Here is a 106,889-nt window from a genome sequence, read left to right as displayed (position 1 = left end):
TGATATAGTTCTACCATTGCTTGTAGCCACACGACACTTGCTTTCAATAGCTCAGAAATAAACTGAGATTATTTTAACCTAAAAAATCATAACCTAAAATACTAAACATGTGTTACAGTGTTGTGAAACTGTAAGTATATTAGTCAGCGCAAGTGCTGATTTATTGTACATAAAATGTGAATATAACTTTGAAAGTCTTCTCTTCCCTATTTATTTTTTGACATTCATTTAAGGTCTTTTGAACTCAAGGTAAGCAATCCATTAACCGTTACACTAACAAGTGTTAATGTAGTTCCTGTCTTTCCTCTGAAGGCTCATAAAACCTTGGGGCTTTTAGGATTTACACATGCTCATAAATCTTGTATCCAGGTGTTTCCAAACCACTTTCCGTAATCAGAAATGACACTGCTCTTGCCCAAATCTGGCTGAATTTCTTTTTAGAGTGCATAAGATGTTTGCATAGGCCGGTTCTCTGCAAAGTGAACGTCATGACTAAAAGCAAACCTTGTGACAAATTTTCTTTCAGACTCGTTGTCTAATGAAGCATGAAATAGAACCTAAGACATACAGCTGTGAAAAGGCAACAGTGATTATAATAAATGAGATATGAGCACCTTCCAGAAATTTATTCTCTTCTGGTTAAAATACGAGAGTAGAATTCCACAGTAATGTAACTAAAATCCTTTTTATTTTGAGTCCAAAGTGAATTAACTCATTTATGTCAGAATTTATTCCCCAGAATTAGGCAGATGGAATTTCAATGAACTTCACTGAACTAAAAAATATCTTCTCTGGCATCTTTATAACACCGCCAGTTAGGAATAATATTACTAATATTATTATTATTAATATTATTAATATTAATAAAGAGGATTTATATAGCGCCAACATATTACGCAGCGCTGTACATTAAATAGGAACTGATTTGTATGAGATTCATTCATGGAAAACAAAGCTCACTAGAAATCTGTGGAATATGTGGATCACACTATTCTACACCAATATTTAAAGTGGAAGGTGCATTAAAAAAAAAAAAATAAACTTACCTTCAATCAATGTACATATGGCACCCAGTGAATCCTGCACTGTTGTGTCTTTCAACTTTTTTCTAAGGCTTGTTGTCTTATACCATGTCGTCATTTTCTTTCTTCCAGGTTTTTCATGACGTCTGCTGATCTCCCACTGTGCAGGTGCAAGATCAGGTAGTATGTCTTCCTCCAAATGTAAAAAAACAAGTGCCAATCTCACCCCGAGCATGCATGCATCTGAGTACTTTATACACAAACACAATGCCAGATCTTGGGCATGTGCAGAAGAAGCAGCTTGCAGCCTCCTAGAAAATGTGTGTAAAAGGGAAAGTCATCCTTGTGCATAATGCTGAAAATGTGATGATTGGTAATTCATCATCATAAACATTATATTTCCTCATGTTCACAGTGACAGCATTTGCTATTGCCCAGTGCTTCTTGCTAGCTGTCAATCATTTATCTCACTTCATGACACATGCAGGGTCCACATGCTAGGTCATTCTTCCTGCTAGATACTAAATTAACTATAATCAAAAAACTGATATAAGTATATATAAGTTATAACTTATAATATAAGTTCTAAAAAGTACATTTTTAAAACCTAACAATAACAGTCGACATAATAAAAAAAAATACATACTTTTCTGTGTTTTTTTAGGCCCAACATTATCAAATGTCCTTTTTTGGTTATTCTAGCATTCATTTGTAAAATTTCCACAGGGACAGCAGTGGGGAGCTCAGTTCCTATCAATGTAGGCACAACCTTGGAAATATATCTCCTAAGAGACTTTACCCTACACAGGGTGGGCACCTAACTAAGGTGACATGTGATTGTATTCCAGAAATAAATTTATCATAGATTTCTATATGTTTCCCTGACAATTTAATCTTTGTATATAAGATTGTAATGTAATGATGTATAGTTACTAGTTTTATTAAAATTGGGTAAATTTAGCCCATACCTGGTAGATATATCTAAATCTGGTAGAGATTTTGGATTTATTTACAAATCATTTAAAATTGTCACAAAAATCATTCTCAGAACACTCTGACTACATAAATTTCTCCTTTCTCCCACTACTACACAGCTTATTTCTAGTTGGCAAAATAGTTATTGTGGGCTTCTAAATGTCCTTCATGATGAATTTTTAATACAATTTGAGGCAATGTGAAAATATGTAGGGACCTTTTAATATTCTTTGCTGACAAATATTGGGTGGCCTAGACCCCTCTAGTAATATTTTTCTTTCGTCCTTTGCTTTTTCTCTCCTCTTTTCATACTTTTACATTTGTTTTGGATTAATAGTCAAATGCATTGTAGTAACATCAACTGTGTATAGTTTTATTAGTTAAAAACACCTCTGTTAGAATGTGTCACCTTTGTGTTCTTTATTTTTATTCTTTTTGGCTTTGCAAAAGGTGGAGATATTTTATATCACTTGATGTTTGGAAAATGCAAATCATATTTGTTATTCTTGAATCTCCAATAAAAATAAGGAAAATACTTGGATTTTAGGAATGGAACTCTCTAGTTCCTAAAAGACAGTGTGTGTGCAGATGCCTCTGCATTATACCCCGGATGAGTATGTAGATTCTCACAAGCATTTACAAGAATTTAAAATCATTTTATTTTACAATATAAGAACCAATTGTTAAGTTTCCTGACACCTAGAAGTAAACATTGCATTTCACATGCATTGACTGTTTGACTTTTAGGTCAAGTAAAAAATATTTATCTCCCTGTTTGGCTTAAGAAATGGGCTCCAGTATCACAGTCAATAAATCTCACATATAAACCGTCAGCCAGGAAAAGAGATATAGTTACAATATGCTTCCTATATTTTGATAAAAATAGTGGTAACAGTGCAATTGTGTTATCCTAATATACAAATATAGAAGTTCCTTAGAAGAGGTAAGATGTCATACAGGGGGCGTCACCTTGGAGTGGCACCATGGTGAACTGGTAGATGGTCCTTTAGACTTATTGCCAGTACACTATATTCTATGTTTTAATCATTTGAGTCTCTGATTTGTCATGCATTTGCAAATGTATTTTGGAAAGGGGTTGGGAATGGTTGTTTTAGAATTTCTTGCTCTATATGTTTTATCACTCACATATTCAAGCCATTTTCTTTACATAGCAGGCTTGAACTTTTGGTTCTCTCTCTTTTCTACAAAGACTTCTCTAGAAGGATCTCTTTTCATGCAAAAACCAATACACAGTGTTTATTATTAATATTATTATTATTATTATTATTAATAATAATAATAATAATAATAATAAACAGGATTTATATAGTGCCAACATATTATGCAGCGCTGGTATATGCTAAAATGAAAATATCTTTCCTTGTGGTAATCACTGTGGCATGTTAATAGTGTCCATATTTTTTTTTTCCATGCATGGAATACATAGGTGCACCTCGATAATTTTGAGAAAGAGACTGGCCTGCCACAGTACAATATGGCTGAGGATTTTGGAGCATTGATAGTAGAAGGCATGATGACAGCTCTTGGGCAACAAAAGATAAGTGTACGGTAGGCCACGGCAGGTACAAATTTATCCCTATTGTAGGTCAGCACATTGATGAACATTGTGATTTTAATATTATGAATATAATATATACAGTATGCCCCTTCTTTACCTCTATCCACATACCAGATGGTTCCAATACCATAATGTAGGTGCTTGTTGAGGTTCAGGGGTGCTTCTTTATCCCCCCTCAAAAAAAATTACTAAAGTGTCACTAGTTATGTATTTGACTTTACCATCATCGTTATCATCTACTCCGGCCCGACATTAATATAGAGCTATTGCTACTACATGAATAATTGACAAAAATATTCCAGTTACCCTAACACAACACCTTTTCTTTATAATAATTAGGTTCAGGCACATTTGCCTGTGTGTATTCAGGTCACAGGCATTATAATACATGCAAGCATTTTGTTCTCTCTTATTCCAGAGGAAGAGAAAACATTCAGCCCAGTCTATGGGGAGAAAATGGTGGAAATTGAAACAGATATTCAAATCATTGGCAGGGCAAATGCTAGGTTCTCCAATCTTTTCTGCCAAGAATATTCAAGTTTCTTATAGCACACCCGATCCGAAAATGTTTTCTCTGTTACTCCAGTCACAATAATAAATAAGTTAGGTCAAACAATCTAGCAAGGTTTTGAGCATCAGGAATGCAGAAGTATGCTTCATGACCAGCAAATTAGGGGGAAAATTAGTTATAATGTACATAGTTAAACACTAATTAGCTAGAAAGTGAATTCCACATTGAGACACTGGCAGAAGAACAAACTGCTAATTAACTTTTGCTTATCATTAGCCTAGATGCATGTCAAAATATAATCTATTTTGTATTCAAGGGTATAAAAAAAATAAAATTGGATGTTTGCCTATGTCATATGACACTTACCAGGAAGTGCACAGATAGTTTTTGTTTAACATGTTTAGGTTTTAGTGTATAGGTATAATTGGCAACCAGAATGGCCATGAGCAAAGCAAGCCATATCTACATGAATAAGTATTCCTAAAACTGTCACATAATGCTGTGATTATCCAAGTTTCTTGATTCATAAATCGAGAAAACTAAAAAGATGCATATGAAATCACAAACAGTCAATCAAATCACTAAAGTTACATTGAATATAATAATAAAAAAACTGAAATTTACTGAATCAAATGTTTGCTATAGCAAACACACAGTTATTAGAGGTTCTCATATACCCGACTATGAAAGCAACCACACAACACATGCTATAGAAGTTTAGTGGGTTGTAGCTTCTCTTTCCTAAAAAATAATAGGCAGATAATAAGAGGCAGATGAAAACAGATAGGTTAGTTTAAATATGTGGGTTTAAGGTCTCTTTTGAAAGCAGGAACGAGCCTAATAGGGTGATGAAGCAGGGGCAGCACCACAGAAGTCTTGGAGCCATGCAAGTGAAGAGGTTATCAAAGAGGAAGTCATTATTAGGTCATTGGAGCAGCGGGGGAGGACGCTAGATGAGTATTTGTGTATCGTCAGAAATGTAGGTGGGACAATAGCTGTAGAGAGATTAAAAATACAGTAGAGTTGTATTCTGAAGTGAAATGGAATCACTTTCAGCCTGAACATCTTAGGATGTTTTGGACTCCAGTGTTAATGAGATCATAAGAATACTAGACTTTATTTAAAGCACAAATATGTTGTGTCAGTGCCAGGATCCCCAACCATAAATTTGTCATATAGTTATCATGTATCATCTCTTATTTTATGTTTTTGTCGTTTTCTTGTAAAATAATTTTCCTGCCAGAAATCTCATGAGCTGATAAATTACTAAGCTGTATCTCTGTGCTGTTCTTATCAGCAATATTAAAAATTTGTTCTGTCATATACGTTATGTTACGTTATTTATTAGTTTTGTCCTAGGTTAACAGCGCTAATGTCATTCATGCGTCTATTTGTAACATATTATAGAAAAGCATATAGAAGTTATAAGTGAGAGACAGATTCATTGGCTCTGAATATTAAAACTTTCCAAGGCTGGAGAGCGTACACTTTCCAGCAACCCAGGAACAGATTTCCTAAAGCCGTTTGCTATTTGTCAGCAAATGTTTTTATTCCTGGACCAGATACATTCCAGGTTTGTTGGATCACCCAGGTTCACTGATGAAAGTGTATCCTCTCCAGACCTGAAGAGCCTTAATATGTGAGGCCCTTTGTGTTTTTCACTTGAATGATTTCCTGAGACCTGACAATAAATTGTAATAAAACCTGTAACAAAGGCCAAATTGCAAACAACATATCAGTGTCTCTAAGGGCAAATGTATTTGTTGCCTAGTGGGAAATACAGGATGTGTGGATTGCTGGGATTAAAATCTCTCCTAACTATTCTGACAAATATTAGGACAAGCATCAACTAAAAATACTTTATTTTGAACAATATGAAAATTGAATTGCCAAAATATTACATCTGATTAGGAAAAATTAAAGAAAAAATGAAGACACGTACACTAACCTTTTTCACACATTATGGAAACTTGTTTAGACTTTATCCATATATGTTGGGTATTTGGTTGGGATTTAAGGTATATTGATACATTACTTGATCTTTACGTGATCTCGATTGATTGAAGAAGCTCCAGAAATACCATTGCTAGGATGCTATGGGTGTTCTTCATTGGCTGTTAGTCCCATAACTACCAGTTATCCACCATAGAAAAAAGTTCCAGCAAACCTTATGCTAGATGTATGTGGCCCTCCATTGGCTTATAGTCTCATACTTATAGGTTACCCACCTCAGGAAGCAGCTCCTGAAAATCTATATGCTTTGGTCCTATGGATTCCCTTGCAAAAGCCATAGAGAACTAATAATATAAAATGCATAAATAAACCGGAAATTTTATCTTTGTGACCTGTACTGTATAATTCCAATAAAATTGCTAAGGTACACATGCATATATAAGGATGAAGCAAATTTTATGACCATCTGAGTTTTGTTTTGCTTAGTAAACAAAAAATTGAGATGTCCTGAACAATGCACCTGACTTGTAAAGTGAGCCTCTTACCCTCTGAATACTCCATATTAGATCTTTATACTGTTGAAATTTTGCACATATGTGAGTAATCATTGCAATTCCATGTGCAGCAATATGAGGTAAGAGCGGATCTCACCAAAAAAAAGATAAGTTCTATAACTTATTACTTCAGCTGGAGGGAGAGCGTGACTCACTAAAGGTATCACACTTGTCATTTGTAGTTAGCCTATAGGAAGGCATATGGTAAAGAAACAAGATTCAATACTTCACTATCTAAAATCATGATTAACACTGTTACAATTGTCATTGCTATACACTGGCTTTTTGAAAAAGCTTCTAGATTTTTAATTTGGTCGAATTATATGAAATGGACATCAGCATGTTAATGTTATTTCTGCTATTATATCTGACCCACAACACCAGTTTTCATATTTGATATTACAAGAATAAAGCAATAGTTCACTTGTAAAGCCCAGCCAAAAGTTTTTATTTCTTTCCTTTTTTTTCCAATGAAATAATGTTAGGCTAGATAAGCTAGACTGTAATTGAAGATCACCCTTAAACAAATTCTGTATATACAAAGTATCCTAAGGTTTCATGTGCAGAACTTCAATGGTTAAAAACAACAGTGAAAACACCCAAGGGAAAATAAATAAATAAATAAAAGCTATAGTCATGATTCATACTTGGAGAATTAGGTACCTGTTATAACATTTGTTCATCATCATGTGCTCAAGATTGTTAGATCAGTCTGCTATGGTAAATTAGTCCTCCTATTCTGGCCTGATGTTATAATTGTGGGCTTTTAGCGGACAGCTTGAGTTTTATGTCTAAAGTTCAGTATTTAAAAGGCTCACATGAGAAATGAAAAGAATAACATTTTAGTACATACTTAAACAGGTTCTGGGATATAGAAAGATTGATCTAATCTATAATACATACACCATCTGTAATTCCTAGCAGAACATAACACTGCAAGAAAAGCATGGATTTATCTCAGCATATAAAGTATTTTATGGGCTGGCTGGGAAGCAGATCAGTGTTTAGGAAAGGATTAGACCTGGTCCCGGTTGGAGGTTGTAACTCATATACATTTATTTGATATTAGGTTTTTATCATAATGGTTAGAGCTTCAGAGATGTTAAAGAGCAAAAAAATCAGGACAGACAGAATGTTGGTAAATAGGGTTTACATAACTTTTATATGTATATAAACTAATGATTAATATCAATTATTTCTTTAGATGTGCCAACTCCACTCCACTAAATATACCATGGAGAAAAAGAAACTCCAGTGTACTTAATACTGTATACCATGGTGAAAAGGAAATTTCAATACATATTTTTATATATTTTTTTTAAATTTCCCTAACCTTTTATATTTTTAACATCTATATATGACTCATATTTAAGTACCGATGGCCTGTATTTTTCTGGAAGAATGTATTTTTGTATATTAAAAAAAAAATGCATTTTCGGTGGATATATATATATATATATATATATATATATATATATAGGGTGCAATCAGCAAATAAACAAACACTGAAAGGTACAACAGAATAGCATGACAGACATAAATCATAAAGTGCCGTATATAAAGAAAATAGAACTGGTAATACAGAAGCATGCCTCTCAATAGCTTTAATAGTATAGCTAGTAGTATTTTTTAAAAGGGAGGAGTAACAAAACGGTCTCTACTTCAAAAAAAATCAATTCAAAAATAAAATAAGCCAGCAAATAAAGAAGTGTGCAGTTTCATCCATATCTCGAGCAGAAAAGGCATCAAACTTTTCCATGGAAATAAAACGGGTGAGATTGCTGGATAAATCTCTGACAGTAGGAGGTGAAGGAGACAGCCATTCTTTCATGATAGTCCTCCTGGTTGCTACCAAAGAGGTATGGACCCATTGCTTGTACAAGTTACCCATAAGGAAGAGATTGATCCCAGTGGTTGAACAATAGGAGAAGAAGATCCAAAGGAAAGTGTATTGAGGTTATGAAGGTGATATAAGAAAGAACATGTGACCCAAAAAATTAACCGAAAATTGAGGTATCTTCAAACAAGATCTTAAATCTTAGTAACTCACAATCTTGCTAGGGGATGATTTACTTCAGAAAGCATAGTCTATGTTTCATGTGTGTAAGAATTATGTGTAGACTCTTATTTAGTTCTTGTCAATTGTTCTTGACAATCTCTCCAACTCTTCCTAAAACTGCCAGATTTTTCCCAACACATTTTTCTGTTGGCTGAGATATTCCAAAGGCTAAGCAAGCTTCATTCATATATTTTGGAATTTCTCCAAGATCAAAGCTCAAATTTGTTTATTTGATATGAAAACTAACCACTTGACAAGTCCTAAGTAGAGATGAAGTTCAACACTGCTGCTTTCATGGGTTTAGGATGAATCCCAGGGATTTGCAAATACTCAACTTCTGGCAAAACATTTCACAGATTCACTACCAAAAGAAATAAGAAACAACCTAAAATGCAATGCATAACTTTTTTCCCTGGTAAGCTGAATAATAAGAACGAATATTTTAATGAATTTATAACACAGCCCCCCTCCAAATAGAAATACTTCAATGAAAATTCATACTTGATAAGGGTTTTTGAGAGGAAGAAGTAACAAGCAGATGTTTTTATTTTTACTTGCTTTCATTTTTATATTGTTTATATCAGTTTATGTTGTGTGTAAACACAGTTATGTTCTTTGTGTACACTTTTACATTCTTACTACATAAATAAAGAGAATGTAGAAAAAACTTATCATAGTCTGCTTATTATGTATACCCCCTTCTTTATTTAGCCTTATTACCTTGATCAGAGTCTTTAGCTTGAGTCAGGAGTCCCCTTAATATGAACAATTGCTGCTTGTTAACCTCAAACTGCATGCTATGGTTGATTTATTAAAGCTGTTCAGTTAGCAAAGTTCATTCTCGCCTTCCAATAGTATTTCTCTTATGTTAGTAAATGCGGTGCAAAGGGAAAAAAAAAATTTCCCTTTGCACTACTCTACCTGGTAGAGTAGTGCTGGTAGAGTATTTTGCAATACTCTACCAGCATCCCAGAGATTTATAAGAAAGGTATCTACCAAAGCCATTTTTCAACCTAACCTTTCTAAATGAAAATATTTTAGATATCTGACAAATTTCAAGTGAATCCAACCTTACAATTGGGCATTTTTTTAAATTAGGTTGGGTTCACAGCACTTCTAAGATGCAGGCATTTTATTGTGCCTAGAGCAACCTATATTCAAAGAGATTTTTTTAAAACCATAAAAAAACTCAGGTCAATGCTTATACAGGGCTGAAGTTTCTCTGCAAGTCAAAAATTATTTTCATTCTCCAAATTCAACTGCTAATGGTAGAACCTCTCTGGCCAATGTGGCCTTAGATTAGGACCCAAAGGTCCCCATAAGGATTAATTTTAAGACCAACCCAGATACCTGGAGACACCACAAAGGACCTGTATTTTACCATAGTTATAAGCTTAGGCACTTTTTAAGCCAGGCCAGGTATGAATATACAGCATAATGCTCTGCTTTACTATAGCACCTTTCCTAATGCTATTAAAGCAGTCATTTAGGTTGTGAGCTCTGATTTTATATGTTAAACTAGGGGATTTAGGTGTAACCCTGACATGTACATGTGACAGCGGAAACATTTTCTAAACTAACCAATAAACCAAGTGACAATGGAAAACATGGTTCATAATTTATGAGCTCACTTTAGGCAAGAAATCTACAGGTCTAAGTCGGTAAATCTCTCTGCTTTGTGTAATGACCCTTTTACTAGGGTAGTCAGAGAGAATAATCCTCTTATAAATCCTATGACTTGTAAAGGGCAGGATGTTATTTTTTTTCCTTTTCTTAGAAAACCAGGGCAGTTTAACAAGACTGTTTCAGGGCATATTTTAATGTTGATCTACTTAAACAAGAATAAAGATAACCCCGGGTTAATGGAAACAAATTAGTTTTTGCCTTTTTTTGTCACTAAATGAATCCTCCTGGCTTATCCCTACTGTACGCGTCTGTTTTTTGGGAGAAATGTGTAATTGTGCTGTGCAGTGTCTGTGACATTAATAGACCAACTGGGCCAGCTAAATGTAAACAAATCACCTTTGCAAGGTTTATAGCACATACTAGTAACATATATGACATGACAAATATTACCCATACATACAGATACTGCTGAAGTTAGAAAAATTCTGCGGGACCTTTTCGTCTTCACATTGAGAGTTTACATATGTTTATGTACACACATAAAGCACATAATAACTACAGTCATATATCAGATAATTCCTTAAACATATCTTATGCAGCCAGAGCATGTGGCAAAATATCTCATTTTCTGATCAATAATGGAAACTTAAACTGAAAAAAAAACCCAACGACCAAACGACCCAACTATGGCAGTGTAATGTACTGGAGTGGCCAGCAATGAAAACAACAGGTTTGTTTGTCACAAAATCCCTGAGTTGCTGGTAGAGATAAATGCAGTTGGGTTGGATGGTTAGTAATGGTAGACTAATATAGTTTCTACTAACAGCAACTAATTTTGGCACCAAATGTGGTCAATTTAAAAAAAGATGTATGCGATACAAAGTAGAGCTATACCCTACAGCAGCCAGCTTTTTTTTTTTAACTCTTTTTAAGTTTATTAGGATTTTACTATATAATATTTAGGCGTATTCACAACCACTGTGAACGTTCAGGTAGTAAAGAAGGCAGCAACAAAGACTTCAGGGGGTCTATTTCTCATCTGGTATTCACTGAAACAATCTGTGGTTAATGTGTTTCAATGGTGTAATTGATTTGCCACCAAGGCAAGGCAAGAACAGTCTTCAGTTCAGTCTCTGGGAGGATTTGAATTATATAGCTTCAGGCATGCAAAGTCCAATCTAGAACTCAATAGAAACCAAAATGAAAACAGATCACTCTAGATACAACTATATATATGTATCTGTTATGTCCACTAGCTAACACATTAAATTCTCACATTAGACACGACCTGATGGTCATTTAAAGCCATAGTGGTGTCTTATAGGCCACAGCACAGTTGCTGATTGTGTGTGGAAGCCAGATCTGCTCTTACAGTGAGAATAACTTCTCCTAGGCTGCAAAGCCCTCCCTTCAGATATTTGGTGGGTTTCATTTAGTAAAGGAGTTTAGGCTATAGTCTATAAGAGATGACTCGCTTAGCTTAGTTGATAGGATGAAGCTCAACTGGCTTCAACCATTCAGTCATGGGCAAGAACAAACCCTTTTTTTTACATTTCTTGGAACTTGATTGGGTATTCCTTGCAGAGTAAATTTTCACCACATTCATTAGGTCAAGGGAATTATGCCTCGAAGAGTGATAAATGTTTAAGTGAACAGCTAAACTTCTTCAATAAATCAACCTCAATGTAGTGCCTTCCACCAGGAGCTTACTGAAAGTGGAATAATAGATTAAATGGTGTAGACCCAGGAGCATCAAAAGATAAGAATTTCATCCACTTACATATAAAGTAGGTTAAAAGCTTGCCATCATCACCTTATCTATCCCGAGTGTTTTTTTTTTTTGCTAGAAGAGGCTTCCTTTAGGAGATTGTTTGGAATGACTATTAGTTCTGTTAATGGCTGAATACTGAAAAGGAGCCTGACAGTGAGCAGAAGATTAAAAGTTTATATTGCTATAAGAAGAGCAGATGTGCCTTACATACACTACCAGCAACCTAGATGGGTGCCCCACAAAACATTAATATGGCTTTTAATGACCATCAGACTAAAGTACAGATAGTAAAGCTCCTACTACATCTGGAATCAGATAATAACATTTGTATCATAACAACATATGGAACATCTATGATACTAGGATCCTGTGGGTATTCCATGGGAAAATGGATTACCATTTCTTTTTATACGCAATGTCCCAGTACCACAGGTCTAACATTTTAATTAAAAGTAAAGTAATTAATTTATTCTACATTGGAAAGTATCTGCTATGGTTATGTTATGGACACAAACCTATATAGCTTTTACCTGGGTTCACTAGAGCAATGTGATGCCTATAACTCAAGTTGACGTTGCAAGTTGAGATCATGTAACATTCTTAGGGGACACATATAAATCTTACAAAAGTAAGCTTGCAGATTTTTTTTCATAAAATTTTAACTATAACCCTGTTCAAGGATCCAGAGTAATGGATCTAACCATCATATTTTAGGTCTTGTTTTATAACACTATCTTTGGTCATCCGCATATTAATTGTATGTTGACTGTGCTTCCCGCTTAGTAATCTGGCACATTGGTTGTATACCTTTTAATCCACGTGTATCAGTTTTCACTAAAAACCATATGATTTCTAGGTGTTTTATCTTGTAAAGGTTTTTCCTTTAGCAGAAAATTAGCTTCTGTGAACCGAGCTTGATGATTAAGCTACTACAAATCTACAGCACAGAGCAAAAGTTAGTTATGTTCTAAATTGGGCAAATACATCTCTTTGCAGTCTTTTATGTGATCTGAAGGTTTATCTGGGATCCATTATATTTTTTAGAAGTTTCTGTTACCAGCCATGCTTGTTTGTATTTGCACATCATAAAGTTGTCACACAGTTGTGCCAAAATTGCTTGCATTATGCAAAAGAATGTAAATGTGTGTATGATCCAAACTCTGATAAAGCCCAGAGCTCAACCATGTTAGCTGGCAGCAGAAACATTAAAACTGCTTTCCAATATTTTAATATGTTCTGAGGTTGAATCTTTTTGTTACTTAACAATAAACCCTGCTACACAAACTATTTACTGTATATCCAGATCTCACACACAGACCCCATTTACTAAGAAAGTAGAGCATGTTGACTGTTTTACTTCATTCACAAACATGAAAAGGAGCTCCCATAGTGTTTTACTCAAGTATGTATTCCTCTTGGACAACCTTATGTAGACAGAATTAAATTTGGATTTTTGCTATTTGATTTACAGAACATTTATAAAACACTGAATGTGAATAGATTTTATTTAAACAAAAATGTAAATAGGTTAAGATTCTCTACATAAATACACCTGGCGGGGGTTTCAGCTATGTCGCTTACAGTTGACAATGTTTGCAATGGAATCCAGACAACATGCTGTTATCACCATTGTTCCACAACAAAATGGTGCTCACTGATGATACCATGTTGGCTTTACCCCACCCACACAGAATTTTGTACCAACAGCTAAAAATAGTTCTATTGTGGTCTCATCTGACCAGAGAACAGATTTGCATTTGCTATGTCTCTCACGTGCCTTTTGGTGAACAGAATTCTGAAACCTTGCATACGCATGTCTTTTTTGAAGATGGCTTTTATTTTCTTAGCTCAGCTTTCTATAGTCATAGTTTTACAATGACTGGCATGTCACCTATGGGTCTTCGAAACTCCTTTTGATTAAGCTTTTGATTTCTGGCTGGAAGCCCGACTACTTACAATCATCACCTAGCAATGATTAGTGCATCTTTGAAAATTTCAGAATAATATCGTAAATAAATTGCAGTATGTTCATATAAGTTTGTAAATTGTTTCTAAGGCCTTGTAAAAACAGGTTTAATTATTCTACAATCATAAGACACTTTAAAACAGGATGCAGAAGAAGAAAAACATTTTCATAAATATTTTATGACTCACCTGATCATGTAACTAATAAAGATGGCATGCTGCACTAGAAATTTATTATGTAAAAGGGGGAATTATTGCAACTATTCAACCAGTTTTATCTCTGTAGATCCATAGACACAATGTTGTGTAAAACAGTAGTCACTCCATGATGTTTTATTACAATATTAAGAAAAGGGAAAATATATACAAATCTTTCTGATAGAATTCTATCCATGCAATCCTAGATGTCAACCAACACACGTTTACAAAGGTCTGCAACTGGTTTACCACAATTGGAGAGAAAATTTACTAAAATTTAAAAATATATACTGAAAACACAGTGCTCATGGGCAGGTTTTTGTGACTCATCAGTTCTGCTTTTGTGCAGCTAAGGCAAGAATTTATGAATCACACTGCAGCTTTTAGAAAATCTGCCTCACTGTCCTCATTTGTATTGCCGCATTTAATAAGGAATATGTGTTATCTGTGTTATTCTGATTTCTCATATATTAGTTTAAATATAGAGCATGTGTTAATGTTAACTCCAGTAGGAAAAGAATAAAAAACGACCAATCAATAGGACCAAAAATATTGCAGATCTTCTAACTGTAAAATGAGCAGAGAGATGACTTAGCAACGTGCTGCTTCTCCTTCACTCTTCAAACAGCAGGCTATGGGTGTATTCTAAACCTAGATGTGCTTCTGATATAGTGGTGTTCAAGGACTTAGCTGTTTTGTCTGACAATCAAAATCAGCCTGTAATTACAAATCTTTGATGTAGGATACATGAATACATGTTTGTATTACACATTGAAAAGAAAAAGGTATAAAAGGGCAGGAAATCCCTTTTAATACATTTGACTTTATTAATGACTTGTTTGCTTACTGCACATCAACACCACTGTTCGTGCTGTCTGTAAAAAGTTTAATTAAGTGTAAGTACGAGCCAGTGTATATGTTACCACAAACCTCTCGAAAGAGAAAATGTCTGTAATATAAAAATACCAACATGATACACCAGACCTGTCATAAGGAAATTGTTATTTTAGCATTGTACTTTCTAGTTTTGGGGGAAAAAAAAACATCTGATTGTTTAAAATTTTGAAGAAATCTGTCTGACATATGGGCAAGGTGTGAAAATAACACTCTCAGAATATTTAATAAATGTTCAATACCTTTGAAATTGTGGTTCTACTTACAGCACAGAACTCTCACTCTTTCTTATTACCAGTTGCAGAGAAGGACAGATGTCACCCTACACCCATAATAAAAATCAGAGCACAGCTCCCTGTTAGCTGGGATTACAACTATGACCCGGTATGTGATGGAGATATAAAAATGTCATAGAACTGAGGTGTGATTTATAGAGCAAAATGGTTTAAATACTTATAAAAATACTTTATTTTACATATTTTCAGAACAGCAAGAATGTACAATAGCTTGTAAAGAGATTTTAAAGTACTAGGAAGTATTTGAATATTTCAGAAGTTTCGAGGTTTCTTCTAACCTAAAAAGGAATCATAAATAAGCCGTTAGTTTTGAACACATAACACTGTAAAATTGATTTCAATTAATTTTTCATAATAAATACATTTGCTTGTGCTGAATAGATTCCAGGTGGCAGTCATAACGCCTTTAAGTATGTTTGGGGGTTTTCAGATGTCAAAGTAATTATACGGTATCACATGACAGAACATCTTTCCCAACCCCAAAAGCTTAGAAGTGTTTTCTGCTGTATACAAAAAAGGGACAAAGTCTGTATCCCTTTCTATTTCTTGGCTGGGACCCAGGATTAGGTAAGGCAGAAAATGCTGCTATATAAAAAAATGACATACCATACAATTCACATTTAAAGTGGGTTGGTAACTTTCTGCTAGATGTAGCAGAACATAGCCTACAGGACAAATATGAATGCTCCAACAAACTGTTAAATGAAAGTTTAAAGTCATTCAATCATTCAATCGGCTTATGTGCTTCACCCAAGCGTGGCCTTAGTCACAGACATTACTCTTAAGGAGTGTGAATTGCCTACAATTTTGTTAAACTTCTATTTAAAACAAACTTTTAACTTAATAAGTGGATACCTTGCGGTGCTGATATTTTCACACTTCCAGACGTTCATTTAGAAAAAGAAGTTTTAATATAGATACAAAAAGCCAGAATACTTGTACAGACATGCTATTAAAACAAGCCTAAAAGAAGTTCCATAGGAGCATGCCACGATAGGAATAAAAATAAAAAAATAATGTAGTTTGACATTTAACAAATATTTTTATTAATTTTAGTTTAACAGCTCAGAGAATTTTGATCTGAATATAAAAAGTGAAAAAAAACACAGCAGAATAGTTGGTGGATTAGCAAAGGCAATGGGCCCGATTTATTACAAGCTCCACAAGATTGGAGAAGATAAACTGTCATGGGAGAACCTAGGTGATCCAGCAAACTCGGAATAAATCAGGTCAAATACGTGGTTGGTTGGTAAGGTAACCCACAACTCTAAATGCTTAGCTCAAGCCTGCTATCACCTTTCCCATCTCAAGCAATTTAAAGCAGCAAACTGTACAAACAAAGTACATTTAGAAAAGTTCTTCCTTGTTCTCGGTTCATATACTTTATGGCTAAACATTTAAATATTTAAAGGATAGCTGCTTCTAGCAATTTTGGATCTTGTTTACTACACAAATACATTGCAGCAGGGATATCATATGGTCCCTAGCAGAGTAGTAACAGAATCAAACATGTCAAGCAGATGAGCTTATTCTGTCAGACTGCATGCAAGCTGAATATAAGCAGGGAAATCTATACAATAAATTGGGCTTGTGATAGCGGCAGGACAACTTTCAACACATGAAAATAAAGGGCAAAAGTAAGCGGTTATCACACAAAAAGAACCAATGAGTTTTACAAATACAGTTATCCAACCATTTCATATATCAGTTTGATATATGATATGGTTTGATCAGATCAGCTGGCTTCCAATTCCTGGTGTCGCTATCATTTCTAATATAATATATAACAGTGTTTTATTATTATTACACAAGTATTTATATAGCGCCATCATATTACGCAGCGCTGTACAAAGTCCATAGTCATGTCACTAACTGTCCCTCAAAGGAGCTCACAATCTAATGTCCCTACTATAGTCATATATTATTAATGTAGTCTAGGGTCAATGTTTTAGGGGGAAGCCAAATAACCTAACTGCACGTTTTTGGGATGTGGGAGGAAATCGGAGTATCCGGAGGAAACCCACACAGACACGGGGAGAACCTGCAAACTCCATGCAGATAGTGTCCTGGCTGGGAATCGAACATAGGACCTAGCGCTGCAAAGGCCAGAGTGCTAACCCCTGAGCCACCGTGCTACCCAGTTTTATTAGGATACAACAGATAAATGATAAAGATGTGAAGCCTGCCTGGTGCTACTAATGTAAATAGTGGAGAGGTTTAATAGACGAACTTACATTTTATCCAATCGGTTCATTTTTTGTTTTGTGGTCTCCTGTGAACCAATATACAAAGGTTAGTTGTTTACGGCATGAAAAATAGAAATGTAAAAGACAAAGATTACAACCAGGCAGAAGACATGGGTGTAGAACAATGAACACTTATGTTGTAGGAAACCCTTATTGCCTGATCTCCTCTTCTATTTTAACTCTTACTGTTTAGGATTTACTGAGGATTATCACCAGCTTTCATAAGCAAGTCAAGTGTTCTCTTATGTGTCTGTACCTGGTGGACCATATTTATCTACACTTTAGAGAAAACCCAACTTAATAGAAACATGGAAGCTGCTACTGATGATTTCTCCTTCTAAAAAGGTTAGATTTCCAGAAGATTCTTAGTCACAGATATGGAACAAAGAGGAAGATAAATTGTGATGTCACTATACTTCCTAATCTGTATGATTGTTCCTAGTTGGTAAATGGAAGAGTTTTGCAGCCATATCCAGTAAGGAAACACTCATTTCTCTACAATAGCAACCTTTTAATGCCTCCCAGTACCAGAACTACAAAATAGTTTACACAATTTACCATCTGTCATTTAAGAGTTAAACCATCATGGCCAACTTTTTCTTTGCTGCTCATTATCCTCAATACCAGCTGTATTAGTACAGCTCAGAAAACATTTCTATATGACAATGCCTATTTGTTCTTTGGAATGGAATTCACAGATTCATTGCCCAGTTTGACTTACCTTGAAGTCTGTCAAACTGCTGTAATTGATGTCACTGACTATGGGAGATGTGTCTGCAGATAGCAAGGAATTGTATCCAGATGACTGATAATTGTTCATTGGCAAATTTACCTTGCTGTTCAAATCTGAAAGAAATGTTAATTTTAAAATAACATTTGTATGTTTACTGTGTCGTTATCAAACAACTTGATTTACTGTATTTACAATGTGCATACATTGTTTACATGAAATACTACTGTTGCTGGTCTGTGACGAGCATTCTGTGCAGTTCTCAGTGTTAAATTATAGACACAGCGCAGTAGCAAGTAACCCAGATAACATGAAATCTAAACCTTACACTTAAGAATGTGCTGCTGATCGCTGTGGAGATAAGGAAACCACCAGTGCTATTAACAGATAAAAAGTAGACCGGTGTTAGTTTAAAACCATGACATATTATTTTTACATAATAAAACACTTCAAAACTTTTTAAACACATATTAACGAAACTCATATATTATTAATAGCTTAATAAAATCATGTGGTTGTTGTAGCGAAACTTTCTTTTACAAGAGATACTATATGATGATCTTGTCACTAGATGGCAGTAGAGCTGCATCCTGCTTGACCGGTATCAGGAGAGAATGAAACACCAAAAAAGTCAAAGCGATTGTCACATGTATATCAATGTGTTTTGGGGTTTTTTAGTACTATTACTAGATAAGCAGAGTTATATCCAAGGGCGTATTTAAAGAGATATATATATATTGATTATCACATACCACTATCGAATGCCTGCAATTCTGAAACAGATCATGAACTGAAAGCACAACTACTAAAGCAAAAAGAACCCCACTAAATGAATAAACCTTTGCATTTGGATACATTTTCTATTGGATAGATTGGGAATAGACAATTATTCTAATAAAGAGAACAATAAAATAAGATGTAAAGTGGTTTTCAGAGAGATATGAGAATATTAATAGTTGGATTAAAAATCATAAGTGTCATTTTGTCCACAGATAAAACAGATTGAAGTTTATTTTTAGTTTTCACAAGAAAGTCTGGGTGGCACTGGGCAGAGCTGCACACCGAGGATCTCTGGGATGGAGAGGAAGGTAAGTGCAGGGAAATTGTACTTTGAAATTACCTTAGAAATTAGAAACCATACAATCAATTTACTCAAAGACACTTACCTGGAGAAACATTATTTGTGATTCTACTTGATGTACGCTCTTCACTTATAGAGGCGAATTCTGTTGCCAAATCTTTCTAAAAACCGTAAACAATTTTTTCAATGAATACAAATATAGTCATAAAGCCATCTACAGCATTAGCATAGTGCTTCCAAGTTAAATATTTAATACTGAACTCTGGCCAGCTATGAAAAGAAAAATCCATGTAGGTATACCCCTCCATATATAAAGAATCTAGTATATGTTTAGTCTCAAGAGCATAGGGATGTACAGAAAATAAAATATATTCCCCGCTCTCTTTCTCTGGTATAGACAATTGGTTCTACGAAGCTGACCAGAGTTTAGCTTTATTAGCTATTACCTTTAAAATAGGGAAGCTAAAATAAACCCTAAGCGGACTTGGGCTTTTTAAAAGCTGAAGCAAACAATAGCAAGCCAATAGCAAACAAGTAGTGTCTATCATTTTGTTACCTAGAAAAAAAAAAAAAAACAAATTGGCTAATTAGTAGTGGTGAAAGACATCCCTTTCACCTTTCTTTTGTTTAACTTTGCCCAGTACTAAATAGTATTTCAATGCTTGATCTATTTCCCAAATGTGAAAAAAGAAAGACAACTATACATATTTGTTACACATATACACATTAACATATTCTTTAGGCTTTTCTCCGCCGTTATAAACCCAGTAAAATTTGGGATAATTTCTCAATATCAAGGCCATTTGTTTGCTTCTTTTATGTAAAAACATTTATTTAAAGAACTCAAGCTTTAGGTTGCACACAAGTTAATAACTACCGGTAATCATCCCTTAACCACCCGGCCGTTAAACCCGACCTTGGTTCGGGGTAAAACACTTGCAAAAGGTGTTAAACCCGAACTTTTCTCAGGTGGGTAAACAAACATTATATTTCAATCTGATTGTCATACATTGTATGACATTCGGATTACAATTGAAAGAATATACTTACCCAGTCCCCGCAGCTCCTCCGGACACGTCTGTCCTCTTCTGTCTTCTCCCGGCGAGTGCGGTGACGTTGTCCTGGGTTTCCCGGTGACGTCGCTGCTTGCGTCGGTGCGGGAGGTGGGGCGGGAAATTCAAATAGCTTTGTATTGAGCTCAATACAAAAAAGCTGTATTGAGTCCAATACAAAGAAATCTTTATATAATATATATATATATATATATATATATATATTTGTATTATATATATATTATATAAGCTACTGTACAATTACATTACATTATACACTTTTTTTTTTGAAGATTTTTTTTTATGTTTTATTAAAAAAAAATGTTATTATTAAATTTTTAAAATTTTGGACATATTTCAGTGAGTTATAAGTAATTATTGAGTAATTCGGTGAATTATAGCCTACAATATAAAATAAATTTCCATCCCAAAAATGTAACACTTTTAGCATGGAAGTACAGAAGTTCGGAAAGAATTAGAATACCCGGCGTTCGCGTACGCATCCCTCGGCGATTCCTGATGATGTCCGTGCATGCGCCCGTCAATGGGGGTCGTAGCGGGAAATTCAAATATTTTGTACTGGATTCAGTACAAAGTCCTGTATCCAATCCAATACAAAATATTACAAAATATATTTAGATATGTGACGTTGGACTCTGTTTTAAAATTTACAACACTAGGGAGGTGTTTTAGAAAAATATATTACTATACAGTATACCAAATTATTGCATTTTCAGTATTTTTGATTTATTTATGTATTCTTGTTTAAGCTGATTTTTGTGTTTTTTATTTAATTTTATTAAAAGTAAGTTTTTTTTTTACATGATTGTGTTTCAAACATTTTTTATATTCATGATATCTACTAGACCCTTGTTCGGACATATTTCTGTAAGTTACAGGTCTACAATTTAAAAAAAAAAATTTCATGAAAAACAGTGTACCGCTTTTGGTACAGAAATCTAGACATCAGTGAAACGCCCAGGTGGTTAAAAGGATACTTAATGCCAGGAAGCACCTGGTATCCTGACATCCCCTGGGCCACAATGAACTCTTGCAAGCATGTGTGTCAGTTAAATCATCCCAGCCCAGCCCAACAAGAAGCTGAAGATTGGGACCAGGAAGAAAAGTAATAATATGGGGGGCTCACTACCCTATATTTTAATGCACATCAACACACTGGTTGCAGCTTACTTAGAAATACACAATCCTTCAGACTGACATCCATCCATCAAGTCAATCTGATATTTGCACAACTCCTTCCAAGGGCTAGACTTCTGCTTGCATTGAAGTTGAGGGGTCCTAAGTAGAGTACTGAGGTAGTGTGCTCTGAGGTTTTCAGAAAGATATATACAGTACCCTACAAGTTCCTCCCACACTACACTCTGCCTGCATTGTATTACAGAGACCCAGCTGATGGCTTTATCATAGTTATATAGTAAGTCGGGTTGAATATTATGATAGATAATAGATATTATTTTGAAATTTAGGGGGATTACATGACAAACGGAAGGCAAGGTTATAATTCTGCTTTAAATGGTTATAATGCATGAAAAAAAAAATCTATTGACCTAAAAACCCAATTTTAATGCAGGATTGTTGACAGCACACACAGAACAGCATAAGAATGCTCCAAAATAGGTGTGAATCCAGCCTCAATAAAACAAATCAGTCCTTCAAGCTGGTACTGCTGTGTCATCTTTCTAGCTAATCCAAAATCCTCTGTGAATCCTTTGGCATGCATTAAATGTCTACTTATAAAACCACTTTATAAAAATAAACAATCGTCCAATGTATTTATTAACAATAGGATTTATTAATAATATTCAAACCTTTTTTGACTGCAGCAGTCGATCCGTTTCTAGAAGCAGAACACGGCTGAGGAGGTTATTCCAGTCACTCTCATCAATGACTAATTTGCCTTTCATGCTATTCTCCAATGTCTGTAGTCTTTCCTCCATCCAATCAAGCCGTGCAAGTTTCTCCTGACATTCGGCAAGCTGTGCCTTCAGTAATTCTATCTGGGCATCCTTTGATTCCTACACGAAAACAACAGATTTACAAATCATTGGACTAGCTCATTTTCATGTAAAAGGAATGGACAGTGTAAAAACTATGCCCAATAGTTTCTGATGTATATATTACTACCACTAGGCTTTGTTGTCAGAGGAGTTGAACTTTAAAAGCTACCCGCAGTATAGAAACACGGAACTTAAAATGCCAACTATTTAAAGTGGAACTATAAAAATCTGCAAAACATTGTGATCAGGCAGGTCTGTATTGCAGACAAGGCAATGTCCGTTCAGTAATAAATCACATTTACCTGCCTGATCGATGCCTCCTACCAAAATCAATAAAATAAAATGCACTGCTTTGCCAACATTCTCACCATATCTTCATACGGGCCATCTGCTTCAGATTCAGAGCTTGCCATTTCTTCCTGTGTTGATGACACAAATTTTTCAGAAACTGTAGGTAAAGCTGGAGTTTCACTGCCAGTGTGTCGTTCCACAAGAAATTTTTTCTATAGAAATAAGAAGAATACTCAGCATCTAATTATACAAAACTACTAAATGTACACATGGCTGACTTTTACCATGTAGTAACCCATGTATCCCATTCAGAAGTCACCTTTGCTTGTATTAGATACATTACAGTACTAAAGATTGAAATCCATCGACTTACAGCACTGCTTTGATACGCAGAATATCCCCAGCAACCTTTCCTTTATCATATTAATTAGCCACAAGAAGGGGGAAAAAAACTAAATCAGATGTTAAGAAATAACTTTCTTCTGAAGCTGCCTAATCAGTTTCTCTAATGCTGGTCATGTGACAAAATGTAAAAAACACTGATCATGTGGACGTTGGGGAAGGGAGGACAGAAGTTTAGGCTGTGTTAGCCATTTTACGGCTTACTATTACCATTGATCCTTCCTTCTGCCACAGACCATGTGAAAAACAAACTTTTTAAAAAATCTAATTTATTGCAGTTTTAAAGAGAGGTTATATAGACAAAGGAACACAACTAAAATATTAAAGACCCAAAGAAAATCGTAGCAATATAACAATATAAAACTAAAAGTATGCTTGTATAACAAAATTGCTAATACCATGGCTTCAGTAATCTTACAATACTAGAAGACGGATATACCACAACACAGATCACATAGTAAAATAAAAAAGCACAAAAAATGCAATACAACATAGTAAAGAATATCAACCAAGCCCAATAACAAAAATCTAATACCCTGTCAGAAATAAACGGTTTGTTCATATGACAAATAAATGTCTTTAAAGTAAATTGCTTGAAGTCTGCTTAAAATAAATAAATAGGCAAACAAATTTCAGTTGTGAGGAAGGTCTATTGTTAAACATCTGGCTATATACATTGTACACGTCTACCTGGAGATTCGCTCTCTATGAACCCTGATTTATTAAAGCTCTCCAAGGCTGGAGGGGATACACTTTCATCAGTGAAGCTGGGTGATCCATGTGATGTGAGAAGTGTGTTCTCAGCAGAGCAAACAGGACATAAACCAGATATTGACTGTTAAGTGCAAAGAGTGGAGGAAATGCATAATTTCTGGGCTAATCAAGGCTTTAACGGCCGATAGAGGTCAACAAAGGATGAATAAAAACAATAATATGTATTTTTTCTTTCCTTTCAACACTTTTAGATTTTAGGATATTTTTCCTAAAATATAAATATTATAGTAAAGAATTCACACTCAAATCTGATACTAAAATGCACAATCATGAGGACACAGAATATTTAGAGGGGGTTAAAGGGTACAATATCTTGTCACTTTCATTTAAAAATATGGCTTTTTTATTGCTGAAGTGCAACCAGTGTTTTTACATTTTGTTTTTTTTTTTTTTTTTGGTTTCCTACTAAAAAGTCTCATCTTCCTGGTGTAAAATTGCTGAAATTTTTATCTATTTGGGGGCCTGCAAACAGATCCATATGGAATAAAACATATATATATATATATATATATATATATATATATATTACATTGGCCATATTAGTGTAAATCCACAAATATGCTAAATACATATTAAGTAGCCATCACAAACACAAAAACAACAATAAAGAATTAAAAATGAATCCTTTGTGGATTCCTGTAACCAGTAAAACTCAATCTCTTACAGCAGATGAACGACGACGACTCAAAACTTCCTAAAAAATCTCCTTCCAGCCTTCTTCCATGTTGGAAACAATTTCTCAATTGCAGAAGGAAGGATTGCTTATAACAACATGTAATACAAAGTGAGAGCGGTATTCATCTTCATGACATAAATAAAGCATTGTACTTACTTGAATTAACTTTTCAGTTGAAGCCTGCACAGAAGACTCTTCTGGATAAAATATTTCCAATTTATCTTTTGACAAAGTTTTTTTTTTAGTTGGTTGCACTTTCACCTTGAAAAACAAAAGGAAAATAGAAACTAATCATTAGTTAATCATTAGTTAACATTAACTAATCATCACTAATTGCTGCACTGTACAGGAGTTAGGACCCATGCCAGAAGTGTATGTAGGAATATTTTCAGGAGGTTTCAGGGAAGCGAGTACAAAGTGTTGGATTTGGACTTTTATAATAAAGGAATGATGTATTTGATCAGAATGTACACTCAGCATAATACAACTAACTTGGTTTTCCGGAGAGCATAATGGGAATGATATCCATGTCTCTAAGGACATACAGATGAATATCCACATTTGTTACTAATAAAAAATATATGTATCTTTAACACTACCCAAGTTATATGTGTTTATGCCTTAATATGCAACAGACATATTATTCGCGAACATGGCGGCTGGCAACTGAACTTTGCTAAACGGTATTAGGACTGATGTTCAAAAATAAATCATGATCCGTACTGGTGAGGTCTAGTCATATACGACAGGTATTTTTAATATTTTAATTTAAGATTAATTAGAAGATCCCTTTTTTTGTTTTTTTAATTCACTGCCCAGAGGACTTCATAATTTATGGCCATGCTGGCACATTGTCAGGAATTTTACCTTTTCATTTTTTTGCTTTACTTTTCCCTGTTTGTGAGGCAAAGACATCCACACCATATCAAAGTGGATGTAGTCATACATTCCCCACATTCAGTCTTACCCTTTGTACAGCTCTTCCCAGTGCCAGACAATGTGCCAAGAATAAGGGAATTCCCTAAGTCTGCGCAGGAGTTACGTCAACCATGCCCAGCCAATCAGGATGGCTGAAGATCATCTTAGGAAAGGGAAGAAAGATTGCAGCACCCTGAAAGGGAACTTGTCAGCTGAGCATGGCAGGTTTACTCCCGCTTTAAACAGAAATGTAGCAGCTCTTCTATACAGTGTATGCGTGTTCCTGGTAGGTAAAAATAAATAGAACGCCCATCCATCATGGGTAATATTAGTCCTAAACTATATAAAAAAAGACAAATATAAAATCTATTTATTCTGAATTGAGGTAAGTACTGCACACAGAAAATTCCATTGTTCCAAAGATATAGCCCTACTCAAGGCAAAACTTATATACAAAACTTTTATACAGATATTGTCTGTGACTCTACATGAAAAGGAATAAGTGTCATTTGGACAGAAAAGCACAGAAAAATCCCAAAAAGGTTGTGAAATTTCTCTGCTCTATTTGTGTTTCAGGCTGAATTTTAGCTTCAATTCTGTAACAAGAAATATAAAGCAAATCTAATTAATAAGCCAGAATCTGAATTAGGTGTACAGAATTCTCTATCTATAGGTTTATTTTTCCTCCCACTGCTTCACCGAGGCCATGGTAAAAGTACCGGGTCACACAAATGACCAGAGGCGCAAGCTTCAGAAATATTCACTTATGGTAAATGTTTATACTACACTGTTTCATGTCAAATGCAATACATTTTTACAGCTGCCAAGAACTCCCACACTTGTTGGTTGAGTGTATTCACAAGGAAATATGTGAAATTATGGAATTATTATATTCAGACTACTTGTAGCAAATACACTAGATATGACAAATCACATATAAACCTTAATGTCTGACTTTTACAATAAAAAATAAATAAATAAAGCCTTTAAACCGTGACGGTTTATCAATTAAGACCCAATTGTATTAAATAAAGCTGGTAATTGAGGATAAAAAGCACAAATTGATAGGAATTGAAAAAATTGACCAATAATAATTTCACTTTTCCACCTGTTCCAGAGAGGACGCTACAATTCTAAAGATTGACGTTTTTTCCTTTCCAGTAATCATTACAAATATTTTATCCCCTCTGGCCAAACAGACAAAACAACAAATTGCACTGGTAATCAACCTAAAGAACCCCAAGAAACAAGTCTGTCATCCTATGTTAGCCTTTTGTTACCCTCCTGCCTCCATAACATTATGGCTGGACCCTAAACTGGATTAACTGACTTCAGAGCTATACAACAGTGTTTCTCAATCTATGTAACATTAAGAGGAACCTTCTGCTAACCCCTGCTTTAATTACTATATCTACAGATTATAGTACATAACTGTGGTGCTCCTTATTCAAAGAACCCCTAGCAACCTCTGGAAGAACCCTGGGGTTATATGGAACCTTGGTTGAGAAACACTGCTATTATTATTTAAATATGAATATAAATATATTTATATAGCACCAACATATTACGCAGCGCTGTACAAAGTCCATAGTCAAGTCACTAGCTGCCCCTCAAACAGGGCTCACAATCTAATGTCCCCACCATAGCCATATGTCTTGAATACAGTCTAAGGTCAATTTTGGGGGGGGAAGCCAATTACCTTAACTGCATGTTTTTGGGTTGTGAGAAGAAACAAATTATCACTGATGAATACTTTCTATTAAATAAGGGAGAGAATGTAAATTCAACAGTTGACAAGCACATCACACTACCTTTGCCTGGAAGCCCATAAACAGAAATGGGCATTCCAGAGATCTGTGGCCATCTAGAATATTCCCATTGTTTCACAGAGCCTGATTCACCAAGCCAAATCGGAAGCTCGCTCTATTTGGAAACATTTCCCAGAATGCTCTAAGGAGAGTTTCCTATGAGTACAAGAACATCTTGTACAATAACACATACACAATCTGCGCGTGAAGCCTAAGACTAATTATCTCTCCACAATTTAGTTAAACAAATCTATAAAAGCTTGGCTTCAAATGAATTTGGTTCCACAAAACATATGAAGGCTTCACTGGATTATAAAAATGTTTATAGACATTATCATTACTGACATAATACATTTGGCATGCATCAAAAGGTTAAATATATGACCAAAAGACACTCTGTGCTAAAACAAAGCATATTTAAAGGACTGTGATGTATAGGTGCTGGTAAACATTAAAGACGTATGTTCACCTTGGGGAAATGGGATTTAACAATATTAAACATTTCCAGGCAGTCACCATTCCACCATTATAAGCCTGTGCTGGAGGTACTGGTATGTGAATATCTGATAATAAAGACTTTACTGATCAAATAGTACATGATTGACTGACTTCCTTCCAATATATAGGACCAGATGTGACAGTGTAAGTGAACTGCTGGAACATTACTGACCAGAGAATAAGCCAAACTTTTACTACTAATTTAAAAAAAAAGTAGCACTCCGCTATTGATGATGTGGAAGGTAGCATGATCCAATAGTTTGGTAGCTGAAATTTCCAATGAGACTTCATTAAAAAGATACTATTATCAGATATTATGAACAATTTATTTTTAAAACACTTGTAATGTTCCCTGTTCCTAAACCCCTTCGTGTATGTGGATACAAAACTAGTAACTGGTAATGGTATTCTTTATATTCCACAGCTAGGACCAGGATAAACAAAATCAAGAATGGCAGCCAGTGAGACATCTGATCATCGTCAGCCACATATCAAACGCTGCCAGTGGAAGCTGAAACCTTCTCTCCTATTTAGCCAATGTGTAGAGTCTATTAATATTATTATTATTATTATTATTATTATTAATAATTATTATTATTAATAATAATAATAATAATAATAATAAAGAGTATTTATATAGTGCCAACATATTACGCAGTGCTGTATATTAAGTACGTGTTGCAAATGACAGTCAGATACAGACAGTGACACAGGAGGAGGAGAGGACCCTGCCCCGAAGAGCTTACAATCTAAGAGGTGGGGGATATAGCTATTTGAAAAATGTCCCTCAACAATAGGAAGTCCCATGATTTTATTACTGTTGTATGGCTGATTATGTATTGGACCTCCATGTTCCAACTGCAACAAATATTACTTGCAGTTCAACGCAGGCCAAACATAGCCACTACTTGTCAAAAACAGTGCTTATTTAAAATTCTGCTCTGCAACTGAATATCTGCACGTGTAAAGAAAGCCCGTCTTGAGCCCTGTTTTTGGCTTGAGAAACAAAAACACATTAGAATAAATTAACTTAGATGTTTCAACACGTGAGCTATGCTCAGACTAGAAGTAAAAAACTGCTCCCACATGCCTTGCTATGGACAGCAGGTTCCCAGGAGTGGTAAAAGCCACGTGTTTTTTTACTGCTAATCTGAACATAGATTAATGTTGAAATAACCTAGAAAATTCACCTCAATATGGTTTTTTTTTGTCCTTTTAACCTAACCAGGAAAAAAAACAAAGTGTAAAGTTCCCCCCAATAGTGAATCTAGACACTTCAATAGGCTTGGGAGCTCCCTTCCATGATAAGAAATGGGGTAGCCTCTCCTATCCAAAAAAGGTCGACTGGAATCCAGTTTGCAAGTAGGCAAAAAGTGTGTAGTCCCCTTCCTTTCTGACAAAAAACAGACCACGCTTGCCCCATTGGCGGGGAGGGCCATAGTCCCACAATGTAACCTGTGTCGTGGGGGGGGGCTGTGGGCGGTGAACTTAATTGGGTTACTACTTATTAAAGCAGAACTAAACAAAATAAAAAAAATAAATAATAAAAACACACACACCCACCCTTAATTCTGCTGATCCGTTGATCCATCGGGAGGCTTCTTTGTTTAGGTCCCGTGTCATCCCAGTGACCTTCTTCGGCCCGGCGCAAAGGAAGTGCTGGGTGCTGTTATCCTATTGGCCATTCTTACAGGTTCTTCTTTGTACATCACCCCCATCTCGCACTGCGCAGCAGCGAGATCAGGTGACATAGATGGGGAAAAAGGTTGACGATCTTACTGCACATGCGCAAGATTGGCAATTTTTTTCTCCCATTACAGAAAGGGCTCCTTGTGATCTGGCATGCACGCAAGGAGCATCCCAAAAGCTTCCTTTCCAAGAGGCTCTGCCCTCCTATGATCAAGAAAGAAAGGGGAGGTGCTGCACCGTCTTTTTTTAAAAATTGTAATTTTTACCTTACCCTTTTTTACCCTAAAAGGGTTGTCTATCCTTTTATGTAAAGTAAAAATTTTGAGTTTAGGTCCACTTTAATGATTTTCCTCTGCTTAGAATATATATTTTTTTCCTAAATCAATCTGCTCTACCTGCTAAACCTTGACTGACTAGAACACATAAAATAGCACATAAAAGAAAATATGTGCTGTAGAAAACTCTGTGACCTGTGCAATATTATAATCGTGTATATTGATTGTATAAAAATGCATGGTAAATGGACACTTCAGTAAACAAATTATGATGATCGTTATGCCTTTGAGAATGAATACACATGCTTACTTGACATCACTTGTTTAAAAATTGTGTGATAGAATTAGTCATGCTGGAAGCGGATACATCATATTCAGGGTTTAGATAAACAGTGGACTTAAGCTGCGTACACACGTCCAATTTTTATCGTTGGAAATGAACGACGAACGATCGATTGGGCAAAAATCGTTTGTAAAAAAAGTAACCAACGACGCGGACGACCGAGGATAGTCGTTGGAAATGAACGACCGGACCGGCGGATCGGACGACGATCGTTGACCATCTATCGTGTGTACGGTCGTTCATTGATCGTCCATGGTCTGAGCATGTGCGGTGAACGAACGTTCGCTCACTTCCTGGATCGTTCAAACGATCGCATCTATCGTGTGTACAATATCTGCGAACGATCGTGTCGTTATCTGTATGTACAGGATCGGTGCTATACGATCGTTCGCAGATATCGTGCAGGATCGTTCGTCTACCAACGATAATAATTGGAAGTGTGTACATAGCTTTATAGTGTTAAAAAGCACTAGATGAAGACTAGAGAATTCTAGACAGGATAAAAATGAGATAAATAACTTCCCAACCCCTGCAGCAATTTGCAGGCCAAAGTATGACAAAAGAGATTAGGCAAAGAATGTATAGTCAAACCAAACGCCATGTTTACTATTTAAACCACCTAAAAAGAAAAACAAATAACTAGAGATACTTGTGCCACGGCCATTATTTCACTTTGGAAGTCGTGCACTGTAGAATACATTCCCTATAATAAGCCAGGGTTAATGGGAAAATTGCGAACACATGTCCTTCTTAAAACAAAATCACATTTCCTAGGCCACAAACCATTTCATCAACTGCTAATGGACTCCAGATCAACTGGACAAAAAACTCCAATTTTCCAACTCCAACTCCAAAGCCAATTTATAATTAAGACATTTTCAAAGGTTTTCACTCAGAAGTGTCAGGGTTGGATAGCAGAAATGAAGCATATCTTCATGCAAATACCAACAGAAATGGAAATCAGACTATGTTCTAGAAGAAGCAACCCAAAACACGACATACAGGGAAAAAAAAAAAAAATGATCCAGGCAGGAGCGGCCCCCACCACCTGTCATCTTCTATTTGGGTAATGGTTTTGTGAAAATGAATTTGACTGTAAAAAAGCCCATTGTCAAAGTATTTTTCTGCAAGTATTTATGCAGTGATACTTGACAAATTCTAACATACTCCCTCACTGTTAAATACCAAAGTGTTTTTGTTAGAGTTGAGTTTGAAGTTGCAAGTTCAAAGGGCATATTAAGTTGAATCAATAAGTTGTGAATCCTAGGAAAGTGTGTAAAGAGGCCAAATATACATCCACCTACTTTTTACATTGAAATAGTAGCAGTTATGAGAAGTGGTGAACTGTACTCAGGGTTTGACGTATAAAGCTTTGCAAAATAGATTTCCCCTATAAATAAAGTTATGATCACCCATAGGATTTACCCTAAGTTCAGGTTTTAAAAAAAATATTTTTTTTTTTCCCTTGCCCATTCCTTCAAAGAGCCTGCAGAAAGTATTGGAGACTGCAGAAAGTATAAAGTATGAAGCAATGTGAAGAATTTCATGCACTCTGGATGCCCACTAAATCGGGCAGTTCCGTTGTTGTTTTCGCCCACAGAAGCATGTAAAAAAAAAATTAAATCCAGTGATGCCCAATTCCTGCTATTACCAACTTGTCTATAATTAGTTATGAATTTTGGAACTGCTACATTACAACAAAGGTAAAAAAAACAGGAAACTATAGGTTTAGGTTCCCCACCATTATATTTTGCTAATGTTGGCTACCTGTAAGCCTTAACTTTTTGTTATTTCCATACATTTTCTGAAGTAAAACCTACAACTAAAAAATGTAAATGTAAAAAAAAACAGTACATGCGAGAAAAATTGTGGTACCTTGGTCTGATTTGTGATTTCTTTATGTTTTTTCACCACACAATCAATAATGTCACAGACTGTCTCTATCTTTCTTTCAGCAAAAGCATATTGAAGAAACTGCTGCTTTGTAAGTATAGGCTTGTATTGGAAAAGATCTCGGAGAACCTGCAGGAAAATAAAAGTTGAAATACAAAGTTTATATTGTAAAACAGACTATAAAGCAAACATAAAAGACTGTTATATGAGTATATATATATATATATATATATATATATATATATATATATATAAACAATTGGTCTACTTTAAACGGTACACACAAAAACATTTCGTTTTCTCTCCCTCCCATTTTTACATTCTCACAACAAGACTAATTTAAAATGTCAAATAATGTGCAGAGGTTTAAAAAAAACATTTAAAAAGATTCATAAACATTCTATGATATAAAATAACAAATGTATTCAATTTTCTTTAGGTTTTTTGAGGATTAAACAATTAAAAGAAACATACGTTACCTTGTAAACAGCATCAATAAACCTTAGATCACTCTTTGCAGAAAGTTCAACATCTAAAGACACCAGGATCTCTGAGATATGAGTTGAGTAACCAGTAAAGGTGTAGCTGATGATGGGAAGCGATGCTGCTGGATCTCCCTTCACCAAACTTTAGGAATGCATTAAAAAAAAAAAAAAGAAGATTAGGTGATGCCCAATAATCCCCAGAAAGCTACTTTTATTTTTCTGCCAGAAAAGGGGCTAAAGGAATCTAAAGCCCTCCAATCAAACCATAGTAAAATAAAGTCTACTTAGAATTAGATATATTCTCATGCCTCTTTTATTCATTGACAGAATTATTCCTCATTTTAGGACTGTGGGTAGAGCTATGCATGTAGTTTACTTGCACTTTTGTGGCCAAATGCACAGCCAGAGCTGCTAGTGTATAGTGTAATTAAGATCTAATATTATACAGCCATTCCTGGGTATGGAAACCATGACTTCCATAAAGTTGGAGTACTTTTAAATAAATGGTTCTAAGCTTTCTGCAGAAAACACTAATTGTACTGGATGTGCATTTGGGTATAATCATTGGGTATAAAGACAAGAATTACATAGCAAGACCCTTAAATTAGAAACAATATTGTAATTGTTAGAAAGTGAGATCCAATAGGATGAATAATAGGATTTTTTCTTTTTAAAAAATGCAGAGGTATGCCATTAGAATGGATTGTGCACTTTTATAAATTAAGAGATTGTTTAAAATCTGTGATTGGCGTTCAATTTAAGGGGCAATTACACCTTTTTACACATCTGAGGCAGGGGAAGAAAATAATCAACTTTTAAAAATAACACACCTTTTCTAGATTGTTTTAAACTTAAATCAAGTCTGGAATTTTCATTAGAAAATCTTTACATTTTCATATGCAAACTACAGAAGCAATGTAATGCAATGTCTCATTCCATAGTGGCCTGTTGACAGTTATAAAAGGTCATTGGAGGAGTGAAGAGAGCGGCTAGGGGGTATTGTTTTTACCAGGTCAAAAACGTAAGTTGGTCAAGAACTGTGGAGGGACATGATGGCAAAGCACAGGAGCTTGAATTTGATTCTAAGGTGAAATGGAAACTAATGAAGAGAACTACAAAGAGATGCAGCGGAAGAGGAGTGGTGGGAAGGATAGAGGAGTCTGGCTGCAGCATTCATAATAGATTGCAGACCTGGAAATGTTCTGAATATGGGGGGTAAATGAGAGGGCAGAATCAAAGATGACGCCAAGACAACGTGCCTGAGGGGAGGGACAAATACAAGTGTTAACAGTTAGAAATATGTCAGGGGGAGATTTGGCATTTGAGGGGAGAGAAGAGATGAGTTTGGTTTTATCCAGGTTGAGTTTTATAAATCAGGCAGCATGAAACCTTATCCAGGACTGAGGGAGACAAGTCCTATAATGTAGTGCTCAATATCACGCATGCACTGCAACTTTAGTGTGCTTATGACATCAGCTATGAATGTTACCTGTTATGGTGACACATGACAAAGGGAAGCACGGTGGCTCAGAGCTTAGTGCTCTGGCCTTTGCCGTGCTGGGTCCCAGGTTCGAATCTTGGCCAGGACATCTGCATGGAGTTTGCAGGTTCTCCCTGCGTTTGTGTGGGTTTCCTCCCACATCCCAAAATTCATGCAGTTAGGTAAATTGGCTACCATCCAAAACTGACCTTAGACCGTATTAAAGGCATTTGACTGAGGTAGAGACATTAGATTGTGAGCCCCTTTGAGGGACCGCTAGTGACATGACCATGGACTTTGTACAGTAATATGATGGCACTATATACAGTGTAATATTAATAATAATATGTGTGCAATGGAACTTATACATGAACAGGATTCAGATGCTGCAGTACAACATGAGTGGAAGTAATGTACTGCGATTATAGGAGAAGAAGAGAAAACCTCTACAATAGCTACACAGAACAGAACCCGTGCTAGGCTTCTAGTGATTTGGAAAGTCCCTCATTTCCTGACCTGAAAGGTAATATGGTAATATAGTGGCAGTTTACACAGTGCATCAGCATTTTACAGCAATGTCCGTTTGTCCTGGATGTGACTACACAAATCAGGATATAAAACTTTAACAAACTTCAAAAGATAAAGGTTTCATTAATTTGCTACTTAGCACACTTGATACATTGTTTACCGAGGCAAAACCCTGGCTAAAAATGTTTAACTTCCACCTCTTGTTCCAGTACAATGTTCATAAACAAAGATAAACTAAAAAAAAAAAACCCTTCTTTTCCTCCTGGGCTATATTTAGACAAAAACTTCAGATGAACTTATTATCAAAACCACGAGGATATAAACCAGACATCCCGAGAACTAGGAAAAATCTGTTTGAAAATATCCCAAGTGAAATGTTAAAGGAGAATTCTTCTGAACTTTTAGAGAAATGCGATAGATGAGTATTTCCATACATGATGTGTGGATTGACACATAGTTAAAAGGCAAAGAAAATGCTGGTCAGAACCAGTCACCTGTTATTATTATGCAATAGGACAATGTTATCACAAGAGCAAGGAGCTTGGCCAACAGATAGTAAAATGTACTGTCATTGTAATAAAATAAAAGTATCATTATATCTGTACATTTATGTGGGAATGGATCCTTAAGCTGGGTACACACATGCAATTATTGTCTTTGGAAAGGATCTTTCACGATCACGACTAAGCACTCCACGATGCATGAATGAGTGCTGTACATACAGCACTGTTCTGCTCTATGGAGAGTGAAGGGGGAGAACGACGGAGCAGCACCCCACTGCGCGCTCTCCCACTTCCCTTTGCTATAGGATCGTTCATTGTCCAGTGTTCGTGGATCCACCAGGACGGTGGTTCGGACGATAGGTGCTGTACACATGCCAGATTCTTGTCTGATATCGGCTCCTGAGGCGAACCATTGGACGTGTGTAGGTAGCTTTACTAGATAGAACAATACCCAATGACACATGATATAAGGGCATACAGGGCCTGATTTATTAAAGTTCTCCAAGACTGGAGAATATACACTATGATTGGAGAACCTGGGTGATACAGCAAACCTGGAACAAATCTGATTCGGCAGCAAAAAGGTTTGTAATAAGTAGCAAACGCTTTTTAAAAATCTGTTCTAGGTTTGCAGGATCACTCAGGTTCTCCAATGATAGTCTACATTCTCCAGTTTTGAAGAGCTTTGATAAATCAGGCACATTGTATCAGGTATGCCCATTTATTTGCATGTCAACTGGCCAAAGCTACACCTACCTCAAGTTTAGTAATTATGAAGGTAATGGATGTGTACTTTATTACATTGCAGAGCACTGAATGTGTTTGTTTGTTCTCAGACAATACGCAATATTTCATCATACATGAATGAATGAGAATGTGAAGGTGGCCTCAGTCACACCCTGTGGTACTGCAACTGGATCTGTATCACAGATGTGGTCTTCTGTTTCCTTAGCAAAAAACTAAATATTAGCATCTTAGAGAAATGTTTCCCAAATGTTATAAGAGATGGGTGGAGGACAGCTGTATGCTAGTAATACTATACATATTTCAGAATTGCGTAGTACTAAGGTTGGTGGATATCTTATAACAAAAGTATAAATTCTATGTTTACAGACATTTCTTCCCTGGAGAGCTGGGGCTGGGTAAGTGCTTGCAGCCATGGTTACTGTATGCGGACTGCCACACACTGCATGACTTTAATAAGGGCAGGCACTCACATTTGGGCTTTTTTTTTTTTTTTCAAAGTTTGGTGACAAGTACAAAATCACCAGCAGTAGTTACACACGAAACCCTGTAACCCAGGTGCTGATGATCGGTGCACAACAGTAATTTTTCTGCATTGAGAAGTATTGTGTTCAGGTTCAGCAGCTACAAAACAGAAATGTGTGGCTGCTTGGTTGATGATGTGAGATGGCAGTCAGGACAGCATGGGATGTGTATTACTGCTGTATGCTAAGGAATCTTCCAGTCACCCCAAGCCCTGGCTCTGATCACACTACAAATGTTCAGAATCCTTGTCCTGGCAGTGGGTGTCAGCGTGTGGGCAGAGCCCGGCTCATGTGGAGAACCAGCACATGCCAATGATCCATATGTGATTGTTTAGTTGAAAGTGTTCATATACAAAAAAGAGGATGCTCAGACCCATGTGGTGCATTGGCAGCGCATTAATAAAAAAAAAACAGGTAGCCTGACAGCAACATATACTACCCTGTGTGCAATAACGGCATATGTCTGAATATTATATGAGAGATAATTTAGGTTGCTTTTGCTGCATGGTTAGAATTAGACAAAGTGTTTTTTTTCCAATAAAACATCAAGCTAAGGAGCTTTGCGCACTGAGCAGTAACATATAGCAACCAATAAGAAGTGATCCTTAGATGATTGTTTTATTCTTTATCTCATAGGATGGACAATGCACACCTCAGATTAGTTGCTACAGAGAATGCTCCCCTTATCATTACCAAACCTTCTCATTCTATGATATAGGATTTATAAAAGGGACCGTACCCGGAATACTCCACATCCCTGGGGTAAGCAATAACTCGCAGCTTTTGCTCCAGCTTTCGGAGGACGCCTTTTATATCTCCTGTAGTCATGGCTTCTACTTTCTAATGAATCTGCAGAAAAGAATAAAACAATATTATCACATGATCTACTCACAATATACAAAGCAAATAAGAAAAAATAAGAAAATACTAATAGAAATCTTATATTATTAATAATAATAAAACAGTATTTCTAAAGCGACGGCATATGTTGTTATGCTGTACAATAAAACCCTTTCTAGTCAGAAACATCTGCTAAAGGGAACATTACAACTTTCTTATCTAAAATCCCATTTACAGCCCCATTTATTATTGCAATATATATAAACTTATGCACATACATTCAGGATTAACAGGTGAGACATGGGATGTAGTACTTGAGCCAGCACAGACCTGTAACTGCAGCACACACATTTATATAGATAGATACACACAGATATATATATATAAAAGGAGAGAGATATACACACACACATGTTCACATAAACATATACAGATACATACATACATACATACATACATACATACACATATATATATATATACAAACACAAATGTTCACATACCCGCACCATTGACATTCACTAGGACTCCTGCACCGGAAATATAACTCAGACTATGTATCAACAATACACGAACGATCCATATGACCCCGCCCCCTCCTTCTAGCACAGCCAATGATTCGCTGACTCGCATGTAACTAATCGGGATTCTTCTAATAGAAGCGCACTATGGTGAAAGCTAATACAAAAGGAGCGCTGATTGGCTCAGATACGCGGGGCGGGTTCGGGGGGTTGTGGCTGTCAGTATTTGACCGTTGGGCGGTTGGTGGTGTGTTGCTCCGGGCAGTTAATGGAAGGTTAAGTTAGGTTGCGCCTAAGCTGGAATGCTTGGCGCGTGCTGTGATGAGGAAGCCGGCAGATGTGATTAGGACGGGAGGGAGGGTGGGTTTTATAAAAAAAAAATGATTACCGGTACATTAGTGAGGGCCATTCTATAATTCATATACAAATCCAACAGCCAATGAGAACACGTATTGCAGTTTAAACAAACTAGCTATGCTTGTTGTCAGTGTAAACCTCAGGGAGTTCTCCTATTGGCTAGCGGTTGTCACTGTCCTTGTTAAAAAGCAATTCCATAACCTGATAAGGGATCAGTAACAGGGAAATATTATCTGTGTCTTTACTAACATTGTCAGATCTCAGCATTCTGATAATGTACAAATTCTTTTGATACCATAAATATTCACTATGCACTTTTTTTGGTTCTTAAGGATAATATCACACAGTCCACAATTTAAAATTCTGACATTTATTTAAACACACAATTCCTTTAAATGTCTGATCTGTTGCTCATGTGAACTTGGTATTGCTTTTCTATCCTGATGGTAGGTGGTGATTGAAGGACTGCAGACTGCTTGTATCAGCTCAGACCTGGGGGATTGGTCATAGGACTGATAAAGTAATACTGTGTGAGATTGCTTATTTTATCTAAATGTAATAGTTGCACTTAAAATGTTACAATGTTTCACTTTTACTTCCTAAACTAAAAAAAATAAAGTCCACTGATATATTAAAGCCGAGCTTCCAGTGTTACTGATCCTTGATCAGGCAGGTGATTATTGCAGAAGGCAGGTGATGTCCTTCTATAATAAACCTCTACCCATGTGTGCTACACTAAAGAGTAAAACCTGCCGAACACAGACACCTCCAGGAAAAGGCTCCGGGATTTAGGGGTCACATGAGAAGTGAACCGCTGAACTTACCGTCACCTATACCGGCACCTATGGTGATAATAGCACACCACGGGCTCGTGGAGTATACGTTGGAGTATTTCTCACCTACATAGGGTCAGGGGCTTTATATTATATCCTAGTTTAGTAAAATTTTGGGTATTTTTTATTCCAAATCCCTTTCTGGCACACTCCTACACTGGAAGGAAATATAAGTGGCAATGGGTGCCTTACATTATAGCTATACCAGATCAGAATTTAGTGAAAAAATAGATTTTATAAATCATTTTATGGCTTTTTTTGCAGTAAATGATTCAGTCTTGTCTGAGACCCAGGCATGCAGGGAGGCAGAGGATGGCTCCCCTTACCCGCCTCTGTGTGTGGCTGTGCCTGTGGAGGGAGCCAGCATGTCAGGGGGCTAAAAAATGATCATACAGCCATTGCCTGTTGATGTAGCTCCCATGTCTTTTTGGCTGCACATCAGTGCTGGCCCCCTGCTCATCCTGACTACACTCCCCTAAAATCCCTGGTACTTCACATGGATTATTGGATCTTCTGCATACACTTTTAATTGTACTGACTACACTGCTTTACCTGACCTGCTGCTGACCTCCACTCATCCTGACCATGTTCCCATGCACTACTGATCACCCACCTGAGTTGTGAATGCTGGACCTGCCTTCAGTCCTGTTGGGTTATACTTAGGGCCCCAACCTGGCACCTACATGCAGAGTAACCCCATATCTTAAGATATGCGTAGACCCTGCATCCTAAAATACGCAACGTCCATCAACAGGTTAGCTCTCTAAGTGACTCTCCACACACTGACTCTAGATTGATAGGATTCTGAGTGCATTAAAAATGCCCCCCCCATACAAACTATAACTGGAAATCTGCCTTCACTGTACCCCTTCCCAATATCTCCACTATCAGTAAGTGTAAAATATACCTGGAGAAGAACAGAATTGTACCTAGGGGAGGGATGAAACTATTGTTTTCCTAGCTGTGTCTCAGGAGATCTTCTTTCACTTCCTGTCCTGTGAATGTGAAGAGAATCTCCTCTTAGAAAGGTGTCCCCATTACACGATTTCCCCTTTATTCCTGTTCTGATTGCAGCCCAAAATGTTGCATGCATGTACATTCATTTTTCTCCTTAACCATTAGAGAGAGTGAATCCCTCTATAACAGTTGATCCTTAGGTACACTTTAATCCCCCTAACGGTATTCCTAAGTGTGACTTGGGGTGAAATTTCTTTACAGAAAACGGTAACCCCGAGCCACAACCCTTTTGTGTAAGGTAAAAATTCTGTTTTTTTTTATGTTTTTAGGTGCAGCACCCCAGGGCTGCCCCCCAATTATCGGCTGCCTAGGCGGTTGAGAATAAATGGGAGCGCAAAGCCTCTCGGGATACCTACGGCAGGCTTTTTCCAGGTGTTTCCCTCTCTAGTACAGTTTGAGAATTTAGTGCAATATAAAGGTGAAATTTGTCATTCAGAATATAGGAATTTATTAGAATGTTATTTTTGTTTTATTATTAATATAATAAACATTGCAAATAATGCCCAAATTTTCCTGTGGACCATTACAATTTTCCCCTGGACCAGTGCTTGGTGACCAGCGCTCCCTCTGAGACGATTACACAGCTCTGTCTGTACACAAGGTGCAGTTGTGGACACCCCGCCCACACATTCACTCATCACCTCTTCCTGACAAAGTGAAACTACTTCCTGTCCTGTCACACGCAGCACGGCTGGAAGAGCCTGCATAACACAAGGGCGGGTCCCTCGTGACGTCACGGCGATGCTGCCAATCACCCGGAGTCACCTTAGCAACAGCATTTGTATTCCTTTCTCTTGCGTTCCAGCTGTAGCCAATAGGAGGCTGGCCAAGCAAGGTGAATAGTTTTGACCCAACCACCTTCTCGTAGCTCGCTGACATCAAAGTCACATGACTCAGTTGCAAAGTAGCCAGTGGGAGCCCAGGAAGCTGGCAGTGAGGGAGAGTCAGCGGGGAGCCGGGCAGCATTGTGTTGGATGGCAGCGCTGTAAGTGTCCAGTACAGAGGGGTGGATGTCCGGTGTCTGGTCAGTATACAGTGGCTGGGGGTGAGGGGGGACACTTGCTGCATAGTAGGTGCTGTCATTCTATTGGCTGCCTATAGATAAACATAGAGCCTGTACAACATTGAAGCTTGTTGTTTCGTGTTGTCTCTGCTAAGTGATTGGATCTGTCACTCCTATAATAAGTGTCCAGGGTTGTCATAGGGCTGCCAGAACTGTCATTTCTTTTATATAGAACTCATTCTAGAAATCAGTGTGTTGTTACTGCACTATCATATTCTCTTCTATGTTATCTTCAGTGTTTTCAACAACAAACTTTCTGTTTCCCAATTGTAAATACAAATACAGCTAGATAACTTTGGGACTATAAAGGCATTTAACCAAATGCAATATACACCAATGATAAGTAAAATCTTAAACATTAATTTATTCAAAACTTAGTTAAAACCATCAAATTGATCATTACATTCATAAAGTTGGCTTGTTTTATGTTGATAGGTATTAAACGTTCAACGTGTTTCACGGAGCTTTGTCCTCTTCCTCAGGAACAGAATAGCCTATAATCACAGATTCATTCACCGATAACTTATACACAGACAATGAAACATACTTGTTTACGTGCTCACATGGATCTGAATGCTCCGAGCGTAGCAGGCTCACGGAAATAGTTTTATGTAATTTTAATCAATTTAGAATAAAGATTTTGCTTATCATCGGTGTATATTGCGTTCCATTGAATGCCTTTAAAGTCCCAAAGTTATCTAGTTGTATTTGTATTTACTATAGTCATTGTGAATAGAGATGTGGCATAAGATGCGGTTTTTATAAAAGAGGAGGAATTGTCCTAGACCTATATAAAAAATATTACCCAATTGTGTTGTCACCCTGCCACACATATGGCTATAAGTGATTATGTTACAAATCATTACATAGGTAAGTACATAGCAATCTCCATCAGGAGACCTGCCTGGGAGATGTCATGTAGCCATCGCGGGATTGTAAATAGATAGGAAATGACTACAAAGAGGCTTGTTAGATCGGCAGAACTGGGGTGCAACCAGAGATGAAAGAAAGGTGAGAAATATATTTCCTGAGAGTCCATTAACACCGGTGTACATCAGTATATTGCTAGGATATTCAATCTGAACTCCTAGAACTCCACAACCTCTAGAACTCCACAACACATGCATTGTGTTGTAAAAATGTCAGCTGTCTGTTTTTGGAATGTTGTGATGTGTTGTCAGTATTTCAGTGGGTTACCATCTTCTTCCGTCTACTCTTTCTATGCAATCTCCAGCCATTTTTATTGGCCGGGCTGGGATGACGCAATTCCTGCGCTGATACCCGGGAGTTCATTCAGTCCCATGAAGCAACATTTCCACGGAGCCATCAGGCAGCTAAGAATAATTATTGTCGAGGGGACATCGGCTTCCTTTTCTGCAATAATGACCGGCCTGATCAAAAAGTTTAAGTAGATGTGAATGCTTGTTGTCACCTACAAGCCATATTTATTGTACAGCACTGCAGAATATGTTGGTGTTAATAAAGAAATAGTATTTTGAAAAGTGCTTCTTTAAAGTGGAACTAAACCAAAAAAAAAATAAAAAACACCTTTAATCCTACAGATCAGTCCTTGTTTGGGTTCCAGTATCCGTCTTCGTCCCGGCGCAGAGGAAGTGCCGAGTGCCAACATCTTTTCTCTTCTTCTGGGCTCTTCTTCCTACGTGACCCGATCTCACACTGCTCAAGCAAGAGATTGGGTGACGTAGATGGGGGAAAAAGATTTCCAATCTTACTGCGCATGCGTGAGATCAGGAATTGTTTTCTTCCATTAAAGAAAGGGCTCCTTTTTTTATTTTTTACTTTACATAAGAGGGTAGATCAGGGGTGCCCACCAGGTGGATCGCAATCTACCGGTAGATCGCAGAGCCCTGCATTTCAAAATAAACTCTACCGTGCACAGAAGTCCAAGTTTTTATTGTTGGTAGATTATTTTGATTTGCTCATATTAAAAGAAATATTAATACAGACCCCGGTCAGACCAATCTGCCTGCAGCACTTATCTGTGGTGTTATTGTTCCTGGAAACACACAGCACAGCTACCTTTATATACAGCGGTCTATAGAAGCATGCAGGTGTGACTGCAGAGTATGAACTGTCCTGGAATGTTATTACTCAGCGGGTGTGTTGTCATTATATACCATGGTCACATGATTTGTGTTGTTGTTATAACAGTGTAACAAACTTTCTATTTTTTTTTTTTACATCTGCAGCTAGAACCTGGTGAGCCTGCCATGAAGCTTCATGTGAAGATACTTCCTATTATAAGGTGACAATGTTCTGTTGTTTTTTTCCCACGTGTCACACAGACTTCTAAGGGGAGACTACAATTGGCTGTTTCAGCATTCATTACACAGGCATGGTCCACTGATACAGGAAACATGATCTAATGCCATGCTATTACTGGTGGGCTTGTAGGCAGAAAGTGGCTGGAAAGAGAGGCTGGAGATAAGCAACAAAGAAAAGGATAAAAATGTAAAGAAATAAAAAAGACAAATGTGTGATACACCCTGCTTGAACAAAATAGCGACTGTGTGTAACTTTTTACTGAATGAGGCAGAAGGAGCTCAATGATTGGAGGAGAGCTGTTCTTGTGACCTGTCTAAGGCTACATACACACTTGCAATGCTTCTCGTCCAATAATCATCTCGGGGCCGATATCGGACGAGAATTTGGCGTACAGCACCCGTCGTCCATCGTCCGAACGACCGCTCTGGCAGATCTACGGACGATGGATGACAAACGATCGCAATGTAACCGAAGGGGGAGAGCGCGCAGCGGGGTGCCGCTCCATCGTTCTACCCCTCCCCTCTCCATAGAGCAGAACGGTGTTGTATGTACAGCACTCGTTCATGCAAAGTGCAGTCCTTAGTCGTTGGAAAGGATCGTGAAAGATCCTTTTCAACGACAATTATTGCACGTGTGTACCCAGCTTAAGTGAGATGGCTGGCTGTGCTCCAATCACAGAGCTCTGTCCTTTCACCAAAACGATGTCCATAGTGCTGCACTCAGTGAACACAATGGCCTTATTTTTATGAATGGAGCAGTCATGGTAAACACGGCAAAGAGCAAGGTAACTGAGAACAGATAGCCACGATTTTAAATATGCCCTTTTCTTTATTCTTCATAATTCCAGATAGTATTCTGCAGCCAATTCTTCTGTACGTGCATGCTATCAGTATCTCTATAGTATTTCCCAGGAAAAGGCACCTGATGGTGACAGTCGATTATGCCTGAAACAGCCACTTATAGTCTTCATTGAAAATCTAAAAGACAGGGTGACACTGCAGGAATACATTTGGGATACAAGGACAGACAGTTGTCACCCTTTACCAGGATGTTCTTAAAGAAGCCTTTGTGGCAGGGTTGCTAGCCATTCTTTTATCACAAGCTGCAGGTTTATAAATAATAAATCTGACTTTTATAACAAATGTTTGGACTACATTGTAGTGAATGGTTTTGCATACACTTTAAGCTTTTAGTATTGTTGTCTCATGGTTCTATAATACAAATAAAGCCTCTAGTTAAAAAGCGGAGAATTTCCAGTGTCACATCTAGCTTTTAGTTCACCTACATCCTCTCCCATACATGTGATGCTGCAGTCCTGAGAGGTATAGGACTAGGTACATTCTGATATCCCAGTGTCATTGTTCTCAGGTATAGCAATAGGCCACCTAGGCATTATTTCTGGCATAGGGCCATGGACCTAGTATGAAAGCTGCCATTACTTTTCCCCTTTTGGAAAAGCTATTTGCTTGGCTGTTCTACCAATCATTTGACTTTATTGTGTCCAGATCACCAGGCCAACCTGATATGACTAAGGCTATGTACACTCGTGCAATAATTATCGTTGGAATGGATGTTCACACAGCACCTTTCTGCTCTATAGAGAGGGAGGGGGAGAATAACAGAGCGGCACCCTGCTGCGTGCTCTCCCCTTTACTTCTATTACGATTGTTCGTCGTCTGTGGATCCGCCAGCGCTGTACACACACCAGATTCTTGTTCGATATTGGCCCTGAGCCGATTATCGGACGAGGACAATTGCATGTGTGTATCTAGCCTAAGCTCTGGCAATTTCTGAATGTGTTGGAAGTGCTCACTTTATCCTACATCCAGCATACTGATGCTCTCATAGTACCAGACAAACCCGAATGTTTTGGAGTTAGGAGATGGCAAGCTTTGATTCTACCTGTTGGCCTGATATTTAAACATATCACTGCACAGCTGCTGCAGGTATATACAGACATCCTGGATACCTGATCTTTTTTCTGATGTCAGTAATTATATACAATTGTAGTATAAGAATTAACACCCAAGCCGTCTGTAAATGCTTCTTTTCATAGTTCACAATAGAATTTGTAAATGTTCCCCAAGCTTTAAATTTACAATACTCTAAGCATTCCGTCATATAGGTCAGCCTGGAGAAACACGCCTTGAGCTGGAATGAGAAGCACAATGGCACTGTAAGTCTAGATATTTTCATAGAACAGGGTAGGTGAAACCAGTGGGTGTGCAGGTCTGTCTGAATCTTTAGTATCCATAGTAAGTGATGTATAGAGGCTTATTTATAAAAACTGGAGTGTCCATAACTGTTACCTCGTCCACTCTACAACTGTTTACCTTTTTTGGGTTGCCTCATTTGTGAGCATTATTTTTAGTGTGTGTAGTCAGGGGTACCATGGGGCCAGGGTTATTTGCCAAAATGTGTGCCTTTGTAGCTGTGCAGACATTCTGGTTGTTGTCAACAAGTTATCCAAACCTCAGGTCTTCTGTTGAAAGTGCTTTAGTAGCTTTTATGTTGACAATTTTGCACTCATCAAAATGATCCAATCAACATTCCAATCAGTAAAATTGATAATTTGTAACTTCCAAAATACTGCATGTACTTACAGAAATCTACTCTTCTGATTGTTTTCCTCAAATAAAATGCAGTCAAAACTTTGATTGTAATTCCATTTAAATGCACTGGGGCATTTGTACATACAATACACAAATACATTTATTTCAGTTGTTATTAACCAACACATCCAATCTATCCTCAACCATTCGACCCCCTTGTGCTGAGCAAATCCCTTCCCTTTTCTCTATATAAAAGGGAATTTTCTCCACTCCTTTACACAAGGGACAAATTTAAGACTGCACCCTGGAAATCCATACCTGTCCAATCCTTACCTTACCAGGGCAAATGATGCCTGACCCAGGGTGCAATGACCTGACTGTGTGCAGTCCCAGATCCCTGAGTTAGGACTCTTATTACAAGGTACGGTATAACTTACAAGCTTACATGTCTTTATAGTTCATTGTTGATCACTATATTGTTAAATAAAATATGTGAAATTCTGAGAAATTAATTTTTTGCTATATATTTAGACATCATGTTTGTTGAACTACTGGCGCCACACAAAAAAAAGGAAACAAGACACAGGTCTTGAGCCCAAAATAGTTGAATTATAATAATTATAATTTGAATACCAAAGAGTTTCCACTTCCTGCCCTGCTGAAAATAGAACAGCAATACAGGCAAAGATAAAATACTATTTAATCCAGTGGAGTAGAACCTCTGCCAGATTCTTCTTGTCATTGTTGGCAAATATTCCCCATTTTCTGTCGGATGAAATTAATGTGAACAGGAAGTGAAGGTAGATCTCTCTAACTGAGTTTCGGACAGTGGTAAATTCCTGACAATTCTTCCCTACATAGTCCAAAACTGGAGAAAGGGTTTTGGCTTGACAAATATTTTAAGAGGTTGTAGAGGCTTCAGAAAAGTAACAGAATATAATAGCTTATTTTTGGGTGGAGGAAATTCTGCCCTACTTCCTGCTAGAGATTGGCAGAACTTGTGTGACCAGCTCTTCCCTACATTTAAGTCACGAGAACTGTGTTAAATCATACAGGCCTCATACCACTGCCTGCATTTTATTACTGCGTTACAAATTGCAGGCTGAGATATTCAGATGTATTATGGAGAGAAAACAGATATATAGGCAATCACAAGTTACATAGTAAGTCAGGTTGCAAAAAGTCCATTAAGTTCAACCACTAGAAAATAAGGAAATCGGAAATAAACATATTCCAGATATAAAACCCTATGGACATGATTGATTCAGAGGAAGGAAAAAAACCCTGGTATAAATTGCTCCAAAAGGGGAAAGAAATCCTTCCTGATTCCAGAAGGCAATCTGATGTTCTCTGGATTACCAGTCTCTGTTGGCCCAGGGAACATCCGATCCAAGTGGCCCTCGTTCCTCATCTTGTGCATAAAAACTTTTAGAATATTCCTTATATATACGGACTTTTAGTAAAACTGGATAAAATGTGCACCACAAAACTAAGCTCAACCTTGAACTGGCAATTTGTGTACTTTCCTCATCTTTGTGAATCCGCTATTGATGCCCACATATAAAACAGACCTGTCACCCCTATTGTGTAAAAATAAAGCCAGCTTTGTTACTAACAAGGCCATTTCATGATTTAATCATCTCTCAACAATGAAACATCGAAAATAACAGATTCTTTTTATCAATTTAGAAACATCCAAACAGACAAAGTTCATGTTTGCTGTGGATAATCCACCTACACCCCAGTAACACAGTGTGTAATATTAAATAATGGCCAGTGTGAAGATATATTTGTATATAAATGCTACCTGATGTGTCATTTGAAAGGCATTTGGGGAAAACATGCATCTATGTCTCTGGATCTGTCATTAGAGGAGAGGATTACGTAGAGTAAATCCTGATTAAAAAATAAGGTCACATAGCTTGTCTGCATATCACATGATCGAGATCAGTGAATTCGTAATCATCATTTAAGCATTTTGAAAGCTTCTGTCTACTAAAAATATGTTGTGTGTGTGTGTGTGCGTTATAAATATATTATGTATAGTGAGTGAGTGTTTCATTCATATTTGTCTTTTCAAAACAATATTTGCGTACTTTCATCTAAAGGTTTGCCTTCTCTAAGGCTTTGCTTGTCTGGTGTCTGTAGGGGGATTGTAAATTATCACAACTAGTCCTACAAAAACGGCACAATAAAGACTATACTGTTAGATGTTTAAGAAATATGCAGTGCATTATTATATGTATGTAAGTATGTGAATTATGTCTCTAGCTACCATGGTTTATGATTTATCTTTCCCCAGTAGTAATAAACTAGTTAGCCTTTGCCAGTGAACGGCACATGAAAATCAGCTGATAAAATTCAAATCAGAAAGCAAATATACTTTCTGAGTTTTACAGGTTACAAAGAAGGACTGGAGAAGCTGCTTTCTCCTGAATCTGATATACGCCTATGTTTCTATTATGACATGCTATTGAAGGACAGGAAAGTAATTCATAAAGAAAAAGTTTGGCCAGATATGCAATAAAATATCCCATTTTGCAGAGGGTGCATACTATGCAGTTTACCGTGTGTCTGACACAATCATGAGATATATATATATATATATATATATATATATATATATTATAGTGTGTGTGTGTCAAGTCTGCACATAAATGGGTGTTGGGCCAAGATTTTTTCCAAGTCCCCTTGAAATATACAGTGGCTAAGATATATGTTGGTATATAAAAAGCAGTGTATTTACTAGATGGTAATGTATCTGGAGGGTTGGGAGATGATTGGAATAGTCCTTGCAGTCTTTGTGTGCCCCCAGCTTATTGCTGCAGAACCCTTTACATGTGTAAATGCAGGTTTGTCATCTGGGCAGTAAAACATACAAATATATGATTGCCTTTTTCATGAGATTATAATTATTTAATACAGCCATGGTTAGGATTACATGAGTTGCAAACTCAGCAGTTCTCGTTCAGAATAAAAATCTAGGAAAGAGGAATGTAGCAAAGGTCCACTTCATGAGCGTTTCGCCTTTCAAGTGTTTCATGCAGACTTTGTAAACACTGCTCAAGCTGAAATTCTCCAGACTTCTTCCTGTCTGAGGGATGCCGCATAAAGCAGTCATGTCGGCCTTTCTTTCTTCACTTTATTGTCTACAATAGAACCTGACAACATGTACTGACTCCTACTCTAAACTAAAAGCCCTTTTAGGAAAAGGATGAGGACCGTGTGGTAGCAAGGCATAACCACTGGCTAGTGCTGACAGAAGCTGGCTAGATGACTACATGAATACCTGACTCCAGCCAAAATGTCATTTCTTTTGTTTGTCAGATTTTATTGCTGTCTGCGATCCTTTAAGGGAGATTCAACCTCACTCCTAGAACAGGACAAGAAATAAGGAAATGGGACAATACAGACAGCAATAAAATCCTCACACATATTCAGAGCCCTGAACAATTAGAGGGGAACCCTATGACATCCTACTCCTGAAACATGATGCCTCCCGAATAGGGACAAAGAAATAAAATCCTGACAAAGGTAGAAACCCGTTATGTTTCCAATATTATCCCTTAGGGTGGTTAATGATAAGGAGAGAGAAGGCTTAGTTCACCTGCAGAAAATGCTAAAATCGCTCCCAGGGGCCAATGACCTCAGTTCTTATGTTCTCCGTCCCTCGCACACACAAAATGATCGGCTCCTGTGTTTTTTTTTTGTTGTTTTCTTTTTTCCTTCCCAAGAATTGGCTGCAAAGGTCAAAGCCACATTTGTCTTCTAAAGTCTCCTACAATAGACTAAAGTGTCCTGTGGCCTGAAGGTGGAGGGGCTCCACATCTGACTGGTCTATATTTAGGCTGAGCTATATTACATTTCAGTTCTTCGGTTTAGCTAACTGCTGTTTCTATTTTTTTCCATACCAGACCCTGAAATGAGGGGCATTCTGTGTGGTCAGTGAGGGGAGACCACTAAAGGAGCATGTACACACACTAAGGAGCTGTGGAGCTACACTACTGATTGCTGATTGAAGTAAGTATACAGCACCTTTGCAATATGCACAAAGTCTGGCTTTGACCTTGATTTTGGGTTGGTAGATAGTAGGAGACACCCTTATATGTGGGGTACAGGGTTTATGACCTGAAGAATAAAGGCGGTAGTACACTATAAGAGTTGTTTATAAGTTAGATGTTAGATTATAAAAAACACATGCTGCATGGTAATATATTACCAATTAGGACATTTTCAATACTTGAGCGATATATTGATCGAACATTTATTGGGAATCCCATTGCCTGTTCATCCTGAATCAGGATTTGTCCCTATAGGTGGAGTTGCAGGTCAATGAGATCTAATCCCTAGGTTACAGTAGGAGCAGAATGTTGAGGAATCATCTGTAAATCCCTTTTTTCATTCAGAATAACTGATTTCTGTACTATTTTTTTAGGTGTCATTGCTTTCAGACTCTCACGCCACTGCCTCTGTATTTTTAGACGGCTCATTTTATAGAATAACTTTCAGACTCAACGTTCAGTCTTTATTTGCTATAGCAATCCTGTTTGTTTACTGTTCCTTTTTTCTCTTCCATCTAAACAGTATTGTACTCTTGTACAAATGTAAACAGCCTCTACCTCATTTCACCTCCGCGGGCTGTCACAATGTATAGGACAGCGAGGTCTGCACAGCGTCTCGCTCCTTCAGAACCCCAGTGTTAGTGGCCTTGGCTGGCTCTCTTCAGATCAGATTGCCTATGATCTATTTTTAGTAGGCCTTCAGTCAAACTCTGACTACCCATATAAACATTTCACATGATATGAAAGGCTAATGCAGTGCTTTTATATTGTAGACAGGTTAGAGGGATTTTGACTTTTTGTTTAAATTTCATCTGCATTTCACACATTTGTTAGGCAATGTACTAGAAGGATTGGACAAACAAAAGTAATGTGCAAAGCATTTGCTATGAATCTATGAACATGAGAAAAGAACAAGACTAGCAAGAGATATAACATCAGCTCATGTAAAAGCATAGAGCGGCGTTCCTCCAGAGGCTGCTAGGAGTTTTTTGCCCAATGAGCAATTTCTGATTCTCAGGTCCGTTTAAGTGATGCCAATGATTTTTTGGCTATCTCTAAGGGTGACATTCTTCTTATTCTGATATGCTGTGAGCTGTGGTTATGGTAATTGTAGCAGGGGTTCCCTTAGACTTGAATGTTATTTTAATGGTTCTTCTATGATAAAGAAGGACTTTCAGTAAAAAGAAAAAAAAGACACATCTTCATAGGTGTAAAACTGTTAATCCCTCCACAACTCAAGTCCAGTTAGTCTTGCCTCATTCCATCTTCTTTCTGGAGCCGGCTTGAAACTGGGCATCTCTATATTCTTCCTTCTTTTTAGGTCACCGGATCTTACACTGTGCAGGCTTCTTCGTGAAAATGTAAAAGAGCAAATTAAAAAAAATGTGTCATATGCATGTGTGGGGTCCGCACTTTTTTTTTTTTTTTTATTAAAGGAAAGCCACTTCTGTTCATGTCCATTTTAGCCACGCTTTTATATAAAGTATAAATGTGGTGATAGGTCTACTATAATAATGTTGAAAAAGGCTGTCCTAGATAATACTGAGTTATCATCTTACTTCCACTTTATTTATGGTCATATCACTTACTTTGCAATCTTAACTTTCAAAGCTTCATAACTTACCATCTGTTCATTCACAGAGCTTTCTACTTTGTCAAGCAGAGAGAACTTCTTAAGTAATATATACAGGCTGCACACGGTTAGCATAGGCTGTAAAATGTTGGCTGCGATGTGTGTACCCCAGAAGATATACCAAGGATATGTAGTGAAATCTGCTCTTTTTTTATAATTATTATAAATCAGCCCCATGGTGTTACCTGATTATTTTAATTGTACAAAAATTAATGTTAAAAATGTGTGTTGCATAATAACTCCACCTAGTAATATTTATATAGCAAACCCACTATCATCAGAGCCTGTGCTGTGCCTGTCCATGACTGGTGATAGTTTTCTGTTTAGTGATATGGGGAGTATTTGGATGATAAGGATTCTGACAATGCTAAAGTGTGCTTGCTTAATCCAGAAAAGCTCCCTCCCTGCCTGTGTTTGGTCCATTTCCATTAGCAGTACAAAAAATGTCAAAAAGTCAGAGTGAATACTTCCTTAAAAAAAGCCAAAAAATCTTGTTTTTCTATGCATGATTTATCAGTGGACCTTTGCAATATGTCTGCTTTATCTTGAAATTATTTCTTATCACAAATCCAGCCCTAGAGGTACGCCTGAGCTTTGCCCTGACCTCAATGCCAGAAATGAGAGGGGAGCAGAACAGTAGCTGGTAAAGATTACACATAGGAGTTTGTCTTACACTAGGCTGTAGATCACCTATTTTTCTGACATTCATTAAATTTCAGTAGATATTTCTACATTGATGAAGTGATGAGGAATATATGGTGAGATCATGAGCACCGTGCCAGCAGTAGTACAGCTATTCATTATCCACCCATGGCAGGTCATGACCCAGCTATGACCCAGACAAGAAGATGTACCCTGGTCTTTCAGGCTGGGAATATACCATCACATAAAAATTTGCTATCTTGTTGCTTACATATGTATGCTTATATATGTAACAGTTTAAGTATTAGGGCCAAATGCTTGTTTTAAAATTTTGTCAAAAAATAAATAATAATACTCTGGTTTATTGATATTATTAATTACCAGTATTTATATAGCGCCAACATATTATGCAGCGCTGTACATTAAATAGGGGTTGCAAATAACAGACAGATACAGACCGTGACACAGGAGGAGAGGACTCTGCCCTGAAGAGTCTAGGAGGTGGGGGAAGTAACACACAATAGGAGGGGTGGTAAGTAGTGAGGGTTTTAAAAGACAGAAGATGATTGGTAGGTATTTTGAAAAAAATGGGTTTTGAGTGCTCTTTTAAATGAGCAGAAAGTAGAAGCACGCTGAATAGGACGCGAAAGACCATTCCATAGAGCTGGGGCAGCTCTAGAAAAGTCTTGGAGCCGTGCGTGTGACGAGGTTAAAACTGAAGAAGTCAATAGTAGGTCATTGAAGAAGCGAAGAGGTTCTGATCAAGATTGTGAGGCCCAGCGTTGTCCACAGGTCTTTTGTTACATGTAAGCTAGTTTTTGTTAGAGGCTGTATTGTCTCTCCTCTACCCTCTCTGCTCTGGGAACCTCTGCTGGGTAAAAAGGCTGTATATTGACAAAATCTTTTAATATGAGTTTCATGATACAGGGGTTACAATTCAATATATTGCAATACCAAAAGCAAGTTGGTAAAATATCACTTTTTAATATGATTTTAGAAAAACTGCTCTAATATAAAATGAACACACAACATATGCTTAAATATTGGAGTCCTTGTGCAATCACTAGAATAAAACAGTGTTATCTGCATTTGTTTATTTGTAAACATCACATAGACATCATAGCACTACTTTTTATGCAATTCACTGAGCAAAGGTCAGGAATTATTTGCCTTTTTTTGATTTTTCCAGGTTTTTTTTTTTATTAAGCAACACTACATATTGTCCCTGTATCATTCAACATCACGGCACTACTTTTTGTGCAAATGCTGATCATAGGAATTAACATTAAAAAAATGTATAACCCTTAATACAATGTTACATAATATAGCAATATAGTAAAAACCCCAGAGGAAGAGATACTTCCAAAATAGGCTATTGCCCAAGTTGCCAAAGCACCTTTGGCAGGTACATAATTTACATTTGTAGAGAAAAGAGAGTTTTTTTAGGCAACAATATATAACAAAATTTATTGGTAGGTAAGATAACAACAATAAAACAAAAAAAAAAAAAACTGGTATGGTTTTCACCAGAATTCAACTCTGGTGAAAACTTTTAAGATAGTCAAATATATACAAATAAATCTAGACAAAAATTGTACTGACCTAAGCACAACTACAGAATAATAAATACAGATACATTTCCTAGCAGGTTTAATTGGTATTCAACAATGAGTAAGTCAGTCTGTCTCTGGGCCAAACGCGTTTCACTGTGTGGCTTCATCTGGGGACTGATAAGAAACTTTAGCTAGGTTTATAATTGTGCTTGAGTAACATATTGGTGTGAGAAAAGAGAGGTTGGAGTGGTTGAGAACGGACTTGAAGGTATACATAAGTATTAACCAAGATATAACAAGAGTCTGATAGTGGAGATGCAAATGGTATTTTTTAGTGGTATTTTATGTATAGAATATGCAAAAAAGGACGAGTTTGATACCAATAGGGTGACACTGTATCTTTAAAGTCAGACTAGGTTGTTTTATTGTGCTATTTAGACTTTTCTGTGTTTTGCATTTTTTCTCTGTCTATCTATCTCTCTGCAAGAAATGCTATCTCAAGGCTTCAGGAGCATGCATCATTTTTCTGAAAGAGCAAAAGGTTGTGCATAATGAGGCAGCAGAGAGCCTTTACATTTAGAATTTAGGTTCTCTGTCCTGCATAATCAGAAGCTCAGACCTTCCCATAAAAGAAACAAAGACAGTGGCAAGGAATTCCAGTGTAATTATTTTGTTCTAATATTGCTTATGTTTGTGTCTATTAGGGTTCACAGATGGGTCAAGGGCTTTGGAGAGTCGCAAGAAATCACCAATTTCAGCAAGGATATCTAGATCACACCTACCTGACCACAGATAATGACAACAATATAAGCAATCGAAGACATGCCCAGGGTGGCATAGATCTCTACCATCTGCTGAAAGCTAGAAAAGCAAAAGATGAACAAGGGTTTATTAATCTTGAAATGCTGCCACCGGAGCTAAGCCTTACTATTTTATCCTATCTTAATGCCACTGATCTGTGTTTGGCTTCCTGTGTATGGCAAGACCTAGCTAATGACGAATTGCTTTGGCAAGGGTAAGTAAAATTGTGTAAATTAAACGTGAAAAAAACAGTGATGGATTTGGAGTTGGAAACTCCTTGATAAATATGTGGTCCATTTGACATGGCTTAGGATATAAACATTCCTGTTCAAGTCTAGTTAGTAAGACTATGTGATATTCAGAAGTAAGATTGTGTTTTTGTTAATATTTTATAGGAAATTAGGTAGGAAATCCAGCTCCTTCCACAATGGAGTTGGAAAAGAGTAGATAACTACACCCAAAACTGGAAAGGCATGGCTACAACCGTCCAACCTGGCCCTGTGGAAAACAACTGCTTTAGTGCTACTTGTAATGTCAGATGTGCTTGTAGACATATTTTGTAATTGAACCATGTATAGGAACCACATGTCCCTCTATTGCAATAATGTCACATTGAGACAACAACAACAACACTATTGCAAAAAACATCATGTTTGTAGATTGTTGGGGACACATCAGAGGAGATACAAATTTTGTGTGGGCCACTGTGGATCTTCGTCTGCCACATTCCCTGTCCTGTGCTTCCTTTCATTAAATGCCATGCTTTTCACAATAGGTCTGATTTATTAAAGTTCTCCAAAGCTTTCAATGGTGAACTTGAGTGAACCAACAAATCTTGAATGGATTTCATAGAAGTCATTTGCTATTTGTTATCAAATGTTTTCAATCCTGGACCAAATCCATTCCAGGTTTGCTGGATCATCCAGATTCAGCGATTAAAGTGTATTCTCTCCAGCCTTGGAGAGCTTTAATAAATCAGGCCCCATAAAAGAAAATTGTATTCAGTGTCAACAAAAAAAAATTAGGTATCACAATCTTACCATTGCACTGTATAGCCCGCACACAATTTTTACAAGCTCTTCCGCCACATATGATATACTGTAAGTAGCAAAAGGGTATTTCATAAATTTGCAGAAAAGCGAAAGGGGTCATTATTGGATTGGTAGGCATTTATTTTGAACCATCCAGAGCCTGGCCCAACCCTGACTCCCCTTTATCTTTTAAGAACAAAGCCCAGCATTGGCTGTTTGTGATTTAAGGAGGGTGTTAATACTGTTTGCATACTATATAATGAAGCAATAAATTTGCTGGATCTCCAAAATATTTATTATTTGCAAAGCAACCAAAATTCAATTTAGGCCATTGTTGGCATTTTTATTTATTTGCAGTTGTACTTAAATTTTTGTGGTGTTTGCTAATTCGTCCTATTTATTTTGCCTTTTTTCGTTATAGAGTTTTTCAGCTTGTTTGTGTCAATAAATTGTAGTTACATGTGTGTCGCATAAGTTTTTTTTTTCTTTAAACAGGCTTAATGCTTTCTGTGTCACAGTGGGTCACAACTTTCCTATAATCCTTATAATCCACAGCCATCTCTTCTTTAATATGGGGAAGATGGTAATAGGCTAAAGGTAAAGCAGACCTAAAGTGAAAAACTAAAAACCACCAGGAGGTAGTACTATTTGTCAAAAGAGACATTCAATGTCTTTTTTTTTTTTTTTTTGTCAACTCACTTCCTGGCTCCTTCTTCATTACCCATCCACACGCAGAGTCAGAGATAATGTAACACTTGCAGGGGTTACTTTGTCCAGTCAGTGAGGAGGATTGTGGTCTCCACTGTGGAGCGGTAAGGATGGAGCCTGCATGGATGACCTGCCTGCCTGTTGCTGCATCGGTCATCTCTGCAGGACAACTGTACAGGGTAAGTCTGTGCCATAATTGTCTGTTTATGGCATAAGCTCACCACCCACCAACAAGTTTTGTTCTGCTTTAGGGTGATCATTTTATAGTCCAGATGTTGGATTCAATACAAACAGTGATAATTAAAATGCGGGCATTCATGATCAACATTTGATTTATTTATTGATAGACTTTTGATAGGGAATGCCGGAATGCCATTTTTTTTTCTTTTCTGAACATTTGCCTGGGAATTACCTAACAATTATTATTATAATAAGAATGTTTACAATAACATCATTGCACTACAGGATCCATTGGATAGTCACTTTTTTTTATCCATGGAAGAATTTCACACAGATTTTTGCTGGCTTGCCTCCTCCACACCTTTCAGCCATACTAGTTTCTATCAGTCAGACTGCAAAATCCCATTTACAGCATGTTAGTGTGTAGAACACTACAAGTAAACTATATAAAAAAAAAAAGTACCATATGGTACTGTTTGTAACGTAATACCATTTGAAATATTCACAAAAGTAAAAATAAAACCTTACAACAAAACAATCCCTACTGAATGCAATAACAATTCAAATTTAAACTTAAATAATTCTAATTTGGTCTAGCTACCCAGATCTAGCTAATAAATTGTATCCATGGCTGGTCCTTTTTTTTTTTTTTTTTTTTTTTTTTTTTTTAATAAAGTGGGGAATAGAATTGGGGGCAGTTTGATCTGTTTATAGGGCTGTATCAGGGATATTTTACTGTTTGTGGGACAACTTTTTTACTAGACAGGAATTAAAGATATATCTGCAACAGGAAAAAGGAAAACAGTGAGAAGCTGAAAGAAGCTGTGTTGCTTTTGAAGAGTTTCCTTCTCTTACAGTATGGTGAAACAGTTGTCCATTGGACAGTCGGTAGGCAGAAATCTCTGTAATGGAGTCTGGAAGTTTTGTGTATAAATACACTTTAGGTATCCTTTCCAAGTTCAGATATGCTCACATTACTTTAATAAAATGCAAAATGTCTGCAGGCATCAATGAAAAACTTACAGATTTTAATGCAAATCTACATCTGAAAATAGTGCTCTGTATGCTTATTTGCAGAATCTCAGTTGTTACCAATGACATGTAGATTTACCCAACATGATTTATTAAAAAATATACTAATTACATGAATCATAAATACTAGTAATATACAGACTGTGCTTGATGTGAGTAAATTAAACATTATTTTTTAAACAATGTTGTGTATATCATTTTAAACACTTGGGGTTCAATGACCTTTATTTATGTACAGCCATCTGTAATTATTTTATGGCTCCATTAACCTTGGTTTTAACATCATCATAATTGAAAACATACATAAAAAAAACAAACACACTCTCCAGTGACCTATGATCTGTACCTGCATTGCAAGGAAATTAATTTTTAATTATGTGATTAAGTGGACCTTCCACTAAAATTAAAGGTCCGCTTACACATTTTGATTCCCCACCCCATCCCAAATCAACTATTATTAGTAAGTATAAAATGCTTCTAAAAAAAAAAAGGAAAAATTCTAATCACTTTACCATTATTTTTGCCCCACAGTGTCAAGATGAGGATGTGATCCCTTGTTAATACTAAACTGCCAAAATGTCACTAGAAGAAAGTTTTGCAGGAGACTAGGAGTGTTGTCTTGTAAAATTATGCATGCTGCATTCACCAGGAAAGATAGTGACATAACACCACTATTGCAGAAGACAGGGATTAAAGAAGTATAATTTATACCCACTAACAATACATAGTTGGGGAAGAGAGGAATAGGCATAAAAAAATAAAGTTTTGTATATATTTTTTTATTTATGCCTTTAAGTCTCTTTAAGTTTGTTTTCTTTTTTGATGTGTTTATGAATTATACACTTGTGATTTGGCATAACATCAGACAGTTTAGTATAGTTTTCTATAAGATTGGGGAAGAGGCCTAAATTGTGTAGGCAGATCTTCTCTCCTAATGCAATGCCTGTCTACACTAACGCTCAAGGATATTAAATGGCATTCAAAATTTCATGTGCATTTGGATCTAGACAAAATACAGATTGTACATGTGTATGCTTTTCATTTCTTTTGTCTTCTAAAAAAAACTTGGTTGGCCATTAAAAAATAGCTGCTGAAGGAGACAAGCCTGGCCTTCACTTTTTCTGAAACAGTAAAGGTTTTATATTGGGGCACATGGAGGATGTGGGGAACTCCTAAGAATTAAAGAGGGTTGGCGCAGGTAGGTAAGAGGACCTACATGTTTTCAGGCTCTAAATGTAGATGGTTTAGCATACTGCAGCATGGTGCCTCAATGATTAGCACTCTGACCTTTGCAGTGCTGTGTCCCAGGTTCGAATCTCAGCCAGAACACGATCTACATGGAGTTTGCAGGTTCTCCCCCTGTTTGGGTGGGTTTCCTTCAGGTTCTCCTGTTTCCTCCCACATTCCAAAAATGCTGTTACGTTTATTGTCTACCACACAAATTGCCGTTAAACTGTAATAAAGACATATTGTGTGCTCCTTCGAGGAACAGTTAGTGACATGACTACAGACTTGTGCTGTGTAATATGTTGACGCTATTTAAATACTGCGTAGTAATAATAATAATAATAAAAATGTTTACTTTAGGGTGAATCTGTGTTTTGTCCATGCAGGGCAAAACCAGAGGGTTCCCTTATTTCTTTTTCTTCTTCCTGTCAGACTAAGTGATGTAAAGATTATTTCATCACTCAGAACTCCACTGCCACTCTACATTGGGCACTTTCCAGCTTTGCCCTCATTCCACACACCACCCTAATTTACAAGCATAATGATTAGAGTTTCAACTTTCTAAGCTGCATTCTACACCATGTTTCTTTGTAGAGATACAAGCACTTGGCTTTCTTTTGTGCTTTGCTTCGTGGATTAAAAAAAAATGTGCAAAAGATCACTGTTAAACCATAAGTAACCCTACTATTATTATTATTATTATGATTATTATTAAACAGAATTTATATAGCGCCAACATATTACGCAGCGCTGTACAATAAAGAGGGATTGCAAATGACAGACTAATACAGACAGTGATACAGGAGGAGAGGACCCTGCCCCGAAGAGCTTACAATCTCAAATTGTAGATTCCCCCTTAAACAAGAAAGTTGTCTCTTAGGTTTGATCAACTAGTTTTGAAATTGTAAACCCATGTGTTGCACTAAAGTAGTGTTATATCATGAATGTCTTTATTTAAGAAGCATCAGGTATTAGTATGTAAAAATCTTTCAAAAGCTAACACGATTGGGACTATTTATCAATGCTTTTTTAAAAGATTCACCCAACTTTATCCAAAATTAGTACCTTTATGTTAGTGAATCTTGGATGAAACATAACTGAGTAACATTTAATATAAAGTGAAGTTTGGCATTGTCACAGTTCTCACATATAATTCCTGACAACCACAGAGGTTGATTAATGTAATCCTTTGTACGGTATCATATGTAGATAGTAATAGTTTAGGTTTGGGAGGTTGCCATTTCTCAGAGAAATTCAACTAATAAATCTCCTTCAAAAAGTACCCAAGTCTAGATGCAAAACATATCTTTAATTTCTAATGGCAGCTATGCCAAACTGTTGGAATGACAATCCGGAAAGAAAGTCCCTAAATTATTCCACATGTCTGACTGTTAAAGATTAAAAAACATAAATAGTGTTTTCACCAAATAAGGTGTAAAATATTATTTTCTAATATTTTAATCTCGGCGATTAAAAATATAGTTGACAACTAGGCACCTACAGCAATCCTTTATCCCTCGGTATATGAAGCTAGCTTCTAGTACTTTAAACGTCTTTTCTGTTTCTCTCTTGCTATAATTGTGTGGTACTGACTTAGTGGAAACTAAGATGAGACAATTCTCCTGAGAGGTCTGTGGTTTGCAGCTATGATCATAGGTAAGAACAGTGAGAAACTGTATTCTAAAAATACACAGAAAAGCCCTCCATATTATCTGAGAGGTGTACGTCAAAGGTCAATTATGTCAGGCTAGAAAGCACCAATACTGAAGTGCTCGCTATGATTTGAACCCACTACTCAGATTACCAAAGTGATTGATGTGAAACATGAATGATTGGATTCAGATGTGGCTTAAATACCACAATATATGCTAGATTTATTCATAAGAATTCAAGAAATGTCTCTGAGAAGAGGGCTACCAAGTTCTGGGTAAAAGCTGGAAGCATTTATTGGAAGGGACACAATCATTGGAACTGGCATCATGTTTAATCATAGTATTAAGGGAAGAAGGTTTATCATACATATACTGTATATGTATAGGTTCACGCAAATCTTTTTCTTTGAAGACACATCGGTTCAGTCATTTTCTTTAAGTGTCTGTGGCTTCTACCACTTTACTTTAGAAGAAATTTGTTTAATACAAGAGAAAAGGGAAGGGCAGTTACTGTTTCATCTTGTTGGATATTATTTTATATTAGCTTGGCCACACTAACATGATAAATGTGACTGAATGAAATGGAATAAAGTGACTTTATAAAAAAGTTAAAAGTGCCTTCCACCCAACCCTGCCATGTATACATGTACCCCCATGCACTGAACATGAATTTCTTTTAATCACTGTTGATGATTATTTATCTGATCAGGAAGTAGGGGGAAATCTCCCCAATGGAAGCACGATTCATATTTGTCAAATAAAAGGGGGATTCTCCTGTAGGTTATAGAAAAATGTGCAGTTTCCTACTTGTGTTCATTGCTATGCATTACCTTTACTGTGTATACCCATTTAGTGCTTACTTATTGTTATAATTTGTTACCATAAGACCTCATAGTAGTAAACCCTAAACACTTTCAGAATCTTACATTTGTCATATCTGATCTGGAACTTCACCTATTGTATTAGATCAGATTGTCCTTTTTAAATACTAATTCTCTTGTGTTTGTGTTATAAGTGCACAATGTGTTTTATTTTGTACGCTTTGTTATTGGCAATAATATCACTTCATTTCCTCTGCAGCATCTAAGCACATTATCTAATCATTTGTTTGACTTTAATCATTTGGGGGTTTGGAATAATTGCTTTCAATTCTGGGCCATTTCCACTTATTTTGAAATTGGATTCACAAGCTTTTAGTTATTAATGTAATCTGTAATTGTACAAGGAAGACTTTCATGAAATTTTATTTAAGCACAACTGTCAGGAACTATAAAGACAACGGAAATTACCTTGGAACAGTTATGAAATTGTATTCACAATTAAATTATCTTCCAAAAAATTCATGTTGAGCAACTAAGGATTTAAAAAACTAAAAAATGTTTAAATATTATTTAAATCATAGCATATTTTTTAGTATAGTGTAAATAAATGCCATGCATATTTGTCTAAGCCTGGTATCCAGTACCTGATATTTAACAATTGAATGGTAGTGGGTGGTATTTTCTTCACTCTGCTTTTTTGTATGCGTATGAGAAAAAGTACAGTATATCTAAACTGTAATGTGCAATTTGTCAGTCCTGAGAGATGTGGTAGCTGCATTTATTGTCTTTGTTTCAAATAGGTTTAGAATAAATACTTTTTATGCAAGTATGAAAAATATTTGTTGACCCTGCAAGAATTCCATTCATTTTGTACTTTTCTGGGGACTGAAATTATTTATTTTATTAACTTTCCCTGCAATCGTTTTTGAGCTATAAAGCAACTCCACTCTGTTATAGCAAGGAGTGGATAATTCAAACCTGAATAAAAGATTAGCATGGTAAGTTAGTAAACTTTGACTGTAGGGCAGAAAGTGCGTTAATAGTAGGATCAGAAAAAAAAATGTTACGAAAAAACAAATTTTAGTTTCCTTTGTTGGCTTCCACATCTTTACAAGAGATAATAGTGAACCATGGCCTCTTCTCATCTCCATAACTCCTCCTTGTGCACAGAATGCTCAGAAGTTACAGCTTGCGAATTCTGAAATCTTTACACCTAGCTATTACACCCATTGAATTGATACAACAAAATACTGACCACAAAGAGAACAAAAAAGTTCATTGTTAGGGTCTACTGACATTATAAAGCTAGAAGTTTTGATGGTTAAGGTAAATAATCTCATAGTGCTATGTGATGGAAACCAATTACAAGTGTCATGTCCTCATACATATAACTTCTAGTAAAAGTATATGGACTTTGATAAAATGTGGTGCCTTTAAAATCCATAAACCTTTCCTAGAAGTTATAGTTAGGTTGAATAAAATCTATTAACACAGAATGTCTTCTCATTTCTGTATAACTAATATAATGGTCTAGTTACATTTTTTTCATTTATTCTGCTTTTATTGCTATGCTTACCTTTTTTTTTTTTTTGTTATAAGTACATTTTTATAAGGAGACATCATTTTTACTGTTCCCTATTTAGATTATGCAAGTCCACTTGGGGACATTGTTCTATATACCATAAAAGACATCCGCCAGGATTTTCTTACCGAAATCTTTACATGCGACTGGATGAAGGAAGCCTTACTTTTAATGCTAATCCACATGAGGTGGGTGTACTTTATGTTCTTACCTGAATAAAATACAGATATAAAGATTAGAAAATAGGTATTTATATTGGATAAACATAGTATGTTTTGCCCTATTTGTTTAATTGCTCCACATGTATGTTGTCCAACACATCATATTAATCTTTTCCAGAGCTGCCCTCCTCAGGAAAAATGTCCTGGCTCCTTGATACATGAGGTCTTCTGTGTATGATTCACACGCCATTCTAGGGATTTTAAAACATACATTAATTATTGCCACATTTTTTTGCATTTGCAGCCAGAAATGAAGACCCACAAAATAAATTTCCAGCATTTTTTTACACAACACAACTTAAAGATATAATTACAACAGTTCAGAAAAAAAAACAGAATCACCAAGATCCATAAAGGATCATCCCCCTTCATAAAAACGACTTTCAAACTCATTGGAAAGTGTTTGTTACTACTAGGACCCCCTACAGATCAGACTGTTCCTCCAAACTGGATAGAAGAGCAGATAGGAAAAGTTGAGAGGCTACTAATTGGCCTATGGCAATTTTGAAGCAGATACAGGAATTTATGGCAAGGAATTGTCGCTATGTGCTAGTGACAAAAATATCACATGACTTGTATGGGAGGGTTGCACTTAAAAAAATCAATATCAAATCCTGATTGAGTTTTGCCAAAATGCACCATGAAGATTGTGAGGCCAAGTAGAAAAAGGTGTTATAGTCAGCTAAGACCAAAATCAAACTATGGCCTCAAAACCAAAAGGTACATCTGCTAGAAAGCCAATACAGTTTATCATTCAAAGTATAAAATGCCTACAGTAAGCAGGCAGGTAGCAACGTTTTTATGTGTTGTTTCTCGGCAGCAGTTAAAGGTGTATTTATCAGGATAGAAGGAAAAATGAATAATGCAAAATACATTCACAATTTTTAAGTAAGCTGCCTCTGTAAAAAATGTATCAATGGAAATGTTCACCTTCCAACGTTACAATGACTAAAAGCACACAGCAAAATTACCACACAGAGTTTAAAGAGAAAACGATGACATGGAAATCTGTAGAATGGCTTGAAGATGGCAATCCAGCATTCGTCACCTTTCAATTTGACTGAGCTTGAGCAGAGTTGTAAAGAAGTGGGCAAATATTGCACATTACTATCAATCTGCATGTAACACAAGCTTTAACCAGAAATCTTTTTTGTTTTTGTAGAGGTTCATTTGCATATATTCTAATATGAAATAATTACCAATATATCAAATAAGTACTCTGCTTTAGCTCATTTTAATGGTAACTTGTTACATTCTTACCTTTTTTATTGTTTTTTAGGGCATTGAGTATTTTTTATCTAGAGGAATCCTGGATGATTCACCAAAAGAAATAGCAAAATTCATATTTTATACCAGAACACTCAACTGGAAGAAACTAAGGATATATCTTGATGAAAGGTGAAGATAAACAATAAAGCAAAATTATTCCATGAAAATATATCAAGATCAAATGTAACATGTACCTATTCCTGGATATTAAAAAATAGTGAATAGAGGGTTTGTTGCTATTTGCAGTTTTTATTTGATATATTTCTATGTTGAAAGTGTATTGTAGGCCAAGTGCACAAAGAAGTGACCTTTCAGGGTTTTTTTTTTTTTGACTGTATATTCTAAAGAATTGAAGTGCAAAGCTGTTGCCTACATTTCTTCCTGACCCTACCCCCCAGTATATTTTCTGTTTTATCTCCCGCCAGCTGCCCTGCAGGGTAATGTTTTACTACATATAAAATAAGTAACCAGGAATCCAGTAGCTTCACGGAAACACAATTTATAACAGGAGACTAAAATATCTTGTGGTGGTGGGGGGGACAATAATTTATTACTTTTTATTTTTCTAAACTATGATTGTTATGCATTGTTTTTTGCTTTTTTTATATAGGCGGGATGTATTGGATGATTTAGTGACTCTTCACAACTTCAGCAATCAGTTTCTACCAAATGCACTGAGAGACTTTTTTCGACATATACATGCTCCAGAAGAACGCGGAGAATACCTGGAAACACTCATCACTAAATTTTCTCACAGATTTTGTGCTTGCAATCCAACTCTAGCACGGGACCTTGGCCTTAGCCCTGGTAAGGAGAAAAAAGTGACATGTGTGACTTCTACAAAGTCTTTTTAGACTAGTTCTTAGATTACACTTGGTGGGTATTTACAGTTGTTTAAAATGCTATCATTCAAACTGCACGTCCGTTCACCAAATGGGAATCTGTTTTTTTTTACCCCAGATTTTTTGATTTTCTACTATTATCTACATATTTGAGCCATGTGGGACCTTTCTTCTTGAATCTTGGAGTGCATTTTATGAATCCCTATTTAATGTACACCGCTGTGTAATATGTTGGTGCTATATAAATACTGTTTATTAATAATAAAAATAACAATAATAAATATCTCTGCAGTGATCCACCATTAAATTTCTCCTGTAGTTCTCTTTAGACGTGTACTGTAATAAAGACTTTTCTCTGCTGTCACTGTGCAGGGTAACTGGTCATGTATCTGCCTACTAGCTAGTCTGGGTGGACCTGCTGGGTACCACTTACGGTTCTGGCTGTGTTCAGTACAGCGAATGATGTGACTGCACCTTTTATTGATAATGGCCAGGTTTTCAAAGGCATTTGGTGCCCACTGAGTGGTTTTAGATCCGTTGTGTATCACATTGTAAAAATACCTTTTAAGTTCAACACCTAAATCAATTAGAATATAACTGCCAACAAATAAATCTTATCTGAGGTTACCTGCAAAAGAGAAGGTATGATTAAACTATGGCGCACAGAATTTACATATTGAACAGCAATGGCTAATCACTTTTATTTTTAAATAGAGATAATACAATCCAATACTACCCAATGTAAATGTGTAGTTAAAACCTCAATAAATTGTTTATAGGAACAGCTTGGCATGATATTACATAGAAAACCTAATATATTATATTGCTTTTAACAATAATTGATGGTGGTTGTGTTTTCTTTACTTACTATGTTTAGGACTAAATATATTGGGCTCTATTTGTGAAACAGGGAATCAGACATTCCCTTGGGAGAATATTCCAGGTCCATGTGTGTCTATATCAGTAACTGATTCCCACCAGGGAATGTTGAAGGGATTGTCAGATTTCACATAATTAGAGCCCATACAGTTTAAAATAATAATTACATTCTATTGGCATCAATTTTACCTATAGCATATAAATATTTATTTTTTTATTTGAGCCAGTTCACACTTTCCAATTACCTCACCTCTTATAAAAAAAGAATGTTTACAAAGCCCATTGGCTCAAGATGAAATTTACAACCTGAGTCACAGCAGTGGCTCGTCTGATGGCTTTGTAAGACATTTACGTGATAGGCAGCCTGCCTGAATGGAGAGGATCTCCAGAAGCTCTTTTCTCATGTTATGGTCCTATAAAAAAATGTATTAAAAAATGTTGAACGATGTTTACACAACTGATCTCAACCTATTCTAGTTCCCTACAATGCTAAAGAACTATTTCCTCAGTTTTTTGCTTTATAACAGTGATAAGAGGTTAAGCTGCTAATATGTTTCTCCAAAATAAATATGTCTTCAAGCAGAATGTGCACACACTTCACTTCCCTGTGGGCCGTACACTTATCAGTACAGACATTAAAGCTGCATTTATCAATATTACAAGTATATAGTGTTTGCTTCCCAAGTACATTTTTAGGACCTATGTGTCTTTGTTTTAGAACAGTAATGGAGGCACATAAAGACCTAGCTGTAAGAGAATAAAAGTGAAAACACATGGTGTAGGGAAAAGGTCATATTTAAAAAATATTAGTTGTAAAATAGTGTAATATACGGACAAGCACATGCCGCAGATCATCTTCTGTCACTATGCCAGATTTGACAACCATTTATTCATCTATTTTAAGCTATCTTTTAGCCGTTATGTGAATGTGAGTATCATAAGTCTAGGGCTTTTGATTGTGTAAGCCACAAAGTTCCTGGTACTGCCAGACTTTGTGTATACCACAAATTACTGCCTTCTGCTTTCCTACAAGAGTTACAGTATCTCTCTTCAATGTTGCTTACTGTCCATATGTTTTTGCATTTCCCTGTCTTTCTGTCTTTTTTGTATCATTGTTTTTCAGTTTATGTTTGTTGATTAGGTAGCTCATAAAATGTTATTTTATGGTTGCATTAGAATGAGGCCTGTTGATAAGGATTGCTATGCACTAATATGGTCAGGCAAATATGTTTATTGTAAAATATTCAATAAAGACATAGGTGTCCCAGAGCAATAGTGACAGCCGCTATATCTAGCACATTTGTTATCTACTGTGGCTCAAGCACATGGTTTCCTTGTAAAAGTTGTCACTTCACTTATGAAAAACTTTATAAGTCATGAAGCAAAGCTGAAAAGTGGCTCTGGTCCTGTCTATATTATTGATTACTCTAAAGCTGATGTTTTTAGTAATCAAGAGTCAAACACTTTTGCAGCATACTGATTACATACAGAATTGTTATTGTTTTATCCAACAAAACCAGAGTATCATGACATCACATAACATGCCTGGCACAACCCACAGCAAGTACCATACCTTAGTCAACCTCCTTGTTTAGGGATTAGTACTTACCTTAAAAGTACTTTTTTATATAGGACCCCAAGACATTGCACACACATTCCAGATTCAACCTTTTTTCCTAGATAGACAGTGATTATAATTCACATTGGATATACAGTACTTTTGTTCTCACACAAGATACAACTTCTGTACTCTGATGTCCAATCCATCCACAACTAATTAGCTTCTGATCAGGTACTACATTTAAAAAAAATCCATATTAGAATTAATTGTTTTTTTGGATCAGAAAGCACTAGTGTGTGCTAGTCCTAAAGAGAGCTCCCAGTCAATCTGCCTCCATCCTAAAAATGTTGACATGTTGACATACCTTAGCACCCCAACAAGGAATGCATTTTTTTTACTCCTGCAGTTTGAAGACTTGCATTTTGAGAAGAAGCAGTAATGCATACATATTGTGCATTACTTTTTGTTGTGGTATCAAATACCACATGTTCTTTTAATGTGCTGCCCCATGTACACATATACATAGAAAAATGATACATAAATAGATATTTACATCAAAAAAAGAAGCACTATACTTATCTTTCTGGTGGCCTGTGTCTTGAAATACTGCTGCTTCACTGCACTCCTGCCACTGCAGGGTATTCCACACTTCCTCTTCCTGATGGATTTGATGGTTCCTCCTATTAGGAAGAACATTTGTACATGATGAAGGAGCAGGTATTAAATCCATCTGACTAATGGAATACCTTCGGAAAGCTCCGGAGCAGTAATGTGGTCACCTTTAAAGACACAGGCTGTTGGAAAGGAAGGTTTAGTGCCTCTTCTTTTACTAAGCAGGGACAAGGTCACTTTAAACATGTTTGTTCTTAAAAGATAATTCTTGTAACATTTGAACCAAGACCCCCCACTGGAAACCATTGGCTGGCCAAGCAGATAACCACATAACTAAGTCATTCACTGATTCATACATCGCATAGCAGGAATGGCTTATTAATGGTTGTGTGGTTTCTGATTACATAGTTGTCATCGTATCGCAGGTTCAAAGCCTTTTTCTTGAAATAGTTTCAAATTTGCATTTTATTTTTTTTTCTACTATTCTAATATTATCATTCTAAATTAAACTGCAGTGCAAGTTTGTGTACATGAAGATGGGGCCAACTATTTGAGCACATACATTTATTTAAACAAAAATGTGCAGCATTTGGTGAGAGTAACATTTCTGCATGTGTTTTGTTAGTCAAAGTTTTCCCAAGCATGACTTTGTTGTATTTTCTTTTTGCCAATTTTGTATTAATGTCAGCCTGTTTATTTTTTTTCTCTGTATTTTGTTTAGATGCAGTGTATGTCCTGTGCTATTCTTTGATTCTGCTTTCCATCGACCTCGCCAGTCCTCATGTGAAGAACAAAATGTCAAAGAGAGAATTTATCAGAAACACACGGCGTGCTGCTCAGAATATTAGTGAAGAATTTGTAGGGCATCTTTATGACAACATTTACCTTGTTGGCCATGTTGCTGTCTAGATGCACAATCTGTAGAGTCTAAAACCTAAGTATAGTCCTACAACTGCTCCCCATGGCTGCATTGGAGACGGCATAGATGGGGTTATGTTAGTGCTGGTCATTCTAACCTCTGGCTGCAAACTAATTATGTGTGGTCTCCTTTCTTAGCAATGAAATGATTGCAGAATTATTTTTTTATAATAGTTTTGCTTATCATGTCCTGCACATACCCGTGCCATTAGACTGACTTAGCCACTTATGACTGTTAAACTGACATTACAATGTAGGCCTTCTTCAGGGTGTTGGATTTAAAAACACTAGGTTTTGTTTTTGAAAGCATTGTTTTTCTTTTTTAATATCTTGTAATTTGTACATAAACTAAAGAGATTTATAATCATAATATAAAATATTAAATATGTAAAGTATTTTAATTTAAGTTTCTGTGTTTCTTGCTTCTTCTTGCCTTGAGTGATTTGAATTTTTTTATATATTTTATTAAAAAGAACTGTTTAAAAAAAGTGTTGACATACGTGAGGTATTCCTGCAGTTGTGATTGGGAAACTGTATTTGTTTAAATGATTGAACAATAATTTAGTGTATATTATTTAGCAAATAAAGGGGTTGGTTTATAATAGAAAACAAACACTGCTTTCTGTTGGACAGCTCAATGTTTCTTGACACCACTGCCTGTATTTTACCTATCATTGGTAAATGCAAGCCATGTAAAGCCAAATATTGTGAGATCTCCCCGCTTGGAGGAGAGGTCGTATACACAACTGACAGGCCAAGGCTGAATCTTTTTGGATTGAATATTGCTGTGCATGCATCATAGCTAGTGACATTGTTTCTTACTTATATACATTTTTTAAAGCAGCAATATAGCTATTTTGTTTACTGCTATATCTATCAAGTCTTTCGGAGCACACACAACACCTTGCCTTCCCTTTAAGTCTTTTACTTACCTGTCCCCAATTTAGTGGGATATTGCTGACTAGATCACCCAGCCACTTTTAAAAATATTTTATTCCAAATTTGGAAAGTAATCTGCAATCTAACTATTGGTTAGATTTTGAAGAGGAACCTCTATTGCAAATTCTATGTAGTTAAATTTAATTGCTGAGCACGTGTGGGCCCTTTCTCAGCAATCTGATCTGTGATGTGTCACTGGATCAGAGACCGCTAGGTATGAGACCAGGTACAGCTGCATAGGTCAGAGTCTTATATAAATATTACCGTTGGGGAAACTGGACTTGCCAGTGGTAAATTTTGAATGGGTGGCAGTAGTAATGCCGTATTGCTGTTCTTCATTTTGTCTGTTGTATGCACTCGTTTAAAAGGTCAGCACTTTTTTCATAGGGTTTGGTGAAGCCTATCCAATGTTGAACTAAGTTGTAATATTCTTGGATCCAGACATTTTCAAACAGATCTCTGATCAATTTAGTAAACAATGAAACTTGTTGGCTACAACCATAGTTTTAGAACCACTTTCAACAACCAATTTAAATAAAAATCCTTCAATGGGCATGGGTCAGTCTTCACAGTTTAATATCATTACCTTTTCTCCTATGTAGTCTAAAAGTGCCTCCCTCAGAGGTTTGTATGGTAACTGCTTCTATTGTTTCATTCAGACAGTTTATCTGCCATCATCTAAAAATCCATCTTTAGCCCTATGAGGAAAAATCTCTACTGCCATGGTTCCTTGCTTTTTTTACAGTTTTCTATTTAGCTGTAAATGTTTTTTTTTTTTTTTATAATAAACTTTATGTTGGGTTTCATGAAATGAGAAATGATGATATGCCACAAAACTATGGGCACCTGACATCATCATACATGGAAGGGGATACTCCACCCTAGGAACCAAACGAACTTAAGGGAGTTACATCCTGTACGGGCGTATGCCTGCAGTCTGCATTTCAGGTCAACATACGGTTACTGGCTCCTCAATTACAGGCCTATAAAACATTCCAATGGAAATATTTCTGAGCTAAAAAGGTAAATATTATTTTGTAAAATTGTGTTTTTACTGCTGGCTACCAGCTGATTTTGAAAATTACATATATCCTTGAATGACTTTAATTTTATTCTTTTAACACAAACCCCAAAAACCTTAAGACAGTCTCCTCTCTGAAAAGCCTCGAATGCTCTGACTGTGGCCTATATAAAAGTGTATACAAAACCTAAAAAAGAACTTTACTTCTTTCCTCCCTTTTTTTGATATACCATTTAAAAACATTTGTTATTCTTGTTAATCCTATGAGTAACCTTGTTCCAAGTTAAAAAAAGAAAATGAATGCAACAGCTAAAGATTGGTAAACTGCAATATTTCAGTTTTTTCACTTTACATATCTTTGAATACTGCATTAGATCAAATTTATGTAGGGACACTTGTAGTTTTTATTATGGAATTTGGTCATTTATAAATGTACAACTTGGATGATCTTTGGATCAGTTCCAAAATTTGCTCAAATTGATCAAAACTGTTGATACACAGCCTTTACCCACCAGATGAAACTACCCATCCCAGGTGTTGGGTTCCGACCAGAAATGCATGTAATAAAGCCTATTTTTTAGATATGTGCTTTAGTTCCAGGTGTCTAGCTGACCCTGTCCTTCGTCTGCCGTCCCTTTCGCATTACAAAATATTTCTCATGTAATGTGTGAAGGTAGTTCACAGCCTAGATCTTCTAAATGAGGCACCTCCAGGGTGTGTATTCATAAAAGCCTAAACTTATAGGAAGTGGGTTTAATGACCCTGGTGGGCTTTATTCAACCCACAAGTTTAGAAGTTTAGTTCTCTTTTTTGGGTTTTCATTTTAATTAACTTGACTAGCAAAATGAAGTTCAATAAACTAAAACCAGTATAATAATAAATAATCAGGTGTGGAGTGAGCCATCAGTAAAAACATCCAAGGAAACCCCTCTATAATAAAATTATCCAATACAATAGCCTCATGAGGCTCTTTGACACACTCTTACCTGTCCCTATTAAATTGTTCTATATAAATACTTTGTTCAAAGGTCAAACGGGGGTGGAACATTTTGTTGCTCAATAGGAATAATTAAATAGTTCCCCTCCTTTGAATAGGATATGTATTCATTGCTCCGCTCCCATAGAATATCACATTGTGTTCAAAAGGGTTGAACAAAGTTTTATAAGAAAAAGATGTTTAATTGATACAAAAAGTATTTTTGAGAAACTGGTGGTCATGTACAGGATTGGCATCTCAAAGGAGTTTAAATCGCATGGAAAGGTTTTGACATTTGTACTTCTGATGAAGCTATAATAAGCGAAATGCGTCAAGAACAAAAGTATACATATCTTTCATACACATGGATTGGTATAAAACACTTAGCAACAAAAAAGACATGTATGAAGATAACATTTGTATATGATCCTGTTGTTTTTATTGAGAAATTGTGAATAAATATTAATTGTAATTTTTTAAATATGAATAAAAGAGAAGTTAATAGTACCTAAAAAAAACCTCAAACCTTCTTTGGGATTTGGCATAAATAATTATGATGAAACCACAAAAATGTAATAAATAAAAAAAAACAAGAAAGCCAAAAGAAAGAAAACCTTTTATGACAACAATAAAACATGCTTCCATGGGCATGTACTTGGTTATAATCAAATATTCATCTTCCATATAATTTTGTTCATCTGTAAACAAATTACCTTGAATTAGAAACCATTACCCAGAATAGGTTCTGATGTTGACATCAAATAATAAGTCAATTCTTTGTCCAAGTATATTTACTTTTCATATTTAGAAACATATATCATTCAGTTGACCATCTTTTAAATCCCTACTGTCAGCCATGTAATAGTATAAAGTTCAAAATTATGTAAGGGTATGCCAAAGAGTAATTATTAGAGTATTAATTATAGTTATTAATAAAGAGTATAAATTTATTGTATTCAAAATTATTTTCCCAATAGGGTGAGAATTGACAATGTATCATACAATGTGCAACATTAGTAAGTACAGTAAAATCGAGGACTATTCAATAGGTTCTGAATAAAACAATGTGCTATACCGACTAAATATTTTAATTATTACTTTGTTAAAAGCCAGAGAAAACACTCTGTTAGTGTACTTGTAGATTTTAATAAAGGTTCTTTGGCTGACTTTGTAATTGTCCTTTTCAATCTCACAAGTACAATTACAGAGACAAAGGACAGGCACAGAGGATTTCCTGCTTCTCCCAGGGGTATATTATACTTTCAGTTTGAAGACTAGAAAGATGGAATTTTAGAATTCTTGTGAAAGAAAAAAAGTGCAGTTTAGGCATGGCCGTTTGAACACTGATTCTTTATTTCTCCACATTTTAAACAATTTCAAACTAAATTAACTTCTGGGTTGAAAAACGAAAGGAAATGCTTTCCTGGAAGAAAACACTCAGCGTAGTTACCGTACATTCATACAAACAGCTCTAACCGCACTTTGGTAAAATGGTTTGATAACTGGAAAAATAGAAATGTGATACCCAGCCATTCCCCACATTGAGAGAGGAGGAAGTGTTCCTCTTGGAACTATGATTTTCTCCTCTGAAGAACGTGATCATCTCATTCATTTTTCTCTGTAATTTGTACCTTGACAATTGTTTGTTTTTAGAATCTGAGACTTTTTTTCCAATTGAGCTGAAGAGCCAAAATAAAAAAGAGCGTTCAGCACTCTCAGAGGGAAGTTGTAATTGCAAATGGTGGCTTTTTTTTTTTGCCACTGCGAGACAGGATGGTTGGATTTAATTTAAAATGATTAATGAGATTTTCTCAGACTCCCTGCCTTCAGCATCACTGCAGTATGTCAGAACAACAACTTGAAATAACCGGACGCCACTCTGTCGCCCAAAACAGTGCTCTCAGAGAAAAATAAACTGCCTAACTGATGCCAGGTACATCTCAGTAGCATTGTCTCAGTGCTGTTGACAGTTCATGTCAATAGGCCTCAGTGTGTCTAACCTGTGATTGGCATTTAATGCAGCATGCTTTTTGCTTGGAATTAAGTGCTCTATATTGATGTGTAAAGGACCTGTAGTCCTATAACAAAGGTTACTTTATGTGAAAGATTTATATTTATACAAATATAAATAACTTTTTAAGAATAAATATTTAATAGGTGCAATTTACTAGTTACCATATATATATTGTTTAATGGTAATGCCATATTGTTTAGGTATAAAAATGAAAATCATACTATAATTGGTTTATAGATGTACATTTACATTGTTTTGTTTTGGGACTTTACATCTAAACCTAATGACCACACACATTAGGAGAGTGTTTCTCCACCAGGATTCTGTGGATCTTAATGTTCCCACTTGTTAAAAAGGTGGAGAAAGGCTGCATTAGGATAAGGACTCTAAAGTGTACATTACATAAATCATTTTTTTTATTTAATGCTGTCTGTGCCCCCACTGGTAAAATGCACACTTTTGTCCTACTGACCCTTCTTCCTAATAAATTTGGAGTTGCCATTAGAGAAAAAGCTGAGAATAAGTCCTTTAACTTTCTCAGTGCCAAACGTGAACTAATGAATTTCCTTTCATTTCTTTACCCTTACTTTTCCTTACACCCTTGCTTAATGTATGTTAAAATAAAAATTTGGCTTTCAGTACTTTTTAATATAATTAACCATAGTTACAAGTAAGTTGGGACCTGTGACAGGTTGATGCCACCAGTATTGGAGATACAGAACATAGGATAAATGACTTTGAAGGCACCGTTCCTCAATAAGTATTAACCAATATATTCATAAAAGAATAATTTATTTATACATTAAAATATACATATATTGACACCATAGGACATATAGGACGTGCATGACTGTCTCACAAATGTTTCAATGTGTTTCAGGATAAGACGTTGAGACAAATATGTTCTAGATATAAATGTATGTATGCCTCCTGCCTTTAAAAGGTGGATTTTACTGGTTGATAGGTGTCTCCACTATGGTAGAACTCATGAAAGAGCAGGACTGGAGACACTGGAAACTGGGGATGGTCAGAGAGTTTTTGAAATATATAACTTCACTTTAATTTTCAATTAGTTTAACCCCAGGGTACTACATCCCTTAGTGGGGGCATATTTGCTCAGTTTTTTGTGGCTTCAATATAATAACCTCTTCAACAGATGTTCCCCCGGAGAGCTAAATATATTAAAAGTAATTGTCTGATTATCGTTACGTGATGACCATCGTAAAGGTTCTTGTAATGCTCTTCTCAAACCTGTCATTACTAAGCATAGGTTCAGATTGCTTTTGCTAGTCAAAATAAAAAGGATGCCTCATTTAAAGTTACCAATAAATACTTAGTTATCATTTGTGTTATGTTGTTGCTTCAATTGATGTATTCATTATGTATATATAAACCTAATGTATATATATATTTTAAAAACATTTGTTTTTTAACATATATATACACAATCGTGCTTTTCTAAAAATGAATTCATAAAAAACAGCCTCGTTTATCCCAAGATCGGTAGAACAGTAGTGTTCAGTAGAACTAGAGAACAAGAGAGTGTTCACTTCTTAAAGTAAATATTTTCCACGTTAATAAGGTGGAGCTGTGCTAATGTCAATCATTTGCCATCTAGCCCTTGCACATGATTGGGTATTCAAAGCTTTAACTTATTTACTGATCTTTTTAAGCATACAATTTAAATAGTCATTACTGCTTTAGTTAAACCCATGGTGTACCTCCCTACTCATTCCCACACAGTTAAAAAAAATGGTTATTATTTTTATTAATAATATAACTATTTTCTACTTAAATAGTGCTATTATGTTCTCCATGAATGTATTCCAGGTACAATACAGTCATTTATAGCACTATATCAACGAATCATGCTATACCATAGGAATGTCTGGTGATGTACCGGTGAATTAAACAATACATACATTTGTAAAGTATAAAAAATAACTACAAAACAGTTCTTAGGCTGAACCAATACAGCAAAGACATTAAAAAAGACAGCCCTGTATTTGAGACCTTACAATATAGAGGAGTTTATGTTAAATTAGCATAGGATATTGTCCTCTTGCAAAAACCCCTTTTATACAAAGTAAAACATGTTTTTTTTTCTTTTTTATACACATTTTATATTTTTAATTAAAGGAAAGAGCCCTCTCCTTCTGTTTGCCATGGTGGTAAAGACTAAATGGGAAGCCGGCAGCCTGCCGGGATACCTGTGTCATGTATTCAAGAAGGCTGCAGACTGACCCTTCTATACTTGCCCCATCTTACTATATAAAAAAGTGCAGTTTTGAGTTTTGATTTCATTTTAAGAAAACGAGAACAATAGTTCTAATTGTCACTCTGGACAACAACTCCAATTTTGTTCACATATTTTTTTTCAGTTTTAATGACATAGGGCATACAATGGCATAAAATAGTTTGTAAATCCTTTATGCAGCGTTCCATGGGGTTTCCAGGTTGTACATTATTTAGCCTTTTCTTATCTGTCTGTGAAACACTGACACTTGGTTTGCCCTTGATGAACTGAGCCTCCAGCCTTTGTTCTTCTGGGTCATAACCTTTCTGATAAGAGCATGTACAGAATGCTGCTTGAATCTTCCAAAGACCTTTGATGTAGACATGTTACTTCTACAAGCCCAGTATTCATTCTTGTGAACATGAGAAACATTACATGGAATAAAATAGCAGAAGCTTTGAACCTTCAGGGATTGTGTGTATGATGATCGGTAAAATCCAAATAACACTGTTTACTTGAAAAGAATGTGATCATTTGGATTCAATCAAATGAGAATGAAAATTGGAAAAATGTGTACTACCACATTCTTCTATCATTCTTAATTGTTGCTTGGTTGTTCTTGCCATAAATACTAAAGGGCTGTCTAGGGTGCAAATAAGATCTGAGGGCTCCCAAGTTTTTGTAATGGCCAGCTTGTCCTGAGAAAAGGGAGCTCGTACAATGACCATGCTTGGGGCAGGGGTGGGGGGTTACAGGAGGGGGGGTATTGCAGATTTTTATAGCTTTAGGTAATTTCATTACATACTACCACTAAATTTGTAATGTTTCTGCCATCAGTTCCAACAACAGTAACATTTCCACTGGCATTTTCATTTTCCGAATATCAAATACATAAGTGGTCAAATTCCAATTTTGTTTTTACCATTCTAATTATAAGCAGCCATTACCTGAGTATATGATGAATAAAAGCATAGGAAATAGTTACCATAATTAAAAACCACTTCAGTAGATCCAGGGATATAGGCTGAAATATACAAATCTTGACTTTTTCTGTGGACACAGCTCCCTGACCCTGTACCCTACAGTTTTCATACTACACACAAACATTGATACAGAAAAGCTCCAACACTTACATTTAGTGTCAAAGCTGAGCTGCTCCTTTCCACCTCTCACATTATTATTGGCCCATTGCTAAGATAGGCTATTTCACTGGCTCATAGGAAGGTGCATGAAAAAGGACAGAAAGTGGCACAGCAGTGCAGAACAGAACAGTCTAGGATCTGGCAGCCTTTACCACCTTAAATCTCTAGAAACACTATTCAGATGCAACATGCAATAAACGTATTGTTTTCATTTGTTTATTCATTAAATGCTTCAGTTTCTGCAAACGCAACCAGAATATTACTTTGAGCACCATCTTTAGTTGCTAAGTAAAAGCTTGTTTAATATTTAACAAGTTTGTTAATGTAATAAAATAAGTAATAAATCAATTACTGAAAATTAGGACACTTATTGTGTGGGCATGCTGCTACCACCATCAGAATACTAACTCTTATCAATTGTCCCACTTACATTTCTGACTTGGTTAAAAAAAACTCCCCCTGCCGCTCTCTCTGCTCCTCAAATGACCTACTAATGACTTCCTCACTCATAACCTCATCACATGAACCAATGAATGCTCCAAGACTTCTCTAGAGCTGCCCCAACTCTCTGGAATGGTCTTCCTCGTCCTATTCGGCTTGCTCCTACGTTCTGCTCATTTAAAAGAGCGCTCAAAACCTGCCTACCCATCTTCTTCTGCCTTTTGAAACCATCACTTCTTCCCACCACTACATATCTCCCATCCTATTGTGTGTAAATTCCCCCACCTACTAGATTGTAAGCTCTTCGGGGCAGGGTCTGTCTTTAGCAATCCCTACTTAATGTACAGCGCTACGTAATATGTTGGCGCTATATAAATCCTGTTTATTAATAATAATAATAATAATAATAATAATTTATTAAACTCACCACTAATGTAATTGGCATTTATCCCATGGACACCCAATGAACTGGTTTCATCAGGGGTGAATAACTTAAAGTGTTCCTCAGAGGTAAAACGTTTGACAAAGACTGGCATAGAGTATAATTCTGTGTTTGGTAGATGATGGAGTCTAAACAACCTGGCAGTTTCTTATATATCATAGATAATATATTGGGATCCTCGAGCATCTGAGTCTGCTGTATCTTGTTCCCCTTTCTTAGATTTTTCAAATGTACTTTAACTTTTGGAAAATCATGTAAAATATGCAATATGGAAGATTTTGAGAATTAAGGAAGAAGGAGTATCCAACACATAAAGGAAACTCAGCTCTACTTTCATTTATAACTAAATACCACATTTTGGTGATAAGAGAATATAGCGGCCATGCTCCAGATGTCCAACTTTTCTGACTCCCCTACCTCCTCCCAGATGCCTCTTGGCTTTTCAGCAACATTTACAAAAGATTCAAGAAAAAAAGCCACACATCAAATAACAGCCATGATATAACTTTATTGTTCAAATCTTTGGATGCTTTTTATTGATAAAGCTCTTCAAAACACACCCAATGTGTTGAAGGGGTTTCACATCCAATGAGGAAGGGGTTTGGGGGACTGTACTGTGAATGAATAGCTGGCTACAAAATAAATGCTTGGTGTGCAGCTTCCACTTTCTGGGATCACTTTTGAGAGGATGTTTAATTTTGCAATCCTGCATATTTACATTTGTGGGTAGAGAATGGCAATGAAGGTAATGTAATAAATACATGAGAGGGCTATAAATCCTGTTTGTCTGGCCTATAGCTATTAATGTTATTGGATTAAAGTAATATACATCATGTAAAAAAGAGTCTTATAGTTATATTTCAGTCTGGAGTTATATTTCAACTTTTTATGATAGCCATACTTTATAAGTATTTTTAATTTATTAAGCATGCAATCGATCAATAAAAAAATCAAAGTAATTCCATTTACTTTAAGAGGACAATAAAAATTAATCAGGCAATTGGTTATTCATTATATTGAAATGGTAATCATTTTTTGTGTTATGACTGATATTTTGAATAAATGTAAATCATTAGTAAGTCAGATCAGTGAACAAGTAGATGGTACATCGAATATTTGTAGTCAATCACAAAGATCATTTTATTTGGTCAATATTAATGATCATAATTACAATAGTAATATTGGTTGCAATCTAATATTCACAAAAACTTTCTCTGATGAGGAAACTTCCCAGTCTATGTGTTTCAATGGTGATAATTGATTTTCCACCAGGGAAGGCTTTATTTATAGTAAATGTCTATCATTATTTCATGGTGTCTCTAACAACAACACAAACTTAAGTACGGTAAATTATTTTTTTTAATTAAGTAGGGTGAGATTTTTATTGTTAGCTTTTTCTTGTCTGTTTCCTTTTTGTAGATGTTTCCTTCACTCCCAGTATGGTAAAAGGTTGTCTCAAGAACGGGAGAAGGAATTCCTTTAACCTCAGATAGCAGTAACACCTGAAAGAGCTTATAACCTTTCTCTTTTCTATCCAAAACTAAAGGAAATTTTGGGTAACTATATACTTCATTTTATAGGTATCATTGGAAATTATGTATGTACTTGGGTTCATCCATATGTGCTCATGTACAAAATGTATGTTTAATGTAAAGCTGGTTTTCAGCCATGTGCAAATAGAATTAAAAAAAATAAAACAGAACTTTCTTGAGTGAAGTTCACACATTTGTAAGTTTTGATTTTCAAACATAAAATCTCACAGGGTCTCAACATAAAATCTCACCCCCCTGTTTAGTAAAATGGTTTGGACCAGGACAAAGCCTAGGTAGTCACATTAAACACCATCCATATATAACTATAGGATCCACCTTGGGAGACAAAAATCCAAACACCAGAACAACTCTGCTGCTGATTGTTGTTGGTGCTAACTTTTTATTATGTCAGTAGGTAGAACAAAATTTTGTATTACATATACATAAATTGGATTACAGGCATATATTCAACAAATGAAAAAAATTGGGTTGATTTATTTAGCAACTCATCTAAAGTAGTAGAAGACCCTTCAAAACAAAGTGGCCAGCCATTTAATGTTAATGTACAGATGTGTTTATATGAGCGGAGTGTACAGCTTTAATACTTGACTCGGTTTTTTACCAGTATGGAACTCTAGTATCCTAAACCACTTATTTCTGGATCATGTCGCTCCCCAGCGTCTCCACCGGCATGTTTTTACTTGGATCCTCTCTTAGTCCTGTGTCATTGTTTGTATTTGTCATTTGCAATCCTATTTAATATACAGCTCTGCGTTATATGTTATTCTTATATAAATACAGTTTATTAATAATAATTTCATAGGTAATATAGTTACTAAAAGATAAAGGATCCTGGGACCTGGGAGTTTATGGCACAAGATTTTAGTATGGTGGGTTGTTAAAAAAAGGGCATGGAGGTAGGTCATATTTGTTCTCCAGACCTAATAAAGGTTACAGAAAAATTGAACTGATTTGCAATGCTTTTTAAAGAATGATGAACTTTTTGAAATGTGCAGGGTTTTACATCAAGATTAGTTGTCAGACTACCAGTGCTGAAGGTCCAGAATTGGAAATCTGCAGCAACCATAAAGTCAAATTCCTTGAATGTTCTACAGACCAACTAACATTCAGGATTTCCAGAATGCTGACATTAAAATGTGGTAGGATCCAAAACATGAAGATGTCCATGTAACATTAGATATGTGTTGGATACTCACTTTACATCCATAGACTGTGTTTACACATGCTCATACTACTGCAACAAGAATAAAACATAAGTCATCCCCACTGACAGTATTAGTTGTCAGTATATATAAGTTATATATATTATTATCAGAACCAAAGACTTAGCAGTTTGGTCTAATGGCATTTCCCTTAGTTCAATGACCCAAGAACTGTATACTATTATACTATGTGCCATAATCTCTAAAGGGTGTTTGGTCATTTTATTTTGTCTCACATGTTACAGATTTATTTTTGGTTGAATTTTATTAAAGACATTTTTATAATATACATAGGTAGTAATTAGGAATCAGTATTTTTACTAAATAGAGTTGATTGACTAAAGGAATAGTATTATTTTAGCTCACTGACATATTCATTGTAATTAATTGCTGCGTACTATCCCTTAGCTGAGGTGGCAGCATTCTTTTTTAAAGCTAAGTGCATTTATTGCAATGCAGAAAAAATCCTGTTGATCCCTTTGTAAATTCTATATGCTGACCTGAAATCTATTAACAATATTATCAGCTTTCTCAGCTGTCATCTGTGAACTATAAGACAACTCCCTTATAAGTAATGGAGATGAGGAGCAGAAAAAACTTCTAAATCAGGAGAGCAGTCTAGGGTGACAACCTCATCCACAGATTCTGCTTACTAAGTGAATGTTGTCACTCACATGGGAAAGAAATGAGCAACAACACCAGAAATAGAAAAGAACAAAATGCAGCAAACTAATGCAGCTACTTCATCTAAGGACTGGTACAGTTTATTAAAATTTACATATGTTTAAAATATTTGTTTTACCTGTAAATGTTTTTATTATTATTATTATTATTATTATTATTATTATTATTAAACGGTATTTATATAGTGCCATTATATTAAGCAATGCTGTACATTAAATGTTCAAATCTGAAAGTAGAATACTAAAAAAATACTCCTGTGTAAAACAAAAATTATAATATGACTTAAATTCTTTAATTTAAATAATTATAGTCATTTTATGAAATATTTTTTGCTGAAATGGTTTTCATGTTCACAAACATGAATTGAAAATGATAAGAAAACATTTATTTTTTACATCGTATGTATAAATATTCTTTTTATATGAATTTGATTTTGGTATATAACTATGTATTCATTAGAATATAAACAGCATATAAAGCCCTTTCCCTATGGAGTTAGGGAGCTCTGTACACAGCCTGTGTCACCTGGGAGCACAAAAAACTTTATATAGTCAGACCTATAAATGTCATTTCTGTTTAGAATATTCCAGCAATGGTTCCATGTATAGCACTCTAGGTGTGTTCATTAGACATGTGTAACATTTGTGATGTGAGATCTCATGGAAGGGAGATGTCTATGGCTGAGCAGTGGCCCCTATACATATATAATAAAAGGCTTGGGGGGTAATTAAAGCTTTTTCCCTCCTCTTTACCTTGTAACTGTCAGCTGTTTTGTAAACTGAAGATTAATGTTGAGCAGGACTGCCTATAATGTGACCTCGGCTATTTTCCTCAATGTAATCGTTTGTTTGTTGTGTCTTGCAGAGTTTTAGATGTTCGCAGAATAATATACAGATGAAGCGATAGCAGAACTTGACATTTCACATGTGCGACCAAAGTCTGCTATTTCTGTACATCGGTGATGGAGCCATGGACCAATCAGTCTAGGGAGGGGGGAGGGGATCATCAATATAGTAATATACATTTATTCACAGCAACGCATCATAATAGTATAAAAAGATGTATATAGAAAAATAATTGCTACTGCAGAAATACAGAAAATCTATGCTTTTTTATTTATGTTTTTTTTGTTGTTTTATTTATGTTTTTTTAAGGAATTTAGATATATAACAATATTAATTCATATAATAAATATTAAGTCATAAAAAATTAATAGAATAGTAAATAATATAAAATAAAAAATATAATATTAAATAAATGAAATAGTAATTTTAAAAAAGGCGATTTTTTTCAGTGGTTTTTAGCTATATTTAATAATAATAACCCCAATAATAAAAAAAATACTACTGCTACTACAACAACAATTACTAATACTACTACTACTAATAATAATATTAATAATACCATTTTATTATTAATATTTTATACTCAAATAATAATATGTATATGGCGTGTCATAGTATTATTTAGCTTTCCCTATCCCATACATTTAGGGGCATGATTCTGGCATGTCAGATATGGTTGTGGTGGGCAAAGCTGGCATACAAGTAATATCAGGTAGCACATTTGTAGCTGTGATCACCCAGGTTATCAGAGGACAAGTCAGCTGAGATGTACAGATCCATCTCCTGCTTATCACCTAATTACTTATATGACTCTGGAACACGTTTCTCACCAATGAAGTGGTCAGCAGCGTCTGGTAGTGCTGTCATCTCCCAGTCAGAGTGGATTGGAAATCCTTTGCTATGACTGTGTAGCTGAATGTATTGGCTGCAGTATATATAGTGCTATAATGGCTAGGAACAGAGCCTCTGAGGACGAAAAGTCATCTAAAATGTAAAAACTATAACCCATACCTATATACATATATATTTACATTTATTGTTTTAGTTTTTAGATTCTTGATGATATTATATATATATATAATTTGTTATAATTTTTACATTTATTGTTTACGTTTTTAGATTTTTGATTACATATATATATAAATTGTTATAGTTTTCAGATTCTTGATGACAATATATATAAATTTTTATATATATATATATATATATATATATATATATGGATAAGGATGTATATATAAATACATATATATATATATGCATTACTATAAACAGCAACGCTTTTCTGCCTTCCGAAAATAGGTCTTTCCTACATAGTAATCTATCCATATACATATCACTTTTTAAGACAATTCATTTTCGGAATGTAACAAAGTATTACTGTTTCACTGTAATGTTAATATTTTGTAATACATTACCATCCAAAACGATAAACTGTTAATGATGAAACTGTAAAATATACAGAACAATATTCTTTTTATATATAATTAGCATTGCAAGTTTTAGTGATCCTTTATTAGTAATTTTGTTACTTTTTGTATGTTTTTTATTTTGTATAATTTTAAAATGTTACGAGAAATAGATACAATGTATTTATCTGTAATAATCAGGACCTCTGCAGTCCTCTTATAATTCCTAATGCCAGTATTCTGTATCCTTGTTTATTTCACTTTATATTCTGCCTGCCTGCTCTATATTACCACTTCATCACATTAATAGATCTCAGTTTATATACAGCAGTACTTTAGGATTTCGTTTATGTTTTTTATTTTTATTAATAGTAGTAGTATTTTGTGTTGTACTATTCATGCATACTTTAACCTAAAAACTCCTCACCCCCTATAGAGTATGCATTCTGTTACTGTGATCAGCACAAGCTGTCATCATATATTCCATGTCTATTAACTCTTTCTTTGCTCTGTGCCAGTTATTGACAGTTTGTGGCTGTGATCTAGCAGAGAGGAGTATTGGGGCAGGCAGGCATTTCCCATGTATTAGGAATGACAATGGGGAATACTATGTCAGCAGAGAGCCATGAATCAGCTTGTATGGCTTTGAGAAGTGGCTGACATGTAGCAGAGCTGATAATAACCATGCTCGGTGTCATGAAGGAGCCGATTCATCTGCTGCACGCAGCTCTTTGCACGCAGGTTCCTCCTTGGATTTGACAATGTTCTTATGGAGAGTTTAATATGATAAATAGCAACATTTAGCAATTCCCTGCATTGTTCTGCAGAACTTATACTTGTGCACTCTCATGACTCCTACTTCCCAAAATAGAAGTACTTCCCATGGACTCAGTCATTTCCCAATGCTTGATCCTTCATTTATTCTTACTGCTCCTTTTATTCTCTGCAGAAAGTATTTTATTAACAGGAAAAAAGTAAAATGTAACATTAGGTATAAACTATACTTAAATTTCTTTGAAAAGGATATATAGTAATTATTCATTTTATAAAATAAAAATCAATATCTACAACATGTATTATTATCATTTGTAGTAGAAGTATTATTATTATTGTTTTTTATGTAATTTTTTTTATTTAATTATTATTAGTAGTAGAATTTTAATATTATTGTTTTTTTTTTTTATTATTGCTATTGATATTTTAGTAGAAGTATTTTATTAATATAGTTATAATAATTATCACAAGTTGCTTTGTTGTTATTAGTAGCATGTTTGTTGTTATTATTTAATGATTGTAAAATAAAATAGCATCACCATTATTATGATAACTATAACATTTGATAGTAATAGTTTTAGTAATAGTAATAGCTTAGTATTTGTAATAGCTTTGACAATAAATTTGCATACAAAATACAAAAGTAAAAATAGTAATTTTTAATTACTAATAAAAAAAAACATTAGATTTATATTCATTACCAATTTAGATTATTGCATATATTGTAAATTAAAAAAGGAAATACCATTACAGTATTGTGTAACTAGATAACATAATAATTATAGTAGTAATAATAAAAATAACCACAACATTTTTCATAGTGAAGGATAAGTAATTAAATGCTATTCATTTTAATACCCAATAGCAAGGTCTAAAAAATGAATAAACAAAAAAAATGTGATCTAATATTGGGGTTTCAAAAAAAAATAGTCTATTGTTAGGTTTTCAAAGTAAACCCTTATTTTTTACCTTATTTACTAAGTCAATAGCTTTTTCTCATTTAGTAAATCAGCCTCACTGTATTTAGTCTCCTGTTCATACAACACATTGCAGAGTAGTGACATCATTCATGCCATATGACTTGTGGTTTATTGTTCTGTATTGTAGGTTATGTGCCTTTCTGTGACAGTAAAATAATACTGGACAGAAAGATGATCACAAAGGAAACTGACTTTGTTTCTGACTTATGTGGAATAAAGTAGCCTTCAATGTATAAAAAACAAAGTTTTTATAATTTGCACTGGTCATTTAATAATGATATGCCTTATAATATCCCTAGGAATATTCATTTTAGAAAAGACCTCCCATTTAAACAAAACCTTTGATAGTAGCACATATGTTTACATTTCGAACTATAATCCATTTACAATTTAAGTGTGTTTTCTATTAGAGAAACTAAACTTCACAATTTTATCTGAGTTTGCTAATGATTGCTGTTCATATGCTCCTATATGTTCCACTGAAAGAAAAAAATGTTTTTTCTTAGGTTATAATTTCCATTAGGTTCAATATTGTACTATTTAGAAATTATTGCTCATATTTAACATTATACATTTATTACTTATATTATTACTATGTTTTATTATTTTTTGGATACCTTACATTATGTAGAGCCATAATGGGTAATTTTTGTAAAGATTGTTTTTATTTTCTGCACAAAATCTTCACCTTGCACATTTATTCTGTTCAATTATAATTTTAGTTGTTTATACCCATGCCTTTTTAAAATCCAATCCACTTTTTCATCTGCCCTCAGCATTGACAACTGTAGATTGGCTGGGTGGGATCATGGGCAAAACACAGATTCACTTTAAAACACATCTAACCCCAACAGCAAAAATGTTCTACAAAAAAAAAAAAAAAACAGTTTACCAGTTCTGACTTGTAGTAGCTGCATTTGGTTTATTTTTTCCCAAACTTGTTTTTCTTTTCTTTTCTCAGAAAATATTGGAGGAAAAATTAAAGTAATCAGCACAAGCATTGATCATAGGGGTACACTTGAACTTTTTTCATTACAATGAACTGAAACATAAGTAGAAAAAAGAAGGAAAACTTCACAAATTTGTTTAGCCTGGAAAATCCTATTCTACCATTTGTCCAAAAAAACATGCATTTTGGGACTGTATACTGGGCATGTACAGCCACCCCAAGCAACCAATAAGGATTCAGCTCTCCCCTCCTTTATAAGCCACAGACTGGGAGTTACTTTCTCATTCTGATTCCTGCTTATGAGGAGGGTAGGGAGGGAGAGTGTGTTAGAGATTAGGACATAGCTTTGCCATTATACCTTTACACAAGGAAGAAAACTTTTTACAGCCAAATTTCAGTCTTTTTATATCTGGGTCAGTTTTGTACTCAGGGAGAGACTTGAAGCTCTTACCTGCTGATTTGGTCATCCCTGTTAGTAACTTCTCAGTGCTGCTGCAGTCACATTGCACATTTTGGCAGAAACCAATATTATTGCATAACCCAGACTTCTCTTTCAAAGTTTGCAATGAAAAAATGTATACTGATATCACCATGGATTCAGCAACTGTGATACTGAGATTCTCCTTTACACACTCAAAACAAGTTCCAACAATAGTCACAATTTTACCAATCAAAACTTAAAAAAAAAAAAAATATTTAAACAGGTGCTTCCCTATTCAGTGCTGGTTCTGGAGTGATCATTGCAACCATCTGACCTTGCAACTTTAGGGGATCAAGAAAGAAACATGAGGGGAAATCTTCCAATGAGGACACCTGGTCAAGAGACAACTTTTCAATAAGGAAATTCTCCTCTTCTAATATTTTTTTGCTTTGTACAAAACTCTTGTTTAGATCTATCTATCTGCACCAGCTTCAGAGCCCCAAATCTGGCACAGCACAAAAGCAAATTTCACAAAAACACATCACTGTGTTTCATAAATGTGCAATGTTATACTTTTTCTATTTCAATATTTTTATTAGAAGAAAATAAAAGGAAAGATAAAGGGGGTTGTTTTAAACTACACACTCAAAAGAAAACAGATAAAGTAATATCTCTTTTACATCATAAGATGGTACATCAAAGAATAAAAGGGGGGAAAGCCAATGGAAGGGTAGGTTAGGGGAAGGGAAAGAAAGGGAACTAAGTTAATGTTTTTAAATTTTATTTGCCGATAATCATTTAATTAGCCATGCCGATAATCTTTTAATTAGCCCTTAAGTAATTATATAACTAAAAATATAACTGGGTCAAAAATTAGGTGTTTATTGAAAATAGAAAAGTTTCTTTTAATTATTTCGTAAGCATGTTGATGCAAAAGAAAAGAGATATGGAAGTATGGAAAGCAAAAATAAGAAATTCAACTTCTGCTTTAATCTTCACTTCTCCTTCTGTAATATCCCAGGGTGAGAAAATTAATAAGCCTGAGGCTCTAAGGAATTTTTCTTTTAAAAGCATATCTCCCACATATAGTTTAATGAATGTATTATATAACACCACAGAGACATAAGACGCCTTCCTTGCAGTGATAAGTAGTTACTATTGGCTTTTATCATTAATTATATTATGCCACTGAAGCACTTATTGTAGAGACGGGTACATTTATTACCTGAAGTGCTGTGGCATATCAGTGAAGATGACACTTTACACATCACCTTGATACTTATAATGAGGGCTATATAAATACATTAAGAAAGGGGTCCAAATATAGATCCACCGCAGAAAAATGTTTTTAGTTGACTTTTTAGAGGGTCCCAATCTTTGTCAGGATTTATTGGTACTTGCTACTTGTGTCCCTCTCAGCTATTCATTTTCTGGCTATTTGAAATGTTTCAAACAATAAAAGAAGTGAGTAGAAATTACAACATGACAATTTTCTCCAGTTGCAGAAATTTTCCCTGTCTAGATATGATATTTCAATAAAACTAGAAATGAGGTAAATTCAAAGGGATCATAGACATCTCTGATGAAGTTTTAACCCTTTCAACCTACTCTATCCATAACTAAAAAGGTATCTGGGCTTAACCAGGTTTCTTAGAATAGGAAATTGAATATGTTATTATTGTTCCAAAGAGATAACATAACCCCCACATGTGTTAAAAAGACTCTATAATTTAAAGAGTATTTCCAGGCATCATAGAAAGATGACGAGTGAATTGGAAATTCTAACAAGGAATTGCTGCATATGTGCCGAAGTCAGAAAGTCAATTCAATTAACTTAACTTAAGTTTTCTGTAATGCACCGCAGTGGATGAGTCCTTCCTGGGGCCTGCGCTGTATAATTTCTTCAATCTGCTGGCTGCATTACATTTTAATTCATACTCAGTCAGCTTTAAGTCAGATGGGTGGCTTTTGGGCATGTCTGAGTACCGACACCTTATTGAAGAAATTGTTGTTCCTGATTTTTTAATAACAAAGCCTGCAATGGGTGTGTTTGGGGATTTCTCTCCTGCATCAAATACATGCAATTAGAAGGGGTTCCCAGATCATCATATTAGCAAGGAAAGGCAGTGGGATAAACAGGTGCAATTCAGCAATTTCTGGATTAAAAACGAAGCATTGAAACATTGAACACATGAAATATTGAAACAAAGCTGTGTATCATATATTGGGATTTCAAGAATTGATTTTCAATTTTGATTGGGGTGTACCTTTTTGTACCATTACTGTAGTCCGTCTTCACACATAGAGAAAGCCTTTTACTGCTCTTGTCTTATTATATCCTGATCTCTGAGTGTTTTAACAATAGGTTGTAGCCCAACATTTTGCTGAACTTGATTATTCCAAGTTCACGTGCAAAATTTCAGGGTAATTTGGCCATTAGGTTTGCCTGGGCCATTGCAAGGTGATAATAAAATGAAAAAAAAAGCAAAAATAAAAACAAATGAGAATTATTATATTGTAAATACAGTCCAGTCAATCTTCAAAAAGCTTTGCTTGAACTTGAATGGACGTGTGTGTACTACTTTTCATGTGGTAGTATGAACTGAGGGCATTTATATAAATTTGACTTCATTATCAATATCCTTAGTTTATCTTTTCATTCAGAATCTATCGAGCTGACTTGTCTCTGACTGTATTAAATTCATAACCCCATTTATTAGATCCCAAATAAGTGATATACCATTTCTTTTTTGGCAAAGTTTTTGGTGTCTTGTTGCTTGATAATTTTTGCAAGTTACAAAAAAAGCTATGCAAAAAACAGTTTTTTTAGGGTATTTATTCACAGGAGTGCTATTATTGACACAGTATACCAGAATAATAATATAATATAGGTTTCTTTCAAGGGGGTGTTTAGTGTGCTTTTGATGCCAAGTAGCTGTTTGTATGTTCCACTATGTCCCTTGTTTTTGGTGTAAGGTAGTTAGTATAGTCCCTAGTTGCCATTTACAGCAACCCCTTACCACTATCTCAGTGGTCTTCCTGCCCATCTACAGTAAGAAGACTTTAAATAGAAATGTCTATTCACCACACAAGAAACAATAAAAACATTCTTTGCAATGTACAGGACTATGACATTGGAATCCACTTCTCAGTCTTCCTGATAAGTTGACACAACACGTGAACCTTGCAAGTTTCCATACTGTTCCTAAAGAATGGCATTTAGGAGGTATGTCTTCCGCATACCTTTCAATACTTGTGTGTCTTACAATCAATCAAATTCTATATGCTGCTGATCCACTGCAAATTAGAAAATGAAAGAATAAGGCCTGCTACCTTAAAAATATCAAAATCTTTAAAAGACTGCATGATAACATGGTCATCAATAATGAAAAACATAATTTTTCCTATAACTTATTTATCACTATTGTACATATATAATAAAGTAATTTACTTCTTACTATAGTTTAGGTGTGTTTGAACAAATTATAGCATAATGGCCATGTGAGTTTCTGTTTCCAAGTGTCCATTCTGAGAAAACAAGAGGAAATGGTAGTCTACTGAATATGTAAACAAAAACCAACTAATAGAATTGCTGATTACACAAAAACGATCAGGAGACACAATTGATGATGAAGATTAATAGCAGTAAAACATTGTAGTCCATTAATGGCATTCTGTATGGTTAGTTAGATTGGGAAAGTATATTTGAAGGGATGCATGTGCTGGACTATATTTTAAAAACTGATATTCTGTAGCGTATAAAGCCTTATGTTTACAGCAAATAAAGGTGTACACAAAAAGCTGAAGACTTTTTTTAATATTTACCTTATTTTAGCATATTTTGATGCATTCAAATTTTGTTACAGACTAATATAATATTACAAGAATATGAGGTATATATGAAGGAATTAACTTAGGAGAAAAGGTAATAAGTAACAAGTAAACAGAATAAGACATACAGTAATACCATAAAATGAGAACAGAATAAAAGTAATAAACAAAGGTTTTGTATATTGCAACTTACTAGTCCTTGAATTGCATTAGTTTCCTTAATTTTCAGGATATATTTTGTACATTTATTCGCCAGTACAGAAAAACGCCTGCTGATCTTGCCAGAAATCCTTTATTCTTGTAATTTCCTTCACATTAAATGCAAACCTGAAACAAAGTTTTCAGCACTTACAACTATATTTTGTGAGTTACAGAACATTTGCTCCTATGCTACAGATTTGCATGGAGAGCTGATTGTAATCTTAATATACTGGTCTGTTACTGTCCTAATATGACTATGCTGCTCCTCAATAAATATGGACATTGAGAGTGTGTTTTCATCTAAAGATAGAAATTGTGCTGATTTAGCTTAGAGAATTTGGTGAAAATTCTCTTTGCAAAGAATACCCAATCACAAACAAAGAATACCCAATCACATGCAAAGAATAAAAAAAACATAATTTGTGCTTGCACATGAACGGATTACTGAAATCAGCAGAGCTACACCTCAATCACTAAGTTAAGTGAAGCTGTTCATTTTAATTATTCAATCAAGTAATCCCCAATATGTTACTTGGATGGTCACTAAGTGAAAAGTAATTTTTTTAATTGACAAAGGTTCCATTTCTGATCATTTCTGAAATTTCAGCTTGCCAATTCCTTAAATACCCATTTTATGTCTCATCTTATTCTTTCAAATGAACTCTATCCTTTGAAACTGATTATTTTATTTACCTGTTTTTGTCAAGGTTCTTGGACTTTTTGGTATATTTGGCTTTACTTTATTTCCATACCCTTGGTTTTCTGGTTTACTATCTTCTTCTAATAATCTACAACACCCATTTAACTGCTGTTTCTGGTTGTCTTCTCTAAAAATATTATGTTCCTGGTTGTTTATGGCTTTCATATTTGAATCACTGACATGGCACAGGAAGACAGCAATTGAAATCAGAACTCCTGATCTACAAGTTTTTTCCCAAGTGATATTCTAAGCTGGACTTATTTTTGTAATGTTGAAGACATTTCTTAGCTTTCCAAGCATTGTTTTCAGAACAATTTACACCTTTAGCAATGTAATTAGATTTAACACCAATGCAGACTATCTGACACCAAGGATGGGATTATGTTAATATAACAGGGTGGTTTACAGGAACTTCATACCTCCTGGACAATCAACATCTGCTGTGCTATATTCCATGGCAACTGAATTAAGGTATTTGTGCTGTCCAGATACATTTATAGAGGAAAAGGCACAGGGTATCACAATTCAAAATACATAAAAAGATACCACATCCCAGGAAAACATGGAAAACCTCAAGAACCAAGAAGTTCAAGAGAAGAAAAAAAGCTGAGGTTTTAGGGCAGCAGTCAGCAACCGGTGATCCCTGAGAAAATTTTGGTGGTCTGCCACTCTGCCCGGTGCCGCAGACCATGTCTCCTGTATAGACACAACCCACCCACTCCCCCATTGCAGGCTTAGGGTGGCAGGTAGGCAGGCAGTCTCTGAGCCTGTGATGGGAGCGTGGACGGGTTCTGGCATCATGGCATCTCTCTGGGGAAAGTTTCTTCCCCTTTGAGTGACACAAGGCTCTCCACTGTTTAGCGACCACTGTATCAAAGATTAAAACAAAAACACAAACTTTATTAAATACATATGAAATTATCTATAGCTATAAAAAAAAAACTAAAATGTATAAAGGTAAGTTAAGTAACCAAGTATTGGTAATCAATTGAAAAAGTCCAAGTTACATTTTCAATTGTTAATGTAGTTCCCCAGTTTTTTGCAAAACTGTTTCAGTTGCTAACTATGTAGGGGAGCTTGTTATAGATTTTAGAAAAAATAAAGTAAATGAAAACTTACAATGCAAAAAAACCTAATGCAAAGCAAAAAGAATTAGTTTCTTTCTAACCCTGGATGGAGCAAACGGGGCCAAAAAGATGACGATCAGCGGGCATTAACAGAATTCCTCAAAAAAAAGAAAACATTTTTCTGAAAAAACATAATGATATTTGAATATTCAGTATGATTCTTATGACTACAGTATTTGTATTATATTCCAAGATGGTAATTCATATATTATAAATACATGGAAGTGGTAATTTAGTCTAAATGGTACATGGATTACATGGATTACTAGAAAGATGCTTTACAACAGAGCATAGAACAATGAACTGTGTGGATTTAGTTATTGGGGTTTTCCATACACTGATAGAGATGAAGCTGGGAAACATCTTTAACATTACAAGAACAATTCCAGCTGAATGTGACAAACTACTATTGGATATACAATGACCTGAATTATTGGCAAACTTCACAGCCAAAGTAAAGAACTCCTTTAATGGATGGCATAATTGGCATCCAATAGAAATGTTTATGAGAGCTGTCATTCTCTACCTGAAATGAAAGCAGATAATAGAAAAGGGGGTTACACTTTTACTCTTACAACTTTACTTAATCCAGCAGAAGGCAAATTACAATATACTTTTACATAAAATCATTTCAGTTCAAACAAAATCACAAACATAGTTATATAATATTTTTTCTTATTAAAAAAGTAAAATTGTATCACCATACACTCAATATATTGTCAATAAACACAATGGACTAATGAATGAACAATTACCATGAACTTTATATTGCTTTATATTTTAAATGTATTTTCTTCACTAAGTGTGGGTATTTAATTTACTGTTTAGCCAACTCTGTCATTTTTACTGTCTGCTCATAAGAACTATGTAATCCAGAAGCATCCAGTCAAGAGAGAGAACCTCTTGTTTGTTTAATTACTTCCTGAATGACTCGTTTTGTCTTATTGGCTAATCTACTTTTAAATAGGCAAACTTTTCAAAGAAAGCATAATTGTTTGGTTTTACTTACTTCCCGGGCTATATATCATGCCTATCAAAATTAAATGTTTCCAACATACCTCCATGAGGCTTCTGAGCTTCACATCACTTCACTAATAGGTTTAACATTTAGCAGTAACCTTTTAGATCTGTAGGAAAAAATGTAAAATAATACTGGGCTAATAACAACATTTTGTCAAAGTGTTCATTAAACAAAGTATGCCGTATGAGTGTGTAATTACATATCAACCTGAAAGATTATTTAATTTTTCCCCTTCACAATGAGCGTAGAAGGACTCATATATCAGTTTGTCAGTGGAAGTATATATGGTTTGCACATTCCGCACAGCATAGCTCATAGTGGTAGCTGGGTATGTGACAGTGTGAAATATACCTCAGATTTACTTGATGATAGGATGTGCGGAGATTAGACTCTTAGTTAGGTCACTTTATATAAATAATAATTAAAGGGGGTTTCCACTCTACCTCAAAATTCCACTCCTGCTTCTGATGCTGACGGAGTAGCACATGCAGAAAAACAGAACAGTTTCAGCTATTCAGCCATTTCTAGATAAGTAGAATTAAAGCAAATATATTGAACAAAGGCAATATATGGTATTGTATATATGATCTTTGTTTAATATATTGTATTGCATTATATATATATATATATATATATATATATATTGTATTATATTGGATGAGTTAGAGAATGACAAAGACATGATTGGAGTTATCTATTTAATCATATGGGCATACATTTTTTTTGTGTTCTTGCCTGAAACTGATGGAGGTATTATAACTGACAGCTTTTAGATATTATATAGAGAAAAACATTTCAAACAGTACAGTATACCAGAGGTATATTGACAAACAGAAATTATATGGTTAACCAGACACTGGAATATACTCTAATCCTTGATATAAGGAAGCAGATAGTGGAAATAAGGATTGTTTATTGATTTATTTTGTTTTTACAATTGGACTCTTAACTTTTTGCTAACAGTGTGGCCTTCATCTAATATGGCATCACCTATTGAATGATTTGGATTGGTCTAATTCAAACAGGGTTTCCTGGAACACTAGGGTTTGCTTGGAATGCCTTGAGCAATCAGCAGTTTGTGCCTCACATGTCAGTTCAAGTGACACCAATGATCTTTTTGGCTATCTATAGTGGAATTCTGCCCACTGGACCATAATGTAAGCAGAATACTTCCCAATGACCACCACGCTAATATACTGTGAACTATGGATAAAGTAATTATAGCAGAAGTTCCCAGAGGACTTGAAAAATATTTCAAGGGTTCCCCCATGCCAAAAAATTTGAGAAACACTGGTGCACTTTTACATCTGTTTAAGTTGGGTGTGATGGTCCTAATGGAGATGGATCATGTTGAGCATTGATTTAATTGTGCAGGTTCTCTAAAATGTACCCATTCGAGATCTGGCAGTCTATAGGCTTTAGTAAAAGCCAGAAATAGGTTCCTAAAGTCAGCTCAGAGAAGTGCTACCTGTCATGCCAGAATAAACACTGATTTGCAAAATATGTCCATTTTTCTGTGGATTTTTTCTACCTTCCCTATTGCACTTCCAAAATCAAGATGACTTTCTAGTTCTAGGCCATTATAAGACAGCTCTAGAATTTCCTCAGTTCCTGAATGTAGTTTCTATACATTTTAAATAGACGTTTTTTAAGGTTTTATTCATAAATTGTCTGACCCACAGCTTTAACATACTATTATTTTCTTTTTCTACCATGATTGCTGCCTGAGTACAATGATGGGGTTCTGAGCTTCTTTAATAGAGCACAGGTTGGATGTTAAAATCCCTGATAAAATATGACTCAGGAGGGAAGCAAGTGGAGTTCATATAGTGTTTTCTGATAGAAGCAGACATTAATATGTAAAAAAAACTATGTGTTACACATATTTATGGGGCAGCTTTATCTAAAGTAGAAACTTGTTTAATGACTGTGGCATTCAGTGCACAATGATAAATATGCATTTTCTCTTTTTATGAGGATGAAAGGATAGGATAATTGTATGGAGGATCTTTGGTCAAGGAAGGTTAAAATGTAAAAACCTAAATATTCTTCTTCTTGTAAAGTGCTAAAGGACAAGCTAATAGTTGTCAAGTATGTGCAATGTTAGGACAATATTGTATTACAATAAAAAAATAATCCCAATATTACCCCCAAACATTAGTAAATGTAAGAAATTAACAATATGAGTTTTAGAAGGCATATGTGAAAACAGGAAAGATTTTGCTCCATTTCTCTTCAATTCTGTTTCATTATAGTTTATATGCTGCATTTGTTTATTCATAGTGTTATACACTTGTAACTGAATTGATCTTCTCTGAATGGGTTGAATGTACTGTTTACTACCCATAGCATCCTACATTCAGCTGCACGCACATCTGCTTGTTTCTGCAGAACTTTCTTTTTCTAAGGTCTGTAGCATACCTGAAAATGTCAAAACCTAAAAGCATTAATTAAGTCACATAAATTGGCACACAAATTTCCCTTTACCTCAACTCTTGTAGACTCCACTGTGAAGGATATCCCATTGTACACAGTTATTACAAGAATAGGCATCCTGATTGGTAGGTTTCCCATTGTGTTTTGTTCTAGCAGGAATTCAAAATGTTGAATTTATCATCACTTTCATCCCTGGTGGAATTGGGGGTTAAAGAGAGTGAATCTACCTAACAGAAACAACAGAAAAAAGAGATATACATTCTATCATCACCAAATGCTTTCTAAATAAAAAAAATGTGCTTTTAGTTATACTTTTATATACCATGGGATGCGAAGTTCCATTGTACTAAAAAAAATGACAAACAGGAAACCACCTTGAATATGATAGTGTTCACCATGTTAGTACTGTCAGAGAAAGTCTAGCTTGGAATCCACTATTAAAAGTTGTTTCTTGCATTGTAATATTTCATGGACACAAGTGTATTCTTTTGACACAATATTGGCAACCCCTCCCCGAAATACCCAGGCAATGTCCAGTTTCTGCTGCCATTCCAATCAGGGGATAGAATTCCTACCTAAAAACCGAGAGGTCTTTCCCTTTGTCTGTGAACTTTAAATGTCTGTGAACTTTAAAATGGTGAAAACTAGTCTCATTAATCACTGCCATACATAATCTTCTGCAGAAGCCCACAAAACTACAGATTAACTATAAAACATAGCAGTCCAGACCTCTACATCCTGTGTCTGAAGAGCAATAGAAATGCATGGAGGCTCCCGAATTACAAAAGCAATGACAGTACAGTAGGTGTAGGGTGGTAACATAAGTTTCCTACTTCTGATGTGACATATTCTGGGTTCAGCCAACGAAAAAAGGGCCCTGGTGTCAGTTTGACTTTCAAATTCTAACAGCAAAGGGATTGAGCAGAATGGAAAGAGGGGGGTGCCTTATATTCTGGTGAATGGACCTCCGGCATTATTTAGCCCAATCCTTCACAGCTTTACTGTTCATTTACATGTTTTCATTTACATCAAAGTTTTCTGTATTGACTTATTCTTATTTACTATTCTGTATGCTATACTGTGTTTCTATGTTTACTGTATTTACCACGTACAATGTCTTGCTACCCCCTCCCAATATGCATTAAATCATATAGAAGAAGCACACAGACCATTTGAGGATCACCAAGTCTAAAACATGGCATGTAATGAAAACAGAAATATTTTATTTATTGATTTAGTTAGCACACTGATAAGGGTGATACCGATAGACCAGGGTATGAAAAATATAGGCAGATTAGGACTTCAGGCTTAATATTAAAATATAGTACTCATAAGAACTTTCAAAAGGAAGTGAATGAAAATCAGAAGCAACATGGTGCCTATTTTAAAAAACAGCCATGTGTAATTACAGAGCATGATTAAATGTATAAAGCAATGTAAACCAGTCCCACAGCTAGTTTCTGTAGTAGGAATCAAGTGAGGTTGGGGAAAATGCTGGGAACCTGTACAGACATAAGCAGTATGGTAACCTGAAAGAGAAAAAGCATGGTACATATGAGGTTATCTGTTATTTTAAAGAGTATCTAAACCCCAGAACAAACATGTTACATATATTTTATATATATTGCAGCAACCATTTTATACATATTTTATATATTGCAGCTTAAAAGTCTTTACTGTTACCAATAGATCTCACAAAGGCCCTGATTTAATAAAGCTCCCCAAGGCTAGGATACAGCAAACTTGGAATGGATTTCTTCAAACTTATTGCTAGCAAATGTTTTCAATCTTGAACCAGATCCATTCCAGGTTTGCTGGATCACCCAGCTTTACTGATGAAAGTGTATCCTCTCCAGCCTTGGAAAGCTTTAATGAATCAGGGCCAATTAATGTAAGTTTGTTTTCTGTGATGCTCGCAGCAAGTGACAATGACATTCTGTTCTAGTATGATCAACACGAATTTTCTCTACTTGCTGAAAATGTTCTTAGCCTGAAAAATGAAAGCGACCACAGCCACACATTTAGACTGGTAAGCTGCAATATCCTGAATTTTTGTTTTTTGGCTTTAGGTACACATTAAATAATTCTAGAATACTAGGACATTGTACAAGTTTCTAAGAAAGTGATAGAAATATACAATATGTAACTGTCTCCATGTTATCTACCATAAACATACGTCTGTCTGACTGCTCAATGGAATGTTTAGTGTAGAATTGTTTACAATATTTAAAGCAAGGCCTTTTAAGTGTCTGCCAAGAGTCCATGGACAATCAAGTAGAAAATCATATCAGACTGACAGCATTTGAACATAAAGTATGTTCATTTTTTAAATCTCAAATTCATTCACAGGCAATGTCATGGAAAGCTGGTAGCATTGTTTGCATTTGCAGTTCAGATATATGGATGCTGGATTTAAATATTTTATGTTGCTTTGATAATTTATGTACTGAAAAAGTATTGGATGAAGTTGGACCATGCTGAACGACGTGCCCCCACAGAAGCCTTGAATCTATCCAAGTTCTACTTAAAAAAAAAAAAGTTTTACTGCGTTATTGTATATTGTAAATTAATTGTTAGTTGAAGTTTAAATTAATTTGATGCAGTCGTTAATTAAACTGAATTTCTGCAAATCTCTATTTTTAGACATTTGAATAGAATAGCAGCTTGTCACTGCTCTATGCAGTGACATATGTATTAATATTGAAGCTGGTGGGTCATTACATTTGGAGAATGCTCTTTCCTTTTTTTAAAAAAAAAACATTTTATATCTCTGTCCCCTTAAAGCTTCACTGAAATCAACACACAAATAAAATTTGTTTTCTGTCCTAATAATGCAATTATTCCTACTATTGTTCTAAAATATGTCATTAATAAACTCCCGTAAATACCTTATATCCATTGCAGAGTACTGCAAAATCCTAATGCCTGTGGCTACAATTCATGCTCTGTTTCGTATATCTTTATTTGTAGCCACCTCATTGTACTGTATTAAGACGAGACTGCAAATGTAAACACCCACATCCATCCACAGTGTAGGGAATCATGGGGCACAATGTTTTGGGCAGGACACTGCCATTGTAACCATTCTGCTGCCCTCTAATTTCAGATAGAAATAGAATAACCCATCAGCAGCCTCTACATAGACTGGACTGCGTAAACCAACACTTTTATAATCCGTTATTACTGATATATGATTGTGTGCTTTATGCTCTTTAATATTTTAAGCTCAGGACTGTGATCTTCTTTAAAGTGCCTTTTTATTTCATTTTGGTCCTTTCCATACTCCTAATGTACTATCCGGTTAGGAAAATAATGACTTCTAGCATGATGCAGATAAAATTGATCCTTGTCTTCATTGTGCGTATCTAAAACCCAACTTTGCACATAGTAACAACACCACTATTATAAAAAATACTCTCAAGCTAGAATGAAATCTGCTGCTTTGTAAATAGCACATGCCTTTCATGTCCTGGAGCCCTTAGAAGACATATGTTGTCTATGTTTGTGTCAGTGACCTTTGTTAGGTGTTATTTGGTACATATAGATAACCCCTTGTGCTTCGCTTGCAAATGATAGGGGTGCAAATACCTGGATTCTTTCCTAAATTTCCACAGGGAAAAACTGTGACAATACCTTTGGTCTTATAAAAGCTGCATAAATTGGGTGGTTGATTTTCAAAAGAAGGAAATAATGTTCACTTAAGTTAGTGAAGCTTTGATGCCTTTGAATACTCAATTATGTGTGGGGGATTAAAAAAAACTGCAGTGTTGCACATTGGTTGGATGATGTTAACAAAGCTTCACCTTATGCACTAAATTGTGTAAATAATGCAAAATGAACATATCTACTGGATTAGTGTTATTGAATGGATAGAACACATTTGGATTGGACATCTCTTCACATTGACACATATACAATGTACATATTTAAACACTAATGTATGTAAATACAGAATAATAATTGTTTTATGTAACAAATACATTAGCTGAGGCTGCAGTATATCGAGGAACCTGTAAGCTGTGCATTTAGTGTCCAGGAGAATCCCTTGAAACCATTCTTTCTCAGAGTCTCTACTACAGCCATTCTTAGCCAGGGTTCTGTGGAATTCCAGGGTTCTTCCACAGCTTTGTAGGAGTTACCTGAAATATTGGATGATTATTCTGCCATTTAGAGATGCCTGCATAGTCCTGGCACCAACACCATTTAGTGGAGAGAACGGCATGACTTCAATTATGTTTTATGTTGTCTACAAAGGTGATATTATAGCCCCCACCATGAAGGGGTTTTTGTTCAACTGGCCACCAATTTAGGAGACTTTTTTCCCACTGACTGCCAATTAATTGGTTTAAAGAGGAGGTTCCTTAAACATTATTTCAAGTATTCCTCAAAAATACAAAGTTGAAGAAAGGCTGGTTTAGTATGTGAGCTGGGTCAGAATACCGCAAAGTCCATATCTGTAACAGTAAATTAATAAAGCAAGGACTGCATAGAGGATAATACAATGAGTTGGCGCTTCCTATAGGTTATGCTTGTGAACAAATCAGTTACATTTTACTCTCTCCTAGTCAAATGCAGAAGATTAAGGATCAGAATGACTACATGAATTATCCACACCAATCTGTCATGCAGAGCTTAGTAGTGTGGCCAAGGCTTTGCTCTTGAGTGTACATTTTACTATACCATGTAAACAGGAAACTTCCGAAATGCAGATCCACACTTTTTCATGTGTGCAAAAACATAATTTAAATTGAACACCAACAATATTTTCAGTCTTGCCCAGCTTTATCGGCTCCTCTTTTGTAATAAAATTACTTTCAGATACAACCACCTCATTTCTTGTCTGATGGACATCCGGCACCATCTAGCCCTTTTTTCCTAACTTTAGTGTTCATAAATCCCCCTTTTCATCCAGTGGTTTTCATTTCTATCAAGAATTAAACTTCATCATTGTATGTGAGCATTTCCTAGCATAATCTGCATGCAAATGGGGTTTATCTAAAACTACTTACTCATACAAATTAATGCCCACACATCAAGGTATTTTGAGTTTTGCATGAATGCTTAGGTGAAGATTGAATGGTGAGGGGACAGAACAAGTCTCAGGTTTTCATTGCTTTTGGTGTACATATTAGGGAGATTCATGCTTTCCAATTTTTCTGATTGCCAATATCACAAGAAGAAAAAGTAGGGTAAAATTTTGAGTAGAACAGAGGGGTAATTTTTACATGGGGGCATTTGTTCATATGAAAATTGACCTATGTGATAGATTAAAGCAGGAATATAAGAATGAAGATGATGGAAGTGCCCACGACGGAACAGGGACATGTGAGTGCAATTAAACATCAGGCAGGAGAGGTTGTTTTATTGCAAAAAAGACATTGGGTCTGATTTATCGTGAGATCGTGCGTACGCTCGCCGTGCTAGAATATGCGTCGCTCGACACCTGCTAGCTTCCAGCATTGATAAATGAGCAATGGGAATTAGCCAATTAAGGCAATTAATCTTCAGCTGTGCAATTCAGGAGGATCTGCTAAGCTCTGTCAATGGTGATGTAATAGCAATCAATTAGCGCACACCTGGTCCCTGTTCTGTGCGTATCTACAGTCCATTACAGGTCAGTTTGAATCTTTAGTGCTTGATCTTTTCTTGGGTAAGTGCTACATTTTTATGTTACATTTTTTTGTTACAATATGCTAATTCAGAAAATTGCTTCATTTATACTTTGATTTGTTGCAGTTGTTGTTTTGATACTTTGTTTGGTTGCAACACTGCAAACTAATTTATATCAAGCTGTAAATATATTAAATTAGCACTTTTTAATATGTCATCTCATCACACAACAGTATGAATGTTAAAAAAATGTGACCAAGCACTTTGGATCTGATTCAAATGTCATTCTAGTTTGGCTTTAGAGAAATCAAATATTTGAAAAAAAGATTGTTACCAAAGATGTTATAATACATGTATCATATAACATTTAGGGATTTCACTTGTGTGTGTGTGTCAAAGTAGATTTAAATGCATATAAATACATAGGCATTTTCATTTTTACTATTTTAACTGGACTGGTTTGTAGGGGGGGCGGGGGTAATCAAGTAAGTATGCTTGGATGGTATTTACGTATTGTTGTGACTTTTTGTAATCTTCATTATTGTTAGCTTTATCCGTTGCTGCAATGTTTTTTGTGCCTGGTTTCTGTTGTTTAGCAATTCTTCAGCAATATTTTTTCATTTTATCCACAAATAATTAGTACAAATGTATGCATGGTTTCCACTCTAAACTGCTATTTGACCGCCAGCGTATTCTCGCCAGCTGAAAATTTGTTGATAAATAGGTTTGAGGGGTCCGATTCTGGAACACGAATACACGCAAGAGCGAACTTCCAATTTGGCTTGATGAATCAGTCCCCCAGTCTGTTCCTTCTGCAATGAAAAACCTATCTAGTTGCAATTTTTTAGTTCCAGGGTTTAGTTCTGCTTGGGTCCATGAATTTAACCAGGTGTGGGCAAGATTGCTTGCAATGCAAAGTATTAGAATGAAATCTAGTAATTTTGTTACTATGAAAAATAAATGGTCTTCCATAAAAATGTTTTTCAGAGACTCTGGACAAATCATGGTCAATTAAATCCAACAACTTGTTCAATACACAAGGAAGTGCCTCAGTTGTCTGCTGCCCCATTCTGACCAGGTGTTAGTTATATTGCTCAGTGGACTGACACTTCTCTAAGCAGCAAGACTTACAACCAAAGACTACCAATGGAACTAAAACAATGGGCTGCAATAAAGGAAGCAGTGCTGCAGGTGCAATCTTAGCTTGAGATTTCCTCTCTCTGTAAACTAGATTTCTTTGAGCTGCAGAGACCAGAGGAGTCCAAATTATTTGGCAAGAGTAGTTAGTTTTTTTGTGGAAATCACATTGCTTTCCGACTTCATCTTATGTAATTCTGAGTGCTATAATAGGTAACAAACAGGGAAACGGCTGTTTTTAGCACATAAGGAGGAGTGTTATGTTCTTATAAATATATCTGTTTCTTTACACTCCACAGCTGTGCATTTTATATAAATGTTACACTTAAGCTTGGATCAGCTGAGCTTTCTCATGGGCCTTTCCTAATGACGTGTGTAGCAAGAGAACACAATTCCATTATGGCTGATAATAAGGAGGAGGAGCAGGATATCCCAAAAAGCGTGTTGTGTGTTGTAACATTCAAAAAAGCATTAAAACAGGACTATTAAAAATCAGTAATGCATACATATAAAGTACATGTATATATTTATATATATGTAAACATGTATAAATATTTATTATATATATGAATATGAATAGTTTTCAAAGCAATAGTTTTAACAAGGGCTAACCAACTTTTTACAATCTACACATTTATAATCTAAGCAAACATTAGGCAAACTGCTTTGTAGCATTTTGATTATTTGAATCATCACTGAGTTCACAATATAAAGTAAAGAATTATGTTCAGAGGTAGCAGTAGAGAGATTTAATATACTGAACGAATATCTTAGAAAATAAAGTAAAAAAACCCAGTGTTACTATGGTTTTGAATATTTGCTACCAAATGTTTTGTTTTTTGTTTTTTTAAACTTTCCCTTGCATATGATTTGGTATCCCAAGTCTACTTATATTCTACCATTGACTTTACTCAATTAATTATTCAACTTCTTTACAAATATTTACTTAAATAAAAATATACTTTTCAAAGTTAAGTTTTTTCTTCTTTAGTAGTTCATCCCTCATGTTCCAGGGAAATGTTACTTTTAAAATAGTAACCAGTTATTTCTATAAAGAACTAACTATAACAGTCAAAGATATATAACAGTCAAAAAACTTGATATTTTTTATAGATATGATCTGAGAAAATTCTTCAGTATATACTTATTAAATATGAATGAAATAACACATAAACACTATGGACAGGGGATATGACATTCACTCAAGCAATGGTAGCAATCTTTCAGGTCCATGTGTTTCAATGGCAGTAATTGTTTCCCACTAGGAAAAGTATGAGGAAATGTCATATTCCTTCTTTTATAAATAGAGCCCTCTATCATTATTAAACTATTTTATAAAGGGCCAACATATCAAACAGCCCTTTATAATAAAAAGACAGACAGACACAAACAATGACACAGGAGGAGGATACATATATATATATATATATATATATATATATAAATATAAAAAATACAGAATATTTTATTTATTTATATTAATATACTTAATTATATTTTGTTATAATATATATATATATATATATATATGTATATATATATATTGATTTCACTGACACCACTGAGGAGTTTTTCCGAGGTTTTGCTGTAATGTTTTGTAAGTTTGGGGAACTTTTCCAGCCTGTACATTTTTCTATAAATAAAGGCATTCTTCACTCCTGACCCTGAAATGTCTATTTCATCCCTTCGTTGACGAGGCACATATTGCTATTAATACATAAAGAGCACTTTCTAATGTTCTTTAACCTTCTGCCATTTGGACTTGCTTTCCCAAACAGATATGTTTGAGTAAGTGGCCCATTAGCATTACAGTTGGAGAAATGCTGCTTTTTACCACAAGACCTCTTGCCAGATATGCCTAGGCTGATACTCTGGCCACTTCACAAAACAAAGGCTACTGAGTGGATCTTGACTCCAAATCAGCGCCAGTTCCAAGTTCTCTACAGCCTAAGTAAAGCAAATGTCAGACAGTGTTTATACAATGTTAATCAGCATAGTTAATGTAAAATACACTAGCATGAATTATGATAAATCTTCTGACTGGGGATAAAGATAACACGTGGAGGTGGAAGCAGAAGATATCTTTCTAGAGGGGAAAATTGATGAACAAGCATTCCCTTCTCATGGCCCTCTTCGTGCTATAATTTATCTTTAACCACTGGGATTTTCAATTCCGGAGAATGGAATGCATGCATCAAATGACCCCTGAAGTAAAATATGTTTGTCACAATGTTCAACTTATGTTCACCTTACAGTAGGAGAGGAAAGGGGAGAGGGATCAATGTGGTGCTTACAGCTGTTATATTTCTGTTGTTTTTTGCAATGTTACCATCTTGGATAAAAATGTTACAATCACACACTTCATAATTTGCCATCAAGGATTCAATAAGAGATCATAGAATAATAAAATAAAGAAAGAATCCGCAGAGTACAATTTGTATCTAAAATTGGCTCATATCATAATCATAATCATGATAATCACATTATCATTTTAGGAAAAAAGAACTACCATTTCTATGAAAATAACTTATTATCTATGTATTATCTCTGTGCCGCTGTCAGGAAACATTTGGAGAAGCTTAAACTGTTGCATTTGTGTGTGGCCATTCCTCAGCATATCATAACGGTGCTTGAACCAGGAAAACATCTCTTTTGAGGAAGTATTACAAATTATGACTGATTTGTTAGTTGATGAAGTGAACCCATTTATATAATTTTTTTAAAAGTGCATTTAAATTGCTATGATGTCCCTCATCTACTGTTGTGGTAAGAACATACAAAAGTGTTGATTGATCATATTTAGTAATCCCACCGCTGTCCAAATCCCTCATTTCCCTCCAACACTTAGTCCATCCAAAAGCTGGTGCTGTCTGTAGGAAGTTATGGGTTGAGTCCCCTATGGCTACTTTTACACCTTGCCATCATACTTTCAAATTCTGTTTCCTGTCCTCCTGGAGGTTTTGTCCACCTCTGTTTACCCTTTCATGTTTGAGCACCTCCTGTTGCGTTTTATATTGGATTATAGGGGAAGATAAACAATCCTATATTGGCTACAATACATGTGCAGAACCAAAATCTTAAGCAAATATATCACCAAAAGAGTCATAAGAAGTATACCATACAACATACACCACACACGATTTTGTTTAGACATCAGATTCAATGAAAACATTGCCAATGGATTTTTGATATATGTAGCACCTGGTAGCGTATTGTGAAAAGCCTGGTGTCAAGTTAAATGAAATTCACAATGTAGGTAACTTCAATGTCCAAGTAAGCACCACGTACAACAGAGTATTTTAGTTAAGCATTAACTTTGGGGTTGATTTAGTATAGGAATTTAGGCTGGTCAGTTGGCTACATGATATACCCCCTTGCAAGCGATATTTCACATAGTTTTGTGAATGTGGTGGCAATTCACTTTGAAAAGAATACCCAATCATGTGCAAGGAAAAGTAAAACTAAATTGTAGATTGCACCCAATTAGATGGTTGAAGTCAATAGCTCTTCGGCTCAATCACTAAGCTAAGTGACATATCCCTTGCAAGGGATACTTCCTTTTTTTGATCAGCCCTATTTCTTAAGTAAATCAAATTTGTTTTTTTTTATCCAAAAATAATTCTCCCCTCCTGCCCTGGTAGAAAAAAATACATATGCCCACCTCATCCTAAAAAAATAGAAAAATCTTTGTTCGAAGTGTACTTTTTCTTATGAACCCCTCCCCTTGTCTTTGGCAGTATAAG

General features: G+C 35.5%; 2 protein-coding genes across 5 annotated transcripts; one reads left to right on the top strand and one right to left on the bottom strand.

Annotated features, from left to right (window-relative positions):
- Positions 1-15,551: 15,551 nt before the first annotated feature.
- On the bottom strand, positions 15,552-37,797 carry CEP44 (centrosomal protein 44). Its single transcript, XM_072406065.1, has 11 exons — positions 37,705-37,797; positions 37,101-37,210; positions 32,577-32,724; positions 32,080-32,226; positions 24,830-24,934; positions 22,899-23,033; positions 22,342-22,548; positions 19,546-19,621; positions 18,371-18,495; positions 17,638-17,675; positions 15,552-15,681 (listed from the first exon to the last, which is right to left on the bottom strand). Exons 2-11 carry the CDS (start codon positions 37,187-37,189, stop codon positions 15,636-15,638), a joined length of 1,116 nt encoding a protein of 371 aa, XP_072262166.1. The 5' UTR covers positions 37,190-37,210; positions 37,705-37,797; the 3' UTR covers positions 15,552-15,635.
- Positions 37,798-40,821: 3,024 nt separating this feature from the next.
- On the top strand, positions 40,822-69,461 carry FBXO8 (F-box protein 8). Of its 4 annotated transcripts, none has more exons than XM_072406061.1 (8): positions 40,830-40,914; positions 43,203-43,258; positions 49,745-49,850; positions 54,424-54,734; positions 62,815-62,941; positions 64,254-64,372; positions 64,854-65,050; positions 68,859-69,461. In XM_072406061.1, the coding sequence occupies exons 4-8, from the start codon at positions 54,433-54,435 to the stop codon at positions 69,044-69,046; spliced, it is 933 nt and encodes a 310-aa protein (XP_072262162.1). In that variant the 5' UTR covers positions 40,830-40,914; positions 43,203-43,258; positions 49,745-49,850; positions 54,424-54,432; the 3' UTR covers positions 69,047-69,461. The 4 variants fall into 4 exon arrangements, with proteins under 4 accessions (XP_072262161.1, XP_072262163.1, XP_072262162.1 ...); XM_072406063.1 differs by having other exon boundaries at positions 40,878-40,953; XM_072406060.1 differs by lacking the exon at positions 43,203-43,258 and having other exon boundaries at positions 40,822-40,914.
- Positions 69,462-106,889: the final 37,428 nt, after the last annotated feature.

This window comes from Pyxicephalus adspersus, chromosome 3 (assembly GCF_032062135.1).
Source record: "Pyxicephalus adspersus chromosome 3, UCB_Pads_2.0, whole genome shotgun sequence".
Lineage (NCBI taxonomy): Eukaryota > Metazoa > Chordata > Amphibia > Anura > Pyxicephalidae > Pyxicephalus > Pyxicephalus adspersus.
Note: the sequence above shows the minus strand (reverse complement) of the source record. Positions and strands in the feature narration are given on the sequence as shown.

What these genes read in the sequence shown, in the direction of transcription:
- CEP44 (XM_072406065.1), bottom strand. Translation starts at nt 37,189, where the DNA reads ATGACTACAGGAGATATAAAAGGCGTCCTCCGAAAGCTGGAGCAAAAG. An exon ending in TTATTGATGCTGTTTACAAG is followed by an intron (nt 32,227 to 32,576) that starts GTAACGTATGTT and finishes ATTTTCCTGCAG; the next exon opens with GTTCTCCGAGATCTTTTCCA. An exon ending in AAATCACAAATCAGACCAAG is followed by an intron (nt 24,935 to 32,079) that starts GTACCACAATTT and finishes TTGTTTTTCAAG; the next exon opens with GTGAAAGTGCAACCAACTAA.
- FBXO8 (XM_072406060.1), top strand. Translation starts at nt 54,433, where the DNA reads ATGGGTCAAGGGCTTTGGAGAGTCGCAAGAAATCACCAATTTCAGCAA. An exon ending in GACGAATTGCTTTGGCAAGG is followed by an intron (nt 54,735 to 62,814) that starts GTAAGTAAAATT and finishes TTCCCTATTTAG; the next exon opens with ATTATGCAAGTCCACTTGGG. An exon ending in TTAATGCTAATCCACATGAG is followed by an intron (nt 62,942 to 64,253) that starts GTGGGTGTACTT and finishes ATTGTTTTTTAG; the next exon opens with GGCATTGAGTATTTTTTATC.